This window comes from Cyprinus carpio, chromosome B4 (genome assembly GCF_018340385.1).
Source record: "Cyprinus carpio isolate SPL01 chromosome B4, ASM1834038v1, whole genome shotgun sequence".
In the NCBI taxonomy this organism is placed as follows: Eukaryota; Metazoa; Chordata; class Actinopteri; order Cypriniformes; family Cyprinidae; genus Cyprinus; species Cyprinus carpio.
Genome location: NC_056600.1, coordinates 20197497 through 20316838, shown reverse-complemented (window position 1 = coordinate 20316838; position 119342 = coordinate 20197497). Strand labels below are relative to the sequence as shown.

At 35.9% G+C, this 119342-nt stretch overlaps 1 protein-coding gene and 1 long non-coding RNA gene across 3 annotated transcripts; both read left to right on the top strand.

The window, feature by feature from the left end:
* Positions 1-1727: 1727 nt before the first annotated feature.
* Positions 1728-102248, top strand: LOC109055048 (copine-8). 2 transcript variants are annotated; one of them, XM_042722359.1, is made up of 20 exons: positions 1728-2066; positions 31217-31257; positions 37108-37154; positions 38112-38215; positions 55551-55590; positions 62234-62310; positions 70814-70877; positions 72121-72224; positions 74956-75060; positions 77864-77905; positions 78699-78774; positions 80532-80585; positions 81480-81541; positions 90697-90743; positions 91502-91683; positions 92615-92742; positions 98289-98391; positions 98583-98640; positions 99033-99106; positions 101512-102248. In XM_042722359.1, exons 1-20 carry the CDS (start codon positions 1957-1959, stop codon positions 101698-101700), a joined length of 1707 nt encoding a protein of 568 aa, XP_042578293.1. In that variant the 5' UTR covers positions 1728-1956; the 3' UTR covers positions 101701-102248. The 2 variants fall into 2 exon arrangements, with proteins under 2 accessions (XP_042578293.1, XP_042578294.1); XM_042722360.1 differs by lacking the exons at positions 1728-2066; positions 31217-31257; positions 37108-37154; ... (1 more) ...; positions 55551-55590; positions 62234-62310 and adding an exon at positions 63444-63887.
* A 2460-nt stretch (positions 102249-104708) lies between these two features.
* On the top strand, positions 104709-110409 carry LOC122137052. The gene is made up of 3 exons (XR_006154553.1): positions 104709-105188; positions 107175-107181; positions 110384-110409. It is a non-coding gene; the product is annotated as an uncharacterized LOC122137052 (long non-coding RNA).
* The last annotated feature ends 8933 nt before the right edge of the window (positions 110410-119342 follow it).

Genomic DNA, 119342 nt, shown 5'->3' with positions numbered 1-119342 from the left:
AACAACTGTAGACCGGTGCGAATAAAAAAAAAAAATATATACTCAATTTAAAAATTAATTTTATGAATAAAATGTCATGTTTTATCTCTTGATGAAAGTGCATTCCTGGTGAGACATTCTGATTGATTTAAAGGCTATTTCTGATGAAGCAATCCATTCTGTTTCAGGTGTAAATCCATTCAGGTGTACGGAATCGGATGAGGAGATAATGAAAATGACCTGCTGAGATGAGGAGGTCTAATTTTTCATCTTAATTTTTTTGTAAGCAAGTGAAAAAACAACAACATAAAATTACAGCCCTGGATGCTGATTGGCCAATACAGTATTTATTGTAGCAAAAATACACTGACTGTATGTCTGAAAGAACATGCATTTGAAGACTTTTTTTTTTTCCTTTTTAGAATTTATTATGATTATTATTATTATTATTAAATGAATATACTGTAAGTCCTATTATGTTACATGTTTAAAACAATACATTTTGATCTTTATCTTTAAAAAAAAAAAAAAAGCAATATATGCCAAAAAAAATAAAATTTATATATTATAAAAATACACAGTTTTCAAAAAAAAAAAATAAAAAATAAAAATTACATTAAATTTTTAATAAATAAAAATAAATTAAATAAATAAAAAATAAATTAAATTAAATTAAAATTTTTATAATGCTGGATGGACAGTAATAAACAACCATGTTATTTTTAACTTAAACTACAACTATTAAAAATCATTTTCGCTAACTTAGAAATATAAGATGAAATTTATAATTATAATACATTTAATACAATTGCTTTATTATTATATAGAATTAACTATTCAATAAATGTATAACCACTCTACTGCAATTCAGATTTTTTTTTTTTTTTTTTTTTTCTGTATATATGCATATATGCATGCATTTACTCAATGCTGGGTGGCAAACTGGTTTCCTAAATAATTACAAGCATATTGATACCATCAGTCACTTTCTATAGCAAACAGTGGCACATTAAACATCTGCTTTAGAGTATGAGAGCATACAAAAGGTCTTTCTTTTTTTATTTCCATTTCCACTTGAATATTTAATGTCTCATTTGTATTTCAACAAAAGAGCCACTTATAGGCAATCCATTCAATTCTGCCATTCATTTAAAGACTCTAACAGCAGCTGCAGTAACATTCACTGTTATTAAAATGAATCATTTGTAACCCTGCAGAAAATTGGTCTTGAATTCTCGCTTTTATTTCGTACAGTATGTGTACATTTGTGGGTTCATCTCAAACTGTCTATGCAGGAGTTTAATGATTTGTATTGATGGTCATCCTAGTTGTTTGCCAATTAGTATAAAGTGAATACATAAATCAATTGATCAACAGTTGTTGATCCATGAAATTACAGTATGTTTAATCACATGACTCAATATCCAATGAGCTTTAATGGTATAGTCCTATTAAGTCACTTTTTTTTTGCTTAAATAAAGAAATAAATTTTTTTTTGCTAGAGAAAATTTTTATTAAAAGGCTGCAGTTGTGTAAGACATTTAAAATGACGTCCTGAATGCCCAATACTTCAGTTTGTGAAAGAACGTTATAGAAAGATTGAATCAGCTTTTATTATTCAATTCGAATCAACAGTTATTATTATTTATAACATGAAGCAGAATGGCATTAAGAACAAACTGTTGTTGTATCTGTCACGGCATTGTCAGTGTTAAATCTGTTTCGAGTCTCAGATGAATTCACAGCGAAGAATTCTCCAAGTGTGCATCGCTCCTTCGCCAGCGCAGCAGCACACACTCTCTAACACATTCACACTCTCTCAATGGAGAGCAGAGGGGACGCTGTCTCTGCTGTGGACTGACAGAAGCTCTGCTTTCCTCCTTGCAGTCTTTCGAACTCGCCCATGAATTCCCTCGCGTAAAGCGGCGAGAACGTCCGTCCTCTTCCGTCTAAAAGGGTTAAAGAGACCTCCTCGCCATGAACAGCTTGAGCAGTTGCGGTTTCCTGAATATGGCGACGATAGGAGACTTCGACCCGCTCAACGCCACTATTCCTGCTACAAAAGTTGAGATTACAGTCTCATGCAGGTGAGGAACGTTTACGTACCGCTCACACTTTACGCACAACTGCCTTTGTATTATTAATATTACGTGTGGTGTTTTAATTGTACATTTTGGAGAAGACGCAATTACGCGTGACATTTTGGCACAAAATCAGGTTATAACCTGGTTTCTTCCAGAAATATCATCTGTAAGTGTGTTTATGCGGTGTAGTAGGCTATGTGTGGATATTATAATGAAAAACTGTATATATATTTCAACCTTACTTTTACTCTCGGAGTTTCTCTAGCTGTCTCTTTCTTTTTTTTTCGCACCAAAACAAAAGCTATCCACAACGCTTCTGTTAGTTGTTATGCCTAACATAAGTTTTGTTTCGTTTTGGAATAACTGCGTGGTGCTTTTCTAAAATGGATTACAGCTTAAGAAGTGAAATTATTTGCTACAGTTTGGTTAAAGGAGGATTTCGTAATGATTATGATTTTGTTTTTTTTTTTCCATGTGTGTCATAATCACATAGACACACTCGCGTTTGTTTTCATATCATGATGGGGGCTTTCCATTGAATTACATACAGAATTAATGATATTTGTTCTTTGGTATGTTTATTAAACCGTTCTTATAACATGTTACTTATTCAGGATTAATTTTTTTTTTTTTCGTCTTCACAATGTAGGAAAACCTGACCACACACTTGTTGTTTTATAGACTTCTCATTGATTTGTGTTGTTTTTATATTAAATTAATTGATTTCTATTATGCTTCCAAAAAAAACAAAAACCTTTTAGATTATTTATTTATTTCAATTCTAATTAAAATGCAAAACTCCATACATTTACACACAAATATGATCATTTGAATTAAGTTTCTTAATAATTTGAAGTCTTTTATCACACACAAGCTTGACATCTTTTAAAATACTGTTTTGATTGATCTGCCTCATTTCTAATTTCAAAGTGTAAAATGTTTTTATATTAATAAATCTTCTACATACTATAGAATTACTGCTGATTTGCCTTTTGAACTCACTCGCCCATGAGAAGCAAGCCATTTGGAGAATGATTATTTCATATCTCATAACAACAGCCTGTTGTTTTTGGTTTAGCTGAAAAATGATGGCTTTAATAAAGCAGGAAAAAAAATTGTTTGGGAAAATTATCAATTGTTGTGCACTTAGAGATTGTTCATATGAATAATTTATGTGTATAAGTTTGTGATGCATCTTGCTTTGCTGTCATAAACAAATACGAGTGGGCAGGAGCTGTCCGCTCAGCCATTGTGAGGAGATGTTGACAGTGAATTACTATGCTCCATGTCCCCTTGGGCAGGCTTGTGCAACAGGGAATACACACACACACACACACAAACACAAACACACACACACACACACACACACACACACACACACATACACATGCATGCACACAATCTAGGAGCTCCTTTGCAACACTGCACCGGGTGGGAAGGGAACAGAAGTGGTGCCATGGTTACGATCAGGTGCATTCCTCTACTGTAGGGCCACTTTACCACTGTCACCATGGTTATCAGATTAGCAGATAGAGGAGAGTGTCTGTATTCAGTCACAGTAAACCCCCTAAAATAAAATGCAAATTAATAAGATGCATATTATATTTAGTGTCTAGTGCTGTGGATATTTCAAGGCCCACCACAGCTGCGTTGTAAAGTTTTTTTAGCTGTTAATTATGTTTCAGTGTGGCCAGGGTTCAATTTTCAGCGTGAGCGGTTTCTTGGCCGTGTAATTATTGAAAACTAGAAGTGCATGAGGTGTTAGGTCACTGTAATCACACACAGTACAAGTTGGTGAATGGCTAAAGAGAATTTCTAACATGACTGGATTACATTGGCTAAATGCAGTCTGTTTTAAAGGGCTTTATAGAGATTGTTTAGTTGGATTGCTTTTTTGGTTTGAGTAAGAAGTGGATATAATTGAAAGATCCCATATACATTCACCTTTTAGTCCTTAATCTTTAAAAGTAAAAATATTTCATATATTCTCTCAATGCAAGCTTGTGAAACTGCATGTATAATCAAGTTATATTAGTTTATATAGTTTTAAATTGTAAATATCTGAAACTTATATTGTTGTCGAGGAATTACATTACACATAGATCAGTAAATGTACAACTAATATAGATGTCTTCATTACTTGTGATGTTTATTATTAAAAAAAGGAATCTGACGATTTGGTACGTTTAGGTTTTATACTCTTAGCACATGTTCATTAGTTTGATTGTCTATTTATTCAGATTTTGTTTTGTTTGTTTGTTCACTCGTTCATTATGCTGCCTTCACTTGCTATGAGAAATGTCATACTGCGAACTTGTAATTATGAGTTTTTTGTGTTTTGGGCTTTGTTGTTGGAAAGGACAGTGATCATTCAAACCTTCATGTTTGCCTGAAATCTTATTAAAGCCAAAAGGTGTAGAAGATATTTAGGCAATATTAAACAGGTTTTGAATATGATGCAGTGTTCATTGGTCAAGTCAAGTCAAGCCACTTATTTAAATAGCGCTTTATACAATACAGATTTGTGTCACAGCAGCTGTAAGCAGTTTTAGTGTCAAATAGGAAAATATTGTGTCAATAAAGCAAGAGGGCAATAACAAAGAGTCATTTTTTCCAGTTAAAGTTGATTCATTTAGGATTCAGTGATGTCATCATCTGGTTCAGCTCTCTTCTAATAAATTGGTAATCATATAAGCATTAACTGCAACGGATGATTCTGAAATGTCAGTCAAATGAATGCTACAGAAAGCAGTGCAGATGAATTAGAAAAAAAAAAAAAAATAATAAAACGTAGTCATTACAGCAGTGGTTCCCGTCTGCCATGTTTAAAGTTTATGGCATGCCCAACTTTGCCTCAAAATTGTCTCAGAGTGTCCTTGTTGTGAATACGACTTGACTGTTCATGTCCATTTTTTCAAAAGGTATTTAGTTCCAGAGAGGTGGAGCAGTTATTTTACTGTTCTATTTTTTTTAAACAAGGTCTTTCATTAAATTTTACAGTTTGAAATAATTGGTGGAACCCTTACAGTAATGCCACAGACTCACTGTTGAACACATCACAAATTCAGGCCTGCACAGATTCATTCTGTGAGCAATAATTATTCTCAAATGTAGTCATCGATGGCTTTGCAGTAATAATTAATATCAATTCATTTGTGTTCCTCTCTCTCTGATAAACTGTAAAAGCAAGTAGAAAGTTCCACAGTACTTACCCATAACACAGAAAATTATGCTTTTGGGAAACATGCCTTAGAGATTAAGTTTTATGTGCGACTAATGTTCAACTTAGTGCTTGTAGTGCTCTCAGTTGTATTGTATTAAAATTCAATGAAAGTATTTCCTCTTGTATTGAGTAATCAGTAACCCAGTGTAATTCAATTGGAGTGTTCCACTCTGAAATGCATAAATGTGCATTTCCCACTCTTTATGGCTTTATTAAAGCTGGTGTGGGCTGTCACAGAGAGATAAGAATCCCATACGGACTCTGATGAGAGTGATTGGTAAACGGCTTCACTTCACCTATAGCAGGGTAATTCCTGTGTTAAATTCCTTCCGGTTTGACTCACAGAATTTTGTTATTTGATGCCTAGTCATTTACAAAGGAATTGCATATTCCATGCAGAATAATATTATAATAGTAATGCAACATTAATACAATTGGATTGATATTGATAAAGTGTTGATATGGTGTTCCCTGGTGGTCTGAGTCAAAAAAGTCCACCCTTAAGACTTATATAGGCCTATATACTGTATCTCTAGGCCTATATAATATAAAATTTAAATCTAAATCTGTAAATCGTAAATCTGATGTCTTATAAAAGTAATTACTTTAACTTGAACATGACAGAAACTCTTTGAAATGTCAAAGTAACTGAAAATGAAACACTATCAAATCAACTGTCCAGTGTGCCATAAAAATGATTCAGGTAATCCTAACACAAATTGATTAAGAAACTGTAATTGTACATATTTTAGTAGACTGAACACAATACAATGAAATAGTGACAAAACATTTTTGTGTTCTTTTCTCAGCCTCGATGATATGTAACACTGCAAGTGAGGTTTAGTCAGATTTCCATGCTCTTTCAATCGCGTAAATTGTAAGTCAGATTGAAACTTTTTTTTTTTTTTTTTAATGTAAGTACATTGTATCCTAATGTTACTAAACATCCTGAAACACCACTTAAAACCATCACATCCCCAATTAGAATTTACCAAACTGTAACACATCCTGAAACACCACTTTTACAAACTTAAATTACGTCTCATTCAATCTTAAACAACTAATCTCATTCAATTAGGAATGTTTTTAATAAACTCATACCCAGCCTGACAAACAAGTCTTCTACTGAGATCCAGCCTGCCAATCATGTCTAACTTCATTAGGAGATGCTCATTAGGAATGTTTTTAATAAGCTCTTGCTCAGGTGGAGGTACTAGGGGTCTCATTTATTCTGTAACCATTCTGGAGGGTCAAAGAGCACCCACAGACCCACCTGAGTCTAGTCTCTCTCGAGGGGGATTTCTCAACATTTCTGCTCCACAACCCAGTATCCTTAGATCACCTTTTGAGCATGAAAAACAGCATGCTTAATTTTATGCAGAATTTATTCACGGAATAACCTCACATCAGGCCATGGTGGGTTCACTTGTTTGTTTTAGTTTTTTATCATTTCTTGAGCTTGAGAGTGTCATTCCACTATGTTTCCGTTTCATGGCAGCTTGGATATTCTTAAAAACATCTTATTTTGCATTACACAGAAGAAAAAAAATGGTTTGGAATGACATAAGAATGAATAAATTATGACATAATTTTAATATTTGGTTCAGCAAATTCTTTAAAGCAATCAAAGCAGCACAGGTTTGCAGGTGGTTTGGATCTCTGGGTGTGCAAATGCATGAGAATCTGAGTGTGGGTGTATAATTTACACGGTTTCCGGCCAGGAAATGTGTTTGATCCCCTGAGATGAATTGATTTTAACCAGTCTGTCCTAATTTTGCTTTGTAGCTTTACGTATTTATTCATGTATTTGTATTTGTTTGAACACAGGAGCTTGAGTGGTGTACTGTGGCTTTAAAGGAATAGTTTATTTACTCACCCTCGTGTCGTTCCAAACGTATGACTTTTCTTTTTCTTTTTCTTCTGTGGGACATAAAAGGAGAAATTTTGAATAATGTATTGGTCTCATTTGGTATGCAACTATACAATGAATAGGGACTGGCTTTTAAGCTTCAAAAAGGTTGGATAAAAGTAGTCCATATGACTCTGTACTTTATGTCTCCTGAAGCCATACAATACAATAGCGAACAAATGAATTATTCAGCAATGTGTTTCATTAGCAAACTTTGATCATAAGTTCTGCCATTACCAACATATGTTCAATGATTCTGTGTTTCCCCTTGTATTGTTGAACCAACATTGGATAATCAACTGAATTTGCGACAAAATTACTACAGTTTTTTGAAAGCAATCTTAACTGACTAGTTAATTTCTCTGACTACAGTCAAGTCAAATCACCTTTATTTAGCGCTTTATACAATACTGTGAAAAAGGAAAATAAATGTCATCCTGTGGTAGTCAAAGGGTTAGTTCACCCAAAAATAAGCATAGGTGTACAGTTTATGTCTCTCTTCTTTCAGACAAATCCAATCGGATTTGTATTAAAAAAAATTCCTGGCTCTTTCCTGGTGTTTTTGTTCAACAGCCCAAAAGTAGTCAAATAAAGCACATCTATCCATAATAAAACGTGCCTCACACGGCTCCAAATGAGGAAGAAAAATGTCAGAGGATTTCGATATAAGCCAAGAGGAGACTGGTTTTAAGGAAACTTTGCTTCCTTTGCTCCTGTAAACAAACTCGCTAGACTAGCAAATCTCACAGGCGCAATAAAATTTTTTGGTGAACTATAGTATCCATTTTAGTTTCTAGAACTTTACAGCTGCCCTTGATGGGAGGCCACTTGCTTTAGTTGATGCGGCTTGACATTAGAGCCCTGCATTTGAGCCCGGGCCAGATGGGCCACTACTTTTTTACACCCCTCGAGCCGGGCTTTGGGCCAATTTTCAGTCATGGTTCAAGTACACGCAATAGGCACAAGCTTGCCGCAAAGCTCCGGCAAAAGTAATTACCATAAATGTGACAGGGGGAAATAGTAAGGAGATATCTGAATTATTTACTAATAAACTAGTGTTTTTTGAGTCTGTGTTGCAAGGATGAAGTTGCCATCTCCTTATTAGACACGCCTTTAAAAAGAAGTGCATCTTTACAGATTATGATTATAATGAAAGATTTTTCGATTTGTTTTATTTCGTTAAGTAGTCATTTATATTTATCATGTCTTTGAAGCATGTTTTCGCTGAGTTTCTGTGCATTTTTGTACTCCTGTTAAAGACGAGACGGCAGAAAGTGCATCATGTTTGTTTTCTTTATTTTATAAAACCACAACGTTTTGTTGATATTGTGAGTGCAAACAAATAAAAGTAGACCCTTTGCAGTTATGAATGATTGCTCTTATGAGCAAAAATGATGGCGTATCCACTGAAAAAAATGCAAGTGATCGCACTGACACCTCCATGTCTCCTCACAAACTATTGGATATAGCGCACTTTTATCTGGGTTTAATGTTTAAACACTGTTATATGCTTGATCTGTTTTATATGTATAGATTTTATTATAGGCAAGTCATGATGATTTGAGAAGGCTAAATTGATCAAACATAGGCTCACTGTCTGCCACTGGCCGCTTGGTTGTTACTTTAAAAAAACTAAAACTTATATCTAATGAACAAAAAATGCTCCAAACGTTTTTCTAAATTAACTAAAAAAACGAAACAAAATATAATCACTTTGCTATTACATACATAACTGAACTATTTATATAGCTGAAACAGTAGTATAAGCTGTTTAGGGAGAAGGGGGAAAAAGGCGGGCTCGGGCCGGTAATTCTGATAAGCTGTCGGACAGGCTAGGGCCTGAGGATCTCGGGCCAGGGCCGGGCTCAGGCCTAAATTTGAGGCCCCTTGCAGGGCTCTACTTGACATTGCACGCTATTTGTCCCCAGACAATGATGAGCGAAATCACACACTTCTTGGGACTATATGAAAAAATAATTTGCTTTCTCTTTATAGAAGCAAGGTCAGAACAGGAAGAAGGCTTGCATTCAGTCCAGACATGGCTGCTGGATTTATTAGTAGCAGAATGCATTAAAGCATGTAGAATGAAATGAGAGTAGAATTGAATAAGTTGCTTGAGGGCAGTCTTGAAGTAGATCCAGGTGCTACTGTATTGTTGGAATTAATAGCTGCAAATTTCCCTGTGTGTGTATTTAGGTGCATGTGTGTGATTTTTTTGTGTGTGTCTTCAATAAGGGGTGGGGGCTGTGTTTATTTGTTCTGTAGAACAAACATTGTTTTCTCTGAAGCGGCTGATGATGACCTGCCCAGGCGGACTGTGTGATTGGCCCCGACTCAAACGCTCACTGGGTTTCCAGCAACCCGTCGAAGCGGTAAATTCTGGTTGCTATGTGACTCATTGCGTTGGTGAACCTCTGTTGGTCTACTGCTCCCCAGGCTTGATGGGAGATTTATACTGCACTGGATGACACATTACTGTGCTGATTTGCTTTTCCTTGCAAGCCGCCCGCTTCAAACCGGAGGTCACCGTTGAATGAAAAAGGCAAAATTTGAGCAAGAGGCATGTTTTTGATAAATGTTACAAATATTGTGGGTTAAATACAACTCTGTGAGGAATCTGTGACAGTATTGATTACTGTAGAAAATAAGGAAGTCTAGTGGAAGAAAATAAGTGGAAGTCTAGGGAGGGGTTTAAATGCCAAGATCTTCTATTCAGATCTTCACTTCTATTCTATTTTTTTTTTTTAAGTTAATTAATATTTATGTGGGACTACTTTTACACATTGATGTCAAACACACAGTACATTTACAAAATTGACTATCTAGACAGTTTTATGTCTACCATACACCATTCAGAAATGTTTCTTGAGGGACGGCAACACAGGAGATGTCCTTGCGTTTAAAATACAACTGGATTGAGAAAACCAGAATGTAACAGAATGGATAAGTCTTGTTTTGAAAGTTCAAAACATGCGTTGCTAATGGCGTGAGATACTGAAAAAAAACAGCTAGTTGCGATGCTGTAGGTAAAGTCTAACTGTACATGTGCAAATAGACCAACAATTAGCCTAAAATATTACAAGTATTAAAGCAGCTGTCTTGAAATGTATTGTTGAAGGATGTAGAGTTTTAACATTAGCATGCTAAAGCTAAAGCTCATCCATTAATAAGCTCATCTAATTTTAGCCAAAAATTAGACAAAAACAGCTATTTGCTTGGAGGTTGGTCCATTAAAAATTGCTTTAAAAATAAATAGTAAAGAATAATACATTTGTTTCATTAACATCAACATTTAAAAAGCTCCCTCGTCTTTTGCTGAAATGCTAAATTGTTGTTGAGTGTGAAACAATGGCGACTGAATTGCGTATGGACCAGAATGCTCTGAGCTGATCTCACAGTGGTATTTTTGGCACCATGATCTGTCAGGACAGCTGGAAGCCGCTCCATTGACCTTTAAGGCCATAAAGATCACATAATGGGTTGTATTGAGGAAAATGAAAAGTGTGTCTGAGTGTATTGAGCAGTGACAAGAAACACGCTGAGCTAGAGCTCAATACGCTCTATAAGGAAGACTCAGGCAGGCTGTACAGCAGAGAACAGAACACTGCAAGCCCAGCAACTGACAGTATTTAATCAATGTACATTTTCCTCATTGGTTACAGGCCAAGAGCTTTTGGAAGGGCAGCCTACAGTTTACTTTCATCTTTAAAGCAGGAAACAGCATCTAGTTTGGACTTGAGTTGAACACTTATGCAACTTTTAAAAACAATTGTAACAACCAAGCATTACCACGAAAATGCCTAGTGACCAAGTGCTTTGATGCATTGTGTACTTTTTTTGTATTTAATGATATTAAGAGGATAACTCGTATAAGAGTCTCCAATGATGTGGTCTAAAAAACTGTAGAATTCTACTCGCTTAATCTCAGTAACCCTACAATAATGGACTCTTGGTTGTGAAATAAATTAGTCATTATTGGCATTCCAGTAAGTGTTTATACAGTGCCATTTTTGCTTTTGTGTTATATTGTATCTACTAGGTGTCAGTTTGAAATCCAAGACCACTGTTGTATTGGTAAGGTGAATAAGAGTCAAAAACAGTTTTCAAGTTTTAAATTAAATATTAGTTTACAATGTATACTGCTTACACATTTTATACTGCTTACTTTCTTTTTTTTATTTGGTTAGCATTCACAGTGGCAGTTGTTGTAGTTGTAGGAAGTTGTAGCTGATCCACAATCCTTTTTGTCACCGTAATGATGAAGTTACACAATTAATAATATAAACCTGAAATTGAAATTTGGCTTATTGTGTTATTATGAAATCACAAAATCAGATATTCTTAATTTAACATACATTAAATAACATAAAATAGGAAAAACAACATCCGCAAATCAAAACCACAAAAATCAAGTCTGTAACATGCGCAGAACATCTCCCCAAACTTGTAAGCTTTGTAAACCTGTTGTCCGACAAAACAAAAAACAAAACAAAACAAAACATACAATAACATGTTTTTACGCCACGCTCACTTATAACATCGCTTGGGTGTTTGAAATAACTTCCTTTTATGATCTGAAGTGGCTTCTTGTCACAGAATGAGGCAGAAAATGTTAACTTATAGTTTTCTGTTCAGTTATAAATGCTATGCAGATTAGCATCGCATTATAAATATACTTTATTCTTATCAAATAAATCAAGATGAACAGATAAGTAAACCATATATTGTTTAAGTATTATACAAAAAGTTACTGTGCTTTTAATTCTGAAATCTAAAGAATTCTAAGTATGATTGTCTAGTGACTAGTCAGTCTAGCTAAGTTATTGTATAAATGCCTATATCATTTTCTTGTCTTTCCCTGGTGAGATTTTCGTAACACTAACAGACTTCTTTTTACAGTTTTCACAGTATCTTGTTTGTGAAGACAAATAGGCTAAGTACTGATTTTGAGAGCAATATATTTCCACAGAATGTTTTTCTTTTTCATACCACCTGTCTTTCACTTGTCTTGAGATTTCAGAGAAAATATAATGCTGAGAGCTTTGACAACAATGTCAGAGCATGAACTATAAAAAAGCTAGACGGTCAAAACATCTAAAAAAAAAAAGAAAAAATTCATGCCATAGCTGTGCTTTATCACACATTTCTGCCCCTCAATGTGAAAGTCAGACACCTTCCTGGAAGCTTCCTGTTGTTTCCAGTCACTGGAAATACACCGAAGGTATGAGCTAGCAAGCAATGTATTCAGAGGGAAAAATCAATGATCACAGAAACCAATTATGACACATATATGGCACATATGACTCAAACATCACACAGAAATGGGTCATATATGTACAAATGCCAAGTTCTGTCATGAAACTCTAATGGGTCCTTAACGCAAACTGATGATATTCACAGAGATAAACTACTTGGCACAAGCTGATTGGTTCTTGTTGCATACGCAGCCAATGATCGAGCTGTTTTACATTTCAATGGCTGGTTAGCATTTACTAGAGCATTTTGCAATGCGCTTGCAGAGTTCCTCTGATAGCCTCCACCTTCCCCAGCTCCACCTGTATAGATCTGCTATGGGATATTGTATATGATATGTGTACAGAGGCAGTATGTCCTAAATAATCAAAGCACCATAGCGACGTATGTACTGGTAGTCGTTCCTGTACTTGCTTTGCAGCAGCAGCAATAACCAACAGCAGCAACAATTCAGCAGTGTAGCAGATCTATTCCACCAAGAACAAATACATTAATATTGTCATATCTATTATCATGCTAAAATCTTCCGAGAGTTGTATGAATGGGCCAGTGATACTGACGATAAAAGTGTATACTTTAGCTACATTTCATATCATTATGACAGGATATTCATTAAAACAGTATTTGAAATATATATGAAATCTGTTGCTTACAGGTAGTTGTAATCCATCTTTAAATCAAGCAGGTTCACAGAATGGTTTATTTGCAAATTAGTTGCATGTCTCTGAATATTTTCCAAATGTATTTTCATTTCCTCTTGCATAATATAAATGAAACATTAATATATGATAATTGCAAAAATAATAACCATCCCAAACCCAACCAAATAATGAGAAAAGAAGACAGCATGAAAAAGACATGTTTTACATAGATATTATATTTGTCTCCTTTGTTAATTTAGAAGGAAAAAATGGCAAGTTAATTGCATTGCATATTGGGATGTAGTGTGTCATGCAGTTACCTTTCTGTATGCTGCACATATTGGCAAATTTAGTTGATTATCTGGTTATTCAGTTTGCATACTGTGCATATATACTGCATACTTGCAAAATGAATATAACAGTATTCTATTCAGAAAATAAACAATGGACATGCAAACAGAAATGTAGCTTGAATTCATAGGTCTAGCACCCATACACTCAGTGAGATGGCAATTCTCAGTAACACTAGTTAACGCTCCCATGACAATGACCCTACATACAAAACTCAATAGTAAGAACTTTCTTAATTTAACATTTGCCCTTTTTGGCTCAGCATGCTTAGCATTTGTTGTGACAGAGTTGATGTAATCTAAAGTCCCTTCAAGGCAAGTCTGTTTAATCGGTGGCCATATTCATAATGGCCCCGGGCAGCTGTTTCCAGCTATGCAAACACAGCTCCTATGTACTGCACTTGAATAGTGAAAGACTGAAATCTGATAAAATTGTTTTAAAAAAATGATCAGCAAGAGAAAAACAACAAGTGTGATATCATAAATTGTGCTTCATAAACACAAATTGCAAACAAAAATAAAAATAAAGCATATTAATAATGCATATGCACATAAACAAACCATGCTAATTTTGCCTCTATCAAAAAAGCTAAATGGCTCTTAAGAACTTGAAAGTGGGACTATATTTTCCATATTGGCTGATATGGTTTAATTCATTAATATGTTGTACACATGTAATACAGTAGGTATTAAATAGTAATTGCATAGTAATAATAATTACTAACCTAAAAAACTATAATAAATACATCACATTATATTATTGTTTATTTTTACACCCCTAAATGGTTTTGTGTTTTCATGCTGCCTGACTGCATAACTGGTCTGAATAGAAGGACTTTATTGTTTGGTATCAAAATGAACAAAACTGATGGTTTCATGCCATTTTAGTATTTTATTTTACTTTTCTGTGGCAATATACCACACAATCCTACTCTGTGTAGTCTATAAGGCACATCACACTTGAAACCTCTAACTGGTTCTCAATAACACTCACTTCAACCTTGAAGGTGAATGAGTTGCCCTCAGGGGGAGCACAGATGTTGTGCTGGCATACACCCGTAACATAAAAAGTAGTTGACCTTTTCTAAACAAGATTGAGGGAGTTGTGTTTTAAAGCTAAGTTATAGGGTTATCAAACTGAAAAGCCTCCTTAAGCACGCTAGCAAAGAAACATAACAGCGAATGTTTCTAGAGTCCCTGAACACTCCCTTAAAGCTAATTACAGTCTCCTCAACTGCCTGTGTCAGCTGCACTTACTACAAGAGCTCTCGCCAACCCAGTGGCTCTCTTTTCTCAAAGAGCGACTCCAGTATTGATTTCATCTACTGCATTCTTTCTCTGCGACAAGATCTCCCTCAAATTAACTCAGCTCTTTCCGACCATTTCATGTTGCCATTTAGTGCAAAATTCTGACATTTGCAAGTAGGCGAAATTATAATGTCACTATAAATAGAATACACCAAGTGACAAGGCATTTTTATGCTATATGCCAGATTTCCTGCATTGCTATGGTTTTGGGTATGATTACATATGTTTATTAATGGATGTATACCAGGGTAATAACATGTTTAATTAATATGATAATCACTGCCTACTATGGTATATATTGAAGTATTGCCATCTAATATTGAGTCAATGACATGACGCTTATTTTCATTCATTTATCATTTTAAAATTAACCTTTTATATGATCATTGTTTTTAATTTTTTTAAATATTATTAATATAAATTTTTAATTAATATATATATATATATATATATATATATATATATATATATATATATATATATAGATATATATAGGAGGATGTAGTGAAAATATGTCCAGATATATTTATAAGCAAAAGGTCATATAAAAATGGCACAATTCTTGAATTTCATGAAAAAATAGAATATAATTAAAAATAAAATAATTTTTAAAAAATTTTGTCATTAAATGTAACATTTTATTGAAAAGTGAAATAGAAAACATGAAAACAAGAGTAGAACTATAAAATATCTATGAATATGCATTATAAACTGAATTGTAAAAAAAAAAAACAACTTAAAAAATAAGTAAACTGACTGGCAGCTACAGCAGCCAAACAAAAACGGTAAAATTACAGTAAAATATCTTAATTGAAATATGGTACAAAATAGTAATTTTACAGAAATTTTCATTAAAGGTTTTACAGAGGAAAAAAAAAACTGTTATTTTACAGATTTTTCCTTGTTTTAATTATGAGTTTACTGTTTTTGTTTGGCAGCCGTAGCTCCCAGTCATTTGTCGTCCTTCACTTTGACCCTGCTTTCAGTGTAATGGTGTTTACATGTTTCCATGGTGTTACCACAGTACTGTTTAGTAAAGGTTGGTATGATTTTTTTCATTTTAATGTTTATTGTTAAATTGGTCTAATCCCTCTTGCTGACGCCTCACACAATGTCAAACTTGCTTAATTACAGTAAATAAAGTAGTCCAAATAACATCAAGTTCACGTGCCCATTACCGTCAGTCATTGTTCACTGAGGGGCTGCCGAAGTGGCAAATTATGATGTTCATGATGCATTTATGGTCTCGGTGGTGTGTTTAGAGTTTTGGGGACCCTCAGCAAGTGGTCCCAGGGGCCCCCTTTGGTAGAAAACAGTTCCGGGTTTTGCCTTGGTAGAAATCCAGTTCTGGGGATGGGGGGGAATAACAATCCCATTCTGTACGTTCCCATATGTGTGTACAGCTGTCTGGGAAAGTACAGCTCTATGTCTGTTAATGAGATGTGTTTTTTTTTTTTTTTTTTTTTTTTTCAGCTTTGGTTTGTTTGGATTCATAAATAGACAATACCTAATTCAGCACATGGTGTGTTATAATAATACACAGGCCTACTGAATACAGACAAAGTAACCTTTATTTTTTAGTCTAGGGTAAATTCACGTTCCAGTTTAATTGGATGTTTATACAGTTTGGCATATGGAATGCATTTACTTTCACAATCAGCTTACACTTGATACTATCTACAGCCAACCAATTAAATCACATTGAAGTGTCAAGTACATATTTTATGGGCTATACATTTTTTTTTTTTTTTTTTTTTTTTTTTTTTTTTTACATTCTAATTTTATACATTTTTGCATGGCTTAAAAATGAATAACAGCATCATAATGCAGTTTTTTTAATTTCTTACTATACAAATATGAATATGTATAGATATTTTATACCATTTGTATATATAATATACCAATTAATATAAAAAACCCAATATGAATAGTTTTGCTCTCTCTCGGATCCAAAAGAAGTGATTTATAGTCTTTGTATTTTATGTTTCTGTGTATTTTTGTGCAAATGGTTAAAAATGTCAAAATAATTTTCCTCATGAAATATATCGGAGTAATGGCTAACATTAGCTCTTTATTTCCATCCTATTACTTATCTTGCTATTTAGTAAATTATAAACAATAAAGCATAAAGGCCTGTTCACACCAAGGACAATAACAATAAACACCACAGCGATAACGATAAAGGCACAGAGAAACAATATCCTTGGAATCACTTTCAGAATGATTTTTTTTCCATCTGACAAATGATAAAAACTTTGACACTCAATCAGAATCCATCCTGCTATAACGACCTCAAGAATTTAAAGCCGCAGACGAGCATGCACTGAAAATAAACAGACAATATCAATTGCTGGTTTGGATGCAAATACCTTTATTCTTATAGTTATCGTTCTTGGTGTGAACGGGGCTTAAGTCTTCGCACTTAATCAGAGCAAATTCCTGGATTTCTGGTTAGTAGGAAACAAATTCTTAGATTACTACACGTACATTTTTAAAAGGCTACTGCATAATACTGATAAACGTCATGACTTTCATAACACATTCTTCCTGAAACTGGTCGAAGTGAGTTAAATAAACGAAACAGGTACTAAATAAGCAAAAAAGATAAAAACAGCCTGAAGATTTTTTTAGTCTGTTGTTTTTCTCTGAATCTTTGCCAGTGATTAGAAGCGAGTGGAGTACACACTCCAAATCCAAGTCACCATCTCTCCTCATGAATATTAAACAGTGCATTTGCTAATGTGCTTTGGAACAAACAGTGTGTAATTACCTCGAACATTTCGTTTAGCAGAGAGACTTGTTCTGTACCTTTGCTTACACAAGACAGATTATAATCTCACATTAGAAGAATGTAATGAGACATTTCTTAACATATACGCATGAGTGGAATGAGGTTAGACGGTTAAAAGTGAAGTGTGTTTTTCCAGTGCCACTAGCAGCACCAATCAGAATTGCAAAAGTAGTTATGATTTACAGCATTGGTTTACACAGAATATGAATGGGCCAAGTAATAGCTGTCTTTGCATATTAAACTCGAACAGGAAGTCAACATTTACTTTCTTATTGCACATTCCTGAATGTGTTGTACATGACTTTAAACGCAATCATTCACTGTATTTGAAACATCTTTCCTTTTTGAGTGACATCACAAAGGCCACACAAGCATTTTGAAGTCCTAATGGATAAAATCTGATCTTTTTCAATCATAGTACGCTGTATACAATGCAAGTTACAGAAGAAGTAAATCAGGCAATCCTGACTATAAATATGCAAATGTGGTAATAACTCCTGCACATACATTGGTGTAGTCCGCAAAAGAGAGTGCGTATGCAAACAGGTTCCAGGCTCTCACAGCCCCTGTCAGATGAAATTAGGGCAGGTTTCTTGAAAAAGGCACTGAGAGTTTTCAAGCAATAGCACTGCAGATGGCCACCCGTGTTCCGTGTGTGTGTGTGAGTGAGTGTGTGTGTGACCGACTCTACCTGTACTACACTAATCACTAAATTTCTGCGCATTGTCATGTTTACTAGGCCATAGAGCTCCGAATTACTTCTCAAAGTGTAATGCGAACTAACAGTTCCAGTGTCCAGCTCGCATTTGCATATTCTGTCTCTCATCCCTAGAAGCTTCAGCATTTGTGACATTTTTCAAAGTCTTACATCAATAATTGAGAAGTCTCTCCAATTTGAGCCGCTCAAGTCAGGTGTAGAGCTGCTGAAGTGAAGTGCTTGTGTTGTGGATGTGAAGGCGCCTCTCTCTCGGAGCGCTTTGAATCTAGTTCAGTGAGATGCCATATTCTCTGAGGAGCCATTATCCAGGTCACTCTACAGGAAAAGCCAAAGCCAAATAGAATCGTCTGGGATTTCACAGAGGTCTGAGGACAACCCAGCAGATGGAAGGAGAGAGAGGAGGAGCAGAAAGAGATGTTCACATGTTCTGCTGCTTTATTTGTTTAGCAGTCTTTCAAACCCAGGGTCACGTCTTTGTGACTCTCTTTCCATCCTCCCTGTGAGCTGTGCTATGTGACACTATGCCTTCCACCTCCCTCACAGTGTCAGATCTGCTCCTCTTCTCTCCTCCAGTCATTTCCTCACCTCTCATTTGCTCTTCTTGTTCTCTCCTTCCTCCCCTCCTCTGATTCTAATCTCTCTTTTTTTGTTGTTCTGTCATCCTTTCCTCCCGCTTCCTTCAGCATTCTTTACTTTACTCCTCAATTTTAATTTTCTATTCTCATCCTGTATTTTAATTATCTTCTATCTAATTTCTCCTCCTCTCCCCTCATCCGCTCCTCTTTTCTGTTACCCTTTCTCTCATTTCTTCTAATTTTCTCCTCTCTTCTAATCTAGTTATTTCTCCTCTCCTCTCCTCTAATCTAGTTATCTAGTTCCTCTCCTCCTCTCTATTTCTCCTCTTCCTCCTCCCCTCTAATCTAGTTATTTCTCCTCTCCTCTCCTCTCCTCTAATCTAGTTATTTCTCCTCTCCTCTCCTCTCCTCCCCTCTAATCTAGTTATTTCTCCTCTCCTCCCCTCTCCTCTCCTCCCCTCTAATCTAGTTATTTCTCCTCTCCTCTCCTCTCCTCTCCTCTCCTCCCCTCTAATCTAGTTATTTCTCCTCTCCTGTCCTCTTCTCTCCTCTCCTTTCCTCTCCTCTCCTCTAATCTAGTTATTTCTCCTCTCCTCCCCTCCTCTTCTTTTCCTTCTCCTCTCCTCCCCTCTCCTAGTTATTTTTTCTCCTCTCCTCCCTCCTCTCCTCTCCTCTCCTCTCTTAGCTAATCTAGTTATTTCTTCTCTCCTCTCCTCTCCTCCTCCCCCCTCTAATCTAGTTATTGCTCCTCCTCTCCTCTCCTCTCCTCTCCTCTCCTCTCCTCTCCTCTAATCTAGTTATTTCTCCCCTCCTCTCCTCTAATCTAGTTATTTCTCCTCTCCTCTCTCTCTCTCTTATTTCTCCTCCCTCTCCTCTCCCTCCCCTCTATTATTATCTCTCCCTCTCCTCTCCTCTCCCCTCTAATCTAGTTATTCCTCCTCTCCTCTCCTCTCCTCTCCTCTCCTCTCCTCTCCTCCCCTCTAATCTAGTTATTTCTCCTCTCCTCTCCTCTCCTCTCCTCTCCTCTAATCTAGTTATTTCTCCCCTCCTCTCCTCTAATCTAGTTATTTCTCCTCTCCCCTCTCCTCTCCTCCCCTCTAATCTAGTTATTTTCTCTCTCCTCTCCTCTCCTCTCCTCTCCTCTTCTCTCCTCCCCTCTAATCTAGTTATCTCTCCTCTTCCCCTCCTCTCCTCTAATCCCCATTACCAGTTCTTCTCTACTATCCACTCCTCCCCTCTAATCTAGTTATTTCTCCTCTCCTCTCCTCCCATCTAATCCACCTCTCCTCTCCTCTAATCTAGTTATTTCTCCCCTCCTCTCCTCTAATCTAGTTATTTCTCCTCTCCTCTCCTCTCCCCCCCCCTCTCAACCCATCTCCTATCCACTCCTCTCCTCTCCACCCATCAGACGTATAGGCCCCCTCAGAGTGCTCCCCTCTAATCTAGTTATCTCTCCTCTCCTCTTCCCTCCTCTCCTCTAATCTAGTTATCTCTCCTCTCCTCTCCTCTCCTCTCCTCTAATCTAGTTATTTCTCCCCTCCTCTCCTCTAATCTAGTTATTTCTCCTCTCCTCTCCTCTCCTCTACTCTCCTCTCCCCTCCCCTTCTCTCATCTTCTCTCCTCCTCTCCTCTCCTCTCCTCTCCTCTCCTCTCCTCTCCTCTTCTGCTCCTCTCCTCTCATTTCCTCTCCTCTTCTGCTCCTCTCCTCTCCTCTACCCTTTCTCCTCTCCTCCCCTCTAATCTAGTTATCTCTCCTCTCCTCTCTCTCCTCTCCTCTTCCTCCCTCTCTCTCCTCTCCTCTCCTCCTCCTCTCCTCTCCTCTCCTCTCCTCTCCTCTAATCTAGTTATCTCTCCTCTCCTCTCCTCTAATCTAGTTATCTCTCCTCTCCTCTCCTCTCCTCTCCTCTCCTCTCCTCTCCTCTGATCTAGTTATCTCTCCTCTCCTCTCCTCTGATCTAGTTATCTCTCCTCTCCTCTCCTCTAGTTATTTCTCCTCTCCTCTAATCTAGTTATCTCTCCTCTCCTCTCCTCTAGTCCTCTCCCTCTCCTCTAATCTAGTTATCTCCTCCTCTCCTCTCCTCTCCTCTCCTCTCTCTCCTCTCCTCTTATCTCTCCTCTCCTCTGATCTAGTTATCTCTCCCTCCTCTCCTCTCCTCTCTAGTTATCTCTCCTCTCCTCTCCTCTCCTCTCCTCTCTCTCCTCTCCTCTCTCCTCTCCTCATCTCTCCTCCTCTCCTCTCCCCTCCTCTCCTCTCCCCTCCTCTCCTCTAATCTAGTTATTTCTCCTCTTCTCTTCTCTCCTCTCCTCTCCTCTCCTCTCCTCTAATCTAGTTATTTCTCCCCTCCTCTCCTCTCCTCTCCTCTCTTCTCCTCTCCTCTTCTCTCCTCCCCTCTAATCTAGTTATCTCTCCTCTCCTCTCCTCTCCTCTCACTTAGTTAATTCTCCTCTCCTCTCCTCATCTTTCTCCCCTTTCATCTTCTCCTCTCCTCTTATCCTCCTCTAATATTCTCTTCACTTTTCCTCTAATCTTGTTCTCTCTCCTCTCCGCTTTGTCACGTAGTCCTCTCTTCTGTTCTTCATGCAGGGTTACTTTTGGCTGCAGTAGCCGACACCAGAAGAACAGAAAATCCCATGCTAAATTGGTTAAGGCTTTTTCATGTAATTAGTTGCTCTATGACTAACTGTTCTGTAGGAGTCGTCTAGCTACTCTCTTCTCACACAGATCCAATTTATTTCTCAGCCTGGACCTGACGACAGTAGCGCCGGTGTGCTCTGCTTGTTAAAATGATAAAAGATATCTGATCGGAAAATAGGGAACTGAAAAAGCGAGTGAGATCTCCATATATTCATGTTTGAGATCTCTATACATGTTATTAAGAGAGATCGAGCAGGTGTCAATCAAAGCCGCAGACATCATTATTGGCGGTTAGTTGTCAGGGTAACTGCCTCCAGCCTCACTGGGGTCCCACACTGAGTTGTGACTGTGCTGAAGGCAGCCACACATAGCAGACCTGTCAAGCTCTTTATTTGTCTGTCTCTCTCATTTTGTCATCCCTCTATTTTTTTCTGAACAGCCTTTAAATGATGCCATCTACAGTAATTAGTCAACTGTTTGTGTTATTCATTAGTTGCCTAAAAGTCTTTCCTTCAATTTCCAGCCTCTTGATTTTCTCCTCACACTAGCCTTGATTCTGCCATGTGCGCATATAATTGGATTTGAAACAATGCATTGTTCAGGCTACTTAGAATGCGAGAGTTAAAATTATTTAATTATTTTAAGAAAATGTCTTAGTTTAAAAGTAGGTCATGCTTTTGTTTAGTGTAGAGCTATACATTTTCAAGTTTTATAAAACTTCAGAATAGCAGCTCAATAAATGAAACTAAAATAATAGTACTATAGGATTCTTAACAGTTGTTTTAATGTGGAGAATATTTTGATAGAATGCAGACTACATTTTGACATTTTGTAATTTTTTTTTGTAGCACTTTATTTTAAGGTGCCCTTGTTACACGTTACATGTAGTTGCTATTATAATAACAATAAATTATACACAATTGCATGCAAGTAACCCTAAACTAAATCTTTATCCTAACCCTAACCATATAGTAAGCACATGTACAGTAGTTAATTAATATTACTCATTACTTAAATGTATAATCACACTGTAACAAGGACACCTTAAAATAAACTGTAACCTTTTTTTTTTGTAACTGTCATCAAATAATATTCATTTTATTGATAATAGATATGTGTAATAGGTAAGTCAGACTCTGCATGGGTAATTAGACATGTTATGTTTTTTCAAGTTTTCCAGAACTTGTCATTATCAATTCCATGTGGGCAGAAATGCAGTCTGTGAAATTGAGGCAGATTCTGTAGCTATTAATGTTTTTTGATAGACTACTGTATAACGCAGTTTAACTGTAACCTTCAAAATTACAATCATGTTGATTTACAAAAGGTGACATGCTGCTGCAGACATTGTCAGTAATTTGTGAGTAGAAAAGTCACAAACAAACAAGTATTAAAATGCACCTTCTTTACAATTAAACCATTATCTCAATTCTTATCAATGCAAGCAAATAATGTTTGGGTGTAATATTATTCCTCCGGTGCTCTTAGTGAAGGGATCCATAGTCCAAGGAACTCAAAGTAAAATATGGAGAGAGAGAAAAAAAAACTTTATTGCATAATGGTTATTAAGAATGAAAGAATAAATGAATAAATAAAGAAATTCTACAAACAGACACATTGCTCAAAGTTTGCATGAAATGAAAAGTCCAGCTGAGCCTGGTTCCTTTCAGGATTTTTCTTCTCTTTCAGTTAAAATTCTCCTGTCGTAGAGATATGAAATACATTTACATGAAACTACAAATACATTTAAATTAAATAAACATTTCCTGTAAGCCTACAGTAAATTACTGGCAGCCCCACAGCCATTAAACAAAAGATATTTTCCAATTTATACTATAATCTTTGAAGGCTATTCTTGAACTGCTCAAATTAAATGAAAGTTGCTAAGTATTGTTCAACCTTGAACACAAAGGTTTTTTTTTTTTAGTAGGAGATTGTTTGTGTCATGTGAAGGCTGGGGTAATGGTATGGTGTTGGAAATAAAGATGAGCACAGTTCAGTGAAAGTGCTGGAAGAGGCATTTAGTAAAGTGGCAGAAACAACTTGTGACAAGATACAAGCGTGATAAAAAAGCTTGTCTACACTTGTGGGATATCAGGATATCTGATGGACCTTGTGCAAGTTTCAGCCAGGTCTGGAATATTGGATTGTTTACTCAATAAAAAACAATGGTATCTGTGCCTCAGTCCCAAGTGAATTCTACTTGCTTTGCTGCTTTGATGGTCTCCAAATTAAATGCTAAGTGTTTGGCCACTGTCTTTGGTTTCAAAGCCAATGTATTGCTGAATGGTTCACTGAGAACTACCCTTCACACACATATGATTTAGCAAATCAGAGGGAAATGATTACTTGATAACTGAATGTTGCTCTATCTCTAGCCCTAATCATAACCATAACACAAATACCTTACCCTGAATGGTTAAATATCTGTCAGGTTGATCGGATTGTTGTTCCAGAACCAAAAGATATGTTGGAACATTTCCAGATCAGACCTAGGCATCAGAGAAACTGAGACGTATTTGTAATTTTTTAAAATCAGTTAAAGATTTTAAAGATCATTGGTTAAAGATGATTAAGATGTGATGCTTACCTTATTTGAAGTTTTATGAAATTGTGAGGCAGTATTTGTACAGTATAGATAAGTATAGTATATATATATATATATATAAATATATATATATATATATATATATATATATATATATATATATATATATATATATATATAAAAGACATACCGTGTATATTTATTTATTCTTTTGTTTTGTTTTTGGTGTTTTTGCGATTTAATTGTTTTTTTTTTGTTATTTATTTGTTTGTTTGTGTGTGTGTGTGTGTGTTTATAAATGCATTTGTTTATTTGTTTGTTTTGGGCCATACTGATGAATGATGCAAAATGTATGTATTATAATCATTTAAAAAAATAATTACAGGATGATCATGTGAAGCTGGTTAATCAATGAATTATTGCTGGTTAAACTAGTTAAAAATCAAAACACAACAAATGAGCTTGAACTAGCCCAAGGTATACTAGTTTTTGTACGCGCACACCAGCGTATTCATACAGTCAAACACATAGCCTTTCAGAAGTATACTTCATTTGACGGCCTGGGACAGTGTTGCCACCTTGTGGAACAGCTGATTGGTGCAAAACAAATTCAGTGCATATGTGTGACCTAAGTGTAAAAAGTAGCCTATGCGCGGCTACAAAAATCTATCACCTGTACGATAACCGCATACTATTCTGGTGTTAAAATTTGTGTCATGCGCACTGTACGCAGTCCCTCGCGAATGCCTAAAAGCCTAAGTATACTTTGGGCTTAAGGCTGACAAATGTCCAAAACCCCTCTAAACCTATCAAACCAGATCAACATGGTGGTCCAGGTTCATTCAACAGTAATATCGGCAGCCAGTGTTGTTCTTTTCCACAGGTGTCCAGTATTTTTAGCTGCTATTTACAGTTCATCCCAAACTATATTCCCACTTCAAGGCATGAACCTTCCTCTCTGGGCTGTTACCTCTGTGTTTATATCTTTAGAAAAGCAATTTCTTTGAAAATTGGTATATTTTACACGTCCCCCTTCCCTTGCCTCTCTCTGCTCCCGTTTTATCGCACCACCTTTGTGTAATCATATAAGCATTTGTCACACTTCCTTAGTTCCTCTGTCACACCCCTCCTCTCCTCCCCCCGTAAAATGACACGGCGGGAAAGCATAGCAGGTCCACTGTACTGTGACTGTTCTTTAATTAAAAGCCCTTGCTTCTCTCTGGGTATTCAAACAGCTGTGCCTCTGACGAACCGATTCCCTCGCCACTTTCAGCGCGTCTGATTGCTGCTTGGCCGTGGCGGTGATTAAAGCGTGATGGCCGTCCCAGCTGACCAACGCAAAATCCACTAGATTATATTTACATCAACAAATGGCCAAGGAAAGTGTCTGAAACTAAACTGAAAACGAAAAACTTCTTTCTAGAACAGCATATTTTGCTTTTCCTAGAGCATAATTTCTTTCAAACAAATACAGTTACTAACTTTACCGTAACTGCTAAAAGGAAATAAAAGATTGACATCAAAGGAATGTTCTAGACACCTTAAGGCACTTACTAGGGTAATTATTGTAAACTCAAATGAAACCTGTTGCTAGCTATTTTAAAAATCACTTGTGGGTGCCGAACAGAGATGGACCCAAATGGCTGATAGGAAATGATACTTGAATATATTATGTTTATATTAAGTCTAAGTTTAATGCAGACTGAGGCTTAATAAAATTTGTGAATGTATTACTTTTTGCACAGTATTTAAAAGTTAAGCCATTTTGGTGGTTTGTAAACAGTTTTCATGACAATCGTGAACAATGGTTTTCTCAAATGTCTTGCTTACTTCAGACTTAGGCAATGTTCAGCTTGTTAAGAACATATATGTCCACAAAATAGAAAATCCCTAATCTGTAAAATAAAAAAAGACTCAAAATCCAGGAGCAGTCTACCTATTTATGTCCTATATAGGCTACTATGTTTACTATTTGAACTGTATTGTACTGATTGTCTGCTGTCTGTAAATGTCTAAATGATTACACAAGTGCATGTGCAATAATTGTTTATGGTTCACTGAACAAGCATGAAAAACATTGTTTAAACTCTTTCCAATAAATATGTGTAATATGGGTTGACCGATAGTGGATTTTACCCATACTGATAGCTATGTTGGACCACACTGGCCGATACCGATTAATCAACCGACAGTTTTTAAAATGGATACAGAGTGAAAACCAAAATAATGCTTTACCATTAAGAAAAACAGTACTGTACCATACTTTGTAAAATAATAATAATAATAATGTTAATTATTATATTGATCATTTAAGTTTGTTCATAGTTTATTAACTAATGTTAACAGAAGAAACTGAGCGCAGCTCACATGTATCACACGCACACACTGGATGCGTCTCATCCGATTCAAGTGGCAGTTTAAAACAGATTAATTAATCACCAGATGGAACCTAAATTTTCTTCAAGAATGAACAATGTGGAACAATGTTCTGTTTTTTAAAAAACAGGGCAAACGGAAAGAGAAAGCGCAATCTATATTAAATATTATATGAAGCATACAGACTTTATTAGAGCCACAGAAAGACAAACGTTTTGCTAAAAAATACACAATACACAATTTTATAGCCTAGAGTGAAGTCATTATGTACATTAACAATGATTTGGGACAAAAATAATGTAATTTAATGGAAAACTATGCAAATGGTGCTCTGTGGTGTGGCAGGATTTTCTGTCGGCTGCATTTAAATCCGCATCTGAAGTTTTCCGCTCTGTGTGCAGCCTTGCATGTTAAAATAAACAACACGTTCTGTCAGTGTTTTCTGCATCTAGAAGCAGCTCTCACATTGTACAATGACAGCGGACCCTTCTCAGCTGCTCCAGCAATGGATGCAAACCGGAAAACTGTCGGCATGGATTTTTTACCGATAGCCGATAGTTCCAGCAATCAACTATCGGTGCCGATTAATCGGCAAAACCGATACATTGGTCGACCTCTAATGTGTAATATAGATATCATAAAAACCAGTTATTGCCATTACATATGCGTTTTCTAGTAATCCACGGTTTATTATTTAAAGATACATATTTGAGCTGATATATAGTCTATAACTACAGTTGTTTTTGAAATTTAAAATTATTCGGTCAGAGGTCTGGAAAATGAAGGCTTGTGGAGAATGATTTGTTTATTTCTGACTGTTATGAAATACAGTAATGGCTTGAACCTCTCATCTCATCTCTCATCTTGTTGAAGACATACAGACTGCACAGTCTGAACACTTGCCGATTATTTAGGGAGACAGCCCGGATGTTGTCTGGGAGAGGGAGAGGGAGAGTGGGTGGGTGTGAACTGCCGGGAATGTCACATTTTCCTCAGTGCCTTTTACACAGGGATTCCTAACATGTGACAAGCAACATCTCACCCGCGCTTTCACTTCCAGCTTTGATGTCTCTCACTCTGGCACCCCTCACTCTAGCTCCGATGGGCTGCATCTGTCTGTATCCTGTCAGCAGATGAAATAGATGACGGTTGCACAGAGAGCTCTATTATCCTCCTACTCCCTCTTGCCCTGTTATTTACACTCTGACTGGAGTTCCCGCTGCACTTTTGATGCCACCCATGAACTTCGGGGTTAGAAACCTTTAGCAGTGTTGCTCAATCTATCGGCAGTTTATATGGTGATGCTGAATACACGTAACATAAAACAGGTTCTATAACATAAAACATTCAGTTCAATAGGAGTTATATACTCAATCCATTTGAGCCAAAAGAAACAATAAACAATAGAAACAATAGTTTCAAATATCCTGTCAGACATATTTAGATCAAGAAACATTGAAGGATTTTAAAAGACTTTAGTGAAGGAGAGCAGTACAGCCCCCAAAATACCAATTTATTGTAATTATAAACCTTTACCAATTTTTACCATCTTTACTCACCTTTGTGAGAAAGGAGTTTTTAATCATTTAAAATGTAATACAATTTAGTATGATCACTTTTTCTTTTATAGCCTATATTTTAATAATAATAATAAAAAAAAAAAACAAGTCAGAATAAGTATTTCGCTTCATTTTTAAATAAATACATCTGTTAAACCGAATGACAATGAAACATTATTTCACCCTTATTTTGACATTTTATTTTCACAAGACATATTGGAAACACTGAAGTAGGCACTTTATTTGCATTCAACATGCTTTCTATGTATAACATCATAGTATGCTACTATAAGTAGTATACATTTCTATAACTTTATCTTTGTAAATCTTGCTAGCACACTTACTTGCACTGTTATTTGTGGATGAAAATTGTTTCAAAGCCATTTATTTCACTGTATACATAGCGGTTACCCCCTAGGTTGAAACAAGACATTTTTTCAATCCTTTCTCATTCCTAAGAAGTTTGATAAACAATTCCAATATTTGTGTGTCTTTACATGCACCAAAAGTATCCTTTATTGTGACACAAACTGTAAATTCCATGACATTCATTTAGAAAAATGTATTGATATGAAGGGCATGGGAAATTTATTATCATGAATTTTATACTGGGATAGGATTACATGATTTTGAGGCATGGTTTTTATTATCATTATCAGACTTTTGAGTAAGAACAGGTTGGCTTTTAAAATGGATGTCCATGGAAGAGAGGCTTACCTTGAGTTCAGTATGCTTTTGTGAGGAAACTGTGAATCTTTTAATGCATTTACTATTAAACAACCATTTTAGAGCAAGCCGTATTTAGAAATTACAACAAAATAATAACATAAGTCAAATGTCATTCTCAAACCTAGTTTGAAACACAATAAATAAACTTTCATTGCGTGTATTGACAGTGTGAGCAAATGAACAGAGCGGTTAACAGACACATTATTAGGAAATTCCCTCTCATTATATGTCTCTGTCTCTCTCTGTTTACTGTCATTCAGTCTTCCTGTCTTTCCTTCTCGTTCTCTTTGCCCGTCTGTCTCCTCTTGCCGTCTTATCCTTGAGGTCTTTCCCCTTCGTCAGCTTGCCAGGAACATTCACCCACTGGAAATTACAGCTGAGAGAAAGAGCTGTTTTTATGCATTTATCATCCTTTCCACTGAAAACTCCTTGAAGCATGTGTCAATTTTATTAACATGTCAGGTGGAAACCCTTATTGAGCGCGCTGGACCCTGCAAGCTCTAGAAACCCAACGTGACGTTACCCCATGTGTGCAGCTCTGGCTTTATACATTTGTCTAACATAGATGGGCCTACAGATACCTGTATTTAATGCATATAGAAAATTTGCTGACCATGCATACAAAATAAAAGAAATAATATGTCTGCATGTAATATTATGTCTGTAATGCTTTACGGATAGTATGTGATGTTTTTTTTAATTTTTTTATTTATTTATTTTTTTAATTTTGCATTTGATTCCACAGTTCATGCCAATACACCATACAAAACTAACCTGAAAAGATCTCACTCTTACAAACCATTAAAAAATTAAATAATTAAATAGAAGTAATCCATGAATAAATCAAACATAAATAAACCAGGAGATAGATAGTTAGATGGTACTTATGAAATTCCCCCTGTTGCTATACTCAGAAAAGAGAGGATTTTTCTTTTTCAAACAAATCTTGATCTTGCAATCTTTCATGCAAAGTACTTTTTCCCTATTTTTACTTGGCCTTGACAAGATTGACTAAGATAACTTTTACACAAAGTATGCTAAGCGTTTCTTTCATGCTATCACATGCATGTTTATTGGCTTCTAAAATTTAATTATAAGTATATTTATGTATATAAGTATATATTTAGACAACAGGTGAGAGAGTGGAAGTACATAAGACACTAAATGGAAGCCCCTGACAATCACAGGGATTTGTCCTGGTTCTTAAGGGATATACTAAGAATGTCCTCATAATGGAATGGCTGTGTATAAGCTCTAGATCAGAAAGACTTTATTACCAGTACCTCAGCACAATCTCTTCATTCTCTTGGAACGGAAAACCTCTGCCCTAAACTCAAGATTTTATCAGAGAGGACAGGGCAGACTTTCAGAACCCACCACTGACACAATCATTTACCTCAAAACCTGCACTAATGCACAGTTACTAAAGCCCAGATGCGGAACTTCAGATCTTCCCTGCTGCGCCTGCCAAGTTTACCTTGACCATCTACCTTAATGCATCTATATTCTGCACTGTTTATACTAAGTTTTGTGCACCAAAACATTTTCAAACCTCATTTCTATCCTCTCTCTGACACATAGGGCCAGATTTACTTTAGCGCAAACCGTCTTTTGTGTCATAAGTAGATCACCCGCACCTGATAAGAATCAGCTCTGGTTGTTGGTGACTATGCTAATTTTTGCTTTGCTTGGTATATTGCATTGTTGCATCTATGTTCTTTAATTTGCACATTGTCAATAAATCACCCACATAAATTTCCATGTCCATTGGCGCTGTTTTGTAATTGCACTCTAACGCTATTTTGTCCTGTTTAGTAAATCTGGCTCTTAATTCTAAGGGCCAGACTAAACAGGACTAAATCTGGCCCTTAGAATTAAACTTAGATGTATACTGTACCTTTAAGATGTTTATATGTAAATGACCTTTTTATGATTTGCTAATCTCTGCATATGCTACTTCACTCTCCCTGGCCAGTTGTGGTGGTTTTATTGTGAGCAATATTGTGGTGGTCCATTATCTTGTTAACTAGATTTTCAATGGCTGTCAATTTTCGTTAGTTTGTCATAATTAGTTTGCGAAGGCCAAGCCACATCTTCTATTAGCTATTAACGTAACTCTGGAGATGAGACTGGGGTCAGCTGTAACAGAAGGGCAATTGTAGTGCTCTAATTTATTTTATTATTTCTTTAATCATGAACAAGCTATTGTGATGACACTTGTTCAGCATATGCTCAGTAAAGCAGTGTTTTGAAGTATACATTTTTTTTTGTTTTGTTTGTTTTTATGTCAGTATTAGTAGCTTTCTTCAGCTGTTCAAAATTTCATTAGCTTTTAATTTTAATTTTTATTCACATATTTTATCTGTAGGTTGTTGGCTAAAATATAACATTAATTACACATACTAACACAGAGGATCTTGGCATTATGAAAAAAATACATATACACAAACCTTTTAAACCCTCTTCTAAGCTTCAGTTTGTCTGCCACATAGTATTTATGCATACTTATAACTCTTTATGTTTCGTTCTTTTTTACAGAAACCTGCTTGACAGAGACACATTTTCCAAATCAGATCCAAGTAAGAATATCTTTCTTCTCCCTTGTTGCTCAAATGCATACTGTACCATGAAATATGCTTATCAAACCCTGAAAATATTAAATATTATTTCTCATGCCAGGGTTTACTATGACCTCGTATACGACAGTACGATCAACTGCTTTCAGCCTTGTTAAGAGGGGACTTACTTCACTGTCTGAAAGCTTACACAATCACATGACTCATTGCTTTCTGTTTGCGATTTCTCGCACTGATTGTGTGAAGCCTCCAAGCTTCAGCTCTGAATGTGGCACGGGCCTCAGATATAGACACACTGTGGGCGGCCTGCTTATTGTAATATTTGCCTCCAACTCCACAAAGTCCTTTTGAGGAGAAAATATAAATGTCACACATCTGGCCTTGTATATCAGAGTAATCTAAATTTAAAAGTACAGGCAAGTAGATCCGCCTGAGAGATGATATTTTAAGTTGTTAAAGGTGGGGTAAGTGATTTCTGGTAGCCAATGTTGATATTTCAAATCACCAAAACAAACACGCCCCCTACCCCAAAAGGGTCTCGCCCCTATTTTGATTGCTCAGCCACACACATACGTACGCCTGCATTAGGCAACGATTATGGTGGAATCTGCTGTATTATTATCTGGTGTATTGAACATATTATCTTACTTTTCGGACACACTTTTGAAGCTGCCGCTTGAAACAGACAATGGAGGAGGTTTAGACACTCCAGGCTTATAGGGTGTGGAAATGAATGTGTCTTTATCATAGCTGCAGGGAACGACAATATTATTGCAGATGGACAAACAAGCGAACATGACACACGAGCATATTCAAGCAAAAGCAAGCATATATTAGTTCTGTGAAACAAAGCAAAACCAATGTTACTCACCTATTGAGAAGAAACAAAGCAACCTGTCCGATCGCATGCCTTCCTGCTCCTTGAGTTCTCTCCAGCACTGGAAAGCTGATCTGAAATTTACACGGCTCCTACTTCGTATCTTATCGTAAGCCTTCTTTTGTTCCACAGACATTTTCCTCTTTAGTTTTTTATCTACCATCGCTATCTTTCTGTCGTCACTCGGCTCGGCTAAAGTCCGTCCTGTGCACTGAGCTCTCTCTCCTCCACATCATGAGTAGACACGCCCCTTACTGCTGATTGACTACAAGTTTGTTTAGGTACTTGGCCCGACTCATTTTTCTAAAGAGTTTTTGAAAAAATACATAAACCACCTTTAACCTACTTTTGGTGTTTTATAAGAATTCATATATATAATTTATATTTTTGTGAGTTCAATGGCTTAGCTACTCTCAGATATTTTGCATAAGTAGAATACACAATCACTTATTCATTTATGTGTTTGTTTAGACACTCACTCAGTTATGCTTTTACTCATTCAAACTTCCAATGATAAACACAATTACACTGTCACTCAGTCATTCACTCATTCATTTACTGACTAATTTTTCACCCATTCAATCACTCACTCACTCACTCACTCACTGACTCACTCACTCACTCTTTTACTTGTTTATACTTTTATTGACTCACTCACTTTTGCTCACTCTTTTGCTCTCATTCCCCTCTGCTTACATTAATCTACTTACTAATCATAAAATTAATTAATCCTCTAATCATTTATTCACTCCTCATAAACTCACCTATTCATTTACTTTCTCACCCTTTCACTCACAATCACTTAGTCACTGACATCTCATTGACATCACTTATTCTTTTACTAACACATTATAATTCATTCATTCATTCACTTTCTAGTGTCCAGTCATAAACACTCACTCACTCACTCTTTTTCACCCTTTTCACGCTTATAAACTCACCTATTCCTACACTGTCTAACCCTTTCACTCACTGAATCACTTAACTATTGACTTCTCGTTTATATTCTTTATTCTTTTACTAACACTTCATAATTTGTTCATTTTCATTTATTCAATCATTCATTCAATTATTTATTTATTCATTCATTCATTCACTCACTCATTAATTTTATTTCTTATTCATTTAATCATTACTCAACCTTTGCATTCATTCACTCACTCACTCACTCACTCACTCACTCACTCACTCTTTAACTCATTAATTTAGTCACTCATTTGACTTGCTCTGTTACTTGATCTGTTACTCACTCACTCACTCACTCATTTAATCAACCTTATAAACTCACCTGTCTATTCACTTTCACACCCTTTCACTCAATGAATCACTTAATCGTTGACTTTTCATTGACATCACATATTCTTTTACTAACATATTATAATTCACTTTGTCTTTTCACTCACTCACACACTCATTCATTAATCCATTTGTTTATAGTCCCACTCCCTCATTCACTCACTCACTCACTCACTCACTCACTCACTTGTTTCTACTCTCATTCAGTCACTCTTCGATTCATTCACTTGCTCAACATTGACCAAATCACTCACATGCATGTATTTACTTATGTCTTACTCATTCACACATTCATTCACTCATTCATATATTCACTTCACTCTTTCAAGTTTTAGTTATTTACTTTCTCGTTCATTCACACATTAGTAACTCAAGATGTGCTTACATTCATTCATTCCCTCAATTATTCACTCTTTCTCAATCCTTCACAAACATCTTTATCATTTACTCACTTTTTTACTCATTTCTTTATTGACTTGTTTAGTCTTTATCGACTCATTTTCTACATTCTTACAGACTTTATTATACTTTATTACTATATGCATTCAATTCTGACACTAAGTCTTTGAAAACACTCTACATTTATTGATCAGGTGTGTTTATTCACAAACAGGAGGCAGACAGAACTGAGTCACTGAAAGAACTGTGATTTCAAGAACAATACGCACTGAAAGTCTTTAATGTTTTGTTTTATGCCACGCTTGTGTGTGTGTGTGTGTGTGTGTGTGTGTGTGTGTGTGACAGTAGTGAACAGGAAAAGGCAACAATGAACAACTCTGCTTTTAATCACTCTGCTATTATTGTCATTATCTGTATTGATTTCCGTACTTCTGTTGCTTGTTCTTGTCTTACTGTCCTGCTTCACTTTTTTTCTTGCCTGCTTTCTCTTTTCTTTCAGATTCTTTGTCCACTTTTCCACCTGTTTTGCGTTCATGCATTGCAGTAGCTATGCGTGAGTTTTTGTAAGTGTCTTTTTATTTTCAAATTATAGCCATTTGTTTACTGGTCCTGTTCTTGATCAGCTGATCTAAATAGATGTCAGCTCTTCCTGGGCCGCTGACAGGGTCCTTGGATTCATGCAGGCAGGCACTTGTGATTAGCCCCCATCTTAATTATGCTGAGTACTGTTGGCCCAGTCTCTTACTGTTACCATTATCCTTATGACACACATAGAAAAATGTACACACACTGTACATTATATATATAATATATATATATAACATTTTGCCACACACTGTTGCATGTTTCAGTAGTTGCGCCTTAGGCTTTATGTTTTTGTATTGCACACACACATTTCTCTCTATCCACAGCTTCAGGATATTGGGTCTCACCATACATTTACTAACCGTGCAAATGAATCTGCATATTCACATTTTTTACAAACATATCATGATTTAACAATACCAAACCACATGTATGAAAAAAAACATACTCTGCAAGGCATTATAAATGTGTTAAGATTAAATGTTTTACATACTATGTTGTTTGTCTACTGAACATTTTAATCTTAAATATATTTCATTATGTAGGCCTATACACACACACACACACACACCAATAGAGTAAGGAAGGGTGCATTAAAGCTTGAGCTGCAAAGTGCTTGTGCCTCAAGCATGCAGTAACCGGTTTAGAATACTCCAAATTCATTAACATAAGAACAAGGTTAAGAACAAATTTGTCTGTGTGAGAAGTTCTCCTGTATGAAAAATCCACACTATTATTAAACTAACTGCCATATAATTGTTTTAACTGTAAGAAACACACACACATGAATAAATGCAAAAAAAAGTTAAAACAAACATCTAAACTATCAATGCAATATCATGAGAATAAGGATCATGATATATTAACATTATATTGGCACCATCCTACTTTATAGTGTCATCTACAGGTGTGGATGCAATAAAGCATTTTCAAATGCTACTGTAGGTTATTTTTAGAGCTACTATTATCCATGACAACAACATGGATTATTTACAATATGGTGGCCACCATAAGGGGATCTACCTATATATAACAAAAAATTACCCACCATTTAGAGCTGGTCCTGTGATCACAATATGGTGGCCACTATAAGGGGATCTACCTATATGTAGGATAAAATGACTTTTTCTAGTCCACTCATATCTGTTTTCATGTCATGTGAGTGTACATAATTTTAAACATATTTGTGTTGTCTTCGTTTATTTAAGTGTACAATTTTACACTGAAATCAGTAATGTACACAAATACTTTTAAAGTGCCCCTATTATATCATTTTTACGATTCCTGATTGTTTAGGGAGTCTCCTACAATTGGATTAAATGCATGCAAGGTCAAAAAACGCTTTCTCAATTCTCAAACATTTGGTTTGAAGCAGTTCAAAGATTCAGTCTCTCTAAACCCCTCCTTTCCGTGAGCCCGCTCTGCTCTTATTGGTCAGATGGCCTAGTCCGTTGTGATTGGTCTATGGCGTACAGCGCATTTCAGAAACGATACGCCTATTTTAGTAGTTCTGTATTTTGAACGCTCTATAGAAAATGTAAACATCTATGATTTATCATACTTACAGGTTGTGATTCAGTGGAGCAGCTGGTCCAAATAAACAGGATACTGATCCATCTTTCAACAGCAAGTGTTTTGTGAATCCCGCATTGAACTTTCCGAGATTAGAGAAGCAGTCATCAGTAGAACGCCGTGTTTGTGGGTGGTGCCAAGTTGTTTGTGGAACATAGGTGTGCATTATGCAAATGTGTTACCCCGTGACGTGCAGTCGTCACGGAAGTGGGATTCGAATTAGTAATGACACGTTTCAGCTGTTCAGAGTCCATTCTTTATTTTGGGAAAAAATATCTTTATTTATCGTGCACTTCACATACAGCTACATTACACACTGCATGAAAGGCAATATTGGAAAAGGCATAATAGGGGCACTTTAAAATTACAGAGAAAGTCCACCTAAAATGAAGATTTTTTGTATTTTTTCTGTTTATAGCAGAATGTCTAATTTTCATATTTTCATTGAATAGCAACTTTTAATTTTTCCCTCACACAAATTAATCTTAAGGTTTTTGAAGATTTGAAACAATTCTGTTCATACAGATTATTTTTATGCTGTTTTATAGCAATTGTTTTGTGCCTTTTGGAGTTTGACAAATCCTGGTCACCATCTACTTTCATTGAATGGAAAATAACAGCATGATCATTCAGCTAAACAACTCCTTTAATGTTTAATGGAAGACAGAAAGTCATAAGGGTATAAAAAAAATTGTGTATGCATGTATGTATGTACATTTATTTATTTATTTATTTATCTATCCATCCATCCATCATCGGTTAGTTGGCACATTAAGATATTGCCATATTAAAAGGAATAGTTTACCCATTAATGAAAATTCTGTCATCATTTACTCACCCTCATGTCATTCAGAAATATCTGTTTTGTGACAGAAATGAATAGAGGTTTGGATACTGTCTGGTTTACAACAGCTTTGTAACTCATCCAGTGAGATTTTTATCTCATCACATTCCACTGCTCTGGATCTAAGCTGTTTCTCTGCAAACACAGTAGAGTAGACCACAAGATTGCACCCTACACAAAGTGCGTCTGAGTTAAGAGTGTCACAGGTCTTCTGGCATTTAAAAAAAAATATATCTTGCCTTTGTGTAACACAATTGCTCTCTCTCTTTGCTCTCCACAGTCTGTGTGCTGTACACCCAAGGCATTGGCAACAAAGAGTGGCGAGAGGTAAGCGGAACAATCTGGCCCAGTCGTGTCGACCCCTTGAAGGGCCTGGCAGACCCTTGGTCTCATAAATATTCATACATGTAAATATGGGCTTGGAATATTCTCAGAATAGTAATCTCAATTATTTTTGTCGCTCTTAGTTTTTCTGTGTCTATCAGTTCTTCATATTTTCGCCTTCCCAGCTAATCAGAGGAAATATCAGGCTCTCTAAAGCACCATTAAGAGGGCCATGTATTTATTAACTTCAATCACTAGCTGGTGAAATATGATAAGCCACTCAGGGAATGTAATAACTTTCCCACCCACGCTCATATCAAGACAACTCCAGCCCACTTTTCAAGTCGGCTCATTAAAACGTTAAGTCCCCTTCACATCGCATCAAGGCTTCAACGCACCTCTCAACACTGACATGCACCTCTTTGACCTCCATATTAAAGATGTTGAAGATATAACAAAATATAAAAAATAAAACAATAAACACGAACTTGTATTTGCACTAAGAACATAAAAAAGGACTCATCAAATTTAGATTTACGAAATGAACTAGAACTGGTTCAGAATATATGTATAGGAACAGTCGCTCCATTCATTTTAATTACACAATTAATGTCATGTCTTTAGGTTTGTATATACGAATTTGGCATTTTTAATGAAATATTTTAGAGATTAGAATAACCTGTAAAATTTGCATGCATTATAAATTGGCACTTTAATTTTTTTACTACTTTACGTGGCTTTTCCAGATTTAGAAATTAACAAATATATACATTCTATCGAATTCACCTCTATACAATTCAATAAAATCATATTCATTCTTTCGAAGTCATTTTGAGTCCAGTTTAGAAGTTCACTAAAGACCGCTGTTATACATTTTATGGTGTTTTCCTCTATAGATTTCAGTTCAATGGGAAAATGTTGATGTAAATATTTTCAGCTGACCTTCCTTTGTTCTTTCAGTTTGGGCGGACGGAAGTTATTGATAACACTTTGAACCCGGATTTTGTGCGGAAATTTATATTGGACTACTTCTTTGAAGAAAGACAGAACTTAAAGTTTGATCTGTGAGTACCAATAGATTCCTTTACCTTCAGCTACATTTACACAAGCCTTCAGTTTCACCACTTTTACATTGTAACTGCTCTGGGCGCACAAAGTTTTGACTCTTTTATGTATTAGAAACTGTACCGAGTAAAAAAAAATAAAAAATGGAATGACCTTTTGTTCTTGATATCCCGGAATGACATATATTAGTTTTTACTGTGCCTTTGTTTGAATAAGAAAAGAGTGAAAGTGTTAAGGTTATGTAGAAACAGTTTGTTGATTAGTTGTGTACATTCATTCAGGAGATGCGTTTATCCATTCATTGTATACATTTTATTAGCCCTTGTGAAAAAGAAGTACATTTTAACGTACTTAAAAAAAAAATTGCTTGTTATGAAAAAAGTAGACTTTAATACATAATGGATTCATTACATAAATGTAATTTAAAATAAAACTAATTTGACATTTTGGCACTTTTCAGAAGTGTATTTTAAGTATACACAAGTGCCTTTATTTAATTAATATGTTATCTAAAATTACAGTTTTTACAATTCCCTGGGAATCAAACCCATAACTGTGATGTTGCTAGCTCCATGTACTACTGTCTGAGCTAAAGAAGTTGTTAATTGTGTTAAGATTATTCTGGTATTATGGTTTAAATATTGGAATTTGGAAATCTTTTTTATATGCACTATTTTTGGCAGTTTGTGTACAATTTGGGCAGGTGGTATGTGTTATGCAATTAAATATACAGTAATTAACATATATTCAAGATTAAGAACAAATTGTGGTTGAGTACATGGACAAAAACTGAGGTGTGCTCGTGATTGTCAACTGATTTTCATTTTTTTGTGTATTTACAAATTTCAGCTGTTTAAGACTTTTTAAACTGTTTTCAGCATCCCACACCTTCAATACACTAATTAGTTTTAAGTTTAAGCTTTTAAAGAAAGTTTAGTGCAAATTAATTAGTGGGTGACATAAATATTTATTTAATCCACATAAAAACTTCATCCTTATTGGTGTACTGTAAATATGAAAGCAACTTTGACAAGAAGAACTTGAATAGTAAGGTTAGGCACAACATCTTTGTACATCAAACAGTGGAGTCACGCTTCAACAACAGATGTGTCAGCTACTGTAAACCCAACCATAAGATAACTGTCATCTTATGTTTTGTGTGCTTTAATAAGCAAACTAAAACCTCTTCTCACGAATCACACATACTGTGTGGGCAACACTCTATGAACACAGGTCAAGGTCTCTTACCCTTACAGTGTAGTTACAGGAAAAACTGACATTCTATTATTGTGAAAATATGGGTTTAAATATTTAGTATTAACGGTTGATATTCACTTGCAGCATCAATTGTAGGTGACAGCAAAGTTAATCTTAAAAAGATTAACGACTTAAAAAAAAAAAAAAAAATATATATTATATATATATATTATATATATTTATATTATATATATATATATATATATATATATATATATATATATATATATTTATTTATATATATATATATATAGCATATATATTATATATCATTTAGTATAATATATATATATATATATATATATATATATCATTTAGTATAATGATATTCACTTGCAGCATCAATTGTAGGTGACAGCAAAGTTAATCTTAAAAAGATTAACAATATTAACTTAATAAATTCACTTGCAGCATCAATTGTAGGTGACAGCAAAGTTAATCTTAAAAAGATTAACGTTTTTAATTTAATAACACTTTTTAAAGTAGTCGTAACTCAGTTCCAAAATTAATCCTGATTTTACATTCTATGTATTATAATTTTGTCATGATAAAATTCACTTGCAGCACTTAAAATGGCTGTATTTAGTTTTAGTGTTTTACTTTTCATTTATTTAGTATAATATATAATTATTATGGCTGGGCAAGTTAACGCATTATTATTGCGTTAACGCATTAATTAATTTAACGCCAACAGTTACTTTATTGTGCATTAACGCAGTGTATTTTATTATTATTATTATTATTTTGAAAGCCTGTGGCTTGCTGGCTCTGAATACACACAGACAAACCATGGGTCACAGGAGGGGTGGGATGTTGATCATTACTGACTTGGGATGGGTGTCATCACGCGTCTCAACCAATGAGAACATTTGGGATAAGGCTGCAGGTTGAAAATATTTAGGATAAGCATCAACATTCACAAACCACTGTTCACTGTTATTTTTAGCAAAAAAAGAATGCAACAAGCTTGTAATCATGACTTCGTAAGTGGGAGCTAGGACGTCTCAGATAGCACGTGAAAGCAGAAGCGCTCTCGCTCAGCACAGTGGAGTGCATTGTTTTGTTATCTTTGTAGTTTATTATTTTGAGTCATTTGGGACACGGTAACACACGGTCCTCTCACAATATATTGCTTTAGAGATCTTTCACGTTTGCCGCTCAGAAATGTTCATGCAATCATGCTGCACGTATCAGAAGTTCCGCGCTCTGGCACGGTGAGCGCTCACACTACATGCATACTGCGCCTGAGCCCAACTGAACCATGCTCTGGCCCACCTTCACGGCACGGAGCAATAACACTAGTCAAGCAAACCAGGCTTTGCGGGTCAAATGCGCTCGGACACGGTTAAGATTGCCTAGTGTGAGTACACCCTTATTCTCCTGCATCCAGCACACACAAGTCTCTACCCGCCCGCACCAGCACTCGCCCATCAAGTGTTGTCCCGTGCTGCACTCTGCTATTTTGGGTTCCACGATAGTGCAGGTCTCTACTCGGAAGGTTCCTGTTATCATGTTATGATCAAGGCTCTGGACAAACTATAAATATTTTCTATAAAAACGTTAATGCCCTGGCAGTGACAAATAGCTCTGGTTTTATATTTAATTTGATTACATTAATTTTTAAGTTGAGATTTACAAGAAATATTTTAACTGCTACTAGGCTAGGTAAAAGGAATGATGCAGTAAAAAAGCACCTTATTTTGTTGTTGTTTTTTTGTTTAATGTGTTTGCAAACAAAATGTTATTGCACTTTTGTTCATATTGCACTACTTTTAAATGAAAAAGTTTTGTGTGCCCAATAGTATAGTGCGCAATATTTTGAATACATTATTGATTTGCATAATTTGCATAAGTGTGATTAATCACAGACAATCTTGCGATTAATCACGATTAAAATTTTAATCGTTGCCCAGCACTTACAATTATAGAAGCCATTTATCATTTATTGACCATAACATGGAAATTATTATTGGCATTAGTGTTATTTCTATATACTATCATAGTATTTATTAATATTTTAAATTAGCTGTATTTTTTTCTTTGCAACAGATGTTATAAATTTGGCCTGTGCACATGTTCATTTGTGAATGTGTGTGTGTGTGGTAATATTTATTATTATTTTGTGTCAGTCTAAATGTGTTTGTGTCTGTATATTTAGGCATTTATGGCTGTATATTTAAAACAGATATGAGTCGTTCTGTATCCTTTGGCCCAAATGTGTGTGAGGAATTTGTGTGTGTCTCTAGTCTTCAGCATGTGTATGTCTGTAGAGTGTGTATGTCTGTAGGCAGATGTGTGTTTGCGTGTGTGTGTGTGTTGTCTCTGTGGATCGGTGTCCCTGCTTGACAGCCTGTCATACTGGGTCTGTAAATCTGTGGCAGACATGAGAGGGGTCACAAGGTCGTGTGGGCCGTGCCTCCGAGACGATAGCGAAACCAAAGCACCGCTGATGAGGATGACATGGCACGTCGCCATGACAACAAGGGGACTGAGCCCCACAAACGAATGGAAGAGGCACAGAGACAATAAATAGATATATATGAGGTTGCGCTATATGTAACCCTAGATATATTTCAGGATTCAGACATCCTTCAATATTTGTTGCTTTTCTTGTCCTCTTATCTTGTTCTCTCTCTTTTTATGTCTTTATCTCTCCGTTGCGCTGTGACAGGTCAGAAGAGAATGATTCATATTGTCTGTGCTTTAATGATGTTGTTCTTCTTTCATAATGAGAAACAGGCAAGTGTGAACTCCCTTCATAAGACCATAATCTAATTAAAACCCAGCTCAAAGTCTCCCATCACTGATTTCTGAAACAACCTCTGTCTGTTACTACTTTTCATTGCAAGCTTTCCTGAGCAAGTATCATCATTACTAATGCACGTTTCAAGGATTAGGGAATTGGACCATCTAAAGCATGGGTGTCAAATTCAGTTCCTAGCGGGTCACTGTCCTGCAGAGTTTAGCTCCAACCCTAATCAAACGCAACTGAATCAGCTAATCAAGGTTCTCAGGGTTACAAGAAACCTCCAGGCAGGTGTTTTGGAGCTGTTTGGAGATACACTCTGCAGGACAGTGGCCCTACAGGACCAGAGATTGACAAATTTAATCTAAGCCATCTTGAACAGGGGTGTCCAATCCTGCTCCTGTATGGCCACTCTCCTGCACAGTTTAGCTCCGACTTGCCTCTGCAAGTTTCTGATAAACTTAAGCTGTGTTCACACCATGTCGTAATTACCATAAATCCGAGATGACAACACATTCCATTCTACTCTGAGCTAAATTACTCACAACCACCACAACACCAAATACTAACTCACCCTCCACACTCGTAATTACAACTTGTAAACTCGGAATGTTCTGAGAGTTACGACTTGGACCAGTGACAGCTGTACCACCTGACTGCCGCTAGGTTCATTTAGGCACTACTTGGGTGCTAACTCAGTGTCCGAGGACATGGAAAGCTATGAGTAAAATGTCACATGTTGTCATGTTGGAATTATGGGAATTATGACATGGCGTGAATGCAGCATTAGTAAGATCTTGATTAGCTGGTTTAGGTTTGTTTTATTGGGGTTGGAGCTGAACTCTGTAGGACAATGGACCTCCAGGAGCAGGATTGGACAACCCTGATCTTGAACCATCTAAAAAACACCTAAGCAAAGACCCCTAAAACCATAGCAACCATCTAGCAGTGCTCCAGCAACCACCCAGCACTCACTAGCAACATCCAATCCTGCAGTTTAGCTCAAACCCGGACGGTAAACACACGGTCCTTCACAATATATTGCTTGTAGAGATCTTCACTTTTGCCGCACAGAAATGTTCATTGCAATCATGCTGAATGTATCAGAAGTTTCCGCGCTCTGGCACGGTTTGGAGTGCCTCACACTACATGCGTTACTGCCACATGAGCGCACCTGACCCATGATCTGGACCACACTTCACTGGCATGCCATGCCCCCCCATCACACTAGTCAAGCAAAACCAGGCTTTGTGGGTCAAATGCGATCGGACAAGGCTTAAGATTGCCTAGTGTGAGTACACCCTAGTCTCCTGCCTCCAGCACACCACAAGTCTATAACCCGCCCGAACCAGCATCGCCAATCAAGTGTTTGTCCCGTGCCGCCCTCTGGCTTATTTTGGGTTCCACGATAGTGCACGGGCTCTACCGCGGAAGGTTCTGTTATCATGTTATGAGCAAGGCTCTGGACAAAAACTATAAATATTTTCTATAAAAACGATTAATTCCCTGGCAGTGACAAATTAGCTGTTGGTTTTATATTTAATGTTGATACATTAATGTTTAAGCTGAGATTTACAAGGATAATAATTTTAACTGCTACTAGGCTAGGGTACAAAAGGAATGGATGCATGTAAAAACAGCACCTTCTTTGTTGGTGTTTTTTGTTTAATGTGTTAGACAAACAAAATGTGGATTGCGCTTTTGTTCATATTGCACTACTTTTAAATGAAAAAGTTTTGTGTGCCCAATAGTATAGTGCGCAATACACTACTTTTGAATTCATTATTGAATTTTGTGCATAATTTGCACATAAGTGTGATTAATCACAGACAATCTTGCGATTAATCACGATTAAAATTTTAATCGTTGCCCAGCACTTACAATTATAGAAGCCATTTATCATTTATTGACCATAAACATGGGAACTTATTATTGGCATTAGTGTTATTTCTATATATATCATAGTATTTATTAATATTTTTAAATTAGCTGTATTTTTCTTTTGCAAACAAGATGTTAGAAAATTTGGCCTGTGCGCATTATCCATTTGTGAATGTGGTGGTGTGTGTGTGGAACTATTTCTTATTTTTGTGTCAGTATAAATGTGTTTGTTGTCTGTATATTTAGGCATGTAAGGGGGTATCATTTAAAACCGATATGAGTCGTTCTGTATCCTCCTTGGCCCCAAATGTGAGTGAGGAATTTGGTGTGTCTCTAGTCTTCAGCATGTTTTGTATGTCTGTAGAGTGGGTATGTCGGTAGGAAGGATGTGTGTTTCTTGTGTGTGTGTTGTTGTCTCTGTATGGATCGGTTTTGTCCACCGCTTGAAAGCCTGTCATACTGGGCCTGTAAATCTGTGGCAGACATGAGAGAGGGTCAAAAGGTAGTGTGGGCCGTGCCTCCGAGACGATAGCGAAACCAAAGCACCGTGATGAGGATGGACATGGCACGTCGCCCTGGACAACAAGGGGACTGAGACCCCACAAACGAATGGAAAGAGGCACAGAGACAATAAATAGAATATATGAGGGGGGGGGTTTGCGCTATAATGTAACCCTCTAGATATATTTCAGGATTCAGGACACTCCTTCAATATTTGTGCTTTTCTTGTCCTCCTTATCCTTGTTCTCTCTCTCTTTATGTCTTTATCTTTCCGTTGCGCTTTTTGTTTTTTTTGTGACATGTCAGAAAGAGGAATGATTCATATTGTCTGTGCTTTAATGATGTTGTTCTTCTTTCATAAATGGAGACCACAGGCAAGTGTGAACTCCCTTCATAAGACCATAAGTGCTAATTAAAACCCAGCTCAAAGTCTCCCCATCACTTGATTTCTGAAACAACATTAGGTCTGTTACTACTTTTCATTGAAAGCTTTCCTGAGCAAGTATCATCATTACTAATGCACGTTTCAAGGATTAGGGAATTGGACCATCTAAAGCATGGGTGTCAAATTCAGTTCCTAGCGGGTCACTGTCCTGGCAGAGTATTAGCTCCAACCCTAATACAAACACAACTGAATCAGCTAATCAAAGGTTCTCCGGACGTTACAAGAAACACTCCAGGCAGGTGTTGTGGAGCCGTTTGGGAGATACACTCCGCAGGACAGTGGGCCCTCCAGGACCAGAGATTGGACAACCAATTAATCTTACGCCATCTTGAAACAGGGGTGTGCCACTCTGATCCTGTAGGGCCACTGTCCTGACAGAGTTTAGCTTACCGACTTGACTCCGCAAGTTTCTGATAACACTTAAGCTGTGTTCACACCATGGTAGCTACTTACCATAAAATCCGAGATGACAACAACAATTCCATGTTCTACTCTGTGACGCAAATTAGGTGTTTCTATGGGCAACACCATTAAACGACAATGCACTCACCAAGCTACCAGAACTGGCAAATTATAACTTGTAAACTCGGAATGTTCGCAGCGTTATGACTTGGACCAGGGAACCAGCTGTACCACCTGACTGCGACTAGGTTCATTTAGCAAACTACTTGGGTCATAACTTCAGTGTCGTGAGGACATGGAAAGCTGTGAGTTAAAATGTACGTTGTTGTCATGTTGGAATTATGGGAATTATTGACATGGGCGGAACATGCAGCATTAGTAAGATCTTGATTAGCTGGTTTAGGTTTGTTTTATTGGGATGTTGGCGCTGAACTTCTGGTAGGACAATGGACATCCAGAAGCAGGATTACGTACAACCCTGATCTTGAACCATCTAAAAAACACCTAAGCAAAGACCCCTAAAACCATAGCAACCATCTAGCAGTGCTCCAGCAACCACCCAGCACTCACTAGCAACTGCACAGCAATGCCTTAGAACAGGTTTCCTCTAATCCAATCCTGCAGAGTTTAGCTCAAACCCGGACGAAGGTCACCTTCTTGTGATTTCCTAGTGAGCTTAGCTTGACATTAGCTTGTTTGATAAGGGTCTGCAGGGCAGCGGCCCTCAAGGGCATGATTTGACGAACCCTGCCTTAGAATTAGGGATCGACCGATATGCATTTTTCAGGGCCGATGCCGATACCGATTATTACAGATCAAGGAGACCGATAACCGATATTTTGAACCGATATGTGTCTAGGGGACCAAAATGAAAAATTAATGTCAAAATTAAAGAATAAAAAAGGGCCTCTTGACAAAGACTCTCTTTAAATTATTTTAAACATTCTTTACTCTGGAGAACTGTTCATAATAACTTAACATTAAGTATTAATAATAAACAAACAAAAATAAAAAAGTGCCTGGGAGCATCCATCAGCAGCATTCTGTTAAAATTCTAGTTAAAACTTTTAAAGCAACATTTAAACAGCAACAAAATGAACAAAAAGCAATGGAAAAATAAATGTAATATATATATATATATATTACCATATACATAGATATAATATATATATAGATATATATATATATATTATATATATATATATACATATATATAGAATTGTATGCGTGGGTGTGGTTGTGTGTTATTCTATTTTAGCATGTTATTTGCAACCCAGAATTGCCATTAAAATCACACACAACACATATTGTAATAGTGTTTTTTTTTTTTTTTTAGACTGTTTATCACGGCGATACAAACTAGGAAGTATACAGTGACAGCGTCATCCAGAAAAGTGGAAAAAAAAAAAAAAAAAAACGTAAAACAATGTGAGATTATTGACAATTTACGTTATTACCATAGGGGTTATTAGCAGGGTGCGATTTGTGAAATAAACAGTTTATTAAAAACATTGTAAGCCTACGTTAGGGCCTATTAATTGTAATGATTTTGTCCACGGTTATTCAAAACAACAAATTACACGAGAGGGGGGAAGCGAGCAAAGAACCACAACGAGAGCTTTTTGAAACTCCGAATCAGTTAAACCATTGCATCGCAAAATGATTCACTGTTCGATGCGCTTCAATTTCGGTCGCGTATCGCGAATCATTTGATTCAGATCTGGACGTTCAGCGGGGTTTGCATGCTGTTTTATCCCCACGGGGATAAAAAGTTATTCAGCAGAGGCAGGGATGCATAGACCAGAAGGGGGGAAATCCCCCCCATCCCCCCCCGGCAAGTCGCACCTGGTTATTAGTCAAAATGATCGAGAGCGCGGCCCGCGGAGCTAACTAAAATCAGGAATAGGGAGCTCGCGTCGCGTCAGGGCGTCAGAGCTCGCGCTTGATGCCCTTTCAGCTCTTCAAAATTGCATAATGGTAATTCTGAATTCTGTATGATAAATGATTTTGCAAATATGTTAGAATAAAGCAAACATTTCTCCAAATATGCGCAAATTATTTGACTAAGAGCCCTAACGGGAACGGACGCGGTTCAGTGAAGCTATGGTGAAAATCAACACAAAAAAAAAAACCGCAGCAGAACGTGAGTGAATTCATTACGTGTTGAGAAATCTATTCACAATATACCGTTAAGTGGGCCGAATGGTGAGAGAAGTAGGTTTTGTTTCACTATCTCAGCACTGATGTGATGATCCGTTAAAGCCATATCACTGCAATGACGGACATTGACCGGGAATTCACAGTATAATAACTGAAACGGGCTTGTCATCATAAATCGATTATATTTAGGTGTTTTGCAACTTCAGTGTAGTGATTTATTGCAACTTCAGGAACGTTTACTGCATTCTTACCTTCGAGAGATAACTTAGTGATGTGTGATGATGATCACTGAAGCAGCTCCTGTGCTTTCGGTGTGTAGAGCAGAAATTTTCCAGCCGCGCCAGCCGTATTGATTGGCCAGGCTCGTGACTCCCACACAAATCAGACGGACGATGGGCGGGGCTTAGTCTAGGGCCACAGAGCAGTGTGCTCTCTGACTGAGGTGGCCTGGATCAGTGCCAGATCGCACATTTCAAAATAAAAATGGTTTTATCTGCAAAGAGATGATCAAGGAGACTGGAGATTAAAACAAAAAAAATAACAAACATAGTCACCAATAATCGGCCACGCCGATAATCGGTCGACCCCTACTTAGAATCATCAAGAACTCTCTAGCAGCCATCCAGAACACTATCATCCATCTGGAACATGGATGAGCAACTCCGGTCCTGGAGGGTCACAGTCCTTCAGAGTTTACCTACATCAAACACACCTAAAAAATCTAACATGGCTGTGTTCCATTTTGTTTTTTATGCTCTTCCCTTGCTAACATCCCTCCATCATGCTAACGCAGATGTACGTCACTGATTACATTACACAAGTTCCCACTACTGGCAGAACCTTACAATGGGCTGAATTAAAAACTAATAACTCCATCACCACAAAAAAACTACTAAGTAGAATTATTATTTACATTTTATGAGTTGGGGTAGAGGTAAATTAAATGCAATATGTGATGAAGTCACAATCGTGTTGCATTGTGGTATATGAAGCAGGCTGAAGTGTACATACTGTATGAAGTAGACTCACACAAGGTTGAGGGTCTGTCCATATAAACTTTCCTTGATCACTTCACGGAACACACTTTAAAATGGCAGCGAGGATTCCCCTCGGTACGTGCTTAGGGAAGTTTGTGACTGTGTGTCTACAAGCTAAGAGGAAAGCAGCCCATGTGTCTTCAGGATTGCTTGAAAATTACAAGATCAGCTATGGAACTAGGACTAACTAGGACAGAATTTGTCCATCACTGACCTTTTTACACCACAGCAATTGACCCTTCACAGGGAGTTTGATTGACAGGCGGTCTGACCATTCATAATGCAGAAACTGCCATTTTTGTTCAACGAACAAACCAGAAAGGAGAGTAGATGAACGTTGATGGAGTTGAACTTGAAAAATGGTTTGAATTGAGATCTTTCCACAGTTTGAACAAGATACCTTCTGATGTTCATTCATGTTTATTTTGTACTATAACAAGTAAAGAGGAAGAGATGATCGGTTCTCATGCCACTTGAACTGAGGCAATACAGTGATCTGTCACAACATATTACAGGGCCACAAAACTTTAATTGTTTAAATTTAAAAAAGGACAAAATTTGAAATAGACTTTGTTTCATACCTAAAGTAACCTGCTCTGTCTTGTCTGTCGGCAGGTTGTTAGTTTCCTCTTTGCTCTCCAATGTATTTTTTTCACTGCGTGAGAACTAGCGATGCTCATTGTAACCGGTTAACCGTTAACCGACCGTAAGAATTTTGACCGATTAATACAATCAGTTAAACGGTTTAAAAAGTCATTTATTTATTTATTTATTTATTTATTTATTTATTTCAGTAATTTATCAAAATATTTTAAAAGGTTTGCTGCTTGGTTAAAATACACTTCATTCAGAAATAGGCCTAATGCCGATGCAAAATGTTTACAAACATTATAATAAACACTGTAAACATAGCTAGGCTATTTTAGTTCCCCTCACTCCACAACAAATCCTTTCAATTAACAGTATTTAGAAAAGAACAAGAATTAAAAAATAAGAAGCTATAGCAATATAAACAACAAGCCAAAACAAATTCATTTAGGCTTAAACGAAACTGAAACCAACATTGGGTCTATCATTTGACACAAAATCAAATGTTTCCGTATTTGCGATGTATTTGAATGCCAAAATATTATTTATTATGTAGCCTTCTTCACCAATATCCAGTGGCATAGCATCCATATGATAACACTTAACGGCACAGATTTTACTAAAATTTAAACAGCTGTGTGTAAAATATTTATGATAATGAAAGCAATGCTTAACTGTGTGTACGCTTACGGCTCCAGTGCAATTACTTGAATTTATTCCTTCTAACACAGTGCTCCAGACAAAAAAAAAATCGAGCAAGGAGCCATTGGCTCCTATAAGAAAAACTTAGGCGCCAAATTATTTTTTTAGGTGCCACAGAATAAACATATTTATTTTATTATTACTGATTATGATTATTATTTTATTTTTATTTTACATTTTAAGCATTTCAATCATAATGTCATGTGTTAACTTTATCAGCATTTTAATCCATCTTTTATATGACCTGGGAACTAAGGTTCACTTAAAGTGGGAATTAAATGTCTTTTCCAACTTGAAATATACAGTCACACATTTATTATTACACAGAATCTGTATCAAAATCATGGACCATAAGCTTCACTTGGCCACTGAGTGTAGTTTGGGCTCCTCCTCAATGCATCCTGTAAATGTTGTCATACACTCTTAAAAATAAAGGTGCTTCACGATGCCTATAGAAGAATCTTTTAAGAACCCTTTACTCAATTGTTATGAAAAGAACCTTTTAATAACCATTGAAATTAAAAGCATGTAAATCACCCTTTGACTGAATGGTTCTGTGAAGAACCTTTTAAGAACCTTTGTTTTTAAGAGTGTGTCTTTCACACTTTCAGTCTGTTTTTCTTAATTAGTAAAATGCAAGGGAGTTGAATCATGTAGAAAACAGGTTAAGTAAAAAGCTAAAAATATTAAAATGCAGTAGCGCATAATTATAGCAAAATTCTCCTCTTAATAGTTATTTTTCTAGATTACTGATGAGCTTATTGACAACGAATGGTTATTCTGAGGTAAATGTATATTACGTTGCAATGTTTACAAGCTTTACACGTGTTCCGCAATTTGAAACACTGAATGAGCTTTTACATAAGACATTTCAGTAAGTTGTACTGTAGGCTGTCTTATAAAATAGCTTACCTTTTGATGTTAGTTCATGTTCATTATGTACTATAGTAGTAAGGAGAAAGATTAAATGGGTTACTTGCCGCTTGAACTGAGGCGCTAAAGCGACTGCACCTGCCGCATTAAAGAGCGCCAAAAACAAAACTGTATTTATTGTTTGTATTTCTTTATGCATTTTGAATAATTTCATAAGCTGATACTTTGTTTATTAAAAAGTTACAAAGCACAAAGCTTTTTGTGATTACTGGACGGCAAGTGTGCTTCAAATAATATGAAGTTCACGCATTAACAGAACACAGCTTAGACATAAGATCTTGTTAAGAAGAAGCCATATTAGTAATGATTATAAACGAGAATTGTTAACGATATTGCCAATATCCACACAGCTGACAGCTTTACCTGTTGAAGTTTGTTCAAGTTGTGCACAAAATAGACGCTGCTTTTATGCACTTTTACTTGCACGTCTCCTACCTCAGCAAAAACTTCACTCGCTTTTTTTATTTTTGGTTACAAATGCGACTGTTTTAGTCACAGTTTGGAGCCCTGTAACAGTGGAAGCAACTACTCCTTTTAGTCATAAAGAAAAACGGAATTGTAAAAGGTTAGTCTTTATTTGTGTACATTCACAATAAAAACATATCTTTGTGCTTTTGTAAAATAAGCCTAAAGAAAAATAGGATGCCGTTTTCTGCTGTCTGGTTTCCTTTCATGCAGCACAAAAACAAATGTTAGTATTTTTAATGGGTCACAGACACTTATTCTTTCTAATTTAATATAATTCTAATTTAAAATAAACTTGTCTGTTAATGGTTAATAATCAGTTAACGAACGTCGGTTGTCGGTTAGGAAAAATAACCGAAATGAACATCCCTAGTGAGCAGTGCTTGAAGTGGAAAAAAAGAAGTGCCGGTATGCACCAATCAATAATTAAATAAATGTTTTCGATACAAATTAGCACAAGTTCAGCTGTGATACCAAACAGGACCACAGGGGGATGCCAAAGACCACTATACCGCCTGCCTTTACTACTATATGGATCCATTCAGAATTGCTAATTCTCTGACCTCCGCAAAATCAGCGTTCATTATAAAACACTCTTGCTTTTAAGACGAATACACACTGAAAATAATAATTTAACTGACATCTGGACGTAAGTCACCATTCTCTCCCTAATTGCTGATGAAATTTGCCGTGTTTTCTCTGCAGTAGCACTGCATAGCAATGTCTTAGCAGCCACTTAGAACTCCAGCTACATAATCAGCTACACTTTATCAACTACATGAAAACACATCAGATTGGCCTAGTAACCACTTAGCAACACCCTGGAAACTATCAAAAACACCTCAGCATCACAAAATCAAAACAAGTTTTCTACAAGCAGCACCACTCAATTTTTTCTAACAGGCTAATATAATTTTTCCCCTATAGACAATGCCACAAAGCAGCCAACTTGTTGGTCTGTATTAATTTTGATCTCACTTCCTCTGAGCAAACGCTAGCATTAGCAGTGCAGTTTATGATAAATGTGTCATGTTTCAGTGCTGCTCGTTTGAATTCTGCCTGTGTGTTTGTGTGCGTTAGAATGACAGATTCCCATCAGCATCAGCATGTGTTGCTATAAATAGTGTTGGGAGCGAGAAGCATAATGCGGTTTAGTCAGAGTGTGTAAATGGGAAGCTGTGTGTGTCGTTCCCTTCAGGGTCTGTTGAGTAGACCACGTTACAATCCGCTGTGATGGCTATGCCGAGCGTCTCTACATATGCACACATCATGTATTTTCTGGCACTTGTTTCTCAGGGAAGGAGAACAAGAGTGGCTGTTTGTGTTTTGTACATTTCAAGTCCTTATAGCAGAATTAATTAGTTGTGTTATATCTAATGTTGAATCTAGTGTTGAATCGGACTGGTCAACAGAATCTCATGTAACTATTTTTAAGTTATGACAGAGTAAATTTGTACTAAAATTTCAAACTAAACATGTTTCTGTTGGTTAGTGTGGCAAACCATTCCCCATTTGGGGAAAAAAAACCCAGACAGTTTGCTAACTGGCTTTTGCACTTGACTTCTGGGAACAAGGAGCCCTTTTAATGTCAGTTTGGACAGTCTGAGATGGAAATTTCCAAGCACAGTTAGTGAGTGATTAAATGATGATGAGTGAGTAAATAAATAATATAAAAATCATGCACTAATTTGAGAAAAGAGCATAATAACCATTCATCACTTTAATGTAACAAACTTGGATGATTGGGTATACAATAATCCTTCTTCTCCGAGTCACATAACTGCTTGATTTGAGTCCATTTGTATGAATAAATGGACCTCTGTCTGGAAGCATTTCCATCCATTTCCAAGAATACAGTACGTCATGAAGGTAAAGTAATCAGAATCCTGAAGATCGAACCAAGTGTAAATGAATCAAATCATGGCAAGAATCTGAGATCAGCTTAAATATATCTGAAGGTATAGAGAGGTTTAATTTTGAGAATATGATGTGAAAAACTAAACATCCACCCTTACTGTATGTCTGGAATGAAGAATCATTACAATGTAGACCAACAGAACTTAAGATATACTTAAGGTCAAGGCACAAGCCATATGTAATTTGATACAAATAAAAACAAGACTGAGAAAAACCAGGCACCTTAAACATCTGCTGCTTGTGCTCAACATATTTTGGGCACTACACATTACACAAAGGCTTATGAGAGCCTCAGTTAGGGAGAAGATTCTGAGATAAAAGTGTATTTATAATTTGAAGAGCTTTCAGGCCTCAGTTTGGCATATTCCTAAACCAGCACATCAAACTAAGAAGAGCATTACGCTCTAGATTTAACAAGGGTGGTGGCAGCTTCATGCTTTGGGGATGGAGCTCTGTGGCAGGGTCTTGGAAAACTCCAGGAAAGAAGGAAAAAAATACATAGTGCTAAATACAGGAATCTCCTGAGGCAAAGACCTGATGCATGTGTGCAAGAGGATGGGGCTTAGAGTTCAGTTCATCCGCCCACAGGACAATTACCTCAGACATACTGAAACATGCAAAAGAACCACGGTAGTGACTTAAACCCACAAAAATATATGTCCTCGAGTACTTCACTTAAAGCACAGATGTCACTCCAGATAATTATTTCTGGGTCCAGAACAGTCTTGAAGATGAGAGAGCATATTATTCTTGTGCTTATCAATCTGCACTGCTACCTGTAAGATACAGAATTCATTACAAAGTGCTGCTATATGTCTTCAATGTTTTGCATGGCTTTGCGCCAGATAATGTTTTTTGATTTAATCAGTCTGTATCAATCTAATAGGTCTCTGTGTTCAAATGATCAATTAAACCTTGTGTTTCTTTGCTTGAAATGCAAAAGTGACCAGGGCTTTTCTGTTGGAGCTCCAAGGCTCCTACCCTTAGTATATTTCAGAGTGTGATAAAAATGCTTTGTAAGTTGTTGTTTCATTTATATATATATATATATATATATATATATATATATATATATATATATATATACATACATAATATATATACATCAAGTAATATACATACATACATACATACATATATATACATACATACATACATACATACATACATATATATATATATATATATATATATATATATATATATATATATATATATATATATATATATATAATGACACAGGTAAATAAATTCAAGTAAAAATACAATTAAATGTGCTCAGTATGCCAGTATTAAAGTCAACTAGTTTGCGCCTCTGCCAAGACCCCTCATTCCTGATGAGTTTCCCACCTTCCAGTAGCTCCCCCAATGGTGTAAACTTGTTCCCTAGAGAAAGAGCAAATCTCAGTTTCATCAGGTCTGGATGTGTGCACTTCTGAGTATTTGAGTTTAAAAGCAGGCTTGTTTGTTTGTGTGTGTGTGTGTGTGTGTGTGTGTGTGTGTGTGTGTGTGTGTGTGTGTGTGTGCCAGGGTAAATCTGTGTCAATGTATGTTTTTGTTCCACTCTGGGGTCATGCAGTATTTATGAATGTGAAGACGTATAGCTGAATAGAACATCACAGTCCCTTTTGGGACTTAGGGACTTATATAATATATTCACCTCATTCATACATTTAAAACACCCAGACACATATATGCCAGTGCAGGTTATATGAAAGAGAATATCAAGAATTGGTTTTGAAATTTGTTAAATTTGAAATGTAAAGTTAATTATCATGCTTAACACACAGCTGGGTTTATATGATTTGGCTACCCCAGTTATGACAAAGAGATTAGAACTCTCTTAGAACATTTTTTAAAAATGGTAAATCATGCATAAATATCAGACTAAATCATTTCAAATCTGTTGCTGTGTGACATTGCAGTCCTTTGCATAAAAATATCTTTTAAAAAGGAGGGTTATCATATACCCTTGTGAGATGGCTACAAAGACAGCATTTTCAAAAAGGAGGCAGCAGTCCCAGAATGCATTGGGGTGATGTTAGTGCAAAAAAAAAAAAAGCCACTTTCCTAAATTTATAAATTCTAAACGGAAACTCTGAAGCAATCTATGTGTGGAATAAGTCAGTTCACTTCAGGAGCTACAGCTAAAAGTAAATTTATCAAGGCATTCTGGGCCAGCTGATAATTTGTTATGATACAAGCAATACATGCAAAAATTATGTATATACAGTACAAACAAAAAACTGGCTATTTTGGTTGTTTCCCTTCTCAATATGTCCTTCTCTTTTGTTTTTCAGGTATGATGTCGACTCCAAGAGCACCAACCTTTCAAAACATGTAAGTCTCAGAAATTGCTCCATGTTCCATTATAGACTCTATAAACCAGTGGTTCTCAACCCGCGGGTCGCATGCGGCCCGTCACGAAATCAAATGTGGCCCGCCGTGCCACATTTTTTTAATGTAAAATAATTTTGTTTTTCATATATTATTTTCAGACATGAGCAGACCTTTACCCACATAATTAATGTTACGCATTTAACGAACACTTACAAGTATGCGCTTTGGCAGAATTCGATATAAACAGTCATCAGCAGCAATTAGTTCGTAACACATGTAAACAAGAATAGTTGCAGTATCCGCATTGAAGGTAGGAGAGTGTTGAACTTTCGTCATCAACGTCGTGACATCTGGAGAGAACCTCAGATTATTAAATTCGAAAGTGCTTTCCATATTTGAGTAAAACCATCAAAAAATCGAGAACTACTGCTATACACGCTTACCCTGTTGACCACCTCTAGACTATCATGCCATCATACACACTCGCCCCGCAGTAAAACCATCTCATAGTGCTTGTAATCAGCAGGTCTGTGTATATGAGAACAAAGAGGCAAATGTGGGTGATTTAGAGAAGCTTTCACAGAGACGGTAGCATGATTGAAGCTGTTTTGGTGCTCATGCGGGTCCCTGAGGTGTCATTTTACACACTGATGATGGGTTTAGAGTAAAAAATGCAAATTCATTACAGTGGTCCCATCTGTGCTTGTCATGGAATGTGGCCGTAATCATTCTATGTCTTTATTTCTTTTATGCTCCAATCACACAACCAATCAACCAAAAATATCCGCACCATGCCTGACATTAAGAGTCAGTTCATCCATCCTTTCATCCATTCATCCATACCCCCTGCCCATGAACTATATGGAGAACAACTACTGTTTTCCAATCAATCAATCAGCATCAACTTTGTCAATCAGTCAGTTGATCCTTCCATCCATCCATTTATCCTCCCAATAGCAATCAGTCAGTAAATCAATTATTTAACCCATCTATCAATATAATCATCTATCCAGCCAGCCAATGTTAGGGTTAGCTTGCTATCAGCAGATGTTATTACATTTCCATAGTTAGGAACTACAAAATATTCTCCTCCATCACGATCAGCTTTATTCATTGAAATGTATTTATTAGGAGCTACACTTCATTATTGAGGTCATTTAAGGTTCTTCTTAAGTTCTTTGAATAAACTTTCAAGAGCCCTCTACTTATAAAGTGATTTTTTCCTGTAGTATTGGAATATTCATTCTTGTAGATTAAAATGTTCTGGATTTATTTATGTATTATAATTTTTTTTTTTATTCCTTTAGTGTATTGATCTTCTGGACACCATCCTTTAAATGAGGAAATTCAAACAATAAATACCATTTTTTGGCTCTTTAATGTGTTGTGATGTATCACTGTAGTGCCTTAGTTCAAGAGGCACATAAACCAATCAACTTTTCATATTTTCTAGTTAAAGCATGAAATAAACATGAATGAGCAATAGAAAATATTTTATTTAAACCGCGGAAAGACGTCAAGACACACCATTTTTCATGTTTTAGTCTATCTGTGTTAATCTACTTTCCTGTCTGGTTTGTTTATCGGTCAAAATGGTGGATTTGGTAACAAACATGATTGGTCAGATCACCTGTCAATCACGCTTCCTGCAAAGTGGAACCTTTATTTTTTTGATTTTTTTATGATTTTATGATTTTCTGCAATTTCTTGGGCAAAGTGGAACTGTTCATTGAAACACATAAAATCAAGCAACTGAGGTCATTTAATGCTAGATAATTCAGCATTTGTAGCACAGGAGACTCTGGAAATCCATCAGTGTGGCAAAGTGGAACTGTTCATTGAAACACGTCAAGGCATGCAGTAAACCACCATTGATCTAAACCAGCCATACACTTCACTGTAAATCTGCCATATCCCAAGCAGCACTCGCAAGCATTTGTACCGCTATTGTTTCCTGCTGTGATCGTGTTGACACACTAGCTGTAAAGAGACAGATAAACTGATCTCTCCACACATCATGCACAAGAGTAATTGACAACACCCTCAGTGTCTCCAGTGAGCATGCAGGATCCATCCCTAAAAAAATTACATCCTCAAAATCATCTAACAAATCAGACCCAGTGCATCCTGGTGCTTTACTCCCTCCCTTAGTCACCCAGAAATCAATATTACTCTCTTCCCCCCTGACTTGGAAAGACAAACACTGCTTGTCCACTCCCAAAGGAAATTGTGCATAAAACCATTATAGGATGTGTTGAAAGCCACACAGCGACTACGTTCTCTGGTGAAAATTAAGAGAAGAGGCAGCAGGGAGAAAACCATGCATACAGAGACCGAGAAAGAAAGAGTGAGAGATAGATGGAGAAAGGAAGAGGAAGAGAAGGAGGTATTCATAGAGTTGAAGACAATAATAAAGATAGATCATTCATATTAATTTTTATTAATACAAGTTGAGAGTTTAGTCGCCAGCAGTAATTAGAGAAGCGGTAGAACAAGTGTTCATGGGAATGTCTGTGTCAGTGAAAATGAAGCATTTCATAAATTACTGAGGATGAACTCAGAGAGCAAAAACTAGTGTCTAAATTAGTGACAGTTACATTGAAGAAAAAACAAGTTTATTTGTCCAAGAAACAGTAACGCTGCTCTTTTCCATATGACAAAAGAATATAGATCAAAAAGAGAAAAAAAGCAAAAAAGTATTGTAAAAATATTACACTCATTCACTGTATTCAAAGCATTCTGGAGACACTGAAATTCTTCCCCTCTGCCATATTACTCAAATCTCATTTGCATTCTCATATCCAAAATTGCTGTGTCACATTTGGTTACAAGACATGTGAGAACTAATGCAACGTTAATGTCAAACATGACACTATACTTTTTTGCACCATTGAGGCTGGAATTAACCCAGTTTAGTTGATTTTGACTAAATATTTGTTTATTAATTTATTATTAAAAGTAAATCATCTAGCTAGACCTGTTGCCCTTAAAATGATGAAATTCTTTGGCTTGAGTCATGGGGAGATGCTCAGGTTTGCTGAAGGGGATGACTCAGAATTACATGAAGTAATCCCTGGAGTGCCACCATTTGAACCGAGCAGATAAATGGTCCGTGTGGCGAGGTTCAAATGAGTAGTGCTGTTTTGTTCCGCTTTTGGCTCATAAACATTAAATCGAATATTTATTGAACTTGTTTTATCTAGGAAAATTATATCACTATAATTATAGTTATCGTTTTTTTGCCCAGCCCTACCTCAAAGTATATCTCCTTCCACTCCCCCGCTGTGAATGGACCCCAGGCTGGGAACCACTGGCTTACATACTGTAGTCCTTGGCAGCTTTTTGAAGCTTGGCAGCCATAGTCATCATTCACTTTCATTATATTAAGGAGTAGCCAGGACATGTTTCAACTCCTTTAAATCACTTGTATGTCGATTTTTAAACTTAATATACTGTATTAATTTTAAAATCATTCTAATGGTACATTCGGATGGCTATTGACTGTAATTACCACATATATACAGTATATTTATGACAGTGAATTCCACTCAGAAGAAGCCTCCAAAGTCAAAAATATAAAAAAACTACATACAATTGCTTTAATGGGTTTGACAAGGCCACTTAATTCTTGTGAAGATGAATCTGGAAGTAGCCCAATCAGTTTAGATGATTTTGACTAAATATTTGTTTATTTATTTATTATTAAAAGTAAATCATCTAGCTAGACCTGTTGCCCTTAAAATGATGAAATTATTTTGTCCACCCTATCAACTTGGCATCACTGGAAGTGCACTCATTTGGCTTGAGTCATGGAGAGATGCTTCAAGGCTTGCTGAAGGGGAAGACTCAGAATAACATGAAGTAATCCCTGGGGTGCCTCAGGGTTCAGTGATTGGCCCCCTTCTCTTCTCGATATATCCAAACTTTTCAGTCAGCAGATGATTAAATTAAATTAAATTAAATTAAATTAAATTAAATTAAATTAAATTAAATTAAATTAAATTAAATTAAATTAAATTAAATTAAATTAAATTTGCATGTGTATTTGCAGATTTATAGATAAGCATACAATTTGCATTACCTGTTCTACCATACCTATTTGTTTAATATTTTGAAAAAAAACAGTGTAATTATGTGTTTGAAAAATACAAACACAATCATTAGGGCAAAGCAGTTGACCTCATTTTCATTCTTATTCTCTGGGTGTGTCTGGATGTTTTCATTTTCTCCTGTCTCATTTGGTCATTCTCGATCCACTGCACTTTCCATTGATGCACATTTTTATTAATACAGAATAAGTTAAATGAAGATCTGTCATTTTTAGCATACCGGCTACATTACACAAACAGTATCGTCTACCCTTATAAAAACTGCTGTTTCAAAGGTCAGTGGGGTGGAACTTCACAGCTCTGCCAGGAAAATCATTTGAATTCTTTTGGCTTTTCTAAGCCAAACATTGTGCTTCACTTCAGATTGATTATCAGAGGGGTGACAACTTTTCCACATGGGGTTTGAACAGTCCTTAAAATAATTAGATTTTTGATTATATTATTGCTTTCATCAGTGGTTCCCAAACCTTTTATATATATATATATATATATATATATATATATATATATATATATATATATATATGCAATAATAATGTTAATGTTTTGTCTCTTAGAAATTTGACATTGAGTTGACAGCAGTAGTAGTTTGAGTTGGGATGCAGATGTAGATTTATGTTCATTATCAAAATCCATAGTAGCATACATTTACATCATGATAACCAGAGTTAAAACCACACATATAGCACCTCAATACAGTGGTAAAAATGCAACTATATGGTTTCTAGGTATAGAGTATTATACCATGGTGCAGTTAGTGTTACTACATTAAATCCAAGGTAAACAATGGCGAATTTTAGATTGAAAAGCCTTCTGACTGTATCGTTACACACAGTGTTTTTCTGCTGTTTGTCAATGCTGTTTCATCTGGATTTACACTAGTTTATATCAGTTGATTGATATTGACTGATTCTAGTTTATATCAGTCATTTGTGTTCTTCGCTGAATTCAAGTGCTTCACACTGGATCTCACAGTGCTGATTTGTGGTTGTGCGATCAGTGAGTAAACACATCTGCTCTAATCAGCTCGCTCTGCACTGTACCACCATTTGAACCGAGTGGAAAAATGGTCCGTGTGGAGAGGTTCAAATGAGTAGTGCTGTTTTGTTCTGCTTTTGGCTCATAAACATTAAACATTATCGAGGAAAATTCTATCACTATAATTATAGTTATCATTTTATTGCCCAGCCCTACCTCAACGTATATCTGCTTCCGCTCCCCCGCTGTGAATGGACCCCAGGTTGGGAACCACTGGCTTACATACTGTAAGTCCTTGGCAGCTTTTTGAAACTTGGCAGCCATAGTCATCATTCCCTTCCATTATATTAAAAGGAGTAGCCAGGGTATGTTTCAACTCCTTTAAATCACTTGTATGTCGATTTTTAAACTTAATATATTAATTTTAAAATCATTCTAATTAAACATTCTGATGGCTATTGACTGTAATTACCACATATATACAGTATATTTATGACAGTGAATTCCAATCAGAAGAAGCCTCCAAAGTCAAAAAATATAAAAACTACATACAATTGCTGCAATGGGTTTGGCAAGGTCACTTAATTCTTGTGAAGATAAATCTTAATGCTACGTAGAGAATTATGTGTTTCCAACTGTGACAGTGGTATGGGAGGGCTATTTTCTGCTTCAGCATAGCAGTGCCTTGGTGGGCAAGGTCCAAAAAGAAAAGATTTACTGAGTCTACTGTAAAAGAATTTAAACTGGCTTGAACCAATCCCAAACCTGAGTTCCATTGACCACCTTAGGGATGCATTGGAACACTGACTGCAACTCAGACACCATCGCCACGGACCAAGTCCCCACAGTCATGTTCCAACACCTACTGTAAAGCTTCAAAGATAGGGAGGGCCAACTCATTATAAAGGCCTATGATTTTGAAATTAAAGGGTTAGTTCACCCAGATATTAAAATTATGTCATTAATGACTCACCCTCATGCCGTTCCAAACCCGTAAGACCTCCGTTCATCTTCGGAAGACCCGGAAGAGAAGAAAATGCTGAATAAAGTCGTAATTTGTGTTATTTTTGGACCAAAAATAATTTTCGATGCTTCAACAAATTCTAACGGATCCCTCTGATGTCACATGGACTACTTTGATAATGTTTTTATTACCTTTCTGGACGTGCACAGTATACCGTACATACATTATCAATGGAGGGACAGAAAGCTCTCTGACTAAATCTAAAATATCTTAAACTGTGTTCCGAAGATGAACGGAGGTCTTATGGGTTTGGAACAACATGAGGGTGAGTCATTAATGATTTTGGTGAACTAACCCTTTAATAGCTGAACAATCACACAGAGCTGTGGGGTTTTGGTGACGACATAATTTTGTCCATATTGTGTACTGTAGTTGACAAATCAAAGATTATCTTTGCTCTTACCCAGTGATTACAGATAAAGTTGAAGAAATCTCAGATATACTATAAATAGACAACTTGAAAAACTGACCTTTCATCTTGCCATGTTGAAAAATGCCACCCAGTCCCCTTTAATGTTCTCTCTCATTGCAGGATTTCCTTGGCCAGGCCTGTTGTACGTTGGGAGAGGTGGTGGGATCATTGGGTGGTCGTATGGAGAAAGCTCTTGGGTAAGAACTGCTCTATTTGGCTTCTTTCCTCCATTTATAAAGCTCATATCTTTCCAGTGTGATAGATCATTGGTTTTCAACTCTAGTTCTGGGGACACACTCCTCTGCACATTTTGAATGTCTTTCTTTTTTAACACACCTGATTCAGATAATCAGCTTGTTATGAGAGAGCACTATGAACTACACAGAGCATGTCAGATAAGAGAGGTTTGATTGCACATGATGAAAGTCCAGCCAGAAGAGCATTGCTGTAGTCCAGCCTAGAAATGACAAGGGCCTGGACAAGAAGTTGTGCAGCATGCTCCCGCCTAATCTTTTGGATGTTGTGTAATGCAAACCTGCAAGATCAGTTTTTGCAATGTGGTCTTTGAGTCAGCTGGTCATCAAAGATTACACCAAATTTTCTGACCAAACTTAATAGGGTAATTGTTGATTGTAGCTGGATGGTGAAATCAATCTGTAGATTTGGAGTGGCAGGGAAGACAAAAAGCTTAGTCTTTGTCAGGTTGAGCTGTAGGTGATGTTCCTTCATCCATACCAAGATGTTCACCAGGCAGCCTGAGATCCATGCAGCTACCATTGGATCATCTGGTTGAAATGAAAGATAGAGCTGTGTGTCATAAACATAGCAATGGTAGGAGAAGCCATGTGCCTGTATGATGGGTCCCAGTGATGTAGTGTATAGGGAGAAGAGGAGGGATCCAAGAACTGATCCCTGAGGAACCCCCGTGAACGGTCGATGTGCTTTGGATACCTCCCCTGAAAGACTTACCTGCTAGATAGGATTCAAACCAGCAAAGTGATGCCCAGTGATGAGAGGATGGACAGGAGGATCTGATGATTCACAGTGTCAAAAGCGACAGATAGATCCAGCAGAATGATAACTGATGATTTGGAATAAGCTTTTGCAATCCGCAAAGCTTCAGTGACTGACAGTAGTCTCGGTTGAATGTCCACTTCTGAAATCTGACTGGTTAATGTCCAGTTGGTTATTTTGTGAAATAAAAATGTTGCCATGCTTTGTACATTGCAAGAAAACACAGTACAAATGTTCCTTTGCAGAATGTATATGATGAAAGGAATCCTGGGAAAACATCAGGGGATTATAGCTGAGCAAACTGTGACACTGTAAGAAGTTTGTGTGTTTAGTTGAGGGTATAAAGTTCACATCGACTAATGAGCTGCTGCTCGCTATTGCTGCTCTTTAGTCTGACTCTGCTCATTAAAGTCTTTATTCCACCTCATCTGCACAAACAAACCTTTGAGCTTCCTGTATCCTTCCCATCGAGGTCGTATTGTCACTCAGCACGTGATTTTTCTCAGGTTCCTAGGAGTCTACTTTATCGTACCTCAGCGCTTCCTCTTGAAGGGAGGTAAACGCCTGCCTCACATACATTTCTCTGTGCTTTGGTTATCAAAGCAGGCTCATTAGATTGCCAGTGGGAGTTCAGTGTCTCGCTGCGTCTGGGGGTCCCTGCACTGTTGCTCCATTAGCTAAGCAGAACCGAACGCCAGCACGCTCATTACATCCAGCTAAAGACAGACCACTGCTTCTGTTCAAGAAAATGAAGAACAAGGTGATTTGTGGTTTGTACATCCCTGCTGTTTGGAGTATTTGTAGCTTTGGTTGTACTTGCCACTAATAATATATGCTGACCTGAGAGGGATATTTAAATGGAAAAACTGTCCAGAGAAGTTTAGAGAAGTTATTTAAAACGTTTGTGTAAATGTTACTTTAGACGTCTCATGCACTGCTGTGGCATGCAAAAAATGTACAAAAAGTATTATAAATATTTAAAAAGCAATGTAATACACTATGTATAAAAGTAATAATAAAAAAACCCATAACTTCATATTATTAAATATTTTAATTAATATCAATTTATTAATATCCATGCAACCATGCAAAGGACAAGCAGTTTGGAGAATGGATAGTTGAATTAATTTAAATTAATATTAGTTATCTAATAAACTGTGATTCATTTATTTATTGATTGATTGATTGATCGTGTTATTAAATTATAAATTAGTTTTTTATAAATAAGTTACATTAATAATATTGCTATTATTTGTATTGTTAATATACTTTTTTTAAACATAATTTAACAGATTTTTTTCAGAATGTATATTAGATTAAATGATATCGTTCACCCAAAAAATGAAAATTCTGTAAAAATTTACTTACCTTCGCAAACCACACATTTTGATATATTATATGTTTCTGTAGAATTATTGGGTGTTTATATTTACAGTTTTTTCTGTGAATTTTCACAAGTATCCATTCATTTTGATAGGAATAAATGTGAGTGGGAATTTCATGTGAGGGCAAAATATTTCCCCTTTCAGATGTCACATTTCAGTGTTCAAGTTTACACACGTTGTCCTACAAAATTCAGCTTGGTTTGAAAGTGACTTCTGCATCAGCTGTGCTGCATACACAGATAAACTACTGACAATAGACAATGTTCTTTTTTGACCGTGAAATTTAGCAAACAACTTTGCTAATGTGATCTCACTTTTACAATTAGGGTTTTGTAATAACTATAGCAACAATGATACTTACTGTCTCTCAGCAAACTTGGCTTATATATGGATAACTGTACTATAATGACAAGGGTTACAAAAGCTGTTTTGGAGGCAATAAATCACGGCGAAACCCCACACCTGCATTTGAGGCCTGACAGGGGGGGACCTTTAACAACCCTAATGACTGTTAATTACAGCTAATTACACAGTTCAATCACCCTGCCAATCGCGTCTGGGAGACGCTGCATGAAGGGAAAAAAATGTTGCTATTTTGAGCGCGGTTAGTGGAGTGCTTGGTTTGTGTCTTGTGAGATGCACTATTCTATTCCTAATGTCTGCTTGAATAGTCTGTTGAATGACTTTGGAGATCAATCTAAAAGAGTATAACACATTTGCACTTCTGTATGTGCCTGTGTGTGGGAGGCAAGTGTTTGCTGAGAGCAATACATGCATGTCTGACGTGATATAAGAGATATGAGTGATATCACTTATATCGATATTGCTTGTATCACATGAGATTGCACTGTCAGGGTGATCAGTACCCCAACACAAAGCATCTCAGAGTGAGACAACTACAGGCGGATCAGTTGGATTGGATGAAGCTGAAAATGCACCATAAAATGACTTCTGTGTCATTAATAACAATGAGATCTCTCCTCCGCTGAATTCAAGTGCTCTTACCTCAGCACCCGTGCTGAAGTGCACTCATTAAAGCCCAATGGACCATGCCACCCAGCAACTCACTGTGAACACTTTCCACTGGAATAGCAATATGTTGGGTGGCTTTCCATGCACATTATGATATCAATACAAATGCTGTTGAAAGCAATTAAGCATATAACATGTTAAAGAGTGTCATGATATTTAGACTCACTTTGCTTCATATGCAGTGTTACACCGCAAACAGCTGCAACACACTTTTATGGTATTGTAATGGGATAGTGATTTGAAGTTCTTCCACTTTTGGATGCAATTTTTTTAGCAAAACATATATTTTAGTTGAAATTATTGTGATCTTATTCTGTTGCGTTCCATCTGTTTGATGCATGTACAGCCGCTTTTTCAATAAAGTCTGTGAAGTCTAATGGATGCACGCTTGCTGTCTGGACAAGCCTTTTTGCAAAATGAAAATACTTTCTAACATAAGGATAAAACCGTATTGTAAGATATGTGCTGAGGAAAATATGCTTCAAATGCATTAAGCAGCATGCATCTGACAGGAGGGCAAGCCACGGTATGCTGAGTTAGTCTTAAAATAATAAAATATTTGTGATTAATGAATGATTGGAAATAGTTGTAGGAGACAGTGTTATATCACAGTGCTTTGTAGGATAAGTAGTTTATTCACTCAGAAATATGCAGTCTTTTATCTAGTTTGTAATGTTATGATTCCTCTCAGAGCTGGTTTGATCCATGGCTTACCACTCTCTGTACTTTAATATGAAGAAATTGAATGTAAAAAATACTTCCAAATCTGCAGTCAAAGTAGGTGGTCACTGTTGCACTATAAACATCAAATATGTTCTTATTGGCTGTGATTTTGTTTTCAGTGTGGACAGACAACAGTCAGAGAAAACGTGACACAAATGTGTGTGGTTTACAGCAATGGTGCCAAGAAGCTCTGGAGAGAATCATAGTTTGAGTAATGAGACACAGCACTGTGAATAATGACCATTTGACTATCATATCGTTTCTTTCTGAGAAAATAAAGTAAGGTCCATTTCTTAAATGCGTTTATATGAAAAAAAAAAAAAAAAAACACTAAGAAAAAAGACGTGGCACTTTACCATTTGCTTGTAATTATACTTATTATTTCATTCAGGTCTCTGTCGACCGAGGGGAGATAATTGCAGACCAAAAAAAAAAAACAAAAAACAAAAAAACAGCCATTCCACTGCTGTGTCTCCAGTGCTTAATTACCTTGCGCACTCAAGATGCTGATTGCAAATGCATGCACCTTGATTGGGACTTACAGGAGGGACTAAATGTCAAAAAAAAAAAAATAGAATGGAAGCAATTTTTCATGTGTTTGATACAGAAAAGTCTATTCTGAAGCATCCTGGATGTTCTTGGATGAGACTTGAAAACTTAATATTAGAACAATGTTATTTGTCACATAGTTTATAATGCATCTTTGTTTCCTAACCATTTTTGTCTTATGAACCTTCAAAGCTGATTACTGATTATAATGGCTTCTATTCTACACCGGATGCGAGCGGCGTGGCGTGACAAAATACAATAGAATTCTACAATATAAACATCAGCATTGACTGAGTGGTCGCGATCAGCTCCAGTGGCCATAACACAGGCTTTGATGCATGCCGTAATGCGTAGATCAGCTCTAGTCTCTGACGATACTGAATCTGTTAAAAATGAACCATCCATTCATCATATCATCATGCAAAACTAAGAATTAGAATCATTGTAATGTGATGGTCAAATATAGGTGCAGGTGGGTGGCGGGCAGATAATTTGAAGCAGTGGACTCGAGTGAAGTTTGAGCTCATCCATGCATCTCTACACTACACTGACCTGGGTCTCCAATAGCAAACAATGGTGCGTGCTCTGCTGGACAAACTAAGTAATTACACCATTCAGAAGCATTTAATGTGTTATATGTTCTGTAAAAAAAATTAAATTCATATCGCCGGCATATTCGCCGTTACCGATTTATCGGCGACAGGCTCATATCGGCCGATAATATCGGCTAAATGATGTAGCGGTCGGGCTCTAATGCTTATATTATTGTTTATAAATTTTTGTTTCATAAGTTAAAAAAGCTAAAAAACTGGATCCTGCCTAGGTAGTTGTGTATAATAAACTTACTCATGGTTAGAAATTCTAGATGTACAGTATAGAAATATACAACTAAACTGCATCAGTAAATCTGCAGGTTAATACGTTGTCAGTGCAGAATTGCACAAGATTCTCAGCTCTTACATCTATTTATTCTACATGACCAATCTCAATATAATGTTCCTCTTGAAATACAGAAAGATCTGAATGACTCCCCTGAAATATGCATGAGAAGACATCTTAGTCCTATTTATTAGATATCTCTGCTGGGTCCCTTAGGTTGGACAGATTGGGGTTGTCATGGTGACTACAGGGTTTCTCACACTTCATGCCTTCCATTTGTTGGGTCAACTTATGTGCGCTGTAATGTTTCACAGCTCTGTACAGCAAAAATCTGTATTTCTGTCTAGCATCTGTCTTACCCCTTATGACTTACAAAGCAGCTTGCATATTTGCTACATCATGATTGCCTTTTTAAAATGTTCTCATCACTCAGAAAGTTTGTTACCCTTCAACTGATCGATAATAATAGCAAACTAATAAACTTAGAAAGTGTTAATGGAGTAATCTTCTGCCTACCCTCGCTCTTTCAGTTTTATGTACTGGAAGTAATGATAGAGTACATGTAATGAAGAGTCAGTGACGTGGGAATCCATGTGCAGCTTTATTAATAACCAGAATGAGTCAAACAGGCAAAGTTCAATCAACAGCGTTAAAGGGCAACGTAGGAAAGGCAGAATCAGTACCGGAGTCAGTGCAAAGTGGTCAAGGCAGGCGGCAGACAGAGAGTAAACAAATCCAGTAAACGGGCAAGGTCAGAGAGGCAGGCAAAGAACAATCAGACAGGTATAAACAATCCAGGTAGTCAACAGTTAATCCAACAAGGTAATACCGCACAGAAATGTCAGCCGTAGCAAAACAAGACTTCACATAGAGGTGAGGAATGGCACGGGTTAAATAGTCAGGATAATGATTCGCACCTGTGCAGGTAATCAGTCTCAGGCACGGGATGATGGGAAATGAAGTCCACAAGGAGAGTTAGTACTCTGGTGATGGTTCCCTCTGGTGGTGATCGGAGGGAGCCACAGAGGCTTGATTTGTTACAGTACATATGAAAACTTGCTTACATTTATTACTTATTCTAAGGAAGATATTAAATGATTCTAAAAGATATAAAGTAAATTATCTGATTTTATATATCAGTAATTTAGCTTTTTTTTACATTGTATAACAGTTAATGTTTGTCATACTTAAAGTAACACATTCTTAATTTCTACACATTATATATATATATATATATATATATATATATATATATATATATATATACAGGTATATACACTCCCCTTCAAAAGAACAGTGAAACAGTGAGGCCAATTCCTTTATTTTTGCTGTAGACTGAAACCATTAGGGTTTTACATCAAAAGATGAATATGAGACAAGAAATCAACATTTCAGCTTTTATTTACAGGTATTTTCATCTGGATGTGATAAACACATCTTAGAGGATAGCACCTTTTGTTTGAAACCACCCATTGCTAATGTGACTAAAAATATTGGAACATGTGACTTGCTCATGTGACCAAAAGTATTGGAACATATGACTGACAGGTGTGTTTTGTTGCCCTGGTGTGTCCTGTTACATTGATTATTCATACAATAAATAGCACTGAATTTCTGCGCTCAGTCTCAGTTTCAGATTTGGGTTTTGCCTGTGCAGACTGCATTTATAGTTAGATATGTAACCAAAATGAAAACCAGAGAGCTGTCTATGGGTGAAAAACAAGGAATGGTGACGCTAAGAGAAGATGGAAAATCAATCAGAGCCATTGCACAAACTTTGGCCATGGCCAGTACAACAATTTGGAATGTCCTGAGGAAGAAAGAAACCACTGGTGTACTAAGTAACAGACCTCAAACAGGTAGACCAAGGAAAACATCAGCAGTTGATGACAGAAACATTGTGACAGCTGTAAAGAAAGAACCTAAAACAACTGTTAGTGACATCAGCAACAACTTCCAGAGGGCAGGAGTGAAGGTATCTAAATCTAATGTTCACAGAAGACCTCATGAACAAAAGTACAGAGGGTACACCAGAAGATGCAAGAAGGCTAGGAAACGAGCCTCAGAAATTCTGGGACAAAGTTTATGGACTGATGAGACAAAGATGAACTTTTACCAAAGTGATGGAAAGGCTAAAGTTTGGAGAAAAAAAAATTATATGCTCATGATCCCAAACATGCAAGTTCATCTAGAGCACAGTGGAGGCTATGTCATGGCTTGAGCTTGCACCACTTCTTCTGGGCAGAAGTCTTCTGGGCAGATGGCAGCAGAAAAATGAACTCAGAAGTCTACAGAAACATTTTGTCTGCCAATTTACAGAAAGATGCAATTGGGAGATCCTTCATCATGCAGCAAGATAATGACCCAAAACATAGTGCCAAAGCAACAAAGGAGTTCATCGGGCAAGAAGTGGAAGGTTTTAGACTGGCCAAGTCAATCTCCAGACTTAAACCCTATAGAGTATGCATTTTTCCTGCTAAAAAAGAGACTGAAGGGTGTAACCCCCGCAAACTGAAAGAAGCTGCAGTGAAAGCCTGGAAAAGCATGACAAAGAATGCAAACGTTTGCAAAATGCCCGATCTATGAGCTTGTCGAGCCCCAAAATGGACAAAATAAGCACTATTATTTTGTCCATTTTGGGGCTTGACAGGCTCATAGATCGGGCCTAGTTCTAATAAAGTAACTAAAGCAATGCTCACTTTGCTGTATGACAGATTGGTTCCACCCAGAGCACAGTGGCATAGCCCCAGTCCAATTACATTCACTTAAACTCTGTACACATGAGAGAGCATTCATAAACCTTAATCAAGACTTCATCCACCAAACTGTCTGTGCAAGAGTCAATTCATTATATTACCAACAGCTAAAGAATACATCAGAGAGCCTGATCACAAGCACCAGCATACTGCTGGGAAACATTGTGACTACGGAAGAAGGGATTTTCTTTGCTTTATTTTCACATTAAATAGGCCTAATTCTTTCATATGAAGCTTGGTACACTTTGAACCGTTTGATGTAGAAAATAAAATATTTCATGATGTGTCATGTCAGTTCTGTACAATATTATTGTCCAAGAGACACATTTATGACCTGAATACTCTCATTTTGTAATTCACAGGGGGATTCCAGGGAAGAAATGTGGGACAATTGTTGTGAAGGCAGAGGAGCTTAGCAACTGCAGGGTAAGAGCTAATATTGTTCATGTAAATTCAGGTCATATTTGTGCCCAATGCTTGCTTTTGCCCATCCAAGCTCGGCCAATATCACTCACTTCCAGGTGTCTATGAACAGTATATAGACTTATATGTCTTTAATACAGAAGTATAAACAAAGATAAACATAATCAAACACAATACCCAATATTTATATGTGCTGCTGATTTTCTGGTAGATTTTTATGTGTGCAGAGTGTCACATTGTTAACTTAGCAACTTGTTGATGCCAGACTGTGTTAAAATCAATTATGAGCCAAGCCTCCTGTGCAGTTCCATCACTGATTTTGTAATTTTAAGACGTGTGTGTGTGTATGTGTATATATATATATATATATATATATATATAATAACAATGCTATATCATGCACAATATGTTCTTTTATAAGTACTAATAAACAGCCAATATGTTAATAATAGGCATGCTAATAAGCAACTAGTTAATAGTGAGATTTCGTCCCTATACTGAAGTGTTATCTTTTTTAGTTTTGCTAATGAGATTGTGTGTGCAGTCCAGTTTTTAGCTTAGCAGCATGTCTAGCATCTAACTCTGCTGAAATCAGTTCTGTCCAAGTCTGAAGTTGTAGGCTTCACGTGATGAGCACTATTTGTGTGCTTCACAAAGCTGTTTCAGATTAGTTTCAAATTACATTTCATAGTCTGCTGCCTATAAAGTCAGGAGAAAGAACGGCAGCTTGTTAGGAGCTAATCTCATTTGGCTTCTCAGCATGTCTGTTATAGTCTATTCAAAGTAGCCTCTTTATCTTAGTTGTAAAACACAGGATTCAGTAATAGCATGCATGATGTGCCAAGAACTTCAGCTGTGCTCACACACACACATGTAGTGTGCAGAAAGACCTCCGCATTGCTAGCGTAATTGTTACTTTTGTCTTTCACAACAGGGATCAATAGACCTTATCCCATTCCCTGCTGAAGCATTGCATCTCACACAGACAGTGAATGTGTGTCTACATAAACGCTTGTCAAATGGATTTCTGATTAGGCCTTTTAGCCTTGCCATCTGGGTACAGTAGTCAAGCAAATGTAACATGCCAAGCTGTTTAGCATTTGCATAATGTTATCTGTCTAGAAACCCTGAATGGCCAAATAATCAGCTCATTTATACTGATATTGTTGTCCCAAGTGCTCTAAATCCACACGTACACTCCCGTTGCCCTCATAACCTGCTTTTCTAAAACACTCTCGCCCTGCAGGAGTCTGTGATGATGCAATTTTGTGGCAACAAACTGGACAAAAAGGACTTCTTTGGCAAATCGGACCCCTTCTTAGTGTTTTATCGCAGCAATGAGGATGGAACGTGAGTAATACAGACACATGAGCAGATTCTTGTCAGTTTCACACACTGCTCACAGCATCAATCTCATCTCAAGCCTCTATGTTGGGGAAATGGCTTTCCATTGAATTCCTTTAAGTTCATATCCATAGTCCTTTGCACCTGGATCACCAGGGGTTCTTTTGGAATGGAACAATAACCCCTTATCTGGTTGATTCTGTTCCTCAATAATTCCTGATGCCTTCACTCAGAGAAAACGGGGTTATTCAGCTTCAGAAGGTTATAGAAATATTAAAAATGTATTTATTTATTTAAGCTACAGTTCTATACAGTACAAAATAATTGTGTATATATGTATAATACTTTATATATAACTGAAAAATTATATATATATATATATATATACTATAACTGAAAAATTATATATATATATATATTATATATATATATATATATATATATATATATAATTTTTCAGTTATAATAAAGTATTATTCAATATTATAATTTTATGAGACACATCTTCTCCATACTTTCAATCATGTTGAAATTTTATTTATTTTTTATTTTTTTTAATCAATTGAGTCAAATCCTCCATGTACTTAAAGGGATAGTTCACCTAAAAGATATTTTTTTTTTAAAGTATAAATTCTGTCATGTCATTCTACACCTGAATGACTTAGATATTTTGAGAAATGTCTCAGTGCTCAGTTCTTTAAAATAGCATCTTTTGTGCTTTTTGGGTGAACTATCCCTTTAATGTGAATAAGTGTTTCAAGAGTTACTCAAGAGGTTCCATTTCAGTAATGATGCTTACTAATAAAACAGAAAACAAGAATGCCCTCTCTAACCAAACTAATTCTTACAGTTTTTTTCAACAGCTTACACACAAAATCTTTACTTGTCACACACTTTCTGAAACCTGACACTCAAACACCAGAACCACACACCAAATCTGCATAACCATAATCTAATTCTCGGCCTTTGAAAACACTTTTTGCAAAACACAACACTCATAAAACTATTTCAGTCTAACAAAACACTTTTTGCAAAACACAAAATAAAACAAATTAATAAAACAAACAAATCTAAAATACAGTGTGTTTACTATTCCCAAGTTAGTGTTATCTGTATGCACCGGAGGTCTGAGAGTAACGCAATTTCGATTCTCTGTATGTATGTACTGTACATGTGGAAGAATTGACAATAAAGCAGACTTGACTTGACTTGACTAATAATTATTAAACGTAATTTATTGAGAGTACAGTGTGTTTACTATTCCCAAAAACTCAAACACTAAGAAGAGGAGGAATGGCATAACCATTTGTACTGTATGTGTGTGTGGCTATAAATACAGTTTTTAAAATGGAATTGCATTTTATTTATTTTTTATGAAAAGCTGCTGTTGCTGTTTGAATACTAAGGCAGAGATGGATCATTACTTTGGCATATATTTGTTCCGACCTGAAACCATCTCAGTGCAAAGCATAATATTTTTAAGATCATTTATTTCAGCAACACTAAAACTTACACACATACACACTTCAAAAAGAGCCTTCACCCCCCAAACTATGAGGACATGAGGTAAACAGTGTGTGTGTAAGAGAGCAAATAGGAAAAAGGCCAATATTGAGCTGTGTACTGAGGCCATAACTGAGCAATCCATTAATGTCTTTGTCCTTTAGAGAACAGAATCTGTTTTTTAAAGTAAATCCTGTGGTGATTTGTGTCAGAAAGTCAAATCAAATATTTGCTCCATTTCTGAAACCTTCCTGTTGGTGCTTAGCAATAAAACCAATACAAATTTCCAACAATATTCACTTTTTTTTTTTTTTTGGACAGTTTTCAATATTTTTGTACAGAAATTATTTCTGTGTAGCTCCACAGTGAAGCCTGCCAAATAAAGTGTGATTTCAGCTTAGGCAAACATGATATTCAGCTTTATTTTGTGTGTGTGTTTGTGTGTGTGTTAAAACACAAAACCAATTCCACTTACTTACATTTTACCAGTTTTAAACTCACATTTGAATTATGTCTTCAAACTACAGTTGTCAATCAATTCAAACATTTTAGCACACAATTTTATAAACACATTGTTACAAAAAAACAAACAAGCAAACAGGTGTTTAAATATTGCACGTTCTATGAATTATGACACAGATAAATGTATGCGATGTAAATTTATGCAATGATATTCTTCTCACTCACACTACAAACAACAGACATACTGACTGAATCAAAGCACACTGTAATTGCACACTCAATGCAAATCTGTAATAATACAAGAATAAAACAACTTTCATATTTATTTCATTTACTATTCAATATTCTTTACATAGAGATGCAATCTCCTGCTAGTATTCATATTAGCAGTCTTTGAATGTTGTTGTTTAATTTGTTTGGCTATGATTATGACTTTGAATTTCACAATAGAATGGCTTTACTTGTGATAAATTACTTTTGCTTGGTAGGAGGGTCATTATCATTGATTTACTGATAAACAAATGCAATGCTATAGCTGTTTCTCCGAGACAGAGAAAGAAAAAAAATCTTGTCATTTCTAAATATTCTGATAAGCTTTTGGGATCAGACTGAAAGGAATGAATCAATTCCAATTTCAAATAAGTGGACAATGTTAAATCAGTCAAATTTAAATATTTCATGTAAATAATTGTATGTGCTAATGTTTATTTGAAATACATCTTCATTTGATGGCGACACATATTTTTTCAGCTATTATCCTGTTATCTTACAGATTTACCATTTGCCATAAGACAGAGGTGGTGAAGAACACGCTGAACCCTGTGTGGCAAGCCTTTAAAATCTCCGTCAGAGCCCTGTGCAATGGCGATTATGACAGGTATGGAGTGTTTTGTACTGGTAGAGGTTCGTTAGAAATTGGTGTGTGTTTTAATTGGTTGTGGGAAACAACATTTTGTTGCCATAAAGTACTTTCAGTTTGATCACTTCACATTTGAACCATATTTAAACTATGGTTAAGTTTAAATGTTCACACACTCCACACATGAATTAAATCTTAAATATTGAGGTTACTTGGTTGCACATAAATGTGTAAACTTTATTTTGTAAAAGACTATGTCTGGATCAGATTCAGAATGATGATCAAAAAATAGATGGAATAGGTCACTTCCATCAACACATCCAGAGCGTTCAAGGTCCTATAACAATTCCTGGATAGAATTATAATTCAGTAATGTTAGGTAGTTTTGATTTTCATTGTTGGCATCAGAACATGTACATAACCAATGAATAATGTATCTGTTTACAAACACAGTTGCTTGTTTCTGCTTCTTCTTCGATATGTTTTCATCCATACGTTCAGTACTCTTTCAGAAGATGCGTACATACACCAGTGAAAAATTCTACATTGGTGGGAAAACACTTTCTCATAAATGACGGAAAATTCCATTCTATTCAATGGCGAGGAAAGAGTAAAAAATAAATAAATAAAAATATTTTTTTATAGCAATAAATATTAAATATCAAAGCCTACTGAAAATTACTAGGTTCTGATGCAGTAATAGCTGGACAGCATTTAAATATATGTATAAGAATACAGCAACAATATTTTTTCATGTACAGATGACAATGATGTTAAAATGATCCAAGTTCACATGGATTCGCAACACAACAAAAAAAACTGTTATTCATGCCAGGCCAGTAGCTGGCGATGTCACTTTGTAAAGAAACTCTATGCATCTGCGCACATTAGACCATAGACCAAACATGTAATATGTATGCACATGATGTCACCATTTTCAAAAAAAAAAGCATTTTTGTAGTGTAGAAAAATATAACGGCATCATTTAAAAAAACCTTGAACTTTTAAACCCGTTTTCAAAAGTTTGCTTTTTCAGGCCCCCAAAATACCATTGTCGTGTATATAAACATCCAAATCGCATAATAAATTTTCTGTTTTGTGAAAATGGTGTCATGTAAACATCCCATCATTGCATACATAATTTAATAAGTTTTCATAACCAATGAATATAGATAACAAAAGAACATAAAAAAAACCAAAGAAAACAACATTGGTCAAAAAAATCTAAACATATCAAAAAAATGTAAACATAGAAAACAATATCTATAGATGGTTTACTTAAAGTACTATCTGCATATTATGTTGTAATATGAGAAATTATATTACAGTTAAAAATAATATTAAGAGTCATGAGACAACATAGAAGAGAATTCCATCATGAGTAGCTCAAACAGGGCTCTTGCTGTGTGGCGATAAAGCGGGACGCTTCCTCACGGTAGCGGCACTCACTGATGAGCATCGATCGGTACCATAACGCACTCTCCCACACAATGCCTAGGCCTTATCTCTGATTGAACACGTGGGAAACGAAAGAGAGAGACAGACAGACGGATAGGAAGAGTGCTGGGCTCTCGGAGGAGTCTGGGATGCGAGATAAGCCAGCGCACACGCTCTAATAAAGAAGCACGGCGTGTCTTGCTGATGATAACACTGAGAATGGGTGCTAAGGGATGGTGTGGGGATTGGATTGTTGTTAGCATGTGTTGCGTTAAAGCTCTATGTAATTGACAGAGCTTTTCTGTTTGAACTGTTTAAAATCACCACTCGCCTGTCACGCCACGGACAGACAGCAGGAGTTGTAATTATTTTCTGTCAAAACGCACTAAACCGGCTCTCTAACCTTAGTATGTGAAATATTTTTAATTCGCCTTCCTGAAAAGAAAGTGCCATGGGTAAACTGATTTTAGAGATTGTAGTTATAATTCCAAGGTAGTTCTGACTCTGAAACTCTGATGTTCTATAGAATACACACAAACATACAATAATTTGAAATCCATATTACATGCCAAATCACTACTTTGAGAATGTCAACCATAAATAGCCCCCACATATGCGTCATATTGTACTTATCAAAGTGACTCTAAGTATTATTATTATTATTATTACAAAACAAAAAGTATGAAGAAACTGAATTTTATAAAAAAGTTTCAACTTTCCACTTAAGCATCTGAAGAAAGTTCCTGTGGTTTTTATTAAAGTCCTTGACACCTGGTGTTCTTTCTTTGTTCTTCAAGGATTGAAAAAAAGAACAAAGAGGTTAATTAGTGCAGCTTTTTAAATATTTTTGTCATCAACAGTAAAGCCGTACACATTCTTTTTTGGTGTGATGATTATTACCATGGAAACAATTAATTTCTAAGTCCAACGACATGAACAGCTCGGTAGTATCTCAGTGTTGTCATCTCATGAATATGGTAATTCCAACATGACATGAACACAGCTTTAGGCTAATAAACTATATTGCTTTAGAACAGTTCATTAGAAATGATTTCTAATGCATGCATCAATATCACTGTTATTCAGTGCATGCAGTGTTTGTGCTGTGGAATTAATTATACATAAATGATACATAATAAAACAATACAAAAACACATCACAATGATACATTAATTCATGTGGCTTGTTAAGGAGAGGTCTACTGTTACTTTCATTAGTGACCAGAATTACAATTTAATCTAGCAGACAATAAAATAGGCAAAAAAACTGTCAACTGTCATTCTCAACATACAAGGTGTGTGGAGCTGTATTCAAATTCATTTTTAAAGAAATTCACACAAAGACATAATTTACAATTCTGCTTCTCTTTCTCTCTCTCTAACAGAACAATCAAAGTTGAAGTGTATGACTGGGATCGGGATGGCAGGTAAGGAACTATAAACAGCCACATGAAGCTTAAAAGGGATATCAGCCCAAAATGACATTTTTTTGATTAATCACATGCCGTTCTAAACCCGTAAAAGCTCTGTTCATCTTCGGAACACAATTTAAGATATTTTGGATGAAAACCGGGAGGCTTGTGACTGTCCCATAGACTGCCAAGTAAATTACACTGTCAAGGTCCAGAAAAGTATGAAAGACATCGTCAGAATAGTCCATCTGCCATCAGTGGTTCAACCGTAACGTTATGAAGCGACGAGAATACTTTTTGTATGCGAAGAAAACAAAAATAAAGACTTTATTCAACAATTCCTTTGTCAACGGTCTACTCTGTGTCTCTCCATATCACCGTATGCTGCGTATGCTCTTCTGTATCATCCGCGCCACAAGGATGCGCTGTTTCTATGTGTATTTAAAGAAAACAGCGCATCCACCACAAACTTTGCATGTAAACATTTAACACAGCCATCCAAACACAAAATTATCTTAACCAAACAGTTCAACTTTCAACTCTTTGTAAGCACTTTTGTATGATTTTGGAACCCAAATGAAGCCTGATGAGTCCATCACATTCATTTCCATAAATTATCATAGTGATTTTGAGGGATTCGGAGGGTGCTTTGATCTATGATAATTAATTGTTTTATTTCATAGCATGCTAAAAGGCTGAGCACTGCTGAAATATCAGAACAAAATTTATCAGAGCAAAATAAGCTTATTTTAAAACAAATGTAATGTTTTCCATGCTGACAAATCTGTGTATTTGTGTGTTTTAACAGTCATGACTTCATTGGAGAATTCAGCACAAGCTACAGAGAACTGTCAAGAGGCCAGTCACAGTTTAACGTGTATGAGGTAATCTTATTTTATTTATTTGTTTCGCAGAGCTCATTAACATGTACATTTTTCAGAAAAAGTGTTCACAGTATAACAAATATACTGTAGCTTACATTCTTTATTACTTGTGTTACAAGTAGACTGCCACTTTTGACACAAGTACAGTATATCTGAATTATTGTTTCATAGACACAGCATATACTTATATTAGCTATTTTTGCTGCTTTATCGTTAATGTCTCAATGTAAACATCATCTTATAGAGCATTGTTACACTAACTCAAATTTAGTTACAATTTATCCCATAAACTGCTTATGCTTAATTAACATGAATAAAACAATCCAAACTGTATTGTGCAACTTAATTTCAGTTTGAAATTATGATTTAGGTTAAATAAATAAATAAATCAAATGTTCATTGTGAACATCAGAAGGATATGCAGAGCTGTAGGTGCTACACACATACATGAAAATAAAGGTTCAGATTTCATTTTGCATTTTACTTTACACATTGGTGCTAATTTTTTCTGGTGTTTAGTCCATAAACATTCCACCACAAAGTCACAAAGTTGGAATGAGATTTTGCAGCTTATTTCTGTTTTTTTGTTTGTTTTTTTGGAATGGGGAGGAAGCTTTGAGTACTTTTTGTCAGAATTTATATAATTTATAAAGACATTTATGACATTTAAGTTAAAAAAGTAAAATCTAGCAAAATCTTCCATATATAACAAAATAACAGAGATATTTAGACTTTTTCCTTTGAGAATATTAAACAACTTTTGATGAAGGGTGATATAAAAACTGAAAACCTTGTGTTTTCTCAATTAGGGTGAGTAATTTCACACTGTCATTTAAGAGGAACACTCAACAACGTGAGGATTTAGAGTCACAGATCTAAAAAGATGCTGGCAGATGATCCCATCCCCCAGGCTTTGCATTTATTCATAACACATTCTGCATTAGTGAGTGGGAGGAACAGAGATCTTTTTTGATTTTTATATATTTTATATTTTTATATATGTGGCTCACGCTTTTCCATATGTGAATAATCATCACTGTGATAACAGTCTATTGTTGTTTTTGTCTCACAATTGTCAAACATATTTCTCTAACCTCTCTCTTTCTCCAACACATTTCTCTAGTTTTCTTTCTCTCTCTCTCTCTCTCTCTCTCTCCTTGCACACGGGGACAACGGGGACATGCACAAATACACGGGGACACTCATTTATGTGTCAGTAGGGATTGGAATAGAGCAATGAATTTAACAATTCTGGATTCCAATTTCACGTAATGGTTTTACTAATAAGATAAGATGACAAGGTATATCCACTGCTAAGGTGGTGTAGTGGTATGGAGGACTAAGAGTGCAACTTAAAAATAAAGTGAAGGAATCAATGCAAATCAAATGTATTATTTCAAAACTAAAAAAGTAATTAGACCAATTACAGTTCTTCCATTTTTTTTTTTTTATTGCATTGGCAGAAAGCGTTAAGCAATTTCTTTGCTAAATATTTGCTTAATTCTTATTACATTTCTAGCAGTTGTTTGTTACACAATATTAAAAGAGGCTACAGGGAAATAAAATTATATTTAGAGGCAAATGTCAACACATTAAAAAAGGCAATTTCTACACAGCCTGAATTTAACTCTAGGGTGTAGAAGGGGTGTTGTGTAATGTCATACAGTGCATGCATATCAATTATGTTGCATTTATTCAGTCTCATACAAATTCTATTATCCCATAAATGATTATAATCACTCATTTTCTCTGCACAGGTCATAAACCCTAAGAAGAAAGGCAAAAAGAAAAAATATCTCAACTCTGGAACTGTAAGCATACATTTTTCATGTTACATTCTTGCTAGTGTATGCTTTTGTTTTGATTGATTTAGTTTCAATAAATACATTTCAATAAATAAAGTCATATAATTTTTTCTGTCGGAACAGTGAATTGAGTCCTAAATTGAGATCGTTTTTTTTTTTTTTAATGTCTTGAAAGTTTAACCAGGTGAGGCTTAAAAACACATAAAAAGGATACATTTTCATGACTTCACAAAACTGCAAAGCCATATGAGCATAACCATGAGATCCATTTTCTACTAGTTTATCATATCTGTACCCTGAAGCTTTAAATTGTACAATTGTAATTGCTGTGTAAATGCATTCATGCCAATTCTGAACAGCATTAAATAATCCATGTACAATTTACAGGCCATTTTTTGTCATCTATGTTGACAAATGTGTATTATCTGCATTCCATCTTAGTCCAGGTCATAATTTTGTGCACAGACTACTGGGATGCTTGCAGTGCTGAAAATAAAATGTAACATAAGATAAAATGAAAATCAGTTTGGTCTCGTGAAAGCATGTGCTTTGAGCTGATAACAATAGCTAGTAATTGACTTGTTGACTTGTGCTTCTGTTGACTTGTCATTTATAAAAATTAGAACTAAATTTATATCATAATATAATCCAATTACTTACCATTCCAGTGGTAGAATGCATTTAGTATAAGCACTTTACTTTGAATTTTGTTTAGCTTGTAGCTTGACAAGCTACATTTTCAAAGAAGCTTACCCAACACTTTTTTAATTTTTCTGTCTGACACTGCTATCGCAGTCTTTCCTTCTTAAATCAGTCAGTTAGAAGATTTCGTGTTCTTGTTGATACTGAAGTCACCTTCCTGGACTTCATCAAAGGCGGGTAAGTGCTCATTTGCAAAAGGTGACACTGCTATCATTTCTTGTTGATACTGAAGTCACCTTCCTGGACTTCATCAAAGGCGGGTAAGTGCTCATTTGCAAACGCTTCTCTTTCTTTACAGTCAGCATCTGAGGTGGAAATGCCAACAGACAACACATGCCTGTGGAAAGCAAAGTCACTTGGTGCATTTAAATTCTCACATTACCAGTGGTGACAACACAGCTGTATTTGTCTGTGATACCAAACCACCCCGAACCCAGGCTGCATCCTCAACAGCAGGTCTCAACAGGTTCTTGAAGTCCGTTTTGAGTGCTCGTGGGTAATTATACTGGCAGTACAGATGACTGACCACATATGAACAAGTTGGACACCATGAGTGATAAAGTCCATTCATGGCAGATGATAGATGAGGCTGGGTTGCTAATCTTGGCACAGGTGTTTGCTATGTGTGTGCGCGATTAAATGCGAGGGGTAGACAGGGTGCATCTATGCATGGCAGATTGCACACCCACGTTGAGCAATGCTTTTCATTATGGTGGCAAGAGGGAGGCTGCGGTCACCTCTGCTCTGACACCACACCACCAGACGCCTGTTTTAATGGCTACTCCTTCTTTTAGTCTGAGATGTTTTGGTGAAAGGTCAATGAGCTCGAGCTGAATTTGTCTACACCTGGAGGGTACAGTCTGCATGTGTCTTTCACACTTCCTGTAACAGTACTGGAATGTCCAGCTCATCATTTATTGATATAATCCAATTAGAAAGTTGAAATCATAGAGTGAATAACCCAGTAGCTAATAGATAATGATGGCTTAAAGGGATTGTTCATCCAACAATGCAAATTGTGTCATCATTTACTCACCCCCATGATTGGTTAATTGATGTATAAGAGTGTCAACAAAAAAGAAAACATTTTAATAGGATTGAAAATCTCAACCTGGTCTTATGACGAAAAATGTATATCTGGGAATTTTTTTGCAAGACGTGAAATACATACTGCAATGTACGTTTTGTGGCATATTCTATGTGAAATGTCCACTGGGTGGCGCTAAAAAAGTGTTAATTTTTTCCCCGGAACAGATGAACATGCATACGGTACGTTTTGAAATATCCGTTGAGTGACGCTATAAGCCTAATGCTCCGTGACATTTTAAATAATTTAAAAATTGCACTACACTTAACCCCCTGGAGTCGATTAACACGTATAAGCGTTTTGGGGTATTTTCCCCTGATAACCCCGAAAAGAACTTAAATAACACTTTCAGTTTTGATCGTACAGATAAGAGCAATACATCAATCGAATCTGTAAAGGGTTTACCTTTTTTTGTATACAGACATAATAACAACAAAACTTTGTGCACTTATAAAATAAAGATAACAAACAAGGAGTGCTGTCTGCAGCCTTTGTCTGCGCTGATCTTCAGTTACAAATGCGTCATTAAAATGAACTGTAACTCAGTGAATACTCAACACAGAGACATGAGAGATATATCTATAGAAAACCTGACATGTCTACTTTTAAACTAAACAAGTGCTGCCGAAAACAAATATTCTGTGATAAAGTAATCCATATGAAAACAACGCGATGTCCGTTTTTCACGTCTCCCTTCATTATCTTCTAATGCGACCACGCCCCCGCGCCGATAGTATGAACAAAAGTGAATGTGGCATATAAACACAATTGCAAGCATGCCATTTTAGCTTGTTTTTCGAACTCTCATCTTTCAGCTCTTTCATCGCAAGTCATGTTTTTGATGGGATTCGTACCCAGCTGAGCTACCATGCAAGCTTTTTACTTCCGGAAAGCGAAACTTATGGAGCTGTAATCATAACTGTGCATGAAAATGATTACAAGTGCTGTTTTACCACCTTAGTTTTCATTTCTGTCAGAAACTGCGGTGATATGTACTTATTAGTACATATTTCGCATTTTGTAAATAGGTTCCCAGAGGTACGTTTTTGTCGTGAGAGCAGGAAGGAGAATAAAGTGTAAAGCATATGTGTGAATTTCTTATGATTGTACTTTGTTTATTCATGTTGATTTTATGTGGTTTAATCATTTCTATGTCAAGAAAAGGTTAAATTTAATAACTGATGGTGTAGTCATCAAGTAAAAAAAAACAATGTTTGGCATTACGAAACGTAGTATATCAGCTACTTTTATGATTGTTTTATGTTGCTTATTTAGCTTTTTAGTCATGGTCATAGCTGTTTGAAGATTCTTTAAAATGATCTAATTTTGCATTTCATGGACAAAAACAACAACATTTAGGAATAAACAATACCATAATTATAATTTTTGGCTTAACTATTCCTTTAAGCATGTACAGTAAATAGAATGATGTGCACATGCAAATGCGTATACAGTAAGTGCACTATTTTTGTGTGTGTTATTTTTCATGAGACATCTCCAAAGCAATGTTTCTTGGCAGTAATGGCAGCTGTTTTTCCGTGCATGTCATTGTGTGAATGGCTAAAGTGGAAAGTTGTGTAGGGCTGCAAATGGATTTTGTCAAGAACTCTCTCGCATTACGTAATGGCAGCCACATTTTCAGTTTCCCTATTTATGCACATTTTTCCTCTGCCGTGATAAAAGCTTCTCTGCACCTGTTGCAGTATGAAACACTGTTAGTGTAATTCCGCATGACAGTGTTTGTGCTGTAGCCCAAAGCAAAATACTCCAACTAACTGTGAGCACGCTTAACGGTTTGGAGCAAATGTTAGTAGATACCTGCTCAAGAGCAAGATTTAAATATAGTTAGAGATGATGTAGTTGGGTACAAAAGTTATAGTTTTACATTTTTTTTTTTTTCAGGCTCTCCAAAATAATTGTAAAAACAGCTCAGGTTACATATGTTAGAAAGGAACAAGAAGCTGTGCAATGGTATTGAAGTTACTGGAATGCTTTTGTGTGAGCCGGTGTCTGAAGCACATGTATATACTTGCCAATGTGATTGGCAGAAGGTAATGACATGGTGACGCAATGTAGTGTGTGGCCAAGGCTAAAAACAGAAGCCTGAAATGCACCCCATCAAATTCTAATTGCCAGAAGGAGGCGCACAGACATAGCCTTGGTGTGGCAATGAGACACAGCATCTTGTTCCTTTCTCAGAGAACTGGGTTACATACATAACCTGAGACATTCTCTTTCGAAATGGAACTTTGACGCTGTGTCATGGCATTGACGTTATGGGAACATCAATGCCAAAGTACAAACCGGACACAAAAGGTGAAGACTTTCTTGTTTCAGAGACTCGTGATGGGGAAAAAAATGGGTTAGATATAAAAATGTTATACATAAGATTTAATTGACACTTTTTGACTTGCTATTACTAAATGCTTTACTGTGATAAACAGCTAGTGTTTCTCCCCTTATCTTTTCACTCTTTTCTCCTCTTATCTCTATCATCACCATCTCTGTGTCATCTGCCTTTCTGTGGCGTCCCTGAGCAGTGATTGACACTAGTGTGGAGTGCACCTCATTAGCTGTAGGAGATGAAGAGCACAGCGCTCTAGAGAGACAGCCATTGTGATGAAGAACAATCCAATCAGTTAATTGGTATTAGGGAGCCCTCAAGGAGAAGAACTCTGCAAGCATCTGCAGTCGCAAATTACAGCTTTGCGTGTAGAGTTATCTCAAAGGACAGCTGTTGTCAGCCATGTTTTTGTGTTTGGTGGAGAATTTTGCACCCTGGATTGAGCCACACCAACAGCTGTCTTTATACATCATAGGGAGAAAATCCAGAGTTTTATGATTCATTAACAGTGTTATGCTGTTGCTTGTTAACTCTGCCCTTATTTGCTTTAATCTGTTGTGATCTATTGGGATTTCAGCTGGCAGAATGGATTCACTGTTACTGTCATCAGTCTTCCGTCTGTTAGCTTAACAGCTAATTAGCTCTTATTTGCAACAAAATAAGACTAACCTAACCAGAATATATGATGTGAATGGAAAGAAAAGAGAATGTCAGCCTATTTTGCGAGCAAAACAGGATATGGAATAAGGAACAATCTAAGATTGGACTTTTATCTATTTGGAATTAATTGGATCATGAAAAGTGGGCATTCTATATGATAATGGAGCCAAATGTGAGTTTGCTAAAGTAATTGTCTAAGCAGCTCTTTTGTTATTGGCTGTTATCCAAATGAACAAGGGCCTAAGTGACATTAGTTGAATAAGATATAATTTGGCAAAGGTAACATACACATTTATTTTAGAATAATGTTGAGATCATATACACAATTCTGGTCTTATTGTGAGCAGTATAAGAAACTAGAGTCAATTTAGATTTCATGCTGACCTTAAAAGTTCAGTGTAGAGTTGTTGATTGGATTAAAACATTTGAATATAAGAGAATTCTCCCATTTAAATAGTTTTTAAATTATTGGCTTAATTTCTGCACAGAGGTTGGTTTAAGTCACAGTTATGATGTCACACCACATAGCTGACATTTCACACTCTTCATTCCTAAACCCTGGGTTAACTTTGCATATGTAAGGTGTCAGCTTCCTTTTATTATATATTACCAACTAAACAATCAAGTTTTTAATAAATGGACTTTTCGGGAGACTATAAAGGGAAGAATCTTCTTCACTCCAGTTGATGCATTTTCCATCACCCTCAAATGCAGAAATTACTGTTTATACAACATGCACTGTTGCTGTGATGATCCAAAGCACATATGAGTCTATTGCTAAGCATCTAGTTGTAAGATTCTAACACAACACATCATTTTACACGGTACACGTTTGGCACTGCAATGTGGGGTTAACACCACAAATCCACAACTGGGGTTTCTTAAGCCCACTTATAAATTAAAAATGTGAAATGTACCTTTACCCAGGGTTAAACAGGGTTTAGAATGATGATAACCCAGTGTTAAGTGCAGTGTGATAAGCCTTATATAAGTCTTAAAGCTATAGTAGCAAAAAAAAAGCCTCTATAATTCTTAAAGTTAGAGAGAGGATGGTAAAATGTTCATTAATGAAAATAAAGTATGATGCATGTAAATGGACTTGCATAGGTGGCATGTAGAATGTACAATATATTTCACTAAAGAAATGCAGTATTGGCTAAATTGCTTCATCCCCTGAAGTCCCTTGTCTCCATATGGACAGTGTCCCCTCACCTCCAGTCAACAACATCTGTCGTCTCCCATGCTCATGTCACAAGACATTTCTCCAGCCACCGGCTGATGCATAGAGCACCTCATCAGCTTTCCAGAGACCTTGGGAAAAGAGTTCAACTTTTATTAATCATTCTATCACACGAGTGGAAAGCTGTCCAAACGTGATGGCTTTTGCCGACTTTAATCCATCTCTGTCAGGACTCAACAATAAGAATGTTTTTTGTTTGTTTGTTTTTCTGGCATGATCAGGCCAGTAATTCATAATTCATACCTCTGACAATGTTTTCTGGACCTATCACAAAAGAAAGAAAAAAAAATGGATGTAGTGAGTGACAGAAAATAGTTTTATATAGTTTTATTTTGTAGAAATAAGCAAGCTGCTCTGTCTCTGTAGCATGATTGCATGTGTATATCATGGATATATATATATTTTAAATATGCACTATATGAAGTGGCTGATCTCCCTTAAGACTTTATTTCATTTCCTATTACTCACACCAATACCATACTGCTTTACCCACATAGAACCAGGTGTCTTTGGGATTTAGTTAAATAATGAAACCTGATATTCTTGTGGATATTCTCTGAACATCTGAGTCCCATCTGTGGCAGAGGCAGCCCTCACCTTCCAATTCTCATTTTCTCAGATGTTGAGTTTCACACCTGCATTCAAAGATAACGCCCCCATTACAAACACTAAGATTGCAGGTACCACAATAGGTTGCAGCTGCCACAAAGCTCTTAGTTATGAAACTGTCATCCCCTATCGAACAGAATACATGTAGTGCATGGCTGTGATCTTTTACCCTTTAACCTTCTGTTGAATGTTTTTTCTCTCTTTGGACTTTTGATTCTGCTATGAATTCTGCTATAGTCAGGTACCACTCACATAGCTACAGATTGTTTTCAGCTCGCTTCGGGAAACAAATTGGGACAGGAAATCCCAGGGGGTTACAGCAGAATGAAAAATGAGGTTCTGTGTGAGTAAGCCTGTTGTCTATTTGAGAGAAAACAGAAACATTTGCAGAACTGTTTTGCCAGGTCTTTTTGGTAGGTTTTGATGTTTGATTTTGGAGCACTCTGTTGAGAAACTTTGGGGCTCAATCCTTAGTCAGGATCCCAAGAGAATGTGTTATACAGCAATTAAGACTGTCCATTCTGTAACTGTTTAACTAGTAATGAATACATATCAATCAAACATTAAAAGCCTGTCACACAGGCTTCATTTAACTTGCCCTCTTCACCAAGTGCTGTTCAATCCTGCTCAGTGAGATTTATAATTATTCAGAACCCTGCTTTAACACACCTGTCTGTAATTTTTAATGAACCTCAAAATCCTCAGGTGTGATTGATTAGAGTTGGATCTAAACTCTGCAGGAATCTAGAGCTAGATCAAGAACGGAAATGAGCTGGTGTCCCACAGGGCTCAGTGTTAGCGCTCTTACTTTTCTGTTGATATCTCTCATTTATGAAATCTCTCTGCACTGTCACCCAGTAGCATGTGTTTTCTTCTTGCTGCTTTGCTGATCACATGCAGGTGTACATTTTTTTGTCTCCATGTTTGTTTTTTCAGAGAACATTACACACTCTCTGACATATAGACCCTGTGGACTACTCATCACCTAATGCTCTTAAAAAAAATGGCTTTATTTTCCTTCCAGCCAAAATTGGTCATCCACAGGTGTGTTAAACCATAAAAGTCACAGCAGAAGACCACTTGTGGACAATACTGCAGCAGCTGTCTGTTCAAATCATTCACCATAACATAAGCAAAAACAGACCTTTTTGGACCCCATTTCCACTCAGCTCCTTTAATTTCCAGTAATTTCAAAAGTAGACTACTGTCAGATGTCCCCTCAAGTGCACCAAGAATGTAGCTGTTCAGTTGTGTGAAACCTCTGGAAATACTGTCATGTTCACCTCTGCTCAAGTGCCCTCACTAGCTGTCAGTTCCTGCCAGAATTAATCAAGATTCTGGCCTGCAATGGTACCAGTGGCCTGAATGATCTTTTGTGAAGCTATACACATTTGTCCACTGTTTCCTACGTAATTTTACTTCTGTCAACCCTTTGTTATAAATTGTATTGGTTGACTAGCTTCAACTGACTTGGATAACTAGCCTCAAACATTACACATAAAAATAATAATTAAAAAAAAAAAACAAGTTGCTGTGCTATTGGCTTCTAGTAGAGGTTAATCGAGGAACTATAAAAGTAGAGCATCTATGAAATACCAGAAAATGGTATTTTTCAGTTGTTTCCTTTGCTCTGTTGGTATCTGGAGTGTGAGTTTTGATTTACATCCATTCAGAGGTTCTGGGGTGATAAGAGTATCTCTAGATAAAAAAAAACAAAGATGAACTAATAAACTGCACTTGCAGATGATAGTCATGGACATTAATATGGATATTTGGATTTGTAATAGTTTTTGGATTTATCAGAGATATGAACATTCTTTTTTGAAGATGAATTACAGAATAAATGAATGCATGAATAAATGAGGAATTTAGCCAACCAAAATCCCATGAAAAACAGGAATCATTTATGAATATGAAAATTTTTGCAACAATTAATATGCCTGCATGACACAATCTGTGTGTGGTGTATCACAAACATGTTTTCTGAGAGCTGTAAGCATTATACTAACAGATGGTATGACTGGCTCAGTCTCTATTGAATGAGTAATGGTAGGATATCTTTACTCAGCTGTCTCATGCTCCTCCTCACCAGAAATCACCAGGATATCACTTTCCAACATTTACTGTACATTAGCAGCTACCTTTTAAGGCAGCATCCTAACCAATTATGCACCCTCATGAGTGAATGATTTGATAGCTGATTGTGTCTATTATTGTTTTAGACCCCATTATTATTGTTTTTCTTATTATAGTATTACATATTATTGTTTTTGTTGTATGGGAAAAAAATTAATGGTGAAGAATTCTTCATAATATTTCTTTCGTGTGAACTATATTGTTATATTATAAAGACCAGTCATTGGAGAAACACAAATCCTTATGCAGAGTACTCAGTATCAGCTGATTCCAATTGGGATTTGATGTAAGCATGGTATTATTCTAACAATGTGCCTAAAATCTAGTTCCTCTCAAGAGCAATTTGGTGTTTCTTCAGCTATAAGAATTTAGCACTGTAATAAAACTAAATTTTCATTTTTATCATATCGGTTTTGGAAACATATTATACTACAGCCAAACCAGTTCCAGCCTGGGTGCTTGATGTTGACATGACCATTTCTTGTTGTGGCTTATGGAAATAATGTCATTTTTGGTTAGTTTTAGACATGCTGGAATGCTTAATTATCAGGAAATCAGACTATACACATTCATGCACACACATTTTTAGAGTGTATTTCTGGTTTGGGGATGTGTGTGTGTGACTGCAGCTGTAAGCTCGGTAATGGGAGTAGTGTAATGAGAGGAGACAGATCTGTACTTACGGCATTAGTTAGCTTGGCTCAATGTCCCAGTAAACACACACCCATCCCAGCTCAGTGTATTCTCCTGGTGCAATGTGAAAAGAACAAATAAGCGAAAAACACATGCATAAATAACAACCATTCATTACTGATGCCTTTAATATCCTTGAAAGCACCATAATATGTTTTACACTCTTGTGAACTAACTTGCAGTCTACTGTTTACATGGGCAGCTACCTTGTAAGGTAGCATCCTAAATGATATAGAACCTCAAATGGGAGTGATTTGGAACACTGAAAACTTTCTAAATGGTCAGTCATTCATGCCAAATAGGGCTCCTCGTGTGAGACTCAGTATCACTTTAGTGTAATGTTAGCATGTTGCTAAGCTAACAACACAATACTCTAAGCACAAAATATATACAACACAAGCAAATGTTGTTCATACTCAAATGTCTTCTACATCAGATTTTTGTGTTATTTTTATGTTTTTATTGTAGCTTTTACACTTACATTTAAGGTGTATAATTGTATCTCAATTTATCCATTTCCCTTTTTTTTTTACCTTGTTCGCTTTTTAGTAATGTAGCTTTTATTGCACCAGGAGCATCTTAATGTTCACAAGACTGAAGTATGACTGGAATAACCATTACATTTCTCTGTCTCTTTGTTGTGCAGGACTCAGATTAATTTCACAGTGGCGATTGATTTCACCGCTTCTAACGGTGAGTGCCGTCTCTATCAGAAGGCTGACGGAATTAATGAAATGTATGGAGATGAGGCATGACAAAGGGCTAGTAATAGCTGTCCTCTATCATAATCAGTGAGGTTTAATGCGAGAAAGAGCTCTGATCTGTGTGATTATACTGAGATGCCTGCCTTTTACATTCATTTGCAGATTCAAAGGGAATACCACAAAACCAACTCAATTACAGGGCCATCCTGGCAAATCTATTTTTATACATCACTAGCTTTCATCATTTTTTCTTCTAGATTCATAATATCAGCCTCTCAGAGTACACAAAGAGTAAAGAGAGGGGAACTTACAATTTTATATTTATATACTTCTATATACTACCATATTCTAGATCCCTTAACTCTACCCCATACCTAAACATAACTACTACAACAACTACCTTACTATCAATAAGCACTAAACTATTCAAACCATTGAACAATTTCATAATGATTTTGAATATATCTTATTGATCGTAAATAACTGTGAACATTGTTATATTGTATTAGTAGTATCCATTGTTATAACGTAAGAATATATTATGCATTGAAATACATCATAAAAGACCATATTTAATGTGTCAAATAATGCTATTGTGAGTTATAATGTGTTATGCTATTTAGTAGTGTAGCCATGAATATGTATAGTTTCTACTTTAAACATGGTTGACAATTAAATTAGTATACTTTTCCTGTCAAATGGTTAAGTTGCACTAAAAGTACACATTTTCTTTCAAATGGTTCCCAGGCAACCCAGCCCAACCCACTTCCCTCCATTACATGAATCCCTATCAGCTCAACACCTACGCCATGGCACTCAAAGCCGTGGGGGACATCATACAGGACTATGACAGCGACAAGATGTTCCCTGCACTGGGTTTCGGAGCCAAGCTGCCTCCTGATGGGAGAATATCCCATGAGTTTGCCCTGGTAAGCAGTTCACCTGTCCTGCAGAGATAGACGCAAGATATCCAGTTTGTTAGGACACAAGTCTTGGATATCTTTTTCTGAATGTTATATTCACTTGTGTTGCCTCTAGACAATACACAAAGCTTTCAATTTCAGAACGGGTTTTTAGAGATGGGCACTTGACGGATGTTTACATTCTCTAGAAAACTCTTTGGAAATACCAGCCTATTTTTTATAGTTGTAGTATTTTTTTTTTCGAGTCCATAACATCTGTTTTACATTTTTATTCCCTATTCTCATATTGAAAGAAACAAATTGGAATGACACAAGAGGTGGATGTTGCCTGGTGTTTGTGTTTAGAGAGAGTGAACTGAATGCTTTTTGTGTTTAAAAAATTACAAAATTTTTACCTTATGAATGAGGAAACTGGCAAAAAAAAGCATCTGTAGACTTATGTTGAAAGAGGAACCTGAGCTGGGTTTAGAGACCAAATTTTATAGAGACTAGGGGATGGGTATTTTTGATTTGGGCTAGAAAGTAACCACTTAGCAGCCACTCTAGATAAAAATCAGAATACCTTAGCAATTACATAACATCACATACCACCCTAGCATCCACCCACAACATTTGCATAGCAGAGCAAAAAAAAAAGTAATAATAAAATCATAGCACCTAATAACAACTACATAGAAATGTCATGGCAACCACCCAAAACATCCCACCAACCAAACAGCAACGCACTAAAAAACACTTCATAGCAACCACATAACACCGTGGCAACCCTAAAAGTGAAACTTACATTTTATTCAAAGGATGTGAAGATCTATTTCTGTCTCTAAAATGTGGACTTTCCATTGTGAGTTATCACATCTCCATCAGATGTTGAACCATGAGACCCTGTCTGTTTAATTATTTGATTTCACATTAGATCATTTTTTCTTTGTTCTTACAGAATGGAAACCCTCAGAATCCATATTGCAATGGCATTGATGGAGTCATGGAGGCATATTACCAGAGTCTAAAATCTGTTCAGCTCTACGGTCCCACCAACTTCTCACCTGTCATTAACCATGTAGCCAGGTACGTTTAAAACATTTCATAAACAAAGACATAATAGGGCCTTTCGCACCACATTAGTTCCAGAATTAAATGCACAGTTCTAAAGTACTGAGATGATTTAAAGAGTTGCATTCGCACCGACAGTGTGTACAAGTAAGTGACGTAAGCCGGTCGACAGCAACGTCATTTGTGCGTGGCGTTCAGCAATGGAAACAAAGAAGAACAACGTTAACAACAGGTGGATGGAGGACGCTGTGATCGGAGCTGGGTTTTTGTTGTGTCTCTGGCGGAAAAACGGAAATGAGAACTAAGAATCTCCAATGACAACAGGCAGTGCTACATTTGCTAAAAGTGCCTGCACTTCAGCATCTGTCCATCGATCGCTGTTCTCCAAACTTGCGAAACAAGTTGACACAATGTTTACAGTATGTTTACACAGCTTTTTTAAACCATGGCGGGTGAGGGCATTTTCGTCCGCGTTTGGAAAGTCAATGTCTACCTATGTCACGAGTAGTACCTTTTGTGCTGGTTAGACCCTGCTCCAGAGTAGGAGCTAGTTTGGTTCTTAAAAAAGGCAGTCCGCTGGTGCGAAAATGCCAAAAAAGTGGGTAGTTCCACAATTAGTTCTGGTACTATGAAAAGGTTCCTGTGGTGCGAAAGGCCCTAATGTGCATACGTACAAACATAAGTATGTAGTGCTTTTTTACATGCATTCATGTATTACTATTGTGGTAACAAACCTCATTACTTAAAATCATCATGAAGTCTAAATTATTAATTAAGTCGTTAATTGTTATTTTTTATGGAATGCTGCAGTGTTTACTAACTTGCATAGCTACAGTATATTCCTGAAAGAGACAATGGTAAATGGCAATGGTAAGAAAGCAACACCTCCTTTAAGACTACAATCTGACATATTTCAAAACACAACGATACAAAAAATCAGGCTTGCGTTGATCAGCTGAGTGTAAACACTTAATAAGTGTTTAAAATCACATTGTTGCACAGCATTGCAGGCTTTTTTTTGTACTCCCAATAGTTCAAGTTTTAGATGAATTCAAGTAATCTAAATAAATAGGTTGTGTACCTTTTCTTATTACTTTGCTCTCTAAAATAGTTTATAACATTCTAGTATATGGATCAGTTCTCACTATTACTAGTTCCATATTATCTTGATAACTAATAACATATTGGCTGTTTATTAGTACTTATAAAGCATATATTCTACATTAACATATTCTACATCCCTAATCCTACCCAATACCTAAACTTAACAACTACCTTACTAACTATTAATAAACAGCAAATTAGTAGTTTACTGAGGCAAAAGTCATAGGGATAATGGCTTGTTAATGGCAAGAATTGGACCTTAAAATAAATACATTAAATATATTGGTTCTACCTTTTTTATGGACTTTCATGCCTATATATGTCATCTATCTTTTCATATCACTGGAAGTTTAGATGCTAATTTGAGCCATTTTGCAACCCAAAGAAGGAACTACTGGCTGTAATAAAAATACCCTTGGAAAACCGTGTTTATTTTATTATATGTGGTGAACATTCGAACTTTGAAAGATGGCTATAAACTAGCATAAAGTTGAATGCTCCTTCCATTGCTCAAATGAACTAAGATGGCAACAAACTGATTGAGAAGTTACAATATTATTCAGCAAACGATGTAGGTTTTGCAAATTTTCAGAGGATGGCAACAACTAAACATTCTCAAGCCGTGCATTCTCACCCAGGTGCAACATCCAAACAAAGTGCGTGACAGTTACAGAGATAATCAAATCCAAAATGGCCTTAGAGGCACAATATATGACCTTTAAATCACTTTAAATGAGCTGTGGGACTAGACTTGCAGAGGTGAGACTATGAGATTTGATCACATGCTGCCCCAAATAAGATCATCCCAGGTCTGTATCATCCGTCAAGTGATGTGAGGAAAAACATTAAATGGCCATCATAAATGTGACACAACGGCATGAAAATTAGATCTCTGTTATACCCACACAGAATTTTGTAGTACACCTATGGCATTTCCATGGATGAGGCCCTAAATCCTGGGTTTTTAAACGTTTTCATGCCATAAACACTCAAAAATGATTCAGTAATTCAGTTGATTTAATTCAATATTTAATTTACTTCATTTAATCAACACAGGAAAAATTTTTTACCTAAAAATGGTAACATGTAAATTAACTGGTTTTACTTAAATTAAACTAAAGTGTTGCCACCCCATCTTCCACAGCAGAATTATCCCAGTACAGTTAACTGTACCACTTTTCAAGAGTGCACTTCAGTGTGATGATATGAAAAAGAGTGTACCATGAAATAATGACAAGAAAACACGTCTTTCTATAAGCCGTCCTCGCATGCTGCACACACCTGGAGAGTGTCCAGTGTAGTCCGCTTTATTGACTCAAATGCCTCCAGTTCTTTTTAGTGAGTCAAAACCACCAAGCACAACCAGTGTAGCCAATTCCACAAACAAATGACTAGTTTTCCATTTGTCTGTAAATTGGAAAAATACAACTTTTCGGCTTACTCTGAGGTCTTCTGAGAAATCTAATCCATCTGGAACGGATGTCTGGTATTGTCATTTTATTTCCCACAACACTTTTCTTCATTTATTTTGACCTTTGTCATATACAGTAACTATTTTCTTGGGACACGCGGATTCTCTGAATGCCCACTCCACTTTCTTAGATACAGACCTTTCTAAAAATAAAATCAATATTAGGAATTAATAGCAGAGTTAGGTAAGAATCTAGATTGAAACGTTTGTGATAAACTTTATGTTTGCTTGACAAAATCTTATATTAAAATGTAAAATAATTTAAAAGGTCAGAATAGACAGATAGTACAAATGAGAGACCTATACGCTTACAAGCTCAGAGATATTTAGAAACTATTGATGTTGTTAATAGACTCATGGTGTTCAGGATATTGATATTTTATTGATTTTAAAGTATTAAAATTATAGATCATTACACATCTAAATGTATGAAAAAAAAAAGAACGTAAAATTGTGGTGTTTTACTCCATTAAGAAAAAATTAAGAACATCAGGATATATTATCAAAAATGTTTTCAAATAATTTGCATTACTTTTCCATTTTGTTTAAATTTAAGGTCACTATATTTTAAGGTCCAGTTCTCACTAATAACAAACCACTAACTACATATTTTGCCTCAATAAACTCCTAATTTGCTGCTTATTAATAGTTAGTAAGGTTGTTGTTAAGTTTAGGTATTGGGTAGGATTATGGATGTAGAATATTTTTAACGAGAATATGTGCTTTATAAGTACTAATAAACAGCCAGTATGTTAAAAAATAGGCATGCTAATAAGCAACAAGTTGCTAGTGAGAATTGGTCCCTATACTAAAAGTGTCACCAAATTTGATTTAATATGTTTATTGACAAACGCAATTTGAAAACCTCCTCCAACAAACTAAAGTCACAATAATTGTAAAAACCAAAAATAATAATAATTAATTGACTAATTTATGTATTAACTCTGTTAAAATCAACAGAGCAACATAATTAGTATTTAAAAAAAAATAAGGGAAAAAACTTTCCAAAAACAAGGCTGCTTAAAAAAGTTAACAATCACTGTTTTTGCTTCAGAAAGAAATCCTCAACACTTTTCTACATGTGTTGTGGTATTAATAAATTGGCTCTTGTTTATTCCAAAATATGGCAGTTGTTTTTACAGTTGAACATGTTTCTAAAACTCATGATGTTTTGTTATTGCACTTCAGACTTCTATGCTCACAAATCCCATGTTTAATCCACACTAATGAAAGGTTTAAAAGGAGCCAACAGTCCGTGGACTGACACTTCTAATTATGCGTCCATTTCATGGATTTTCTGAGGATGGGAAGTAAAAGACAGACCATCAAGTCATTATCACCCCTCTGTTCCACACACACACACACACACACAGTCCCTGCAGTGTCCACTCATCAGCACTGACGACAGATCTGTCACACTGCACCGCTCTAATCTCTCTGTGTGTATTTGCTGTAGGTCGCACCCACACAGTTGAATAATAAACTGCTTTTTATATTGCTCTTTCGACACTAATGTGCTGTTTGCCTGGATTTTCTACTGTGCATGTAGATTTTAGGACTATAAAGCTCATATAGGTACATATGTGTTTTCAATGTGCCATAGTTCCCCAGTTCACAAAATAGCAGTCTGTCTGCAAGTGGATTTTAATATTCACACATTTTCAGTGACAAGTGAAGAAATGTTTTGAGCATTACTGTGTACAGCATCTACTAAAACCCCAATGGAACATCAACTTTTCAAATCTTTAATCCACCGAAGCCGATCTGAGAAAGCAGAGGCTGGTAAACATATGCCGAGACGATTTCATCCTTTCTTCTCACACAGAGGTCTGTAGTAGATATTTCACCACAGATCCGCTTGAAGCACAAATCACAGAGAGTTGAAGAAGGCTAGTAAAGAGTGTCAAGTATCAGTACTCTGAACAGCTACACCCTTCAGTACAGTGTGTGGGGGAAAGAGAGACTGATGAATCCATGATGCATCCAGATCTAAAAATAAGACCAAAAGGAACCTAATCTTTATTTATATTAAATGCATAAAGGTTATGTGTGTGACTGCCAAAGTTATGTTTTATATAACTTATAAAAAAATAAATAAGTATTTGTTTATTTATTTATGACACATTTTGTTCAGTTTGTTCTTTGTGATTTATAAAGACTGAAATAATAGCATCAGTAAATCAGTAAATGATATCGAAAATCTCTTTTCTTCTACATCTAAAACCCTTAAAAACCAAAACAATCTGTCATCTCATTAATAACTTTCTGTATCTAAAGCCTATCTGGATTTCATTTGTATACAGATTTACAATTATAACTCTTTCATGAGAAAACACTGTATGTATTTTGACTTTTTGGTGAACTGGTAGTGAATGAGACCCCAACTTTTAAGAGGGGGGAAAAAAAACCTAAGCAGAACATACAAACACAATACATCATCAAATTGCAAAAACATAAAATAGTTCTGAATTTTCACACTGAAAAAAAAAATGTGTATAAAATTTACTTTGGATCAGTTTTAACTCAGTAATTGCTACTAAATTTTTCGTATAATTGCTCCAGTTATCTGTGTTTTAATATATAAATAAATAAAATTTGCAGTGCATTCATTAGACAAATTGCACATTTCTAAAGTTGGCTAGAATTACACATTACCTACACAGACAGAACAGGTAAAAATTGTTTTGCCCACATATTACTGCATATTTTGTGCATTTAATAACACTTTTAATTGGCTTCATTTGCATTGGAGGAACGGTTTGTTACAACCACAAATGAATTACCTGCACAGAATATATTTGCTGGTGTCTCCAAAGTTATTAATGCCTCTGAGTATTTTATTTACCTCGTAAGCTGATGAAAATAATTAGGAATCCAGACTGCAGTGTAGTAACACAGTAAATGATATCACAATCCAGAGGCCTTGGCTGTATTTCCTGCAGTAATGAGATGTTTAATGAATGTAACAATGTGCTCTCTTGTGCAGATACGCTGCCTCTGTAAAGGACGGATCACAGTACTTCATCCTCCTCATCATCACGGATGGAGTGATATCAGATATGGCCCAGACAAAGGAGTCTATTGTCAATGTAGGTGTCCAGTCTACTAAACTACATTGAATGCTCATGTTTTCTTTAACTCTATAGCCATCTAACCCGATCTCTTAAAAGGTTTCCTATGACATCAGAAAAAGTTTATTCAATGACATTATAAAAACCTTAAGGAATTGTCTCCTAATTAAACGCTGTCTTTCTTTCTTTATTTCTTTCTTTCTTTCTAGGCTGCATCTCTTCCCATGTCAATTATTATTGTTGGAGTTGGACCAGCCGAGTTTGATGGTAAGAAAATGTCATTCATTCATGTATGCATTCATTCTGCTCTTATAGATGTCATATTGCTAATATTTTCTATTTATCCTCATTTTTCTAATAAACACATTTTACATTTGTTATTTTATGTATATAACACATCCCCCCACATGTTTTATCGAGATGCTCAGGTCTTGAGCTCGAGCGGATAAAAGGATTGTGTACTACTGCAGAGTAAATGAGCATGTAATGTGACAGCCATTTCCTCGTTGCACTGACACTAATGCCGATGGGTTTAGGAATAATGAAACGAGATTAAAATACTCAAAACACACACAGTTGCAGGCACTCAAATGCACAGCTTACTCATGTTTCCATATCTCCGGTCATGTGTGTTTCTTATCTGTTGTGTGTGCCCTTAGCCATGATCGAGTTGGATGGTGATGAAGTCAGAATCTCATCGAGGGGCAGATACGCTGAGAGAGACATCGTACAGGTATAATAACACAGCTAAAGTATTTATCTTTCATCACTAATACAGAGACATCACAAACAGGACAATTACAGAGGTTGGAAAATCGTGCAAGTTATATGTTCAATAGTAAATGCATAGTAATTTACTTTCTTACCAAGTTTTAAAAACACACTAATTACCAGAACTTTTCAGAAACATATGTACAGAATCAAGCTACAAAATGTGTTACAGTATTCATGTAATTTAACAAGCATTACTCTTCCTGTTAACACTTTCTGTGCAGTCTGTTTATGTAATGCATTGAATATACAATGGTATTCTTAATTCATTATACCACATAGTCAGCTTGTTTGTTCTTAGAAATACTTGTGCAATAGACTATATTACAGCAGTATAATGCAGTAAAACACATGATATACATAAAAAGTGATTAAATTAACCGACCTAGAATTTTTTGATTATGAACTACACTACCATTCAGAAGTTTGGTCTGTAAGATGTTCTAAATGTTTTTGCAAGAAGTCTCTCATGCTCACAAAAGCTGCATTTCTTTACAATATAAAATAACTGGTTTATTATTATTATTATTATTATTATTATTATTCATCTTTATTATTATTATTATTTGAATATATTTTAAAATGTGTTTTTTTTTCCCCTGTGATGGCAAAGCTTAATTTTCAGCAATCATTATTTCAGTGTCACATGATCCTTAAGAAATCAACATTGAAAACAGTTGTGCTGCTTAATATTTTTGTAGAAATGTGATACTTTTTCCTCAGGATTCTCTGATAAACAGTGTTCAAAAGAAAAGCATTTATTGGAAATAGGAATGTTTTGTAACATTATAAATGCCTTTACTGAAACTTTTGAGCAATTTAACGCATACCAAGCATACTTGCTGAATAAAATATTAATTTGTTTTGAAAGAAATCATACTAACCCCAGACTTTTAAATGGTAGTGTATATGACTGAAATGAATTGAAACAATGCATAACAGTATATTTAGATTATTATAAAAAACACAGAACCTTATTGTGTGTTGGTTGGGATGCTAATGTAGTTGTTATTTTTTTGTGTGAACGAGTCTCAAGATATGCTAAAATGCTAATGCTAAAATTTTGCTTTGAAACTTGTCCAGGTCTAAACACATACACCATATAGTTTGGTGAATTTCCAGTTTATAAAACCTTGCAAACTATGTTCATTATCACCAACTTCGATTATACATGAAATATATAATTATATATTGTATATAAAAATGTATAAATTAGCATTCTGAGTTCTGCTCCAACTGTGCTTTCTTTATGCCAAGAACAGAGCTCTCTCAGTCTCTTTCAAAATGTCATTTCTTAATGCTTTCTGTGCTCCTCGCTCTATTCTTATAGTTCTTTGCGAGGTAGTCATCATGTGTGGGTTGCCCCACGCTTGTTAGGAAGCATGTTAACAGGCAGTGTGCATGATCAGCTATCATAGGTGCCTAGGGAGGCTTGTCCAATTAGCTATGCCATCACATACTCACAGATTCCAGTGGATCTGGCTTCCCAGCGGCCGACATGTACTTAAAAGACCAGCTTTTCATAACTAAACGGCTGTGTAGTGCTCTTAGAAGCAGCCGTATCTCTTAGGATAATTTGGCTCTCAGTCTGAAAGGCGTTTGAGTTGATTGGCATGCTGAGCATTTGATGGCTGTGCCCTAATTTTAGGCTAATTGCTCTTTTCAGCTTTGCAAATTCTCACAGAAATGCAGGTTAATGTGAGACAGGCTTCACCTAATGAAAATCAACATAAAGAGTGTGTTTATACCATAAAATCTACTTTACATTGAAGCTAAATTGTATTTTGTAACATTCCTCAAATTTGGTCCTTTTGTACAAAATCGCATGTGTTATTAAATGTGTTATTACATACTTTTTGCCATTGTATCATATTTGTTTATTAAATGCTAATGTGTGTGTTGAATTACAAAATGTTAGCATGCTGACGTGTGATATATTACATACAGTATATGAGCTTTTTTAAATTTTGAAACTATGTTAATATTACAATATGTTACTTTATTATATTAAATACCATTAACTTACCTACTACTATATTATCGTATTTTCGAACATACTTAACAGCAATCACTCAAACCTATGTAATAATGTTGTGAGACTGGGTTGATATTTTAAAACTTGAAAAACGAACTCTTAAAAGATTAGTTCACACAAAAATTTCTCACCTCCATGTTGTTCCAAACCTGAACTGTATGATGAGAATTTTGAACAAAACATGAAGAGCCATATTTCTAATTCTATTAATAAATAAATAAATCCTGCACAGAAAACAAAATAACAGTCTGTGAATGTATGAAAATAAATATGAAATGTTGATTTTAATATAATTTAGTTTAATCTTAGTTGTACCTTTTTTTCTTTTGCAGTTTGTTCCATTCAGAGACTACATTGATCGCACTGGGAATCACATACTCAGCATGGCCCGCCTGGCCAAAGACGTTCTTGCAGAGATCCCAGACCAGTTCCTATCCTATATGAGGACCAGAGGAATCAAGCCGTCTCCAGCTCCCCCTCCGTACACACCCCCAGGACACCCGCTGCAAACTCAGATCTAAAATGGGCCCAGGAGCGAGCCTTGCAGTATCTCAGTATCGCTTTCTCAATCGCTCAGTGAGATGAAGTTTTCCTCAGCTCTCAGCTTTTTCTGTCCCTTTCTCTTTGCACTATGGGGGCTGTAGATGAACAACATGGTTAGACAGGGTTCTGAGAACAGGTTTACTTCCATTACAGGCATTCCCTGTCAGGATGTCTCTCAGTTTCACTCTCTGTCTCTCAATGCCTGGCTAGTTTGTTTCTGATGGCCACATTGTAGAATGAACTTCACATTTCTGGTTAACCGTGAAAAGAAGGATAGTTATGTGAAGGTAAGGAAAGGCTAAAAATGAGCTGACAATGTTGCTCCCTGTCTCAGAACAGCAGAGCAGCTTTCTCTTCCTCAGACCAGGAAAAGGCTAACAAATCTCCAGTCGCAAACAGACTGTTGTAAATAACTTTTGAAGTAGACTTCTTCCATCATTTCTTATCTCTTCCTCTTCTTTCTTCTCTGAGCTCTCACTCAATGTTTACATGTTGATGATTTTCTTACTGTTGAATCTAACTTTTATAAGTGTATATCTTTAACATGAACTTTGCCGTGCAAATCTTCGCAGCGTGTTATCTTTGCCATGCCTGTCAGGTGGCAGGGGCCGGTGTTGTTGCGGAAAACCACATTTCTTGCATGGAAATGGTGTGCTCAGGCATGCGATGCATGTTGTGCAGCGTTCATGTTATTTGGCCTTTTCTCGTTCTCTCTTTTCTCTCACTCACTTTCTCCCTTTTTTTTTTTTTTTGCCCTGGCACAAGCACAATAGATGGGCACCATTGTGTATAGAGAACCTCATAAGACTCAATATGCTTCATTGCATTTAAATCTGAGCAGCTGCTCTCAAATAAGAGCCCAGTGGTCAAAAACACAGATGCCATTATTATTTTGTGTCTTAAAACATTGTATGGATGTTTTGTAATTTTCTGTTGATTTGGTGATGCTGTATTATGTTTTTTCCATTATTATGTATATTCATCCTTCATGTTTAATCATTATCTGGTAGAGTTGCCCAAAGATAGTGTCAAAAAAGCACAAAGCTAATTATGAAAACCGTACAAGATGCAGAATTATACGCCAAATGTAATTTTTTTTTTTTTTGTTTTTGTTTTTTTTTCTAGAAATGATTTTGCTATCCCGTTATTTTGTGAAATGTGCTGCTAGTATCAGGAAAATAATTATTTAAATTATTCTCAAAAACTGGAACACTAGTTCAAAAACAACTGGAACACTAGTTCACACACAACTGGTAAACTAGTTCAACCTTGACTGTTGTTTGAATGTTTTTAGTAAAAGAATGAAGTGAATCATATTGACTCCTGATTTATGATGATTCACTTCATTTAGTAGATTTCTTCTTTTTTTTCCATTGCAAAATACTAAAACAACATGTTTTTGTTCCAAAACATTCACACATAGCAAATGTGACTCTTCTAGTATGTAGCAACTCGTTTTTTCTTCACACACTAGTGTAGTGAACTATTTTGGGTAACAGCCTCATGCTGAAGGGGAACATTCCCTGATTAACTGCTGTTCGGGAATTCAAGATTGTCATTTCAGTTATGCTGCTTTGTCACACATACAATATTCATGAGATATTAACACATAAAATCGCCCCGAAAAGCATTCAGACACTTGTGACAAATCTGCTGAACCAATATGTACAGTATGTACGAATGTCTTTACAAAATATCAAAGGAACTATAATTTTAATTAAAGTAAAAGGTATTAGACAAATATAGTTATTTTAAAGAGATAAAATACAAGACATTGTGGTTGTTAAAGGGTTAATCCACCCAAAAATGAAAATGTTTTCATTAATCACTTACCCCCATGTTGTTCTGAACCTGTAAAAGCTTTGTTCGTCTTCGGAACACAATTTAAGATATTTTGGATGAAAACAGGGAGGCTTGTGACTGTCCCATAGACTGCCAAGTAAATAACAGTGTCAAGGTCCAGGAAGGTATGAAAAGCATCGTCAGAATACTCCATCTGCCATCAGTGATTCAACCGTAACATTATAAAGCAACGGGAGTACTTTTTGTACACAAAGAAAACAAAAATAACGACTTTATTCAATAATTCTTCTCCTCTGTGTCTCTTCAAATCAGCGTAGCGCCATTTTGGCAATTCTGAGCTGTTCGCAGATGGCGTACGCTCTTCTGTGTCAGCCGTGCGGCGCCGATGCATTGTTTGCTTTCAAACCAAAGCGTAAATATGCGTTAAAAAACTTATCCTTGTGGCGCGGCTGATATAGAAGAGCATACGCCATCTGCGTACTGCTCAGAATTGTTTTCTTTGTGTACAAAAAGAATTGTCGTCACTTCATAACATTATGGTTAAATCACTGGTGGCAGATGGACTATTCTGATGATGCTTTTCATACTTTCCTGGACCTTGACACTGTTATTTATTTGGCAGTCTATGGGAGTCTCAAGCCTCCCTGTTTACATCCAAAATATCGTAAATTGTGTTCCGAAGACGAACAAAGCTTTTACGGGTTTGAAACTACATGGGTGTAACTGAATAATGATAAACTTTTCACTTTGGGATTGAGTATCCCTTTAAAACATGTCCATAGGTATGAGCATGCACTTGTGATGTACTAGTAATTGCAGAATTGGCTAAAAAAAGTAAAGCAAGTTTGATATTATATGTGACCATGGACCACAAAACCAGTAATAAGTGTGAATTTTTCAAAATTGAGATTTATACACCATCTAAAGGGCTGCATAAATAAGCTTTACATTTATGTATGTATTTTTTATGATAGGACAATATTTAGCCAAGATACAACTATTTGAAAATCTGGAATCTGAGGGTGCAGCAAAATCTAAATATTGATAAAATCACCTTTAAAGTTGTCCAAATTAAGTTCTTAGCAATGCATAATACTAATCAAAAATTAAGTTATAATATATTTATGGTAGGGAATATCTTCATGGAACATGATCTCAACTTAATATCCAAATGATTTTTGGCATAAAGAAAAATCAATCATTTTGTCCCATACAATATATTTTTGGCTATTGCTAAAAATATACCCATGCTACTTATGACTGGTTTTGTGCTCCAGGGTCACATATTATTATTATAATAAAAATGCTTTGTTAACTGCTTTTCTTTTACTATCTTCTTAAGTATGCACAATTTGTCTACAAACATTCTTTACAGCATTTGAGCATACTACTTAATCAAAAGGTTTCAAGGTCATGATTAAGTCTTACTTCAAATCTTGAATTTTGTAAGCATGAACTGCTCAGAATAATAACTGAAGAATGATGCATGTGTGAAAAAGCAGCACTTGACCCTTGGAGGGTCGGTTGATGATAGTATCTTTTTATTTTTTTCTCTCTCAACATTCCTTTACTTTCCTTCAGCTCTTTTCCTCTCTGCATTGCTGGTGCCACGGCAAATGCCACTTTGGCAAGCTCATTCACCTGTGTGTGTGTGTGCGTGTGTGTTTTTCTTCTCAAACTCCATTCGTTATGTGAGAGTAAATTTATCCGCTTACTCATTTGAGTGAGACTGAGATGTTCACACTCAAACACCGTGGATGTCAGCTCGTCAAGCATCATCACAGTGTTTTTAAATTTGTGACTTGACTCACATGAAATTTGTTTACTGAGGATATCCAAATAATATATTGTATGCTATTCATATCTAAATATTACGTGCACTATGTTTGCATGTACAGTTTTACAAGAGATTCATCAGTTCTTTTGTTATTGTTGGTGTTTTGAGTAAAAAAAAAAAAAATCAAACAGGAAAATAACTGTACAAATGGCCTTAATCTCTCACTGAATTCTTGGAATTGTGCGATGCCTTCAGATATGAATTGTTATATATTTTGTGTCAGTGTACAACTGCTTTCTAGTGTATATTTTCTTTGCACAACTCATGTATGAAAAAATTATATTGTAATTTTTGGAATCAGTGACTAATCAAAGAAAGCATGATTGAAGTTCTGATTGTGTAGTAAATCAATATGATGAAATTATTATTTCTGTATCAAGTACTAATTTTGGAATAAACATTCTTAATATATACACATTGCTTTATTAGTCTGGAATGACATTTAATTATAATATAAGAGTTTTGTGGGTGGTTGCTAGGGTACTTTTACACAGTTGCTAAGGAGTTCTGATTGCAGAATGAATGTATCATGTCATATTCATGTCAGTAGTACCCATGTATTATGGAACAAGTTACATGAGATTTGAACAAACACATAACCCTAATTATGAGCAAAAGTAATAAATAGAAAGTTAGGTTAGAGGTTCTAACCTAAAATGGCAGTTCAATTGTTCAGCTGTATAAATCAATTTTTTGTGACAACCTCAGAAAAGAAAAAAAGAAAAAAAAAACTATCCAAGATGACAGTGGTGTCAAGAAAAAAGTACTACTTAGATACCAGAAATGATAAATAAAAATAGTTTCATTTTTTTAATAGTTTAAAATGCAATTAAAAATTTACAGTTTTACACAGTATGCATGTGCTTATTATTATGATTTTTTTTCAGTCATGTAAAGCTTGTCAAAATATTGGAATATCAAAAATGCTTACTAAACTCTTATAAGCAAAACAATCTGACGAAAGTGGTATCATTAGACAACTGTACAACCATAAATATAATTTGAGAACAATTTGAGAACAACTAATCAATTTGACTAAAACAAGTTATAATAATTTTTTTTTTTATGTTGCTCCAAAGTATTTGTGTCTGTGTGTGTCTATATATATATGAGTGTGTTGTTGTTGTTGTTGTTGTTGTTTTGTTTATTTTATTTTTTTTATTTTTTGTTTCAATAAGTTTCATCCAGGTTGTGAAGTGCACCTCTAGTACTTGGAATTTTATTTTTTATTTTTTATGTAAACGCGCTATTCACACTATTTATACTACAAAATGGCACAGAATAATCCATGAAGGTGCAGCTTTCTGTTGGCAAAATGTGGCAAATATGTGAAAAACATGAACCTTTTGTAAAATCTGCATGGGAAAATCTTTTGCCCTCACATGAAATTCTCAGTCACACAGATTTCCAATGAAAAGACTGGATTTCAAAAATCTGCCAAATGTGAACACACCTGAACTGGGACGCACCTTCTGTCCATGCACTGTTAGCTTATAGATGCTAACATTAAATCAATTGTAAATCAAGTTTCATGTGCGTCTGCTGAACTTGAGAAGTGCTATTTGTGTAGCATGCAAAGTCCAAGCTCTTGTAGAGCACTTCAAATCACTCACTTGCAGTTCCATGTATATTTCTTAAGGAAACATGGCAGCTCATTTGAATTTGGAGCAGAGTTTATGTTCCCATATTCCCTCTCTCTCTCTAACTAGAAAACCATTAGGAATAATAACTGTTTTCTATATTGGTGTGACACTAATTGCAGAAGAAGCACATTGGCTGGCTGGTAAGCTCCAATTATATCAGGCTACTGAGGCGTGTGGTCCTGGAGAAGATACAGAGGGTCACCATGCACTACATGAACGTAAATAACCTAACTGCTGCACAAGGTTTTTTTTTTTTTTTTTTTCTAAAAGTCTAAGTATCCTTCCATTTGATGAGCACCAAAATATACAAGGTAATATTTAAAAGACTCACACACAGATGTTTACAGCGTGCCGTTAAATTGTGAAGTGTTAGCAACCCATCATCGCATTATTTCACATCCAGTGGCCTTTAAGTCTATTTCTATATACCATGACAGATAAGCCAATTAGTTTCATCTTACTTTGTACTTAACACTTGCACGGACTGCCATACAGTTGCTCGTACAGAGAGGGCGGCTTTCCAGTATCGCCTATACAGATTTAATTGGCTTTAAAACTGTCACTGGCATGAAAGTAAATTAACTTTCAATGTTTGGGAAAAAATAATGGTCTTTTCACTACTTCCATAAAGCATAGATCAAAAGCAAAACTTATTTTTATAGATCGTATATATGATCGGAATGGATAATGGATAGTGTTTGTAAACAGGTCAAAATGTGTACTCTGGCATACTCTACACTTTACCAATTTCATTACCAATTAAATTAAATTTTTAAATCAGCATATGGAATCTAGTAAACAAAAACTTATAGTTTAATAAAAATGTGATAACATTTTAATAACTAATATATTAAGTAAATATTTAGTAAATTAAATAAAGTAAAATAATTTTAAAAGCTAAGTAAACTTGGTATTGGTCAATTTGGTTTAAATGACTTCCACTTCATTCATCACACTGAAAATGGAAGTTCCAGACATGCACACTGCTTTTTGGGATACATTATACCATGCAGTCTGCAAGGTAAGTAAGTGCATAGTAGTGGATTATTACAAATATAGGTGCTAGCTAATTAAAAAAAATTGAAATGATCAAAAATGAAAACTCTTACAATTTGTACTCCTGTTTATCCATCTTGTCTCTTTCTCAGCTGACATTTAATGGTTCTTCAAGCAAAAATCTTCTGCAACTCTTATAAAGATCTCACATTTTCCCATGTGCACCACCTCCTACATAAAACTGATTATATACATATTTCATAGCGCATGTTGCCGCCTCTTACTTTCTATAAACAGCATTGTGTGACTAGAAGGCTAAAGCAAGAATAATTAAACAGCTATTGTTAATTACTCCTGTCTTAATTCTCTGTGCATATCAGTGGTCTCTTATAAGTTTGTATAACTTAATTAGTCAAGCTGTAAAAGTTACATAAAACTTGATAAATCAATTAAAGTTCAGTTGGTTTTAGAGAAAGCTGATCCTGAATCTGCGTTTCCAATAAATTCATGGAGCGACCTGTTCCTCAAAGGGGAAGATTGTGTTGGATTGGCAGTTCCCTTGGGATATTCACATGGAACAGAATGACAACACAGTACAGTATTTTCACAACTCTAAATTACAGTTAATCCCATCTTGACATTTCCCAGTTCTCCACCTTATGAATCAAAGCTCACAAAACCCTTGTAATCACCTTTCAGGCCTCACCAGTGATGGCTTCAAATCACACTGTGTTATTTACAACACCAGTTAATGTGAATTAGTGCTTCCTGTGCTTTACAATCTACATCGCTCTGAATATATATATATATATATATATATTACATTTTTCATCACTTTCAGTGTAGTCTTAATAATGAATGAATGACTTAATAAATAAATAATAATAATTAAAAATAAATAACTCCGTTCAGTCAGTCAAATGATTTGCTTACAGAATTATCAGAGTTTTGTTGTAATAAATTATATTAATTAAAAATATATATATATGTTAGAATGACGTTAGGGCCACATTGTAAAAAGTGGCGATCTGCAGTTGATAACATCAAAGAGTTACAGTATTTCTGCTACTTATATCCTTAAATTTAGTTTTGATGTTGCAAATAACAATCAGGGTATTGTAGGCAAGGTCGGATCCAATTGCAGCTTTTAATCAAACACTGAGGGAAGTCAGACAGGCAAAGGTCATACACCAGCAAACAGAGTCCAGAGGGCAAGGCAAGAGAAAAATCCAAAACAGGCAAAAGATCAAGGAAGGCAGCAAACGATTAGAGGAGAGATAAACAGGCAAGGATCAAGATAACGAGGCAAGGAACAAGACTGGGAAACAGGAAAATAGGAAGCACTTGGTAAGGTAGCTAAGCTAAACAATACTGAGCATGTGTATGTGAGTGAGAGCAACCTTTATAGTGTCCGGGTTACTGGAAACAGGTGAGTGTGTAAATGGAGTCTTGGGGGAATGTCTAAGTGGCGTGTGTATGGAAGTTCATAGACCAGATTTGTGACCGTAATATTAAAAATGTTAACATTCATTCATTCATTCATTCATTCATTCATTTATGTGTCTACTACATACCTTCTGTTGTCTGACTGACAAAAATATAATAAAATACAATGAACTAAAAAATACAAAGCTTTGATAATAAAACATAAAGCATTTATATATCATCTTGCAAAGACATATTGACCATACAAATGACAACATCTCTACTAAACTGCATATTTTTGCTCAGTTTGGGCTAGGCAAGTGTGAGCTCCTTATATTCATTATATCATTACATGAAGCACAAAAGCATGATGTATCCAATATGAGGCAATGCATGAAATATATGCATTATTATTATTATTATTATTATTATTATTATTATTATTATTATTATATCTAAAGTTTCAATAAACAAATAGGTTGTGAAATTATATCAGTTTCATTATGTTTTCTGAAGTGCATATCAAATATGGGCATAGAAAAATAAAATGCTCTGTATATCACGTCAACACCTATATAGAAAAACAACACTCATCCAGTTTGTTCTTGTAGATATTCAGAATCCATTTTTTCTTTCTTTCTTTTTATTTTTTAAATTCTATTTAGTTAATACTAAATCCGTTTGAGGAACAAAAAAGTCAAGATTTTCTTGAAGTTGGAACAGATAAGGGTGTGAGAAAAGATTACATCACTAGTGTAACATCTTTTGTAATGCAGCTAATTATCTACATTTGGAAAGCACTGCATTTCAGATGTACCCAACCAAACTCCAAATGAAGGACATGAGGACACCAGCGCCCCCATCCAAACCCTGATCAAGGACACAAAATCCCCTGTCACCAGGACAGTGTGTGTGTGTATGTAAGCCTGTTTGTGTGTATACTTGTGCATGGTTTAGTGTGTGTGTGTGTATGTGTGTGCACGAGTGTGTAATTTTGCCTCTGTGCAGGTGTGCACCAGCCAGGCATGGCTGACACTGAATCTATTAATATCACCCTGGGCTAAATTTATCTCCTCTGTGCTCTGTCCGTACACTGCTCCAATCACACACACCACTACTGACATATAGAGATCATGATCTATGCATGCAAATTAAATATTCATTACGTTTTTAAATGGTTTTCTTAGAAATGTTGCCATTGCGCTGCAGGATAGACATTTTATCCACAATATTTATTTTTCACCTATGAAAGAAGGCACATTATTCATATGATGTGGTTTAGCTTATAGCAAATCTTCAGTTAAGTGGGTCTACAGGGTGTAACTGTAAGTTTCAATCTGTATGTGGGACTTAAAACCTGTCAAATTTATATATATATATATACATATATATATATATATATACATATATATATATATATATAATACACACACAAACTCTTTTAAAGTTTTTCTCAATCGATTTGACACGTCTCCAAACTCAGGTCACTGTTCTCAAAACAGTTAACAGTGATCGGAATACTTTATAATTGCCATTATAAACAGATTGTACGTTTTCATTAATTTTATACAAATTACAAATCATGCAAATAATTTTCTCAAAACATGTGCACAAAACTCTCAAATGTTTTCACAATATTACAAAAAATTATATAGAAATTAGGAAATAGGAAAGTAATGCATTTGAACTATTTGCAAATAATATTTGTATTTTTTTAGCATGCACATTTACTCTTAATTGTATGCCTAATATGTGTCACAAACTGTGCTGGGAGGAACGATGGAGACATGGATAATCGAAACGAGCACAGGGAATATCCACACAGGGAACGGGAGAAGACTCACGGACGATATGCCTACAAATGTTTTTATTCTTTATCGTCATGCATTATTTTAAAACTACATATTGCATATTCACATATTACATTTCACATTACATAACATGAATTACATAAATGATGTAGGCTTTTTGCATTATTCATAATGGCAAATAGTTTGCATCACTGGATATTACTTAAATTTTTGTTGTAAAACAGTTGTCAATAATTACAGTAAATGCTCAGTTACTTAGATTTTACAGACTTGTTCATCTGATGCATCATCTCGGAATTTGCACTCAGCTTCAGTATAATTTTCATTGTATCCTGCCTACTTTGATGTTATTTGCAATCTCACACATTTTGACGTTGACAAGTTTAAGCTTTTACATGTCTTGAAATATACAGTTGCTAACAAGTGGCCAAATGAGACTTGTCAGGTACATAAAACGTCAGGACGCTGAACATGAAAACTCATCTACTCACTAGGCTGCTTTTACAGTCTTCTTGTGTTTTATACCCATATTCTTAAAAAAAAAAATTCTAATTTGAACTTTACTGCTTATAGTTTTTTAAATTAACTGTATTTTGCAGCTGTAGTGTTCATCCAAATAGATTTAATTGTTTCCTAAAAAACACCAAAACACTATTTGAACACTGACAGATGGTAATTATTAAAATATAGAGTTATCATCATCAGTGTATAACATGGGACTTAAATTAGGCGTATAATGATTAAAAATAAAAATAAAAATACCCTGACTCAAATCATGCTTTCAAAATGGAAAAGGCACCCTTTTAATAGAAAGACCCTATTACATCATCATACAAATCATTTGGAAACTATTCTATAATAATCTGTAATCATCAGTCTCAAAGCCTCATATATTCATTAGGCTAAAACTGATGCAAAGCAAAGAGATCTAACACACATACAGAGACGAGACAAATATAACATGAACACGGTCACCTATACCAACCTCTTAGTCTTTTCACACCTCTAATCTTTAAAAACAAAGAGTCAATTATGCTGTGAGGATTCTCCGATCATAACATTCCAATAGATGTAATTACCTTTTTACTTTAATATCTTTATTGTGTACATATAAATATTGTGCCTCTGAGTACAATACAACGGTCAATTCATTTAGCAAAAGGGCGCCATGTCAATGTCGTCTTTGTGTGAAACTTCCACAGCAACAGGGGTTGAATAATTAACCTGTCAAAGCAACAAACAAACGCACCCACTGCCTTTATTTGGTGTTGTTGTATTTAATTGGTTTGCAAGGGATGTTTTTGGGAGGTGCAATGTCATAAATGTCACACACCCTTCGCGTTTTTGCGTCTGTATAAGTAGTTCAAGTATTCCTTTTACCTCCAAATAACTGTAATTATTTCCTAAAAAAGCACCAAAAGGGAGAAAAAAATCAATTTGAACAGTGACAAGTGGTAATTATTAAAATAAGGAAGAGTTATCATCATCAGTGTATAACATTTGAAACTAAAGACGCTTGAATTCAGTGGCATACATAGGATCTTTACGGGCCCAAGACTTCATAATAAATCATTGCAGTGTGGTAAAGTATGTTTAAGATAATTTTAATGTATGGTTTATAATATGCCACTCTGGGATTTGAATGAGTTTTAAAGAAAGGCCCTTAATAGACTAATTCATTCATCTTTTATTAATCTATTAGGCACAAGTCAACAGTTAGTTATACTCTTTGAATTTGATTGGCTGAGAGTGTTGAAGTGTATTTCTGGGACTTTTCTCTCTTAGCATCAACCGCATTCCACAGGTTCGATTGCTACTCCAATTGGTGGTGACGAGTTGCTATCTTTATGTGTAAGTCTTTGAATCATTCGCTCGACCAATTTGTTTAACAAAACTAATTCATTCAAAACACTACTAAACTACTTCAAATATTGATCATAATTTGACTTTGTTTGGAACACACTATATCACTGGTTAAGCAAACTGTATATTGAAATATAGAGACCTCACTGTTTGTGACCTACTATGAGTATAACCATCTTGTACTAAATCTAGAGTGAGAAATGTGCCTACTTATAGATTTGGTATTAAAAATAAAAACTAAGAGTATTCTTACAATACAGTATTCTGATATTTTTAATGTTTATATGTGCAGTACATCAAGAAATTGTCTTTACCCTGTGTGAATTCCATGAGAAATATCTGCGTCATAGCTAAGACAGTTTCAATGTTTATCTTCACATCCCTGCGATGAGAGTAATCATGTGTGATATTAGACACATGCTGTGGTGAAAGAGTCAGTCTTATGGGGTGTTAGAAGGTTGTAATGGCCATACATTGACAGAGATTAAGTAATGTCACTGGACATTGGTGAAAACATTACAATAATGCACAGCCTTTTTTAAACGCCTGATTCAAAGATTCAAACAACAACATTCAGGTTATTTATAATCTACCTACAACTGAATACAACATTATAGTGCATGGAAAGGCTGTAATGCAGAGGTCAGAAGAAAATGAGCAGAATGGTTCAAGCTGATAAAAACCTTAACTTAAATAACTACTCATTACAACCAGGGGCTCCCATATGACAAAAATATTATGTATCATCTTTACAGTTTAAATAGTCATATAGTGGTAGAATTTATGTATGGTAACAGAGACCACACTTGCATCAGTTTTTTCCCCCTCTGAAAATAAACTATTTAAAGCTGTCAAAAATACAACAGGAGTGTTTTTAAATCATATGACCACCCATAGCAGTTGTATATTGTGAAGTGTACCACAAATGAAGCAGATGCTGACATCTGGTGGAGGAAGAAAGATTCACTTTGTGGTGAATGAAAAAATCTACTTCAACAAAAGGACTGAACAAAAATCAGTAAGTGAATTAAGATAATATGGTAACACTTTAGTTTAGGGACCAATTTTCACTATTAACTAGTTGTTTACTATCATGCACTTTACTAGCATATTGGCTGTTTATTAGTACTTACAAAGCCGATATTAATGACTTTTTCTGCATGAGCATATTCTACATCCCTTAATCTTTCACCATACCTAAACTTAACAACTACTTTAATATTAATAAGCAGTAATTAGGAGTTTACTGAGGCAAAAGCCATAGTTAATAGTTAGTTAAGTTAGTTAGGTAATAGTTAGTTTGTTAATTGTGAGAATTGGTCCTTAAACTAAAGTGTGACTGATAATACTAAATCTTGTACAAACCCGATTCCAAAAAAGTTGGGACACTGTACAAATTGTGAGTAAAAAAGGAATGGAATAATTTACAAATCTCAAAAACGTATAATTTGTTCACAATAGAATATAGATAACATATCAAATGTTGAAAGTGAGACATTTTGAAATGTCATGCCAAATCTTGGCTCATTTTGGATTTCATGAGAGCTACACATTCCAAAAAAGTTGAAACAGGTAGCAATAAGCCGGAAAGGATATAAGGAACAGCTGGAGGACCAATTTGCATCTTATTAGGTCAATTGGCAACATGATTGGGTATAAAAAGAGCCTCTCAGAGTGAAAGTGTCTCTCAGAAGTCAAGATGGACAGAGGATCACCAATTCCCCCAATGCTGCGGCGAAAAATAGTGGAGAAATATCAGAAAGGAGTTTCTCCGAGAAAAATTGCAAAGAGTTTGAAGTTATCATCATCTACAGTGCATAATATCATCCAAAGATTCAAAGAATCTGGGAAAATCTCTGTGCGTAAGGGTCAAGGTCGGAAAACCATACTGGATGCCCGTGATCTTCGGGCCCTTAGACGGCACTGCATCACATACAGGAATGCTACTGTAATGGAAATCACAACATGGGCTCAGGAATACTTCCAGAAAACATTGTCGGTGAACACAATCCACCGTGCCATTTGCCGTTGCCGGCTAAAACTCTATAGGTCAAAAAGGACAACCCAAGTTGTTATCAGTGCTCAATTCAGAAGCCTGCATCTCTGATGGTATGGGGTTACATGAGTGCGTGTGGCATGGGCAGCTTACACATCTGGAAGACACCATCAATGCTGAAAGGTATATCCAAGTTCTAGAACAACATATGCTCCCATCCAGACGTCGTCTCTTTCAGGGAAGACCTTGCATTTTCCAACATGACAATGCCAGTCCTCATACTGCATCAATTACAACATCATGGCTGCGTTGAAGAAGGATATGGGTACTGAAATGGCCAGCCTGCAGTCCAGATCTTTCACCCATAGAAAACATTTGGCGCATCATAAAGAGGAAGACGCGACAAAGAAGACCTAAGACAGTTGAGCAACTAGAAGCCTGTATTAGACAAGAATGGGACAACACTGAGCAACTTGTCTCCTCAGTCCCAGACGTTTGCAGACTGTTATAAAAAGAAGAGTAGATGCCACACAGTGGTAAACATGGCCTTGTCCCAACTTTTTTGAGATGTGTTGATGCCATGAAATTTAAAATCAACTTATTCCCTTAAAATAATAAATTTTTTCAGTTTAAACATTTGATATGTCATCTGTTGTATTCTGAATAAAATATTGAAATTTGAAACTTCCGCCTCATTGCATTCTGTTTTTATTCACAATTTGTACAGTGTCCCAACTTATTTGGAACCGGGGTTGTATATGAGAGGGCTGTTGAGCATATAAACTTCTTATTGTGATGCATTATTGGAAGGAATAAGTACAGTAGATAATCTCCAGTGCTCACCAAAATGTCTGAAACCCAAAGTAGTGCACTAAAGGGACATTGGAAGTTTTTGGACACATCTTTTGTGTCTGCTCACATCATTCTCTTATGATGGCTATTTAGAAGTTGTTGAGTATTCTGACAATATAAGATTTTTCAAGCAACAAATAAATTGTTAACATATTGTTATTTGCCTTCCTCCTTTTATTTTTCTCTGTTTGCTGTCACTATTGAAGGACTTGGGACTGTAAAAAAACTATAAATAAATTAAAAAAATAATAATAATAATTTGTGTTTTAGTTGTTTATTGCGTGCTATTGAATTGGACTACTAAAATACAGAAAACAATAGTAGAAACAGAACTGATTAATTCTCCATTGTCATTTGACCATGTAAAACCCATTTTTTAAAATGAATGTTACTCTCAGCATTCTTTTGTTCTTCTGAACATCTGATTTCCTTCCATTGAGACCTAAGATTACAGCAATATCCTTATAACGGACCTCATCTTCTTTCCTGAAATCTTTGTGATTTAGAAGAAAATCAAGAAACTTCTGAAAATGTGATTCAGAGCTGGAACTCATTTCAGGTGTAACCTCCATTGGACATTGATCAAAAATTTTACTTTGATTTCTTTTCTGTCAGATGCTCTAGAAAAAGATCAACAGTTTACACAAATTCAACTGCATTAATCAATTCAGCTGCTGTTTTTACATATCCTAAAAATGTAGATGACACTGTGTACAATCTAAAATGTTTCTTAAAGGGTTAGTGCATGCAAAAAAATAATATTTTCTCCTTGTGTCTTTCAAAAACCTATATAACTTTTTACACAAATCTCTTCTATACGAATAAAACTAAATGGTGAGCTGTCAAGCAAGATTTTTTCACATAAGCTTTTCAGTAAATAACTTTATCTGTTCCTCACACAAAACTATTACATGGCTCCAGAAAAAAATGGAATATAGTGATTGTGGAATATTCTCGTGACACTTTAATTGTACTTCTCTGAGCTTTTTTAAGCTCGACAGCCAGTGAACCATAAAACTGATTATCTAAAAAATGTATGAAATTAAAGATTTTTTACACCTATAAATCAGCTGTTTCAGTGCTGACTCACAGGCTATAGTGACAACCTTATAGGGAACTTAAGTTCTAACTTGTTTGCCTCCCATCAAACAAATATTTTAACTAGGCCTGCGTGTCCAAGATTCATTTCAAAGAAAAGAGTTTGATTTCTTTGCATGTCAGGTGTTTTTGGAATGTATTGGCCACCATTAGAACAAAGTATGAAACTTTTCTAGTTTTTATTTTAGTTGTGTCATTCACTTGTCTTTCAGTCCAGCTTTACCACTCCTGTAGTTTTCAGGTGAACATGAAGACAATGACCATGATTTGCTGACTAAGGAGCTGTTTCTCAACATCTTTTACATACAATGATGGCAAATATGATCTAATGCTGAGAATAGTCATACTCTATAGCACTCATTTCAGGAAAAAAGAACAAGGATTGAAATGTAGAATATGTAAATCAACTCAAGTTCAGCTTTACTGAACTAAACAGTTCTAGGAAACCAGAAATAACTTATTAAACACTCGATGGAGATAATTAATGTATTCAGTCATGTATCAAAAAAAGGAAAGACCAATAAAAATGTCAAAGATAAATAAGCATCTGAAAAACACTGATACAAAACAACTCACTTTCCAATCTTTCCAATCTTCTGTTGTCCAGTTTTGGTGAGCCTGTGTGAATTGTAGCCTCCGTTTCCTGTTCTTAACTGACAGGAACAGCATCCGGTGTGATCTTCTGCTGCTGTAGCCCATCTGCTTCAGGGTTCGACATGTTGTGCGTTCATACCTTGCATACCTTGGTTGTAACGAGTGGTTATTTAAATTACTGTTGCCTTTCTATCATCTCTAACCAGTCTGCTCATTCTCCTCTGACCTCTGAAATCAGGCATTTTCGTCCACACAACTGCCACTCACTGGATATTTTCTCTTTTTTGGACTATTCTCTGTAAACCCTAGAGATGGTTGTGCGTCAAAATCCCAGTAGATCAGCAGTTTTTGAAATACTCAGACCAGCCCGTCTGGCACCAACAACCATTCCACGTTCAAAGTCACTTAAATCCACAATCTTCAACAAACATGCCCTCGGTTTGAACTTCAGCAAGTCCTCTTCACCACATCAGTTGCTGCCATGTGATTGGCTGATTAGCAATTTGTGATTCCTGTTACCAAGCAATTGAACAGGTGTACCTAATAAAGAGGCCGGTGAGTGTATATATATATAATCCACTACTCACCAAAATGCCTGACACTCAAAGTATTGCACATATTTGGCCATTCAGAAAGTGTTGTGTATTCTGACAATATAATTTTTTTTTCAAGCAACAAATTAATTGATAATAATTAATTGATAATTCTAGAGTTTGGGCTAATAAACATTAGATCACTCACACCCAAAGCAGTTATTGTAAATGAAATGATCACAGATAATAGTTTTGATGTACTCTGCTTGACTGAAACCTGGCTAAAACCAAATGATTATATTGGTCTAAATAAGTCTACTCCACCAAATTACTGTTATAATCATGAGCCCCGTCAGACTGGTCGTGGGGGAGGTGTTGCAACAATATAAAGTGATATTCTTAATGTTACCCAGAAAACAGGATACAGGTTTAAATCATTCGAAATACTTCTGCTAAATGTTACACTGTCAGATATGCAAAAGAAATCTATTGTATCTCTTCCTCTGGCTACTGTGTATAGACCACCAGGGCCTTATACAGAATTCCTAAAAGAATTTGGAGATTTCCTCTCAGACCTGTTGGTTACCGCTGATAAAGCGCTAATTTTCGGAGATTTTAACATTCACGTTGATAATACAAATGATGCATTAGGACTTGCGTTTACTGACTTATTAAACTGTTTTGGAGTAAAGCAAAATGTCACCGGGCCCCACTCATCGTTTTAATCATACGCTAGATTTAATTATATCGCATGGAATCGATCTTACTGACATAGATATCGTACCTCAAAGTGATGATGTTACTGACCATTTCCTTGAATCGTGCATTCTGCTTATTGATGATAATAACTATATAGCTTTGCGTTATCGTCCGGGCAGAACTATTGTTCCAGCCACCAAAGACAGATTCGCAAATAACCTGCCTGATTTATCTCAACTGCTCTGTGTACCCATAAATACACATGAACTAGACAAAATGACTGGCAACATGGGCACTATCTTCTCTAATACATTAGAAGCTGTTGCCCCCATCAAATTGAAAAAGGTTAGAGAAAAATGTACTGTGCCATGGTACAACAGTAATACCCACGCTCTAAAGAAAGAAACTCGTAGTCTTGAGCGCAAATGGAGAAAAACTAACTTGGAAGTTTTCAGAATTGCGTGGAAAAA

What these genes read in the sequence shown, in the direction of transcription:
- LOC109055048 (XM_042722359.1), top strand. Translation starts at nt 1,957, where the DNA reads ATGAACAGCTTGAGCAGTTGCGGTTTCCTGAATATGGCGACGATAGGA. An exon ending in CGTATGGAGAAAGCTCTTGG is followed by an intron (nt 62,311 to 70,813) that starts GTAAGAACTGCT and finishes TGTAATTCACAG; the next exon opens with GGGGATTCCAGGGAAGAAAT. An exon ending in GACTGGGATCGGGATGGCAG is followed by an intron (nt 77,906 to 78,698) that starts GTAAGGAACTAT and finishes GTGTTTTAACAG; the next exon opens with TCATGACTTCATTGGAGAAT.